The sequence below is a fragment of the Aythya fuligula genome, chromosome 1 (assembly GCF_009819795.1).
Source record: "Aythya fuligula isolate bAytFul2 chromosome 1, bAytFul2.pri, whole genome shotgun sequence".
In the NCBI taxonomy this organism is placed as follows: domain Eukaryota; kingdom Metazoa; phylum Chordata; class Aves; order Anseriformes; family Anatidae; genus Aythya; species Aythya fuligula.
The window spans coordinates 10,778,056-10,922,234 of record NC_045559.1 but is presented as its reverse complement, the minus strand read 5'-3'; the positions used below and the strand labels follow the sequence as shown (position 1 = coordinate 10,922,234).

Genomic DNA, 144,179 nt, shown 5'->3' with positions numbered 1-144,179 from the left:
GATTAATGAAATAAAAATACATACATATATACATACAAATAAAAAATACATACATATATACATACAAATAAATACAATTAAGGTTTATTTAGTTCAAATTTAGACATCTAAACATCTAAAATTCAATTGAATGTTTCCCTGCATGTGTCTTCTCCATCTCTGTCTTTCTGCAGACTCTAACAGTGTTTCATTCCACAGGTTATGTTGGATTATTTTATATCTGCCATAGTGAGGAGCTTCTGATACACAAATAATTTTTCTGTGGTACTTCAGATTTTTGACAGAATCCATTTAGAGTTTGTGTTAAATATCTTATGACTCAGTTTGAACCCTAATAAAATCAACAGAAACTGTCCCAAGTATGTGCACTGGAATTGTATTTAATCTTTGTTTTTGTAAGCTGTGATTTTCCAAGGCATCTCTCCTCAACTTCAGTTTTGAGGAGTTTGTAGTAAAAATGAATGTTAGTACATAGTCTTGAACTGAAAACATGCTTTTATAAATATAAAAATATTTTTTATTTTAACCATTTTACTGCAAGGTAAGTGTCAGATACAAAAAGGGGTAGTGGAAATGGTTGGAGTAAATTCTTCCTGAAGCATTGCCACTCCTATTGTCTAATCCTCTTCCCCTCTCCACGGGACTTTTATTGCACAATACATCTTAAAGCAAAATCCTTCTTTAAAATCAATAGAAAGAAACAGGAAGAGTTTAACAAAGAAACACTCTTTGGAATAAACATTGTTTACAGATCATTTTTTAGTCTTACTCTAGAGTTGGTTTCATAATCCAGAGCTGGTTCAGAGCTTTTATAAATCATTCACTATCTGGATCAACTAAAAAGAATGTAGCTGTTTTAGCTAAAGAACGCAGAAAGAAAAATGAAAAACAAAATGGTTAAATGAGCAATATGATTTTTTTCCTTAAGCTGTTTTAGAAAGTGCTCTTGAAAATAGCATACTGTGAGTTGATATTAATCATATGAGGACAGACCATAAAAAAAAAAAAAAAAAAAAAAAAAAAAAAAAAAGATCTAATTTCAAACTTCAGAAGAACTGTGAATCCTGTTAAATTTTCATTTCCATACTTTCCAATTATTTTTATATTGTAAAATTTATTTTTGATAATGCTCGGAACCATAAATCATTTTATTTTACAGACCTTGAGTCTTAGGATGTATGAATACAGAAGAAAATCTGTTTCCTATTTGTATGCTCTACTGTTTGGAATTACATACTAGCAGAAGAAAATCTTTCCTTATACAAGCATGATAACACAAAAATATATGAAAGTGTCCTTGCTTAGGTATGGCTAGTCAGTGTCAGTTGGGAAGATCTGGTATGTTATTTTACTTGAACTTTGAACAATAAGTTCTTGGCTCAGAGAAAGAAGAATGGTATTACAATATATATGGGTCATTTACTCCATTCTGTTTCTGTTTTGGAATTGCAGTTTACTGTGAGACTCACAGGCAAAAGATCAACTATTCCCAGTTTAACATGGATTTCTATTAACTTTATTCTCAGTTAATTCCCAGTCTGGGCACTTGTTCTCTTAGGTTTTAAAATCTTTATTTATTTATTTGTCTTCAGTCCAAAATTCTGCTGTGGACCTCAGTTACCGTTTTCCAATGCAAATTACTATGCATTTGTCAAGAATTTGTCACTTAAAAGAAAAGAATTTTCATCAAAAAAAAATCTCCTATCACTGCAGTTGAAGAAGCTTGCTGCTTTTCAAATATATCGCAGAAACACTAAATATACCTGTCTTCCTCACATTAGAAAAATGCGAGAAAAATGGGAAATTTAAAAAAAGTCTCCACCTAGCAATGGGGCTAAATTATTATAAAGTTTTCTTTTGTTTCTAATACACTTAAACATTTAAATAATTTGGTAGAATATGTGTACAATTTATATAGATTTCATTGACCCAACTAGAATTCTGTAGTGTAACAGCCAACCAAGACTGTTCTGCAATCACTGGATTTTTATTTTTTATTTTTTTTTTTATAAAGATATGTGACACTTTACATGATGAAAATTTAGAAGTGTGAGCAAGAAGGGTGATAAAAAATATCAAAGGTCTATCAGGTATCTATTCAAGCCATTATAGTGAAGACAAATTAGTCTCTGAAGGCAATGACAAATACAAGAAAATGTAACTCTCTTCATTTTATGGTGTCTCTGAGTTTTCATGGAAAATTTTTAAATATAGTTACTTGAATTTGCTTTCAATGAAATTGAAGAACACATCTTCAGTCTTATACATATCAACCATTCTTCTGCTGTCAGACAAGACAATTTCACAAGAGCACCACAAGTTTCATGATTCTGCCCTGGACTGACTAGGTAAAAAAAGAGAAAGATAAGGAACACATGAAATCTAAAGACTGCAATCTCCAAAGTGGCATTTTCTTCTCTTTTAAAGTTAAGAGAAGACTAATATGAGCTAGGAACATTAGTAGGATTTCCAGGGTCTTGATCCTACAACATTTTCTGTTGAACAGTCTAACGTACCTACAGAAGACCACTGAAATCAAAGTTACACTCAAACACAGATGTCTGCCCAATTTCCATTGCAATACAAATGCAATGAATTGGGGGGGGGGGGGGGGGGGGGGGGGGGGGGGGGGGGGGGGGGAAGTGTGTGTGTGGGGGATGTGGGGGGGAGAGAGTAAATGAAAAAATGCTCATTTTATAAAACAGTAATTAAAATGATTGACATTTTCATTCATTCACGTGTATAATTAACCAAAAATCCATTCTTAAAGCATAATTTATCTCTTGCAAAATATGTCCTTTACACTGATATGTGAATGTCCTAATCCTTGCATCTAAATGGCATTCCTGTTCAGTAATCCTTCTGTTAAGTGACGTTTCAATCAATGGCACTCCAGTTTAGTTTCACAGACTTAACAGGCTACATCATCTTTCCACTGATACCTCCCTCACAGTTTTCACAAAGATTTAGAGGAACTTCTGTTTATCTTTGGCTTTTTTTCAGACAGAGAAGTTGAAGCAGGGCATATCTATGATGCACTGTGGAGTACTGCACAGAATTTCTGAAGTCCTGCCTCTCAGCACCTCCTGCTTTAATGGAGAAGATTCATACTGCTTCATCTTAGCAGTCTCCACATGGGAGGTTTCCATCTAGGCATGCCCAATGAGAAATCAGGTTACCGAATGTGCACTATTGGTTACATAACATTTTTTTGAGCATGTATTATAATCTATTTCAATAGTTTCTTCAGGATATGGATCTCTTGCAACAACTGTATACACAACTACTGAGGTGGTATACATTTCAGGACTTGACACTAAAATGCCTTGGAATAAAATAGCAGATGGGACAATTTAGTTTGACTGAATCAAGTTTTTATATATAAATATCTATTGTATAAATACTGTCAGCACTGAATATCTCTGGTCATGAGACAAAAGCTGAATAAACATTAATTTATTTCAATATTTATTTCAATTAAATTAATTAAAAAAAAAAAAAAAAAACATATTGAATTTAATTAGTTCCAAGAAAAAAAATGACTAAACACCCAGGCATAGTTAAATATCCTTGTCCAACAAAGGCTGTACATGGTATAATAAAGTAAAAGTCAATTCAGAGACTGAGGGCTAAAATTGATGATGTACTAACTTTCGCCCATTTCTTAAATACAAGCATTCACTGGCATAATTTAACCTTAAAACCTCTCAGAGCACAAAGCCAAGAACAGAAAACAGAGCTAGTATAGACCTTCCAGATGCCTATCAGATAATGATCCTGCAGGGTGAGGGGGGTTGGAAGTGGGTGATCTCTAAGGTTCCTTCCAACAAAAACCATTCTACGATTCTCTGATCTTAAATGGAGAATTGTTCCTCTGCTTATTCCCTTCAGAGCAGATGAAAGTGTATTCAATTTAGACAATTATACAAGTCTCATTTAATTTCTGCTATTTCTCATTCAGCATCAGAAAGTCATCTCTTTAATCCCTTGGATTTATGATGTTATTCTGCATCACCACCTTGGTCAGTTTCTTACTTACCTGTCTTGGTTAGAAAGGTTTTCCCACAAACATTCCCATTACTATCTCATGACGTTCCTCCACTCTGTTCCTTAAATGTATCATTTAGCTAAAAATTGCTACATAAAATTATATAAAATATAGCAATGCTGAATTGTGTGTCCCTGCAATTTACCAAGTGTAGCATATTTCTTGTTTTAAGCTATAGCTCAGATGCTATTTTGTGCCCTAAAATACCTGGCATACTGTGCTTCTGGTCCATTGAATCAGGTGCTAATTAATGTAAGGCATTGGTTTGGGTTTTTGTTATTAAACAAACATTCTGTCTACCTTCATTACAGCGGAAGAGTTATCTGAATATGATATGAATATGAAAATGTATAAAATATTGCATTTACCAAATTGCACTATATATATAATACAAATAAAGCACGAAGAGACTAAGGAGACTATAGTAAAATTTTGCACAGCATACTTGTTTTTTGCACCCTAGAAAAATTCTCCAAGACAAATCTAAGTTGGCCGCTAGAGAAAGTTGGCTTAATACCTCAAAAGAGAGTCCAGGGCACTTGTTCAAAAAAATCCTGTACCCCTGACCCTTACTGCAGCTAGAAGAAAGGAAATATAACCAGGCCATGTTTTAAAAAGTGACTCTGAAGTGAGGGGTTATGTGAAAGACATGTATATTGGCAGGGGTGATTCAGATCTTCAGTTCCAATGCACTCCACCTAAATAGATTCAATCTACTTGAACTTTACATGACTACATCTAATTTTTCTCAAGGAGTTATCTGAACAGACATGATGAAATGTAACAAATGGTATAGTAATAGTACCTTTCATTGTTTATTTATCTTTGGCTGTCATATAGTATGCTATAGGATTTGTTTTCTCCTTGTCATATTAACAGTCTTCTGTTGGTTGTACCATTTAAGTTTTACTACCTATAACAAAGGCAACATGAGAACTATGAAGTCATTGTCTATAAACGTTTCCTTCCCTGCACACATATTTGCGTTTGAATCACACTGTTGTTCTAATGAATATACTTTGAAATTCAATGTTAATTTGATTGCTTATGTAGAAAAAATTGGTTTACATTCACATTATTTGTTAGTATTTAGAAGTAAAAATAAAAAATAGCTAACTAACTAACTAACTAACTAACTAACTAACTAAATCTGGTGTCTCTCAGTTCCAGAGGCACTGGGTGAACTTTAGGCTTTTCAAGATTTTCAAACAGGATGAAGAAGCATTATCATACTTGCCTGATAATATCTACCTATCTATCTATCTATCTATCTATCTAATCTATCTATTTATTATGAAAGGGAAATGAGCAAGATCTCATTGAAGTATATCAGGAGTGCTAGTTAGGGAGTGCTTTTTAAAAAGTATTTATGAACATAAAACAAACAATCAAACAAACAAAATGTTAACATTATTATTGCCAATTTTTTTTAATTGAAATTTCATAGTAGTAAAGAACAAAAACAGGTGAGCAGGTGGAAACATGGGTATTAATTCTTACTTTGGTATCAACATTATTTTAGTACTGAAATTCTTAGTTGAAATCTATTTTATGAAAGCCATGAGGAATCCTTGGAACTCATGAAATTCCACTTATGGGAAAAAAAAAAGAAAAAAAAAAAAGAAAAAAAAAAAAAAAAGATTAGTTTTATTCTTGAACTGAAATCAAGAAAATATTGAATCAAGGCTTAAAAGCTGATGCTCCAAAAACTGAAATATTTTAGAAGCTGGAAAATAATATCTTTTATTTGGAAGGTCCTAAGGTAAAACAAGTTCAGAAGTTATCCCGAATAAAATGAATATGTGAGAAATGATGTAAAGAGAATGAATAGCTAGATTGAAAACATACAGAAAAATAGAAGCTTATAACACTGTTTTAGAAACAGGAAAAGACAGCTGGGCTTCAAAGAACTGTGTTGAAGAAAGGAGAAAACTATCAAATCTGCTAAACAGAGATGATATTTTGGAAGCTCTCTAGGGTCGTTCCTCAACTGTAACTCCTCAGGGTATATTGTTCTAGATCTGCTGACTTTGAATAACAATAAATACCTGCCAAAATTCAACCTGCAATCTACTTTTTGACAAAAAATATAAGACTACCAACTGAGTGAGAACAAACTCAAAAATATGCTTTTAAAATGTGAATAACTGTGGTATTTTGGATTCTATCCATATGAAATACTGCTCTTTTTCAAATATATGAGAGCATTTACTGGTATTAAACAGTTCTGGGAATTGTCACTGTCATGAAGGAGATTAGTGTCCTGTGCTTTCCTCATGGTATTTTCAACTTCTAAACCAGCCAATAACTAAATTTTCATAATGAAAAATGTTTGCAGTACTAATACTGATCTCATTTCTCTCTTAAATGCTAAATAAACATTAACCTTTTGAATCTAAAAACTCTTCTTTAGAAACCAAAATCTTATCATTCATACATAGAAACAGAAAATATTGGACTTGCTAGTATCCAAGTAAAACATTGTATTTGAAAATGAACAGGTGATTACACTATTTACATCTCTGTCTGTTCTTTTTAATCTTCTTAGATTCTTTCCAGTAATTTTATTTTCAGACACATTAATAGAATGCTCAAAGAACAACCTACACCAAAGGTTTATTTACTCTAGAGAAAGCAGCAGTGTTTTTTTTACTTCCAGACTGGACTTTTGCAACCACTCTTATGTGAACATATTTTTTTACTAGGTGAAATGAGGTGGTTTTGCATACTAAATAAAGATCTATTTTATATTACTTAGTCACAGTTATCACCAATAGCATCTCAGAATTCAGGGCATCTAGGAAGGAAGAATTAGTTCCCCAAAAGAACTCTATTCTAAACATTATAACTCTAGTCACTCTGTTGACTGTTAATGCACATGTATGTGTGCATGCTTCTTTTTCTATTGGAAATCTTATGAAAGCTGATCTGAGACAGATTTAGAAATCCAGCTAAAGCCAGATCCTAACTCAAAAGCTTTCTTATCTGTTTTTCATAACACAGGCAAGTGAATGACAACTTTAATCACCTTAGTTGTTGCTGAATTTTAATTAATACTAATCAATACCCATATACTTTTAGAGAAAAAAAAAAAAAAAAAAAAAAAAAAAAAAAAGGTGTTATTGTAAACCAATCCAGAATTATCCTTATCTATAAATTTAATGTGAATGGACAGAAGGTATTATTTCCATTCAGTTTATCAACAGATTTCTACTAATCAGATTCTGTCCTGATTTTTCTATGCTAATAGTAATAGAGAGGAATTATTGATGTGTTTTTCCATGTACACACTGTATGTTAAATGATGGACTCAGTCTATATACTAATGTGAAAAATCTGAAGCTATTTAAATTGAATTAGGAATCCAGAAAATTAATCTTTAAATGATTAGTTCCTAGTTTCCAGTTATCACAGAATCACAGAATTTCTAGGTTGGAAGAGACCTCTAGATCATCGAGTCCAACCTCTGACCTAACACTAACAAGTCCTCCACTAAACCATATCACTAAGCTCTACATCTAAACATCTTTTAAAGACCTCCAGGGATTAATTTAATTTTATTTTTTTTTAGGAAGTGGTTGAGTCCCTGGAAAAATTATGCTGTCAATGGATGAAGGTATACGTCATTACAATAAGCACTAGCTAAGTGAAATTTTTTTTCTGAACATTCTCAAAGTCAAATTAAATTCTGAATGCTCAAGAGGACTGAAGTTTTCTTCTAAATATGGAATAAGTCTCCATAAATTATGTTGTGATCTTTTAGCAGAAAAGTACTGGGATATTTCAAGACTTTCATTATGTATATTGCAGAATTGTCCCTGAGTCAAAACTAATGAACAAATTTTCATTTCTATACCTGATTTACCTTCAGTAGCACTCTCCTGGACGGATTTTGCACCCCAGGGGAAACCCATCTGTAAATGTTAATATGATATTGCCCTATGACTGCCTTTAAACAGGCCAGACAGGATGCTTGCCTAGGAACATCCCCAAGGTACTGTCCTAGGTACTGTTCCTGGATTATTTCTTGAAAGGTCATGATGTATGTCTCTGACTCAGGTCAGGCAGGACTTTTTTCCTCTCAGAATGCTCTTGTCATTCATATTTCACTGCTTGCAAAGGAAAAGTATTTTCCTTTAAATAAATTTAGGATCAGTTATGTCTTGTTTTATCAGGAAAGTCAAAAATGTTGATTATGAAGTTCTTCCTTTCCCTGTGGAAACAAACAAACAAATAAAACCTATTATTTTAGATTGTCAGTTCATACTCTTTACATCAGTTTCCAAACTGAATTTGCTGATATTTGTAATGACATGAGCACTTGGAAAAGAAAAATACAATACAATACAATACAATAAAAATGTAGATAAGCATATTTAGAAAATATGCATACTTTTCTTGAGACCTGAAAATTTTTCTTTTAATATAGTATTTAATGCATGTATTATTTATATAAAGTATTTAATATTTTGGAATGTCACATTTATAAATGAAATTTTGTTGGGATATAATTAAAATAAATTAATTAGGCAAAAGTCTACTATATCAAGCAAAGGAGGCACACGTGGGAGGTAAGGTTCCAAAATTTTACCTCTTCTTTCAGCAAAAGGTTCAAAAGACTTGGGATTGAGCGTCAATGGCACAATCTAGATTAGTCTGTCCTAAATCAGTTTTTATATATAAACTGTAATTTTAAACCTATCCTTGAGCCCCCTGTTTTAAAATAGTAAAAATTCCTGAAGGACTTAAGGATTTGTAGAACTGTGGCTCATTAAAAGGACTTCTGCCTATTTTTACTGACACTTCTACATAAACTTATAAAAAGTTTCCTTTAATAAAGTAGCTTGTAGTAGAACACGAGTGTGCTTAGTCATGCTTGTGGAATGTCTTTTGTAAAAACAAAATATTTTGGAAGCTGCATTCATGGAATGAACACAGATTCCAAATCTGACTTTGTCCAGTGAAGATGCTAATCAGAAATGTACTTGAAATAGATGCTAATCAGAAATGATTGAGTAGAAAGAAAATCCAGAGCTTACTCGAGTCAGTGTTGAGTTCTTGTGAGCTGCCAAAAATTCAGTAAGATTTTTCCCTTCCAACAGCAGCAGAATCATAAACTTGGCTTAGGTATAAGCTTGATCTTACTGAGATTCACTGAGTTAATGATAAATAATGAGATCATCTGTAATCTTAGGAATCATGATAAATAAAGAAAGGAGCAAGTGAAAATCCTTTTAAATACAGAGGAAGACTGTGCCATCTTTGTGCAGGTTTGGTTGACTGGAGTAACACAGAAAGTAAACTGAACCTCACTGCTAGTTCTTACTTGTGGCAAGAATTCAGTCTCCTAGCTGAACATCTTATGCAGGCACTGACTTCATTGCACCAGACTAAACAGCTGCATCAGTTTAAGGTTTAAACCCCTCATGTTTCTGCTTTGTTTTTATGCCAGAAGTTATGCAACAGAACCAGGGGTAATAGAAGCAAATATGTTTATGCCTCAATACAGATTCATTGGTGCAACTCCAACACTTCTAGCTTCAGTTGCAAACACATTTCTTCTATCACTCATTTCTAGACTGTCCAGCAAAGTGGTAAGGTAAAAAAATAGACAGAGACACTGTGTTAAAAACATCACAGCTAGATTTTCCAGAGGTGTGTATTTTAATCCTGTGGATTTTAATAGCTTATTTTGGTGACCTTAGTGATTTACTTAATACATTTTTAATGTTACATTTTTTGCATTATATCTCTCATTACAATATTCTTGTGAATTCATTAAGCACCTTATGTCAACCAGGGACAAAGTAGCAGTATTCACATTCTCTATTTTTTCTCTCTTTCAACTACCAAGAAATTAACCTCCAAAAGCACATAACTATCCAGCTTTTTTTCAGTTAAAAGTGAGTAGGTACCCCAAGAGTTTGCAGAGGAAAGAGAACAATTTGAAGCTTGTCAGTTGTTGACTCCATCTTAAGCTTTGTTATTTCATCTTCAGAATATTTGAACTTTCATAAACAAGAATAATGATGCTTTCATGGACTCGTTGCCACAAATCTCAAGCATGTGGACAAAATGAAACACTTCAGGCTGGGTCCTAACCAGTGTATCAAGGAAGCAACAGCTCATGCCAGCTCAATGGCATGAATATTTCCTTTGGATGTTTTCAAGCATAATTTATTTTTAATTATTTATTTATTTGGACTTTTGGTGATTTTCTGACCTCAAAGTGCTGTAAAGCTTGCTGATGAATAAAGGAATATCAGGGAAACAAAGTGTTTTGAAACTGTATTCAAACATGCTCCTGCACAAGACACTTAAAACAACTAAATGTGTGCTTACATGTTCTCCTGCTTCCTTCTGCTTGGAAATTGCTTAGAAACAAAACACATTAGAAAAAAACACTTCAGTAAGCTCCCTGAAATGACCCAAAGCCAGATTTTATTTTATTTTATTTTATTTTATTTTATTTTATTTTATTTTATTTTATTTTATTTTATTTTTCCTAACAGGCTGAAAGTACTAAGGTCATATTACAGTTAATAAAAGTTTGTTTGTCTGCCATAGCTGCAGATGACAGAGATCCAAAAACCTATTGAGTTGAATAGGTTTTGGATTGACTGTAGGGAAAGGATTTCCACTGTAAATAGGAATGCTAAAAACAACAAGACTCCAGTTTCACAAAAATGTTTCCAGCATCTCTTTTTCTCTCTTGCACACACACATATTATACTAGGATCAAATTCTATCTCTTTTGTTCATGTTAGGTAACTATAAAATCACTTATGCTATTCAAAGAGCAAGCTTCAAATATGAATGAAGCCTTAAATACTTGCCTGAGAGGTGAGAATTATTCCCTTCAGGCTTTATTGAAAAGTTATCAGACACACCCTCAAACGAGGTCAGTAGATTCCCAGGTGTTTTTATATACAATATTGTCATCAAAATAAAGCCCTTGCATGAAAATCATATTAAGTTTCAAAGTCAGATACTCAGTGGCTATGGTGTGCCAAAATCTGGCATTGCCCTTTTTTTACCATATAGAAATAACCTAGCTTCAGTCTGGCTGTGCTTTTCCAGGACTATAACTCACAGATGCAGAGTGACTATTCCAGACAGCACTCACAAACACATGAAAGTCTCAGACTTCCTTAGAAAAGCTGAAAACAGGATTGAATCTGTTACTAGGAACAGAGGACTGAGCCAGAGCAGCCAAGTAGCTTGCAATCAATCATTTATTTTCAGCTTTCAAAAGAAAAGAAACATTTTAAGAGGGGCAGGAGTGCATGGGGAGAGTAATGGGGAGGGAGAAAGGAAGAGGGAGAAAGGAAGCTCTGACTCAGTCAGTGAATCACTCTGTTATGGTGTGTTGTTTTTTTTTTTTTCCCCAGCAAAAGTTCAGACTTTGCAAAATGGAGATTTTCTGAACTGATAACTTAAGTAGCCCAAGAAGAAAAACAGTGATTTTCTTTTTTTTTCCCCTGATAAACAAGTGTGTTTGTTTGTTTGTTTGTTTGATTTGGATTCATTAAATGCACAGATTTCTATGTTAGCAAGATATTAATCTATCAGGATATTGCATAAATGAACTTGAAACATGAAAAAAAAAAAAAAAAAAAAAAAAAAAAAACATTATTTTTGCAAAGAGAAAGATGAAGTTACATGCTGAACACAATGACCAAGATTTGTAGAATTACCTTAGGTAATAAACATTGAAGGCTTAAGACACACAAAGTGATTGAAGCCCTTACAGGGGGACTTTGTGCACCCATCAGGACTTTCCAGAGATTATGAAGATTTATCTGCTCATTCTGGCTCTGCCACTGGCTCATTTGGTAATTACAGACCACCCATTTCTACTTCTGTCACTTTACAAATGTCCTTCTGATTCACTTTGAAACTAATGGAAGAGAAATATTATATGAGATATGCTTCACTCAATACCTAAAAAAAAAATAAAAATCCGGTCACTAAATATAAAGGTTGTTGTTTTAATGTATATAAGACACATTATTAGGATGTCTCATATGTGACAGCCAATTGACATACAGGCAGAGAAAACCTCTAGGCTGAAATCTATCTCACAAAAACACCTAGATTTAAATGCCACACAATATGTGAGGTAAAAGAAAAGATAACATCAACGGAATCTGGAGAGTTGTTTGGTATGGGATTCAGAGACCCACACATAGTCATAGGCAAGAAATGCCACTGGAGATACTTAGGGTACCTTACCTTGCTTCCAGCTGCCAGAAGAATATGACTGTCCCAGAAGTTCTGCATCATATCTGCCACCTCCATACAACTGAACCAGTTACCCTAACATATCTAAAAAATTAACTGCACATGCTCTTAAAACAAATCTTGCCCATTTACTTTGAAGGTATTTACTTTAGGATGAGATGAATAGCCCCCTAGGTGTCATTGACTACACTGTATAAAGATTCAAGTCATTTTTTTACTGGGGTGTTTAATGCCATCTATGATGCCTTCATTGACTCCAGCCAATGGTCCAAAAGAGGACTATGTTCCTCTGGATTGTGTATCTGACCTGTCTCATCCACATGGTCATTTGGGTTACCCTAGAGCAACCATCCCAAATGTCACTACAAGCTTGTGTTGGATTACGGACGCAAACTGTAATGGGAGCTGAGATGCTTATTTCAGATGTAGGCATGTTTAGATGTTTCAGGTTATGAGTTGGATCTTATCCCTGTTTTCCAAACCCCAGTAGGATTTTAAACTTAGAATAGATGTCAGGTTTCTCTGTGCTAACATTGAGGCAGATTTGTGAATGCACAACAGCAGAGCCTGTGACATCTGCAGCATTTGGTACTTAAAATCAAAACTTACAGCATGTGGCAATGACCAAAATTAAAGCCCAATATCCAAACCCAGTTATAAAGATAGATGTCACAGGTTTGATCCCTTTCTTATCACTTCTCTCAGTTATAGAGATTGGACTGAGATAACTTGAAAAACATTGTGTTCTTATTCCATACATTATTTTGTGAAACAGCATGCTGTTTGAAACCAAAACTTCCTGATTAAAACCCAATGTATCTACTGCATCTTGGTGTAGCTATATTAAAAGCAAACACATGAGTTTAGTACTATGGACTATGTCTGAATTAAACATCTGCCTAGTATTATAACGTCTCTATAAAAAACTATTAGACCATCAAATTATCATTTTGCAAAGCCGGGGAATACATCCTATCTCTGGGGAATTTCGAATATTAGACTGATGTAATGTTTGTTCTTAGCCAAATAAACTTTATGCTATTTTTTTTTGTTTCAGTGCATATAAATTTGTACATGCATTGTTTATACATTGTACACACTAAGTAAGGCCAGGCCTTATTCACAGCTGTGAAATTAATCATCCTTTATGTACAGGGGATTTCAGGGGAAATTTTTTGGTGTCAGTATTCTGACTCCTTAAAGTGTTCTTTTTGTTGTGTGGTAAAGCTTTAAGGACAGACAATGCAAATGATAAATTAAATCAATGATTATGTAACAGACTCAAAGGACAGAGGATTAAAGGTACAAGGAAAAAAAAAAAAAAAAAAAAAAAAAAAGCACACAATTACTTCAAATATATATTAAAAAAAAACAAACAAACAAACAAACAAAAAAAACCATAAACTTACACCCTTCAAAGCATAAGTAAACCATTTAATGCATTAAATGTTTGACATAAAATATTTAACTTATAAGGAGTTTATTCCTTCAGCAATTTCCTTCTCTCATGCAGACAGGAGTGTACAACAGTACAGCAGCAGAAAGATGTCTATCCTGCCAGAATGTGCAGGTGACAGGAGCTCACGGGGAAAAAGATCAGCAGGTGCCTCTTAAAAGGCAAATACAGATTAGTTTGTGAACAGTTTCTATGTGTCATAACACAAAAAGAGCAGCAAATTTATTTTTTTACTGTCATATACCATGAATTGCTATTTATGCTGTTGTTCTACCAGTGATTTTCTAAAATTACTATTACCATGAGGCAACAGAAAACATAGGAGTTACAATTTGTCTTTATCTTACAATAAAAGAAATAAAAACTCTGGGTTCTAAACATGATATTTCAGTAAAGGAACATCTATACATTTCAAATGTGGAACCATTTATTCTTTGAGTAAAGGAATATTTATATCTTTCACATATGGAACCATTTCTACTTCCAGATATGTTGTTTGGGATTGTTGGTAAGAAATCAATAATTAGGAGGTCTATGCACTGGGATTCATTGCTAGTGACTTATAAAACTGTAGAAAAACATAGATTCATAGAACGATTTGGGTTGGAAGGGAAGTTAAAGATCATCTAATTCCCTCCTGCCATGGGCAGGGACACCTTCCTCTAGATCAGGTTGCCCCAAGTCCCATCCAATCTGGTGTCGAACACTTCCAGGGATGGGACATCCACAACTTCTCTGGGAAATCTGTTCCAGTGTCACATCACCCTCAGAGTAAAGAACTTCTTCCTAATGTTTAATGTGTATCTACCCTTTTTAGTTTAAAGCCTTTCCACCTTGTCCTATCACTACACCCCCTGAAAGAGTCCCTCCCTAGCTTTTCTATAGGTCCCTTTTAGGTACTGGAAGCCTGCAATGAGGTCTCCCCAGAGCCTTCTCTTCTCCAGGCTGAACAACCACAACTCCTTCAGCCTGTCTTCATAGATAACCTGCTCCAGCCCTCTGAACACTCTTGTTCCCCTCCTCTGGACATACTGTACCAGGTATATATGTCTGTCTTATGTTACAGGACCCAGAGCTGAATGTATTGAACAGAATAGACATGGAGAATCACCTTCCTCAACCTGCTGGTCACTCTTCTTTTGATATAGCTCATCAAAATTGTGAGCTTTCTGTGTATATTACCAGCTCATGTACCTAGTCCTTCCACCAGTACCCCTAGTCCTTCTCCAACAGGATGTTGTGCATCCACTCATCTCCTAGCCTGTATTCATTTTTGGAATTGTTCTGATCCAGGTGCAGGATCTAGCAGTTGGCACTGTTGAACTTCATGAGGTTCACACAGGTCCATTTCTCAAGCCTGTCATGGTCCCACTGGGAGGCATCCCTTCCCTGTAGCATGTCAACCACTTATCTGGGTGTCATCCACAAACTTGCTGAGGATGCACTCAATCCTACTGTTCATATTGCTGATAAAGATGTTGAATAATAGCAGTCCCAGTACTGACCCCTGAGGATCATTACTTGTTGCCCGTCTCCACCTGAGCACTGAGCTGGTGACTGCAGCCTAGTGTGACCATCCAGCCAATTCCTTGTCCACCAAGTGGTCCATGCATAAAATACATGCCTATCCAAATTGGAGACAAAGATGTTGTGCAGGACAGTGTCGAATGCTTTGCACAAGTCCGGGTAGATGACATCAGTTGCTCTTCCCTTATCCATAAATGCTGTAACCCCATTGTAGAAGGCCACAAATTTTTTCAGGCATGATTTGCCCTTAGTGAAGCCATGTTGGCTGTCACCAGTGACCTCTTTATTTTCCACACACCTTAGCATATTTTCCAGGAGGATCTGCTCAATGATCTTGTCAGGCACAGAAGTGAGACTGCCTAGCCTGGACTTCCCTCACTGTTTCTTTTTCCTTTTTTTAAAAGTGGGGTCATATTTCCTTTTCTTTTCCAGTCAGTAGTAACTTCACCAGACTCCATGACTTCTCAGGTACGATGGATAGTTGCTTAGAGACTTCATCCACCACTACCAAAGGACTTATAGGACTTGTGTTCCTCTAATACAGAAGCTATAGACAAAGCAATACTCCCATAGAACTGGAAATTACACTAGACAATGAAGAAAACCAAGTCTTGCACATCTTATCAGATTTTCATATTATTTTATTTAGAGATCTAGAGAGGCTTTACAGATTTTAGATAGCAGACTGTCCCATGGCTTATGCAAAATATCTTATTTCTTCACTCTCCTTTTTCAACATTTATCTCAGGAAAGATTAGTGCAAAGGAGCTCTGTGGCAGGGCCTGCTATCCTGTAATAGTCTTTAGTGACACAAAAGAATAAGATCAAGATCTTCAAAGATCCAACCAGTTTGTTTTGCACACTTAGCAGCCTGACCCATACATTTAAAAAAAAAATTAAAAAAAATAGAGCCAACAGAGGGAGTTAGATGCCTTTGAACAGTAATCCTGAAAGAGAGTATAATGAGCAGAGGAAGATCCTGTAATTACAGGACTTTTATGTACCTCTGCTTGAGGTCCATATCCTACATCTCTATCCAGTGCCAGGCAGTTGGCATCTTTCTAAGAAATCCTGGGAAGAGATGCAGCAGCTTCCTCTAACCAGAAAGTCTCTGGTCATTTTTCTCCTTAACCACTAAGTTACAGTGTAAAGATTCCTTCTGCTTGATCTGATTCCAACATCCTACTTTTTGAATACAACTCTAGTGTATGAAGGGGAGGTTACAAGCACATGGGATTATAAAATCATCACAGAATCATAGAATGGCCTGGGTTTGAAGGGACCTCGAAGATCATCTTCTCCAACCCCCCTGCCATATAGGCAGGGACACCATCCACTAAATCAGGTTGCTCAGGGCCTCATCTGGGCAATATGTTCCAGCGCCTCAACACCCTCTGAGTGAAAAATTTCCTTCTAAACTCTAATCTAAATCTCTCCTCTTTTAGTTCAAAACCATTCCCCCTTGACCTTCCCAAGTTAAGAGTCCTTCTCCACTCTCTTTATAAGATCTCTTTATGTCTTGATAGGCTGCAGTGAGGTCACCCTGGAGCCTTCTCTTCTTTAGGCTGAACAGACCCAGCTCTCTCAGACTATCTTTGTATCTTTGTAGGAGAGGTGTTCTAGTCCCTTGATCATCTTTGTTGCCCTCCTCTGGACCTGCTCTATCAGCTCTACATCCTTCTTTTACTGGGGGCTCCAGACGTGGACACAGTATTCCAAGTGGAACCTCACAAGGACTGAGTAGAGGGGAACAAACAGCTCCCTCAACCTGCTGGCCATTCCTCTTTTCATGCAGCCCAGGATGAAGTTGGCCTTCTGAACTGCAAGTACACACTGCTGACTCATGTTGAGCTTTTCATCCATCAGAACCCCCAGGTTCTTCTCCTCAGGGCTGGTCTCAATGAACTCTCCTAGTATGTACTCATGTCCAGGATTACACAGCCCAGGTGCTTTTAGGCTTGTTGAACCTCATTAGGTTAACATTGGCCCACTTCTCAAGCCTGTCCAGGTCCCTTTAAATGGTATCCCTTCCTTCCATCATACCACTCAGCTTGGTGTCATCTTCAAATTTGCTGAGGGTGCAGTCGATCTTACTATGTCATTGATGAAGATATTAAACAGTACCAGTCTGAGGGAAGACCCCCTGAGGTACACCACTTGTCACCAGACATAGATCCATTGATCACCACTCTCTGGGTGTGATCTTCAAGCCAGTTCCTTATCCACTGAATAGTCCATCCATAAAATCCATATCTCTCCAATTTAGAGATTAGGATGTCATGTGTGACTGTGACAAAGGCCTGGCAGAAGTCCAGATAGATGACATCAATTGGTCTTCCTTTGTCAACTGATGCAGTCACTCCATCGTAGAAAGACACCAGATTGGTCAGGCATGATTCACCCTTGGTGAAGCCATGCTGGCTGTCTTGGATCACCAAGATATCACCAAGATCTCCAAGATGCTTTGTCTTGCATACGCCTTGACATTGCTTCCAGGGAAGATTATTTTCCATAATCTTCCCAGGCACTGAGGTGAGGCTGCTGAACCTTAGAACCAAAGAAAATATCTTTTTTCACTTAATGAACATTTGACTTCAGCAGCTCTAAACTTTTTTGAAAATTAAACTTTATGTTTATATCTCCATTTGATAGCTTTGGGAGAAAGATCTAGATTGCTGGTTACAGTTCGACAAAATAGTAGAGTGGAAAGAATCTTAAAAATAAGACTAAATCCAAAACTCAGCAGCTGAAAGATGTAGAACTTGTTGTCCTTTCTGAATGTGTAAGCCCACGTAGAGAACAAGAGATCATTAAAGTCAATATTACTCCATCCAATTTATCCATACTAATTTTGGGACTTTACTGCTTCATACTTTTGGAGCCAATTCTTACTGAAATTATGATGTGCCATAGAAAATGGAAATTGGAATATGCTTTTTTTTTTTTTTTTTTAGCTCATGACAGTTAACTAGGTGAAAACATTCTGTTTTAATTAAAACAACAAAAATAGTGTTCTTTATATTTAATGTTTTTTTTTTTCCCCTAACAAAAGGCACAAGATTCTTACTATATAGCAAAATTTATAGCCATTTCTTGGAAAAGAAGACATTTATTTCCTGTCTACTGAATACTGTTCACATTTCTAATTAAAAAAAGGGCACTTAGTAAAAAAAAAAAAAAAAAAAAAAAAAAAGCAGGATTTTTTATAAAGTAGATAAACTGGATTTGACCTCATTTATGATCATCCTGAAGAAGATATTTAGAGAGAATAGGTAATATACTGAGAAATGTTAGTCTGAAGTTAGCTTTTCAGGACAGAAAAGTGTATTGCAGGAGATGATCTACTAAGTAAGATGATCTACTCGACCAAGTTACGCTATCTATTGAACTGGAAAGATCCCTCCAAACTGAAGAACTGTTCCACATCACATATTAATTACATGGTTTTGAATGGCACCTTTAATTGTCAATTTAAATAAAAGACCATATGTCAAATATTTTGCATAATTTGTCATGAAAGCCCCAGTTATGGGTTCAGAAAACATTTAATTCTAGTTAGAAGTGCTGATTTCTTCTGAAAACACAAATGCCACAGGCATTCATTCAGAAGGACAGCTGCCAGAGAAGCAGCAGCTATGTTCTTCTCTTGATGTTTATCACATGCCAGATCAAATACTTAGACGCAAGAAACCTGTATTCAAAGTTCCTCAAAAGTGAACTCTACTACATATAGTCCTCTTTCAAGAAGAGGGTCCCAAATGCCAAAATCATAAGATGTTGCCTGCTCATTCTGGCTGCACTTCCTGAAACAGCTTCTCTCTGGAGCTAGAGCAAAGAAACTTAATTCTCACAGTCAATGAACAAAGTGTGCACTTGATAAAACATTATGTTCCAGTTACTGTTTCTGTGCTTTTGTATTGATTTCGGCTGGAATAGAGTTAATTTTCTTCACAGTAGCTCTTATGCTGCTATGTTTTGGATTTGTGACCAGAAGAGTGAATACATGGATGTTTTAACTATTTCTAAACAGTGCATACACACTGCCATGGCCTTTTCTATTTCTCACTCTGTCTTGTCACCAAGTAGGTTGGGCATGCATAAATTGGGAAGGAGGCACAGTTGACCCCAATTGACTAAAGTGGTTCTCCATACCATATATCATCACGCTCAGCAAAAATAAATAAATAAAATAAACTAATAAAATAAATTAATAGATAGAAAGCTAGGGGAAAGAAGAAAAAAAGGGGAGATGTTTGGAGTTATGGTGTTTATCTTCCCAAGTAACTGTTGTGTGTGATGGAGCCCTGCTTTCCCGGAAATAGCTAAACCTTTGCCTGCCAATGAGAAGTAATGAATTAATTCCTTTATTTATTTATTTATTTACGTATTAGTTTGCTTGCACATGCAACTTTTGCTTTACCTATTAAACTGTCTTTATCTCAACCCATGAGTTTTCTTGGTTTTACCCTTCCAGTTTTAATCTGCATTCCAATGCAGATGGAGTGAGAAAGCAGTTGTGTGGTGCTTCGCTACCTACTGGGGTTAACCCTCAGCAGTTTTACATGATGCTTCCTTGTGTATCATGCATAGAAAGCTCTGGAGAAATACTAAAACCTTTTCAAATTTTTTTATTTTTTTGCCATCTTTTCTGTAGTGATCTCCAGGTGGGCAATCATGATCCTTTCTTAATTCAATAAATTATTAAACATTTCCCTTAAAGAAGTAAGATAATATATTGATCCTTTCAGCAGTAAGATCAATGAACATTTCGTATGACCTGAAACAATCTTTCTACTGTTGCATTTTTTGTTAACGACTTTTTCTTTATATTAGCATTGTCTTATTTGTTTGTTTGTTTGTTTTAATTTGTTTCAACAGGGATAATTTAAATAGTTTTCAAAGCTGTGAATCCTAGTCTCAGATATGGTGAAATAATTGAGCTTCTGTAATAAAAAAACTTTCTTGTCTTTAAACATGCTATTAGCAGATATCTGCCTCCCACACTCTCTGCAGACAACTGCTTACAGGTGGCAAGAATATTGTTTTAAAATGGTATAAGACCCATAGTAAGCATGTATGTCCTATCCAAAGAGACCTTAAAAGATCCACAGACATTAACCACAAAAGAATAACACAATGTATTAGAAAAAGAAAGGTATTCATCAAGAAGTGGAAAAGTGGAAAATACTTTCAAGAAAAGGAAATGGAATAATCTGTAAACTCTGGGTAGTCTCGCCCCTCGCTACAAAAAGGACAGAGGTGTAGGAAAGAGTCCAGAGAAGGGCGACGAAGCTGGTGAAGGGTCTGGAGAACAAGTCCTACGAGGAGCGGCTGAGGGAGCTGGGCTTGTTCAGCCTGGACAAAAGGAGGCTCGGGGTGACCTTATCGCTCTTTATAAGTACATTAAAGGAGGCTTTAGTGAGGTGGGGGTTGGTCTATTCTCTCATGTGCCTGGTGACAGTACAAGGGGGAACAGTGTAAAGTTGCACCAGGGGTGTTTTAGGTTGGATATTAGGAAGAACTTCTTTATTGAGAGGGTTGTGAGGCATTGGAATGGGCTGCCCAGGGAAGTGGTGGAGTCACCATCCCTGGAGGTCTTTAAAAGATGTTTAGATGTTGAGCTTAGAGATACGGTTTAGTGGAGGACTTGTTAGTGTTAGGTCAGAGGTTGGACTTGATGATCTTGAGGTCTCTTCCAACCTAGACAATTCTGTGATTCTGTGATTGTGTCTGGAATAAGATCACTTTGTTGAATAATACTAGGATAAAGACTACTAATAAAACAACTTTAAACACATCAAAACCAGGATCCTTGCCCTTTTTTCTTCAGGGTTGATAGATAGTATAAACAATATAAAATAATTTCTCCAACAAGATACAACCAGAGCAGCAATAGTGATTTACTTTGGTGTTCACTATGGAGGAACATAGGTATACACTGACACTGAGCCTTTCCTTATGGCAAACACGTCCAAGTAAATATCTAAAACTGAAGAGTGCTTAGATAATTTTCAGTGTTCTGATGAGCTATTTATCATTGATAACATGAAGAGAGCTAAGTAGTTTTCCCCTGAAATTCAAAAATTGATTATATTTGATATTGTCAGAATTGCTCCAATCAGCTTGGATACCAGAAGTTGCTGAATGAAAAGCTGAGTCTTCAAGGAAGCTGTCATAAGAAATCCAGGAAAATACACACCAGTAAGCCTCTTTTGTCCTGAACCAAGCAGCTGGACTGCATAACTAAACACATGAAAAAAATATGATGTAATAGGGAATACTGAACATGACTGGGGGGGGGAAGGAGAGAGGGGGCAGAATCATGCTTCACTGAAGATTGAGAGAATCTAGGATTACAGATGAGATAATTGATACACACCTTCTTCTTAGGTTTTCAAAGACCTTTCAAAATTTTCTCACCAAACTTCTTAGCCTAAAAGGAAAAGTCCCCTCTCAGATTAATGGTTGGTTATAATCTGGGAAATACATAATGAAAATAATTAATTAGTTTAGAAATGTTACTGTTGGAAGACCATGAGGATCTACATTTCAATGCATATGGCTAAACATAAATGGCTTGAGGTGAAGAAAAGCACAAGATTATTTATTTATTGATATATGTGTATTCAAAGCTGTCATGCCAGAAGCTGACTGCAAATAGTTGAAGATTGATTTCATGATACTAGATGATTGGATATTAAAAGGTCAAATGAAAATTAAGTGTTGACAAATACAAAATAGTTGAAAGAAAACCTAACTACTTACACATCATGATAGACTCTACAATGCTGTCAATGTGGATGTTCGGATCATTGTTACTTCTCTGCAAACATCAGATCAGTGATCACCCACAATCAGAGAAAAATAGAATGCTAAAAGACAGAATAAGGAGCCTTGCAACCACTCTATAAAGCCATAGCAAACTCTGGCCTTCCATTCCATGTAAAGTACTCCTTATCCTCCTCTCCAAATAGGTATAGATAGATATAGATATAGATATAGATATAGATATAGATATAGATATAGATATAGATAGATATAGATATATTAAAAAAAAAAAAAAAAGCAAGCTGTAAAAGTATAGAGAGCTGTGACAAGGATAATGAGAGGTAAGGAATGCTTCCCATATGAAAATATTTTAAATAGACCAGAACTCCTCTCAGAAAAATAAATAAATAAATAAATAAATGAAAGAGATAAAACTGAGACAACTGAGGGTGATGTGATAGGTTGGAAAATCAAGAATGGGATAAAGAAAGTGACAGGGGAATAATCATTCACTATACCTTATAGCTTGAGAATGAGAAAACACCAAGTAGAATTATCAGGCAGTAAGTCTAAAGGAAATAAAAGGAGTACTTTTTCACACAACACCTCATCATATCGTGGAACTCACTGCCACAGATTGCTTTCATTGCCAGAAGTGTAAATGGGTTCAAAAGCACATTAAACAAATTAAGGAATGGAAGATCCATCAGAATCTAATTAACCTGATGATGTGGTGCAATCTTCAGTTTGAGAAATCCCCAACCAGTGTTGACTGGATGCTTCATGGCTGTGCAGTTACTGAACCATTTGCTGACTGCTATCAAGAATGCAATATTGGCACAGATGACTTTTCAATCTGAATAAAAACAGATGTTCTTATGTTCCTTATTTTTTTTCCAGTTTCTACTGAGTTCCCATTACACTGAGCACAATTCCTGACAAACAGTGACAATCTTCATCCAGCTTAATTTATCATCTATATGTTTCATATGCATATTCTCACAGAATCGCAGAATCACAGAATTTCTAGGTTGGAAGAGACCTCAAGATCATCGAGTCCAACCTCTGACCTAACACTAGCAGTCCCCGCTAAACCATATCCCTAAGCTCTACATCTAAACGTCTTTTGAAGACTTCCAGGGATGGTGACTCCACCACTTCCCTGGGCAGCCTGTTCCAATGCCTCACAACCCTTTCAGTGAAGAAGTTCTTCCTAACATCTAACCTAAAACTCCCCTGGCTCAACTTAAGCCCATTCCCCCTCGTCCTGTCACCAGGCACGTGGGAGAACAGGCCAACCCCCACCTCGCTACAGCCTCCCTTGAGGTACCTATAAAGAGTGATAAGGTCGCCCCTGAGCCTCCTCTTCTCCAGGCTGAACAAGCCCAGCTCCCTCAGCCGCTCCTCGTAGGACTTGTTCTCCAGGCCCCTCACCAGCTTCGTCGCCATTCTCTGGACCCGCTCGAGCACCTCCATGTCCTTCTTGTAGCGAGGGGCCCAAAACTGAACACAGTACTCGAGGTGCGGCCTCACCAGAGCTGAGTACAGGGGGACGATCACCTCCCTAGCCCTGCTGGTCACACTGTTCCTGATACAAGCCAGGATGCCGTTGGCCTTCTTGGCCACCTGAGCACACTGCTGGCTCATATTCAGCTGACTATCCACCATCACTCCCAGGTCCTTCTCTGCCTGGCAGCTCTCCAACCATTCCTCTCCCAGCCTGTAGCTCTGCTTGGGGTTATTGCGCCCTAGGTGCAGGACCCGGCACTTGGCCTTGTTAAACTTCATGCAGTTGACCTCAGCCCATAGGTCCAGCCTATCCAGATCCTCCTGCAGAGCTTTCCTACCCTCGAGCAGATCGACACAAGAGCCTAACTTGGTGTCATCTGCAAACTTACTGAGGGTGCACTCGATGCCCTCGTCCAGATCATCGATAAAGATATTAAAGAGAACCGGCCCCAGCACCGAGCCCTGGGGGACGCCACTAGTGACTGGCCTCCAACTGGACTTGGCTCCATTCACCACATCTCTTTTATATTGATCCCATGGATTATCCCCATGAAGAGAAAGTAACAACAGTTGTAGGTCAAATGAGTCCAACCAGGACCACATTTTTTCCCTATAGAAATTTTTCTCTTTCCCTTTGCCACAATGGTTTTAAAATAGGCATCTCAGTTCCATTATAACACTTGGGTAGGGCAGATCTGGGTGGTAAAGTAGTTTTAGATTTCTTTGCCTTTCCTAAAAAATAATAATTATAATAATAAAAATATGTGTTGAGAAGAAAGAGAAGATACTTAGAAACAGGGAGGGAAACTATTAACACTGAGTTAAAAAAAGAAGATGAAATCATTGCTGATGATTGTTAAGACTAGAACTGCCCATGACCATAAAGATCTAGAATTTTTTATATGTATAACATATTTCCACATGTGAAAAATGTTCAGTTTTATTTTTACTTTTGACCTACATTTTGAGCCTCCTATATTTGAATAATATGAATAAAGCATTGAAAATGTATTCATTCATTATCCTGTTTACTTGTCTTCGAATGGCAGAAAAATGCTACTGAAGAGAAAAATAGTCATAATTTATAAGGAATTTAACTAAAAGTGCCATGAAGTTTTTTTTCATAACTGGTAGACAAGACCCAACCAAGCTAAGAAGCAGCAGCATAGTGTTCAGGTGTGGGTTGTTTTTCTTTTTCTTTTTTTTTTTCTTTTTTTTTTTTGTTTTTGTTTTTTCATCATACAGCACAGTACTTTATTCCAGATACTTTATAGTATTTGTATACATATCATTCTACAAAAACTAATCAGTATACCCAGCTCAGAAGTAGCACTATGAAATACATAATAATAAGGGGGTTGGACTTTAGATCTTTAGAGGTCCCTTCGAAACTCAGCCTTTCTGTGATTCTGTGATTAACCCAAACCTATCAGGTTCATTTAAAGAGTAGAGAAGGTAAATACAATATCCTGTTCAGCACTGTTGCTTTAGATACAGAAAGTAAATGCTTGCAAAGCATAACAAATGCACTTTACTTGGCCATCCTGGAAATTGAGGTAAGATGCAATAACACGGTTTGATTATGCTACATGTTACTAAATATTTTGTAGAGTGTAGGTCATCATCTTTTGTCCATTGATTTCACTCTGTTAGGTATGCCTTTAGCCCCATCTTTCCCTTTTTGGTCCACGCACGTAACTGCCCTCCTCCCTTGTACAAGAGTTCAGGAAGGCTTATGCTTTTCTCCAGATACAGATGAAGGGGGTCAGTCAAGTAGAAATTTCTTCTGCACCATAATACCTTGTAGTTCATTGCCAGCATTTTCAGGGGGACTTTTTTTATTCTGAATCTTAATTGTGAGGGAACTGGCGAAAGGCTAATCAATGTTTTAGAAAATGTCATTTATTTTTTTTTTCCAATAAGAGACCAATATTCATTTCTTGGTATTGCTGTCAAAAATGTAAGAGCTTTTATAGAATGTGCTTCCATGTTTACTTCACAGAACAACCTCATCTGAAAAAAAAAAAAAAATCAGCAAGCAATTAAGTCACTATTATAGACTCAAATCCATTGACCAATTTGCATATGTCAAAGTTCCAGAATGTATAAACGTGTGGTTTTTTTTTTAGGTCCCTGAAGCCAGTTCTCAAAATCTGTCATGCATAAACTGGGTAGTATCTTCAACATCTTCATGTATGGCTATAATTTCAAAGTTTGGTGGAAAAATGTTAACCTACAGAAACACATCCTGATTTTCACATGCAATGAACAATGATCCTTCTACTGACATTCTCTAGATGAAAACTTAAACCTGAAAAGCAGGTAAGATTATTTAGGTGCTTCAAGACAGATGTCCTATGTTTGAAAATGTTGGCATACATTTTCTTTTGGAGAGAGTTGGGGGATATGTTTTTTTCTAGGTGTCTCACAGCAGCCTCTGTGTTATTCCACTTCTATGTCAAAGTGAAAAAAAAAAAAAAAAAAAAAAAGTACTTTGATAATCACCTGCCTGTCTTCTTGCTGGGATGTTATTACTTTAAATTTCAAATAGTTGAAGATTGAGAAAAGGTGTTCCCTTTCAGTACTCAAATTTCATGACATACTGCTATTTTTTTCCTATCACAGGGGAAATCCCACACAAGAGAGAGGATGTATGAGCACAACTTGCAGTTACTTTGAGATGACAAATACCATGATGAAACAAAAGAAATTTCCCATTAAAATAAACCACATGTCAAATTTCAGCTCAGAATCAGCCAGTTCCCAGCTACGGAAATATGCCTTAGCTGTAGATCACAGAGTAAATACATATCTGCTTTACTCAAAGTGGCCCATGGAGAAACAAACAGAAATATGAGCTGGTGATGAGTACGAGAATAAACAGAAAAGCCTTCCAAGAGCAACCCAGCTCATGCTATTACCAATGTACCCCTGAAAAAAAAATAAAAAATAAAAATGCACACTTCCCCTTGCCTTAGGCAATGCTTAATTACCTTATATCAAAATAAGCCACAGAATTCAAGGCCAAGAATACTGCATTTCAAACTGTTCATGGTATTCTCCTGTCACTGGATATAACAGCCATGAAGAACTGAAGCTTGCAACAAGGTCCAGCAAATTATAACGGATTTCCATTGCTATAACTAAACAGATTTTTCAGAGATGTCTATTTAACCTGTTAGGAATAATAAAAATAGCTTATGGGAATAAAGAAAATAATGGAAGTGAGTAAGGAAAAAAATACTCTTTGTTACAAGTGATTAGCAATCTCCATCCCTTAATTACACAGAGCACAAAGATAAGCTACATGTACAGTATTTAAGTTAGTCTATTCAGACTGTCTCCAGCCCACCCCCACTCCCCCACAAATAAATAAATAAATAAATAAATAAATAAAATAATATCAAAGTGTTTAGAAAATTTTTGAAGTTTTTTTTTTTTCCTTACTACTCCATCATTTCAGTAAAAGCGTATATATTAACAAATTATCTTTGGACAATGCCTACCAGGAAGAAAACTCAGAAAAGGAATTATATTACTGCTTCTACTTCCTGTCTTTCTTTTGCTCCCCCTTAATCATACTCCATTCTCAACTTCATAAAACGTAATTTTGTCTTCATTCAGACATTCAACAAAAGCTACACATTTTCAGGTCAGCCTGCTTTGGTGTTATTCCTTAGCTACACATGGAGGAATAAAATATTACAGGAAAAAACAGGTGAACTAACTTTCCTGAAGTGAGAAAAGGAAGTCTTGAATGTCTGACAGAATTTCAGGCCTGATATTTAAATGTCCTATCTGTAAGGTACATCTTGTTCTTCTTGGATGAAAAGTTAATATTTTTCTTAAAATTCTTTCAATATAAGACATGAGTTATGAGTCCTTAGTAGACCTTAGTAGCTCACCAAAAGTTCTTTTCTCAGATGAAGTACTTGAACAGCTTCTAAGTTCTTCTGTGAATGGGACAATCACTGTCCTCACTCTTCATTACAAAGAAATAGAAAGGAATTGCTGGAGGGATTCATATGTAAAGTGCCCATAAAACAAAATAAAGTAAATAAATAAAAAGAACTAAAATAAGTTTCAAGTGAAATGAAGTTTAAATAAAAATCAGACAAGTTAAAATGAGTATTACAAATTTAATGGATATACAGTGATGCTTCAATATGCACTGTTCTAATTGCAAGTTTATACATGTGAATAACTGGATGATAATACAAGTGCTCATTCCTATTATGCTGTAGACTATATGTCTTTAAAAGATCCACATTTAGCAACAGTTTTACAGTTTTCAGTTTTACTTTTTTTTTTTTTTTTTTTTTTTTTTTTTTCCCTAGAATCTCATAGTTATTGCCAGGGCTTGCACTTAGCTATCTTGGTTTTAAATTTAAAGGATAAATATTTATTTGATTTGATTGGACGCTTGCCAAGGCAATCGGCTCCGGGGCAGATGCATTCTACAATAGAGCAGGGGATTGGACAGGCAGGGCTAATTTTTCCAGCATCAAGCCCACTTGAGGGAGCCACCAGGACCCATCAGCCCTCGCGAGGGAAGCGAACGAGGCATAGGCGGAGCCAGCAGAGGCCCCTCCCAGGCCTTTCAAAAGCTGCCCTTTGGGAGCACGAGTGACCAGGAGTGCGGCGATCAGGATGGGCAAACAGGGCATGGCATGTCAGAAGGGAGTGGTGTGGCAGTTCACACATGCAGGACAGAGCGTTCCCCCCTGCCCATACGAACACCTCCTCTAATGGCAGTCTACCGCTAGGTCAGCTGCAATGGTCTCCACCAGGCACAGTGCTCTCTCTAGGAAGTCTGTACACACCCAGACTGACTGCCCGCTCAAAACTGCAGCAGTTCAGGTCTCTGGGTGCAGGGAGTGCCTGAGCCTGTTGCTACCACCTGTGGGGGGCAGAGAGACTGTGTGCATGAGGTGCAAGCAGGTGTACAAAATGGTCCGCCTGGTGGCAGAACTGAAGGAGGAGGTCAAGACGTTGAGGGATATCAGGGAGTGTGAGCAGGAGATAGACTTGTGGAGCAACTCCCTGCGCGACCTGAAGGACAGGTACCAGGGTGAGACACCCCAAATGGGGGTGGACTCCCTTTCCTGTCGCTGTAGGGCAGAGGGAGGGGACCCAGAAGCTGAAGAGGAATGGAAACAGGTCCCTGCTCAACATCACAGGTGATGCCCCCCCCACTGCCCCCCCCTTCCCAGGTGCCCTTACGCAACATGTTTGAGGCCCTGGAGCTTGAGACTGGTAGCTGAGGAAGAGGTAGAAAGTCTTCCCAGGAGGATTCCTAGGGTGACGAAGTCAACTCCACACCTTATGACTGCCTCCTCCAAGAAGGAAAGAAGGGTGATTGTTGTGGGTGACTCCCTTCTCAGGGAAACAGAAGGACCTATTTGTCGGCCTGACCGTACCCGTAGGGAAGTCTGCTGCCTCCCTGGGGCCAAGGTCAGGGACATTGCCAGAAAGCTTCCCAACCTGGTTTGCTCCTCTGACTATTCTCCTCTTGTAATAGTCCAGGCTGTCAGTTATGACATTGAAGAGAGAAGCCTGAAGACCATCAAATGGGACTTAGGGGGCTGGGACAGTTAGTGGATGGAGCAGGAGTACAGGTGGTGGTGTCATCTATCCCTACAGATGCAGGGAGGGGTACAGAGAGGACATGGAAAGCACACCTGATAAACACGTGGCTCAGAGGCTGGTGCCAACACAGAAATTTTGTGTTTTTTTGACCATGGGGCTCTTTACTCGGCACCCGGTCTGATGGCCGCAGATGGGTCCCTGTCTCTAAGGGAAAAACAGATCCTAGGCCAGGAGCTGGTGGGGCTCATTGAGAGGGCTTTAAGCTAGGTAAGAAGAGGGACAGGGCTGAAATAAGGCTTGTTAGAGCTGTGCAAGGCTCGGAGAGAAGGCAATGGCCCAACGGAATGGCCACACAGCATGGGTAACAAACAGGAGGAGCTGGAAGCCATCATGCGGCAGGCAGGCTATAACTTGGTTGCCATCATGGAAACGTGGTGGGACCACTCTCACGACTGGAGTGCTGCAATGACTGGCTATAGGCTCTAAAGAAAGGAGAGGCAGCATGGAAGGGGTGGTGGTGTGGCTCTCTATATCGGAGAGTGTTTTGATGTCATGGAACTTGAGTCTGGGAATGATAAGGTTGAGTCACTATGGGTTAGGATCAGTGGGAAGGCCAACAAGGGAAACATCCTGGTGGGGGTCTGTTATAGACAGCCGAACCAGGATGAGGAGACTGATGAGAAGTTCTACAGGCAGCTGACAGAAGTTGCAAAATCGTCAGCACTTTTTCTCGTGGGGGACTTCAACTTCCCAGACGTATCCTGGAAGCACAACACAGCCCAGAGAAAGCAATCTAGGAGGTTTCTGGAGAGTGTGGAAGATAGCTTCCTGACGCAGCTGGTTAGTGAGCTTACCTGGGGAAGTGCCCTGCTAGACCTTCTCTTCACAAACAGAGAAGGACTTGTGGGAGATGTGGTGGTTGGAAACTGTCTTGGGCAGAGTGACCATGAAATGGTAGTTCTCCATTCTTGGAGAAGTCAAGAAGGGAACCAGTAAAATCGCTGTATTAGACTTCTGGAGGGCCGACTTTGAACCGTTCAGGACACTGGTTAGTAGAGTCCTTTGGGAGGTGGTTCTGAAGAGACGAGTAGTCCAGGAAGTCTGGGCGCTCTTCAAGAAGGAAATGTTAATTGTGCAGGAGCAGTCTGTCCCCACGTGCCCAAAGATGAGCCAGTGGGGAAGAAGACCGGCCTGGCTGAACAGAGAGCTTGTGGCTTGAGCTTAGCAGGAAAGAGAGGGTTTACAATCTTTGGAAAAGAGGGCAGGCCACTCGGGAGGACTATAAGGATGTTGCGAGACAGTGCAGGGACAAAATTAGAAAGGCCAAAGCTCATTGGGAGCTCAGTCTGGCTACTGCCATTAAAGACAACAAAAAATGTTTTTACAAATACATCAATGCAAAAAGGAGGACTAAGGAGGGTCTCCGTCCTTTACTGGATGTGGGGGGTAACTTAGTTACAAAAGATGAGGAAACGGCAGAGGTGCTTAATGCCTTCTTTGCCTCAGTGTATAGCAGCAAAACCAGTTGTTCTCTGGATACACAGTACCCTGAACTGGTGGAAGGGAATGGGGAGCAGAATGTGGCCCTCACTATTCATGAGGTTGGTGACTTACTACGGCACTTGGATGTAAACAAGTCAATGGGGCCAGATGGGATCCACCGAGGATACTGAGAGAACTGGCGGAGGAGCTGGCCAAGCCACTTACCATCATTTATCAGTAGTCCTGGCTATTAGGGAAGGTCCCAGTCAACTGGTGGCTAGCAAACGTGACGCCCATCTACAAGAAGGGCCGGAGGGTAGACCTGGGGAACTATAGGCCTGTCAGTTTGACCTCAGTGCCAGGGAAACTCATGGAGCAGATTATCTTGAGTGTCATCATGTGGCACTTACAGGGCAACCCGGTGATCAGGCCCAGTCAGCATGGGTTTATGAAAGGCAGGTCCTGCTTGAAGAACCTGATCTCCTTCTATGACAAAGTGACGCGCTTGGTGGATGAGGGAAAGGCTATTGATGTGGTCTACCTTGACTTCAGTAAGGCTTTTGACACCATTTCCCACAGCATTCTCCTCAAGAAACTGTGTGCTCCTGAGTTGGACTGGCATACGCTTCTTTGGGTTAGAAACTGGCTGGATAGCCAGGCCCAAAGAGTTGTGGTGAATGGAGTCAAATCCAGCTGGAGGCCGGTCACTAGTGGCGTTCCTCAGGGCTCAGTACTGGGGCCGGTCCTCTTTAATGTCTTTATCAATGATCTGGATGACGGGATCGAGTGCACCCTCAGTAAATTCACAGATGACACCAAGTTAGGCTCTTGTGTCGATCTGCTCGAGGGTAGGAAGGCTCTGCAGGAGGATCTGGATTGGCTGGACTAATGGGCTGAGGTCAACTGTATGAAGTTCAACAAGGCCAAGTGCTGGGTCCTGCACCTGGGGTGCAATAAGCCCAAGCAGAGCTACAGGCTGGGAGATGAGTGGCTAGAAAGCTGCCAGGCGGAGAAGGACCTGGGAGTATTGGTGGATAGTCAGCTGAATATGAGCCAGCAGTGTGCTCAGGTGGCCAAGAAGGCCAACAGCATCCTGGCTTGCATAAGAAGCAGTGTGGCCAGCAGATCTAGGGAAGTGATCATCCCCCTGTACTCGGCTCTGGTGAGGCCACACCTCGAGTACTGTGTTCATTTTTGGGCCTCTTGCTACAAGAAGGACATCAAGGTGCTCGAATGAGTCCAGAGAAGGGCGATGATGCTGGTGAGGGGTCCAGAGAACAAGTCCCACGAGGAGCAGCCGAGGGAGCTGGGCTTGTTCAGCCTGGAGAAGAGGAGGCTCAGGGGCGACCTTATCGCTTTTTATAAGCCATACAGCCACATTAATGGAGACTCTAGCAATGTGGTGGTTGGTCTATTCTCCCACATGCCTGGTGACAGGATGAGGGGAAATGGGCTAAAGTTGCACCAGGGGTATTAGGAATATATTGGATATTAGGAAGAACTAATATTGGGTATTAGGAAGAACTTCTTTATTGAGAGGGTTGTGAGGCATTGGAATGGGCTGCCCAGGGAAGTGGTGGAGTCACCATCCCTGGAGGTCTTTAAAAGATGTTTAGATGTAGAACTTAGTGATATGGTTTAGTGGAGGACTTGTTAGTGTTAGGTCAGAGGTTGGACTCGATGATCTTGAGGTCTCTTCCAACCTAGACAATTCTGTGAATCTGTGATTGATGTTAATATATTATGATTATTACATTTAGAAGGCACACACATGTTTTTACCCATATGTGCTATTCACATTCTATTTGAATAGAAATTTTTTATATAAAATTTCACTTTTTAAGAAGAATACATAGAAAAGAAAAAAGAAAAAAAAAATGTACTTCAGGAATTCATTTTATTCCATGGCTGATGATGTTTTCTGTAATCTGCCCCATTCAATAAAAGTAGGGTGATCAACTATAATAGTAATATAAGGTACTAAAGTCATATAAGGTAGATGTGTTTGTATAGCTTATGATTTCAGGGATAGGACGAATTTCCAAGGTTTAAGTTATCAGTTATTGGATGTAAATAGTTTCTTTTCTATTACTCATTCTAAATAATTTATTTCTCCTGGTCTTCTCTCTCTATATATATATTCCAGTGTGAAATACCTCAAAGTTGTCAGCTGTCCTCCTGTGCCTTTTGACACCAACCCCAGTTTCAACTTGCTGGGAAGTTCCTAAAATTCTCAAACTTGTTTGCCATTAAAGGCAGAGAAAATGTGATATCCACGGTATTTTTACATGAAATTTTCACTTGTGAGTATGAAAAAGGAGAATATTTGTTTCACTTTGCTTTAAATACAAAAATACTCATAGAAGGCCATCAAGACAGAGTAGATTTAAATATAAAATTGGAAGTCAAAATATGCTAAAGTTATGAGCCGTGGTCCCTAACAATTTGGAGATCTTCAAAAGCCATCTACACATGCTCTTGAACAATCTGCTCTGAATGACTCTGCCTTAGCAGGGGGTTGGAGCAGATGGCTTCCAGAGATCCCTTCCAACCTTAACCATTCTGTGGTTCTGTGATTCTGAGAACACACTGATTATTTACCTATTGCTAAGCAGTGCTTGCACGCTGCCATGGTGTGGTGATTTTACTGTTCCAGGCAGCTAAACAGCACAACCGCTCTCTCATTCCCCCTCCTTAGATGAGGAGGGGAAGAAGTAAAACAAAGAACAACTCACAGGATAATTTAATTAAATTTAAATTAAGATAATTTAACTCAAAGATAATTTAATTAAAGGACAAAAAATAATAATTGTTAAGGAAAGATTATTATTAACTAAACAATGTAACTAAAGGGAAAAGAAAAAAAAAAAAAAAAAAAAAAAAAAGACTATGTGGAAGTGCAGAGGAAAGAAATTACTCTCTACTTCCCACAAATAAGTGATGCTTAACCACGTCCTTGAAGCAGGCCCTCAACACACGTAGCCGGTGTTCAGGAGGAGGACGGATGTTTTCACAAGAGCCCACCCCTCCCCTCTTCTTCCTTTTCTACCTTTTATTGCTGAGTGTGACATCATATGGTATGGAATATCCCTTTGGCTGGTTTAGGTCAGCTGCCCTGGTGATGTTTCTTTTCTCACTTTTTTGCCCACCCCCTAGGAGGGTTAGAGAGAGTCCTGATGCTGTGCCAACACTGCTCAGCAGCAGATACAACACTGGTGTGATACCACTGCTGTTCTAGCTGCAAGTGCAGAGCACAGCACTGTATGGGCTGCTGCAGGGAATGTTAACATCCCAGCCATACCCAGTACACATGGCCATTTCTATTTCTCACTCTGTCTTGTCAGCAAGTAGGTTGAGGATGCACAAAGTGGGAAGGACGCACAGTCAGGACAGCTGACCCCAAGTGACCAAAGAAGTGCTTCATAACAAATAACATCATGTTCAAACAAAAACAAACAAACAAACAAACAAATACACCACAAAACATTAAACTGTCTTTATCTCAACCCATGAGTTTTCATGGTTTTATTTCTTCTGCATTCCTATGCAGATGGAGTGAGAAAGCAGCTGTGTGGTGCTTAGCTGCTGACCAGAATTATACTATAAAACCACTGAAATTTAATGTATTCAAAAATATAGCAATCACTGAAAATTATATTAAAAAAAAAAAAGTACAGAATTTAGTTATTTAGAAAATAGAAGAGTAACTTTTCTATGAACAGCCCAGCTGAGTTTTAGCTATATCAAGAACTTGCAGACATCACAATTACAGTTAGATGGAACTGTATGATTTCTCCTTTTTTGGTATTACATTTCAAAAACTCTTTGTTGAAAGAAATGGCGTGATAGAGACAGAAGTGATGAATGCACTGAAAAATTGTTTCCTGTCGTAAATGACTTTATAAACCTACTGGGAAATTTTTCATGTCTACATCTGGTAGATGGTGACTAATGCAGGATAATCAAATTAGAAATCATTCAGCCAGTAGGGACTAGTGACCACACGAAGGCCGAATGTCTAAAGCAAGATTAGAAGTTGATATGTGTAAATCACAACTGACTCTAATCAAAAACAGATGCCTGATTTTAGACAGGTCTTCATGAACAAGAAGTCAAGAAAGCTTAGAAACAATTGAGTATATGGAGACAATGAAATGCAGACTATATGATAATGCAATAATATTATCAGTCAATAATATTCTATACAATTGGGTATGTATAGTTTAAATGCACAGTATCTACCTGCTGGTTGTGTGATGAATGTAAATGAGTTACATATACATGCACAAACATCTTGTGAAATTGTGGAATTAATGATTAAATTGGACATATAATATTCTTATTCTCTTATTTTTGATGGGCTAGCACCATTAGAATTAAGCATTTGTTATTTGTAGACTGGAAATATGGTTTTGGTGATTACATAGATATTTTTATCCTAAACCAAACCATAAATATACATTTTAAAATATTCCTAACAGTGAATATCAGTAAAGAATCATAGAATATTTGGAGGGAAAAAAAAAAAAAAAAAAAAAAAAAAAAATCTGTGGTACTTGTAAATCAATTGTCTTATTTACTTCTGCAGTTCCATGGAACTTTCCTATAATCACAGAACAGTTGAGGTTGGCAGGGACCCCTAATGATCATCTAGTCCAAGCCCCCTGCCAAGCAGGATCACCTAAAGCACATTGGATGGCATCCAAGCAGGTTTTGAATATCTCCAGAGAAGGAGACTGCACAACCTCTCTGGACAACCTGTTCCAGTGCTCCGTCACCCTCATAGTAAAGATATGCCCTCTCATATTCAGCCAGAACTTCCTGTGCTTCAGTTTGTACCCATTGCTTCTTTTCCTATCACTGAACACAACTGAAAAGAGATTGGCTCCATCCTCTTGAATAATAATTGATACATATATATATTTATATATATATGTATCTTTACTATACTGATCCTATATAAAATGTGTCTCAGTGTCTATTGAAGAACACGGGTTAAATAAAGGGACGGTATAGTTTTTTCTACCCTAATCATTTTCACAATCTATTGTCATAGTTCAGGAGTACTGAATATATAGATATGTCTCAGTACTTTGAAGAACAAATACTAAACATAACCTTCTGAATTCTGGTAGGTTCACCTACCTTATTCACATAGTTTCAAAGAACTAAACATTATAAACCATCTGCTGTATTACACAGGTATGAATTCATGCATTATAGAGAATGTCCTATGTCCATAAGGTATGTAGATAGTTATATCTACATGTAGCTGGGATACATACAGGGATATGTATATATCTAGATATATACAGTGTAGATATCTAAAGGATATGTTTGGATGCAGAAGGATTTCTAGTGCTAGCAAAAGACAATTCTCTTTATAAAGCCAAGAGAATATTTTACCAGTAACAAGTACAACAGTGAATACTGAGAAAATAAGTTTGATATTCAGATAAAGATTTTAACAAAGTGCTTGTGAAATTATAAAGGATCTCAGTAAAATTAACTTGTTTACTAACTGAGATCCTTTGATTTTTCAATATTAAGTTCATTTCTACTTCTGATTATTTTATTTTCAGACACTGATTTTTTGCCATCTTCTTGTTCTGAAACTGTTCATTTGACTCATTATAGATTACTCACACCAATTGGCCAACTACATCTCACATGGCTCTATCTCCAGTATGGCTCACTGTTTAACTGATGTTTACTGGTATTTAATTATAATTTTGTACATAAATATTTCTGTCAATTGAGATTTGGAGGTACACATGCATAAACACTATATTGACAAAAATGTTCTTTTAAGCCAAAGAACAATTTGAACAAAGTAAGTTTTGGACAATATTAGTAAATATATGAATCAGAATCTTTCCTGCAAAGTGGGTAAGTGGGTAAGATTAATGGAAAAGACTGAGCACACTGAAAAGGGCTTACTGAAAAGGGCTATCCAAAAAATCAATTGGATTTTTCCACTTATATATTTAAGCTAAACATTATTTACTGATTTTAGTATTAAGTTATTCAACATAGGTTTGGGCACAATGCAAAAGTTTATGGCACCACTATCACATTTATGATATATCTGGAATCCTAAGAAGGTAAATGTGATGCTATTTTTGTAACAATTCTGCTCCACTGAAAACAATGTCTTACTGAAAACAGTAAGAGCAGGCTCAAGTTGCTGGCTGCTAGTAGAGCACATATAAGTCATGTATAGTAAACATAGCGTCACTCATTCAGGGATGAAATCAAACTCCAGTACAGAACATAGGAACTTCAGTTTACCCAAACATACACAAGAGTTTCCTAAAGATCAAAACAAATGTTTGTATTTTTACTGTTTCTACAGTGACATGACAGATAGATTAAGAAAAAAAGAGTTCGTGTGAGTGTATATAGGATATATTTGGAAGGACAGATTCATGACTGAAAACACGTGTGTAATTAACATCTAAGCACTTTTCAGCTTCTGAAAGAACTTAATAGAAGCAGAGAAATTAACAAAAGCAGAAAGTATATTGCACACTCTCAACAGATAAGGTTTTTAGCATAAAAAAAAAATAAATCACTTATGTTAATTCTTTGAAGCAATAACATATGTTGTTTACTTATTGTTTCATCTTGCAGAAAAATGAAGTTGGCTTCAACAAATAATGAGCAGATGAATTTTCAAGAAAGAGGACTGTGCAGCTAGAATTACAAATACCAGACAGTAATGCCATTATACTGTGGGCTTAAGGTTTTAGCACAGCAAATAATAGCCTGCCATGCAGACAAACAAATTAGCTGACGATGGACCTCCATTCCACAACTAAGCTTTAATCTCAGACAACCAATTTAAGTAATGAGGAATCATCCTCTTGTACTGCTGTGATAATATGAAAATGGTGTGGAACAGATAAGCTGAAAAGAGTTGGTCAATTTTTTGACCTTTCTTTGAAGTGCCTTTGACATTAGCTAAATGAGAATGTGAGGACTCAACTCTTTGAATAAGTCTCCAGTGATCTAGCCCCTAGAAGGTCTCAAATAACTTTTAACCATGACAAGCACTTTGGCCTTTCTCACAAAACACACTAACATGTAAGTTCAACTCCTAGTAGAAACTGTTAGTGGGTTCATTTCACTTAGCTTTAACAAATTTAAATACAAGGGTCTTGTCTAAATTGCTCACTTTCCAAAATTCTCACACAAGCACTTAAGACCTTTCTGTTCCTGATTTTTTCTTGTGAAGTCTTTAGAATTCTGCTCTAAGGCATGCTTATTTTGAGTAAAATACTGTAAATTTGCTTAGCAGCTGTCTCATACTTTATTCCTGTCAGACTTACAAAACAGGAGTTTTTGACCCTCTGATGTTTGCTAACAAGTGATTTCAGAGTACATGCAAGTCAGAATTACAGGAGGATGTCTGTAATGAAGCCCTTCCTCGACACCAGCCTTTTTTCTGCTTGATCCATTGGATGATGGCGCATTCAGATTTTTACTCCAGTGTTACAAAATGCAACTTAAACTCATGACCTTCACATTACAGTATGACTAAGAAGTATTATTCAGTGTGCTGTGTAGTAAACCCTTTGGGGAAAGAGCATAAACAGGGAGAAAGAAAGTACAAATTTTCTCTCTTTTTTTTTTTTTTTTTTCCATTTTTTACTGAAGCTGGTTTAATTTTTACAAAATGAAATCAGACTAAGGCATGTAGAGGATGAGGGCATTTTGCCCTAAAGGCTGTGGAAACAAGTGTGAAAATATGTTTAAAATACAATGTAAACCTAATAAGAATTTTCATGACAAGAAAAAGCTACTGTAATAGAATTGATAATGTTACATTACCAGTGGTATCAAAACATAGACACAACTATGGGTACATGTTTTGGGATAGATTTTCTCTCTACCTTGGCTGCCGTTGAGGGCAATGTTATCTTACTTTGCATCAGCTCTGTGAGAAGACTTACATTGTCAAAAAAAGAAATAAAAGGAGGGACTAAACAATACAAAGGTTTCTTTGCCTTTAATTTTTCAGTCCATATTTTAAGAGATTCCGTGAAAAAGAATGGAATTGAAATATGGACCTTGGAATCAGGACTTTTGTCTCAAATAAGCTGTTGTGTCTTTGGTATTGTTGTGGCTTAACCCGGTTGGCAGCTAAACACCACACAGCCGTTCACTCACCCTCCCCCCTCCCTCTCTGGGATGGGGAAGAGAAATGGGAAAGTGAAGGTCGAGATAGAGACAGTTTATTAAGACAGGAAAGCTATTATTATTATTATTATTATTATGTTATAATATAATATACAATATAATAATAATGTGTACAGAACAAGTGATGCACAATGCAATTGCTCATCACCGGCTAACTGACGCTCAGCCTATCCCTGAGCAGATGGCCCTCCCACTCCGGCTAGTCACCCCTATATATTGTTTAACATGACGTCAGATGGTATGGAATACCCCTTTGGCCAGTTTAGATCAGCTGTCCTGGGTCTGTCCCCTCTCAGCTCCTGCTGCATACCCAGCAAGCCCGCTGGCAGGACAGAACAAGAAGCTGAGAAGTCCTTGGCTTAGTGTAAGCACTGCTCTGCAACAATTAAAACATCAGCATGTTATCAACACTCTTCTCATGCTAATCCAAAACATAGCACCCTACCAGCTACTAGGAGGAAAAGTAACTCTATCCTAACTGAAACCAGGACAGAGCTAATGACAAGTGGCTCTGTGGATCATTCACTTTTCTGATGGAGTCACTGGGGAACTTTCTTTAACAAAGTTCATGTGATCCTCTGATAGTCATGGAGGAACACTGAGACAAAGCAATAAGAATTTATTTATACAAGTGATAAACTGGAGTTATGACACTTTTTCAGTCTGGGTTTGCATGACTTTGTTTCTAATTTCTGAAGAAAAGTTGATTCATCCAACCTTTCTAGCTACATTTAATCAAAGGCAAAGTGCTAGGCAAGCATATCATGAAAAGAACTATCCTTTTGGCTATTGTTGGTAATAACCAACAGGACTGTAATCTAAAAGCACTGCTATTATTGTCCTCAAGTTATTTTATAAATTAAAAACATTATGAATCATCAGAATGGGACCTATTTGTCCATATATTCCCCTTATTCCCACTGCAGATTTCCAATTCTAATGATGCTTTGCACGTGGAGCTTCTGTGATTTCTCTTAGTCTGCTTCTGAAACTCTTGCAGATCTCAAGCTTATATAATCTGGGACTATTGGTAAATATCTTTTCTTCCTATCTCTTACTCCAAATTACCTTCAAGGGTCAAATTACCTTCCAGGTTTGTGCAGACAGACCACAATAGCTAAAACCTGGAAAGAAGCAGACTTTGGTCTAGAATTCAATAAAGACAGACAGATGGACAACAGACACAAGAATTTGCAGTAGAAAACAGCATAAATAAGAAATGACACCCCCCTTCTCAACATATATGACTTCATTAGGATTTCATTAGGAAAACAATATCTTTATTACTCTTTTTGATGCACTGGCTTCAGAGTTCTGATGCTGTCTGTAGATGTAGTTCCATGCTCTTTAAAGCACAACCATTTGTCTATTTAAATAGACAAACACAGTTAGCATAAGTTTGTCAAAAATCCTAGAATTGCATCCCATGCATGCAAGGATGGCAGACAGAAAAGGCTTTCTAATTTAATACAAAAAATTATGCACAAAGCATTCAATTTAGTTTAGTTTTACATAATCATTTTTCTGTATATTTAAAAGACATTTCAAGATGGACTCTGTTGATAAAGTAGTTTAGAAATGAATGAATGATTACCATCTTAAATGACCCTTTAGGAAAGGCAGATCCTCCCTTTCTCATGTTCAGATGTCATCTACAAACATGCTGTGTTCTGCTGAAATTCTGTCATCATTTGAAGCATCAGGAGTTGGCTGTTATTGAAGGACAGATACAAATGCTAATTGTCCTTTAGATGGATAAGACATGACAAATTTTGTTTTTATCTGCCTTGGGGTATAGGAGATTTGAAGGATACAATGCAAGGGTCTTGATGTGAAATAAATTGGAATAATTACCATAAATGTCTAATCATACATGGCATAAAATAAACCTCGATTTCAATATATTTCAGGAAAATCTAATGAGGTCTGATGTTTACACCTATTTCCTGGCTCTAGACCATATTCTCAACAAATATGATTGGCTTTGGCAGTATCAGAATCTCTGACATTATAGCAATAAAAATATTGGAAATATATATATATATATTTATATATAATACTTAAAAGACACAAGTTTGTATTTTCTCTCTTTTTCTATCACTTACATCTTTTACTCATATTTTTAAAATTAGGTTTCTCTCACTCAGTCACCTTGATATATGAGATTGTCTTATGTTATTGCCACATAGGGAACTGTGGCACAAGATGGAATAAATAATTTGAGTTATAAAGATTGCAGAACTCAGGTAGATTTTGCTCATGAGTATGAATTGATGCACCTGTATTCATCATTCATGCCTAACAAGGTGTGTTGTATTTACCAACAGCAGGTATCTGATGAGGAAGGACAAAAGAGTCAGAAGAAGATGTTCTTTTGCTTTATTCCCTCTCCCACATAAACATCATAATGCTATGATGTCATAATGCTATCATAATGTAGGACGAATAATAATGATAGTGATGATGATGATAATGATGATAATAATGATAATAATGATAATAATAATAATAATGCCAGAAATCTCGCAGCAGCTGGGATCTGGGATTTAGATCTCCACAGGCTACCACATTCAAATCAGCAGTTCGATTTTCCAGGACAACCTAATCCTGTATTTGTGAACTACCTTTCTTCACAGCCTTGAGCTCAAGTTGATCCCAAGTACTTCTGATGAGATAGATGACAGTCTCTTAAACACAAGCAAAAGCATTAAAGTTTAGGGGCAACCACACTAGAAATCTGTTTGTGTTCTGGAGCAACCCCAAAAGTTTTACACTGCTGTAATTTCAGCCAACCTTGATAGAGGACAGATGCATTTCATACATTCTCTAACTGGCCCCAATCAGTGTCTGCATGGTGATACAGGTACAGCAGACCATGGCTTCAAGGTTGAAATGGAGGATTTAATCAGTATAAATTTTTACTCCACTGGTATCCAGTGGACTGTTGCCACCATGTGTCATCTACAGCTTTGGTCCTGTAGATTACCTTATTCATATTTCCAGGAGACTACTTTGGGAAACTAGAGAAATGGTGTGCATAATATAAACATTTTCAGAGACCCGGGTGGAGGTATTACAGAAACACAGGTGGCTTCATCATCCTCAACAAAACAAGTCCACATAGAATTTAAGACTGCTGAACAGTGTTTCATAAACACAGTAAGAATGGTGAAGATATACTATGATTTGAATTAATACCTTTCCCTGTTTGCCATATTAACTAAAGCACAGGCTTAAATTTACACTAGAAAGCCTTATAGAAACTTGGCAGAAACACAGTACAAAACCCACAGGGAGTCAGAAAGATTGGTCAGAATTATTGTCTTATATAACACAATGAAATGCATCGGTAATAATTCAAAAACCATGATAGAAGTCTGCACAGTCCACGTAATTTTAATATATTTAAGAACAAAAAAGAAGCAGACAGAATAGTACTTCTCACTGAGGATATTTTTACTATTCCAGACATCACATGGGAATAATAGATCTGTAGAGACAACAATAATATTTTCATAATAATGAATGTAATCTGACAGTTATATTGTTGGATCTAAAGCATAGTTTTCTGAATGCAATGGTCTCCATGGTTCATTTCCTCCAAATGACTACTGTGTGTTAGCCAAATAAGGTTTCTTCAAAAACTAAGATTTATATCACTGTTTGAGCATGTTTGTGCATGTGAGTGTTCGTGTGTATAACAGATTTTTTATAGTGGTCTCATCTGAAGAAAAAGCTCATTAAATAGTATCCTAGCTACTACAGAACATCTTACAAATGAATGGGTATTGTTCTTTTTTTGACTAACAGCTGCTTTTAGTTTAAGTAGTTTACTGTTGCTAAAAGCTCTGACAATCCAGATACTTTTAGTTATCAAGGTTTATCTCAACCTGTTAAAGTCTAGATAAGGGGTTGCCAGTTTCCCTGCTTCAAAGGAAACAAGAGTAATTGGAACTATAAACTCTCCCATTCATCATTAAAATGCACATTTTTATAGGTCTACAGAAAGCATCTGTATCTTGACTTAGACAAGGCATGCATTAGACAGATTTAAACTGAGACTGCTCAATACTGCAGATCACTTGTCTGACATTTACAGATGTTAATGTGCACAGACTCATTTTAGAAGAGGAGAAAATAGCACATGCTTAATCAGAAGATTATTTTACGGAATGAGGTTTTCATTCAGCATAGTTTTTTTCTTTGTCTGAAGCCAAGGGTCCTTAGTCCTTCACCAGATGGAATTGGTACCTGCCATGATCCAGTCCTACTAATTTTCAGTGTAGTTTCTCTCACTTGTGCCGTGACATAAAGACAATGAACAATTGTCCAACAACCATGAACTCCTGAAGATGATTTTAAACATTATTCCTTGGCCAAGTCTGACAATTATTCATTTCTGTAATCCACTAACAAGAAGTGGAGCGTACATAGCCCTTGTTTGTACATGATGTCTGTATTTCCTTATGGCTAATTTGATGGAGCCTTCCCTTCCTTTGTAATAGCTTGCAAATTCAACAAAGATAGAAACACTTTCAAAGTAAATTAAGTTTACTCCTACATGTTGCCATTATCTTCAGAATATATAAACTTAACAGTCTAAAGTAATTTTTTTCTAGAGAATGAGTCCAAAATTTTTTCAGTTCCTTTCCCTTGCACTCAGTAATTCTAAAAAGTCCCTGTTTCTGTCCACTGGAATGCCACAAAGAAGGTTGCCTGATAAAATTCCCATTAACACCAAAAACCAAACCAAACCAAAACAAAAACACCTTGCACAGATATTGTAAAGACTTGACACATATGTGTTTAGATAGGTTTCCTATGGAAACAGATCTCACAGGTTCAGATAGTGACAGAATGTTTGATGTTGGAAGGGACCTCTGGATGACATTTTGTCCAGAATTCCCTGTTCAAAGCACAGTCACCAAGAGCAAGTTGCCAAAGATGGTTGTCCTTCCAAGAAGAGAGATTCCAAAATCTCTCTAGGCAACTTCTGCCAGTGTTCAACCACCCTCACAATAAAAACATACTTCTCTTATCTTTAATGTAAATTCATGTATTTCAGTTTGTGTCCATTACCTCTTTTCTTGTCCCTGGATGCCACTGAAAAGAGTCTGCCTCCCTCTTCTTTACATGTTCCCATTCATACTCACTGATAAGATCCCCTCTGAGTCTTTTCTTCCTGAATCTGAACAACCCCAGTTTCCTCAGCCTCTCCTTATATTTCAGATGCTCCAAGAGTATTAACAGAAAAATATTTTGTTTATTGTTATTATTTGGGTTATAGACATAACAGAATATAAATTTAAATAAATTTATGACAAGTCACTCAAATTTTGAATCCAGTCACATAACTAGAAATTTAATTGAAAGGAAGAGGTCTGATATTAAATCACATATAAGTTTACTAGCTTCTTTTTCGGTAGTGATTCCATCAGGATCCAACAGTGTTTAAAACTTTTGAAATATTCCCTGAAATTAGCAGACTCCTGGAGAATTTAAATAGAAATAATTTATAATAAATAAATAAATAAATAAATAAATAAATAAATAATATTAAACAAATATAATAATAATAAATAAATAAATATTTATTACATCTTTGTATAATAAATATTACACTAAACTATGTTATCCCTACCCAAATTATATTTTTATACCACAGAATTGTGACATTCTGTTATAAAACTTTCTTTGCGTGTCTTTATATATAACTTCTTTACAAATCCTTCTAAAGGGCTATGCAATGTTTTATTTTGAAAACATGCTTGTCAGTCTCTTATTTTTTTTTAATGATGTGTCTATTTTCTTCGGTTTGTTGTTGTTGCTTGTCTTTGGTATAGTAATTATGTGCGTGTGGTTTGATTGGTTCCTTCTAAAACTCCATATGTATTTTTATAACAATAGTGTTTGAGGTTTTACCTAAGTCTTAAAGAAGATTTTATATTTGAAAGCTGTAAAAAGATAGACCCTTTCTTTGCTATGTAATTACTTTCTATATGTACCGGGCCCCTAAATGTTCCTGACCCTTCTCACATTTAAGAGTTCTCAGAACACAGTTTGAGGTGGATGTTCAAGAATACTAAAAAAAAAATAATAATAATAATAAAAAAATCAGTGCTGAATTTCCTTTCCTCAAAGAGCTGAAGAGCTGTTTCATGATAGAACTGAATGAATTTTAAAACTCATTTTAAGATCTGGCAATCTGAACACCATTGGCAGGTAATTTTTCAGCAAGATGAAATATGCATGTGCAAGAAAGAAAAAAACTAAGGTACTTGCAGTCTAATCCATTTAGCAATCTGTCTCTAATTTTAATGATGTATTTGTCATTTTATTACTCATGAAATGTCATTTATATGAAACTGTCACTATGATATTAGAGGGGAACAGCTTGTGTTAAACTGTGTAATATCTTTGCCAACTTTCAATGTTTCTTACATTCTACCTCCTTAGAATTTCCCTTATATTTTAAATATAACATGGATACTTTACTACATGTACCACGCTTTTGTACATAGCTGCTGTAAAAAATGTGGTGGATGCAGCAGCAATTGCATTTAGTTAATTTGCCAATATGAGAATTATTCTGAAAAGCCCTGTGTGAAAAGCCTGAAGTGAAATGAAAATCCTACAATATTCTGAAATATCTATAATTGTTTTCAATATTAGTATTGAGTAGGTGGAGCTGTAATCACTGTCAAAGAGAAACAGTGATATTAGATTTCTTTTTCTCTGAAAGATGTTTAAAATTATTGTCTTACTAACAATTACTAAACGAGAGGCATGTTAGACCTCTCTTTTGTTGATATTCACATATTTATATCAGTAACTCTGCTTGCTTAATTACAGTCAAATGCATTAAAAAATCCTGCTAGTTAATAATTCTGAAATCTGTAAAATAATCTATAGAAAACACAGATAAACAAACACATAGACAGCACTTACTCTCTTTTTTTTTAATATATGTAGTCAAGGGTTTTAGTGATCTTTAGGTTCTCATCTACCTTATAGTTACCTCTACTAGTTTTCTCAAGTTTTTAATGTTTTATTCAAATTTATTACTATAAATAGTTATACATGTGTTAGAACAGCTTTCAGCTGTCTTCTTTTGTAAAATAAAGGCAATATCAGCTAATTATCTTTCTATTGTCTTGTGAGGATTCAGAAGGCAATGAAGAGCACTTCAAAGCATTAAACATAACACAGAGTTCTTATAAAGTTTTGTCATTGAACTCAAAGCTCCAACACAGAGAAGGAAATGTCTGTATTTGAATTAGATGAAATTGTGGCTGAATTAAGATGAAAGATATTTGTTAAAAAGGGGGGATTTCTAAAAGGAAAAGTTATTTTGAGGAAGCTCCAAGAAATTTTATTTCAACATTTTCTAATGGTCAGTCTTTGATTTCCATTTTGAATAAACAAATAACAACAACAAAAAAATACCTGTCACTTAAAAAATAACCATTATTAGAAAAAAACAAACAAACAAGCAAACAAACAAAACAGACTCTGAAGCCTTAAATTACTGGGCAGAAGGGAGACCATGAAAGATGTTTCATATCAAAGTTCAGGTGGATGATCCTTCACATAGGCACAAAACATTCAGAAGTAGTGTCAGAAAGTTTCTTCTTAATTTTATACTTTGTCCTTTAAAGTAAAGAAAAATGTATTATAATTATTTACAAATAAAGTATTGATGGGAGCTCCCTGGGCCCAGGGGACAGCAAGGACACAATGTGGCAGACCTCAGCGGACTAGGCCTATCATCCTCAGCCAGGACCATGACAGGATGGAGGCAGCTGGGACAGCCCCAGCTGCAGAAAATGGGGTGCCTCCATGTGTACTAAGGCCTAAACAGTTCGAGGTAGGGTTTTGGTAGGGCTGGAAACAGTGTTCTGTGGCCTTTACTAGGGAAGGTCCCAGGTGCTTGAATGTTAGGCCATGGTTGGGGGAGCCTAAGGGAAAGGGTTTTGTATTGTCATAAAAATATATAGTTTAATGGTTATAAAGAATTGATATATACACTGATCACAAAGGATGATTTAAGAACTCATTTGACAATATCTATGGAAGATTATATCTTCAGGTTTTTCCCCATGAATCCACCAGTTGTTATCAACATTTGTTTTCAGTCCACAAAGCTTCCATGTTCATTTCAAAGCTTTTGCCCTGTTTGTAGAGCTGTGGAATTGATCTTCACTTAATGAATGGTTGTTTTGTTTTGTTTGTTTGTTTCTTTGTTTTTTAAACTATTCAATTGGCTTGATCAAATAGTTCATATTACTTTAGTGTTTGTACTATACTTTTCCTTCAATTCTTTTTCAATCTTCAAAATTCCTTACCAGAGTGGACTAAAGTTGAATTCAGAGAAGTTTGGGAAAAAAAAGATTTAGGACTTTTGTAAATGCACACATATACTTGCATTCTATAATGTAATCATAAAAAGGTTTCAACCCTGCCACATGTGAATGTTTTAGATTTAATTCTGATCTTAGATGAAGCACACTTCAGAAACAGTTATCATCATGTTATAAATATATCTCTACATTCTATCAAATAAATGTCAGGTCTTATATACAATCTGTCATTTGTAATTTTGCATTCGAAGAGATATGTCTAGACAAGTATTATAGATGCTGCAGAGATATACACTCTAAATTCTGCTCCAGAGCAGAGGCCAGTTGTAGGTGCTCCCCATGGACTCTGAAGTAATTGGACTGCATACCATTAAAATGCAACCATATTAGTATTTCCTCTGCATTGTCTTTCAACTACATAAAGACATATAATAAGTCTCTGGATACCAAATAACCACACCTACTTCCACAGGAGTTACACAAACTGTGGTTAAACTAGAAGTAAATTTGAATCTGTGTCCTCCTACATAGAGTTCCAGTTGTTAAGACTTTGAGTGTCAGTTCATTTTACATCTTAAAAAAGATAAGAGGAATATGAGGGATCCACTAACATTTTAAAGTTAGTTTTAGAACTCTTTTTATGTTTATGTTGTTTCTGGATTAGGTACTCTATAAACAAGTCCCTCCAACAATCCTTAATGACATTTAGCCAAAGCCATAATGCCAGCTTTACAAATTTCACTGGTTTATTTGTGTCTCCAAAGGAAATCAATGGGACTTAAATTTATGCTTGAAGCTACACATATGTTTAATTAGGGACCCATCCCAGGACCTTAACTGGTGTGTTACAGTATTATCCATTCATCTCATGCATAGGAGATTCTCTCTCAACATTTTGAACATTACAACAGAATTTCAAAAAGCATAAAAACACACAGCATGATGATGTCGTACAGATTCATCTCTTGCTTGAAGTATGATGTATTGAGCTGTAGAATGTTTAAATTGAACAAAAACATATGCATTAGTTATCTAGTTCAGCTATCTTGTACATGGCTGCTTTCTCTCATGCAACATGCCCAAAAACAGTGTTGTTAGAATTCACATCAAAGATATCCTCTTAGGAGAAATATCCATCTTTGATTCTTGCACTCTTCCAGCTAACAAAGCTTCACACAGCTAGAAGCAGAATTTTTAGGAACTATATCTTAATCTTTTTTTTTATTTTATTTTCATGGTTTGACAGACTGCACTTCATCTGCCCAGACACAAGAATTAATCAAATGAAATACCTTTGATGAGATTTGCCAGCTGGTTTTGACTGCTATGTGGCAGTGGAAAACTGCTGTAAACATAGCAGTTGAAGAAATTTATGGCAGCTCTGTATCATCAGAGGAACACAGCAAAGACAAAATCTGCTGCTGAGCCTGACTTTAGCATATCTCAGATTATTTTTATTCTTCACATTGTCGTTTAACTGTTTCTTACAGTGGTCCTAACTATCACCTTTATCAGCATTAACATCAATCCTATATGGCACAGCTGAGTGACCCTCTACTACATATTACAATAAGTACTAAGTAAAGTGACAGCCTCCTGTAATCAGACATTCTACTTCGTGAAATCTATTTTACTGAAATAAACATTGCAAATTTGGGGAAAGCCCAGCCTAATGAGTCATCCCTTAATGCACCTCTAAATGGACTGTCCGTCTTTGGAGCTACAATTTTATGCCAGATTGCAGGCATATACATTTTTTGTTTTATTTATTTTATTTTTTTGTGTGTGCAAAAATATTCTATGCAAAGATAGTTCTCAATAATATGAAGTACTGAACAACATCCCTAAGGTTGTAAAGGTGAAAAGTCAGTTACTTGAGGATCTTTCTGTTCTATTCTATTAAAAATATCTTCATTTCCATAGAGCTGATATTTTATTTGTTTTGAGTGTAAGACATTAGGAAAGGCCTGGAGGGAAGTCTAGCACACAAGTGACTAGTAACAGTCTAATCCCCCTGTACTATTGAAGGAAAATATGTTTTGGTTTCTTTCTTCTTAGTCAAGTAAACAGATAATTATATTTCCCCTGGCTTCCATTACAGCAAGTTGGCAGTTACAGAAGAATCCTTTCAGTTTTGATTTCCTGTCAGCTTTACGAATGAATGACCACAGAGTACAGTATTCTCTTGGTGTGGTTTTTATATACCCTATGCCTTAAAAGGAGTGTTTCTGAATACTATATTTGTTTCTGAATAGCTATATGATTTAACTTGGAGAGGTTGGTTTGTTTTCTGTATGCAGTATATTTCCACTTTTAATGAATGTGTGAAACTGGGAAAGCAATAGGAAGGATGTGGCTGAAAAAAAAATATATACATATATATTTATTTTTAAATTCCTCTTTCCTTTATTTTCCTCTCCTAAACAGAAGTCAAAAGACCAGCTAAATGCACATACAGACATGAAGTGGTTCAGGACACTTTTTCAATCTTCCCATTGCAGAAACCTAGTCAAACGAAACCAAGATAGCTTTAAGCCCCATGTACAGAGAGCTGATCTCAGGGAAGTGTGCTGTAATTTCTCTGTTTAAGCTGTTTCTTGTAAGTGGATCTTCCAGAGAATGAGGCCTGACAACTACAGAGATCATAACCTATGGTCAGAAGCTGCGTGTCCTAAACTGCTTCCTTATAGTTCAGTGGCCACTCCTATGGCCTGGGACTTAAAATTATTGCCCTGCTTTCTCATGTCTAAAACTCCCTGAGGGTAGCCCTGAAAAGATTTTCTCCTTGGTCTCTACAGAACTTCTGTTTCAAATCAGGCTTCCATTCCCTACTCATGTGCAAATAGTAGTCCATCTTGAAAAGAAATCAAAAGCTTACTGTATAAGCAGCAGTCTCTTCTAAAAGTTTTTCTCTTTTCCAGAGTGACTTTACCTTTTCTTCTCTCCCACACATCACAGAGCTTTGTCTTTGCACGTATGCTGTCTGAAGAGAGGAAAGCAAATGTAGAAATGTCACTCAGTGCATTTGCAGCATTTCATTCTTCACAACATGCCCAAGTAGTTCTTTGCTCTGTACTCTGCAGAATGAAAGTGTCCTGCAGTGGAAATGTTCAGTACTGTTCCTGCATCTGTGCTGAGGCACACATAGAACAATGTGGAGAGGAAAGAGGAAAAAAAAAAAAAAAAAAAAGGAGAGAGGCAAAATGACTAAATGACTTCATCACTTCTGTCCTTACAAAGAAGATAATAAAGAAAGCACTTTCCAGATAGAAAAAGTGAAATGTCTTCAGACAACTAAGTAGGCCAAGAAAACTTCCAAGAGAGGAGTGAAGAGAAGGACATTCCAAAAAGCTGCCTTTAGCAGGCTATAAATCTTACCCAGAACAGTTCAAACACGTCACTTACACCAGTCTTACTCTTCCCTGTTTATTTTCTTCTTGTCAGTGTTAAAATGGAATAATAAAGTAGCATGCAAACAAACAATAAAAATAAGAAAATAAGCAAGAAAGAAAAGTAAAGAAGAAAAAGAATTTGAGTCCTTGTCTCTCAGCAGTGTTGAGGAGTCCCTTGGACTGCATTGTACCACTGCTTGTGAAAATATCACTGAATCTTCCATGTCCATTCATGAAGTTATCTTAAGTGTCAGAAATAACCATTCATAAAAATATGAGAATTTTAAGACTATATTTAAATTTTGCAAACAGATGCACATCCAAAATTTCTGCTTTATGCCCTAGTGAGGTAGACACTGTAAACCTCGGTTGCTTGAGCTCACATCAGCTTCATAAATTCCCTCCTGCATTTAGTTAGAAATTGTTTGAAAGATAAGGAACATTTTATGCAGTGAAGAACTTGTCAAGGAAAAGGGAAACAATTTCTCTTCTCAGTGTGGAGAGGTTTGAATTGTTATGAACAGCCTCTCAGGAGCCTGCTCTAACTCTGAAAGGGTGGGAACGATAAAAAACCCTGCTTTTAAAAGGGAATGTACAATCCCCAGGCAGGGAAATACCTCTTTGGAGGAAGCTGCAGAGAGAGTGAGCCTGGGAAGGTAGGCAAACACACCAGAGGGAAAACAAATAGATTTCAGTTGGGAACCAGCCTGGTCTCTGTCAAACATGGTAGTAAAAATGACATAATCTTGTAGACTGAGTTGGTAAGATCTTCATGTCATGATGGAAGGCTTACTGATAAGAACATTTTATAGTAGATTTAACGCAATGCTAACCAAAAAAAAAAAAAAAAAAAAAAAAAAAAAAAAAAAAAATTTTTGTTTGTTTTTAAGCACATGTGTAAGCCAGACAGGAAGATACAGATAAATGAGAAATGAGAAATTTCAGTAGTAGAAAGTAGTAGAAAGGGATTAGTGTTAGGGAGTTATATGCACTAAGGAGTCACTAGGAGTAAATAGTATCAGAGGGGATCAAAAAATACCATGTTTACAAATACAGCCCAGCCTCTGTGCTACATACATGTAAAGTTAAGATACCAGCCTGGAAATCCATCCAGCATTGTAGAAGAGGCTTATAATCAAAGTCGATAAGATGGCAACCCAAAAAGAGCTCCAGTAAGGAATCAGGTTTCTACAGGGAAAAAACAAAACAAAACAACAACAAAAAAACTTAAAGATAGAATTAACACTAAATCCTGTCTCTACTGATAGCTAACAATACTAAAGTATAATAAGAAGGAAAAAAAGCATCTGGAAGGGTCTCCAAGGGCATGTGCACCATTTCAATAAGCAATGTGGATGCAAATGGTTAGTACTTATTGTCTAGAGGGTTTGGATATCTTAAGAGCCATGGTTGAGCTTGTTCACTTCTAACTTTTAGGGCCTCAGTGTGCAGACTATAGTTGCACTGATGAGTCCAAAACTGAATACAACTGGTTGAACATTAACCAGATTTACTCATTTGCTTCCAATGACAGGACCCATATAGTGCTTTAGACAGAATAGCTACATATGCATATGCAAACACACAAATAGGCACAAAGACATATATGTACATGTAAATAGGCTGCCAGTGCAGAAGTGATTGGATTGGTTTGGATCAACTAGTTATCTGTATGAATTTGTATGGGTGTGGTGTGCATACGTTTGTGTGTCCCTCTGTGTGGTTTAGTGCTCAGTCACATCAAGCCTCTGGCTACGTATGAATAGTTTGGTGTGGATGGCTGCAGAGCATCTCCCTAGGGATAACTGAACCTCACTAATGTAGCATATGTAGAAGACATTTAACCCATAGCATCTACCCTTCCCTGCTTTAATATACCTGAGAGCAAGCAAGGAACATTAATGAGGATATTTGCAGTCTGAAAGCTGCGAATATTTCAAGACCGCAACAACATCTCCCCTCCTACAGGCATTCTTATAGACATATTCCTTAGATGTTCAACAGCAAAAATTAAGGCTATGTGGGGACTTTGGCAACAGAAAATTAAACTTCAAAGAAGTATAGGATCAGGCAATAATGGAGATTCATCTGGGGATGCACAGGGAAAATAACAACTTTCAAATGAATGCTTGATACAAAACTACCACAAGCAGCAACTTTTCTGAGCTTTCATTTAAGGAAGAGAGGGAGAAGGAGAGGGAGAGAGAAGAAATTATATAGTTACAGTTTATAGTTATAGTTATATAGTTGCTGCTCTATGAAGTTACAGTACTGTTAAACTGAATGCTGAACAGCAGATGGCATATTTACACCCAGTATATGAGACTATTGTTGACATGGTTTGTAATAGCAATGTTGATCTAAATGCCTATTTCCTCAGCATGTGTATCATCCTGACATTAATCCACAAGGAAAGAAAACCATCTGGAAAAATTTCAGTTAGCATAATCTGAACTGAATTAAATACTATAAACTCACATGTTACTCCAGGGAAATCTTCCCTCAAGTGGAAAGGACTTTTTGTGCTGTACACTAGCCTCACCTAATCCCATGTGTGAACCCTATGCCATATTTCCTTCCTTATTTTTAATAAATTGTTTTGAATTGCACTCTCCTGTATAACTTCTCCCAGTAAGATATATTAAACAATCCAGCTGAGGGCAACACCAGCTTAAATAGACACAACTTGAGATACCTCAAGCCATCCCCTAAAACTCTTGGGTTCTGAAGTGGTACAGGTTTTTTTTCCCTAGTGGAAAGTTTATACTTTGAGGATATGTGTGTATAAAAACTACATTGAAACTAACTGCATCCATCAGGTTGTCATTGTTGTTTTTGTTGTTATTATTATCACCATCATCATTTTAATGAAAACAAGATTTGAATAGAAATAAATGAAACAATCCTTATATTCATTTAGATTCTGACTGAACAAATCTGATAGTCTTCAGTGGAATTTTGATGTCCACAGTTGAAGAAAGCATATGCTTTTCTCCTCTGCCATTTAGGATCAAAACACATGCCCTGAGTGTTTGACGAAGTCAGAATCTGAAACAGTTTATGAGAAGGTTGAGGGGTTCAGGAGGAGGACTTAGGACCTAGCTATTAGCCCTAGATAATTCTTTGACATTAATTTCAATGCTAGTAGGATCAGGTCTTCAGACACAGAAGCACAACATGCACTACATCTTTGACCATATGGAGAAGTCATTGCACCTTTCCAAGTGTTCTGAACCAGAGTGAATCAGCTTTAGGAAGGCTAGGGATATTAAAATATTCTATTGCAGCTTTTCACACCACATATCGTGTTATAAAAATTGAGACAACATTAAAAAAAAATCAACAAAAACTGTTCATTTTAGGGCTTACTTTGTTGTTGACCTTTTTATGATATGTCTTTTTCCTTCCAGCTGTTTTCTTTCATATTTATTGCAAGTGCTTTTTATTGGAGCATAGCTGTCCAGAAATCGGTGCTTTTGAAGGCAGAGTTGATACGCAACTGAACTTTTCTAAATGGCCTGCTCTGTTTACATGAGGCTTATTAAATAACAAAGAGCAGAAAGCAAGTTCTGAGCACTGATGTGGATTTCATCATTTATCATCTGCAGAGTACAGTGTTCTTGCAACTACAAAAGATAAAACCTTAACAGAAGATTGTAATAGAAAGAAATATCCCTTTATAAATCTTTGTTGCACAAATTGCTGTACAAGCAGTTAATTCTCATGGCTCCCAGGAGGTAGACCAGTCACCTGAACATCTTTAATACTTTGAACGTAAAACTGTAACAAGGTCTGATTTTGACATGTGGGCTATTTCTAGACTTTTATAATTTTTGAAGCATTCCTGCACATTTGACGTTATTGACAAGTTTCCCATTGATTTCAGAAGTTTTTGATAAAAACCACTGTTTTTATTAATTTATTAGAAAATCCCCTTTTTGGAATACAAATGTAAAGAATGAGGTGTTTACCATGAAAGATCAAAATCAGATTTCAAACACTCTGTATGAGATCATTTGAAGAATGATTCGCTGTTGATATAGCTGGAGTTGTTAGCAAATATATATTTAAATCGCCAAAATTTCAGTGAAACCAGAAATGATTAGAACTTAGAAATTTCAGATGGATAATTAAAAACAAGCTATGAACTTACTGTCCATTAACTTGAACTTTCCAAATCAGAATGCTATGATGCTACAGGAATTTATCAGTACCCATCTGAATGGAGGCACTTATCCAGTGATGCTAGTAAGGCTCATGCTTGTCTCCTTTTTTGCTAGCTATTGCTATTGGTTGGTTTTGATATCAAGTGAAGCAGCAGCAATAGCCCCAAGGTTTGTGCAAGGCATTCTCTTTTGCATCAGCAATACCACCAGTAGGACTAAGAGACTTAGTGAGGGAAGCCCTTTCCTGAAATGTAATTAAGTATATTAAGAGAAAATGCCAAGCCTCCCATACCGACACTGTAAGGAACTACAACTCTTTTGGCAAATGCTCTTGTTTAGATTAAACACACCCTTTCCACCCCAAATTACTCTCTCCACAATATGCTTAGGCCATTGTCTGTGCAGAATTCCAGCAGGAATCTCTTGGGGATACTCAACAGTATGAAACTCTGGATTTGGTTTTATCTTTCATGTGTGGTCTTGCTATTAGATGCATGAAGGTCTTTAAAATACCAGCCCTCCTTACGCTGCACAGTAAAATCCCTTGCTGAAATTAGTATAGGGAGACACTCATTTTCATTGGCACTAATTTTTCTAAGCCTAGCAATGCAGTTCCAAACCTTCTTCATGAAGAAATATAATGCTAATTATGTTGGTGTTTTTTTTTTTTTTTTTTTTTTTTTTTTTAATATAAAATACATTATTAAGAATAATAAGAATAAACAAGGTTACAAAAATACCGACTTTATTAACTAATGAAGTTGCCATTAATTACAAAAGATTTGCAATACAAGTTATAACCACAGTGTTCCCTTTTCATTAGGCTTTCAACTAGTTTTCTTTAATGGGAGCATTAATTTTCCCACTTAAATATGAAAAAATACTCTTATCATACACTGAATTCTACAGGTAGCTCCCTGAAGTTAGAACCTACACAAGGAAACACCATACATAAATGCCCAAGAGTATATCTAAAAAGGAACACCATAAAATATTAGGATGAAAAACCATGTCAGTTCCTGCCAGCAGCCCCAACATTCATAAAACAATAATATACCAGTGCACATAAAGGAGGAAGAAAATAATCAATATGGAAAGAAGACAATAACCAATCCTACTGGTTTTATACAGGTTCCATGGGGGTGAACTGGTTTACAACCAGCCTTCCAGAAGGATGGCAATAAAGCCTCGCCTGCTGTTTCAGTTGCTGTGAAGTCCAGAACTGCTGTGCTTTTCGGTGTACAAGGATGCATATACTTCAGTGCACAGCTGTAGGGAAAAGCATTGAGCAAATTTCAGCCCCCGCTTTTTGACAATCATATTCACTGATTTCAAGGGACATTTTGCCTGAGTAGATTTTGACCCTCAGAGACATATTTGGACCCTCATCTGAAAAAGTGAGTATCTCTGTCAAGTACTTTGGCATTATACACAACAAAGATCTGCAGAATGCCTCAGAGAATTTTAGTCTTAAGCTAGAGCAGATTTTATCAATAGCAGCAAAAATCTGGACCAGTAAGTTCCCAATGAGAGCAACAGTTTCTCTGAGAGTCGTGAGGTTTATGAGAGAAAAAGAAATAGGCAAAAATCTTTTTAAAGGGAAAAATATATTCATTAATGAAAGGAAGAAATGTCAGTCAGTTCCAATGCCCAAAGAAAATCAGTAATTAATTCAAACTAACTTCAGTAGCGCAAATCAGGTCTTAGGTTTGAATCCCAACATTTCATATCCAGTTATTACACATTTCAGAGTCCACAAACTAGTTGCAATAAGGAAAATGAAGACGACATTCAATGGAGTCTAAGAATGTTCTTAGGCAAGGGTTTAAATTCTGTACCCTTTAATTTTAATATGAGTAATATCACATCTACAAAGTAAAGTCCAGATCCCACTGAAGTTAGTAAGAGGCCTTCCAGAAATTTAGATGGGCACTAGATCAGGTCCCTTTGTTATTATAGAGAGAAATATGTTAGAACAATTAAAAAAAAAAAAAAAAAAAAAAAAAAAAAAAAAAAAAAAGTATCTATAGAGTGTCCTTTCTTAAGAGAATCCTGTAGTTATAACAGTTGCCTGGTACGGTACCATTGGTACCAACAAGAAATATTCACAGGAATAAATGAAGTACAAATTCATTACCACACATCATTATTTTTCTCTTCACTTGCTCTTCAAAGCCTCATGTGCCCTCGATACTGAGTTAGGGAGAGCAAGAATGCCTGATGAGCAAGTGCATACAAACATGTTAAGTTCTGGAGCAGCAACTCTGCAAAACTTTTACTGAGGTGCTGCCCGGAACAAACAGGTAAAAATCCTTACACGTTGTCTAACAAAAAACAGTATTTTTATCATATATATATGTGTGTGTATATATATATATATATATAAATCACAGTCTTCTGCACAGCAGAAGCTTACAACTAAAATATTTTAGGGTTCAATTTTTTAGATAGACTTAAAATGCCTGCAAATATAATACAGTGAGCACATAATTCTTAGAATACAAAAAGTGAACATGGAATTATATATTTCATCCACATTCTATTTGTGATTGATAACAAAACTCACTTGGAGTTTTTTCAAAAGTCTCTCTTAAAAAGTTAATCCTTTCAGTATGCTATGGTCCGTATATACTTAGTAAGAATACACCGTTAACATACATGGAAATAATTAATTGTAAATACAACAGGCTAGATCCTGCCCTCTTTAGGCCTGGTGAGTGAGAGAGCCCAAAAGGAGCATAAAGCCTTCAGAGACAGACAGAATAGATCAAGACAGACTATCCATGTAGCATCCACAACCTCAGATCCCTTGTACAGGGAAGTTGCATCTTGTCCAAAACTATTTACATCAGGAGAAATTTCAGAAGTTCTGCTTGCTAAAAGACTTCTTCCTATGCACCAGTAAACTGCTGGATGCTTGACACAAATCTCAGCAAGCCAAACCACTTAAGCATGGGCCGAAACTCATCCTAGTCCACCAGGAGAAGTAAGCATATCTGAGTCCCACTGAAGTCAAAGTGCACTGCTGAAGAAAATAATTTAGTGAGTCAACATGAGCACTGCCTCCCATGACAGCTCCTCTGAAGCTGTTACTTTCTGTCAGGGCAGAATTCAGCCCTGCATTTTTTGAATTAAATGAAATATTCTTTTGTATATATACATCATGATGTCAGCTTAGTGGCTATGCAGTTAGATATGATATGTATACCTTACAATTTGCTACTGGAAACATATACAATTACACAGTCACACGTGAAGTAACAGTGCTGTTACTTAAGTGATTACAGTAGTAAAAATAACTGGATCTATGTTGTATCAGCTTTCCAGAAATTACAACCCCCTATAATAACATATTGCTATCTGCTAATTGTGTAATGATTCCAGACATACAACTAAATGCCTGAAGCAGAACAAGCTCTTATCTGATGCTGAATAGTTGTTCCCTTTCCCAATCAACATAAAGGAATGATAGTTCTACATACAGGCAGGAAACACAAGATACTAAACAACTAGTGATGTTTTTCATATTTCATACAAGATAAGATCCCTGCAATAATTTTATTACTCTGAAAGGAACTATACAAAGGATATGTTTTTGAACAAACTAAGGTAAGGTCTTATGGAATATCTGAAGTCTCTGAAAAGACTATCAATGTATAACTAACTTTTACCAGTACTAAGTCTCTCAGCCAGGAGTTAGATTCAACTATAGTTCTTCCTGATATAAAAAGAGTTATTTTAAAGAAATACCTAGGAGCATGTGAATTTTTTACACCTGCCTTTTCAGAAAGATTTGGGCATATTTAGTTGAAATTTCTTTTAATGGCAAAAATCTGTCAATGGTTAATCAAGATTAATGGGAGTTAGAGTTGATGATCCTTATGGGTCCCTTCCAAATCAGGATATTCTATGATTCAATGATTCTAATTTTTTAAATTTTATCAGATACATTTTTTAGCATTGTAAATTCACAGTTCTATATCTCTTCCTTGATCCAGAGGGTTTTTGATATATCTCTTGTGGGACCAAGTACAGAATTAAAAGGGACCAAGTGCAAAACCAGAGTTTACAGGTACTGTGTAAAAAGAAGTGATACCGACTTCTACAAGAGCTCCACTCAAGGAAGGCTTGTCAAAATGGTCAACAATGAAAAAGACTAATTTCTAAAGAGACTATTTTTTAATGAAATATTGAAGTATTTGACCTCTCATAAAGGGGTAAGAGAAATAGAGTCATATACGCTGTCATTGATAGACGTATTTATCACTCAGTAGATCTTTTGACATAAATGAAGAAAAGTACATGGCTCACAGAAAGAATAAGATGTGTAAAATAAAGCTATAATTTGTTTCTCCTTTAAAGATAATCTGAAGAGCAGCATAAAAGAGGTCATATGATCTTTTTCTACAAAACCATTTATGATACAGTAATAATATTTTTGAAAAATTGTTTACCCATTCAAGTATCTTCAGGAGATATGTCACCATACTTGCATATACTGTAAGTCACTCCAATATTTATAAAACAACATTGATAGACAAAACACCAAAAACATCCATAAATATTAAAAGAATCTCAACAAACTTGACTATCAAGTAGTTAAAAAATTGTTGATCTTTACATTACACATTAATTCTATGCTGTCCAAAATCTGTGAATGGAAGTTCTTGAGTTTTTCAGGGTTTTCTGTAGGTCATCATGATCTTGTGTATCCACCGGGAATAATACGAGACCCGAACAAAAATCCCAGGACGATTTCGAATGGCGCATCCACGGCCAGGAACAATGACACCCACTACTATTTTCAGCCTGTTTTGTTCACAAACCAAGGGACCACCATAATCACGCTAAAAAAAAAAAAAAAATAATAATAATAATAATAATTTCTGAAAGTGTTACAAGGAACAGTTCCCACCTGTCCATTACTGCCTGGTTTCTCTTTGGTAGGACCTAGCTTAATGAACAGGCATTAGAGTTATACTTACCATTGGAACACAGCTTCCAATATCTCTTTCACAGCCAGAATTTACATGCAAGTAATCCTTCTTTACATATGATTCTAGTAACTTCAGACTACCAGCTCTTACTCTCCTGTTTTAGCTAACTCCAAGTATAATATTTGTTTATGTGCAAATAAGCGAGATGAGGAAGTGAGATGACTGTTAAATATATTTGTTGTGATAACAGACTTTGTTTCAAAGCTTACTGACAGAACAAGGTGGTTATCCCTCTGGCAGTATTTCAAGGCATTAGGATGAGAATCTATGTGTACTAGTAGGCAGGAAAAAAAATAGTAGTACTTTGCAGTGTAAAAAATGTAACTTGTTAAAACACTCATGTTCATTATTCTGTGTGAATGAGACAAGTATACACCTCTGCATGTACTCAGTGGAAAATTGGTTCATGTCCAGCTCAGATCAGTCTTATTTAGCACTAAAATCCATACAAATTAAATTAGATTCAAAATGTAACTTAGGTAAATTCACATAGATACATAACTTGAGCACAGATACTAAAGTTTTAAATCAAGCAAAGCTTAATCTAGCAAATTAGCAGCAAAAGAAGGCAGTAAATGTTTGTATTGGATAGTAAGACAGTTTAAAAAGATAAAAGCTAACAATTAGCATTTTATTCTCTCTGACTCACCAGAAGAGTGGCAATGCTTGTTGTTTATTTGTTCAATTAGCTTGATCTGATTGATAGCAATAGTCAGGTAGCTATTGAGGGGTGGTAGTGGTTGTAAACCTCATCTAAGGATGAGAATTCAGCTATGTGGGCATTTCTAGTTTGTGTTAGCTAGGCAAAATAGTATGGAGGAGGTCAGTCTGTGATAGATTATCAGAACTATTGCTCCTGAGAATGATCAGAAGGTTTGGATTATGCTTGCAGCAATGACTTGATCCATGTGGCTTATGGATAAGTAAACAATTTTAAATCTGTTTGTTATAGACAGATTGAGTTGGTAATTAGTGTGCCTCATAGGATTAGAAAGAGATAATGTAGCTGGTCTGATAGGGGCCCTATTGGTAAGGTAACCTGTATAATAACATACTCACCTGATTTGAGTCGTAGGGCACCGAGTAGCATTGAGCCTCCAAGGGGGGCTTTGGGGAATCATAGGTGTAGGCTGTATAGTAAGGTTTTTAGTATGAAACTGTAGTTTAGTTATATTCACATAGATCTGGGGCTTGAACACAGTCGTTTCTATCCAGGGAAAATTTACACTGAATCTAGAAAACTAGCTGCAAAACTAGGCATTAAATGTGTTAGGTAGTGAGATACGGTTTCAAAAAATAAAAGCTAATATTTCACATTGTATTCTCTTTGGATCACCAGAGAAACAACAATGCCTGACCTTTATTTGGTTATTTTTTCCCCCAGCTGATTACAGATTAGTTCCTACATGAACAATGAACTATGTCAGTATCATCAAAGCTACTCATAAAACATTTTTAAGAGTGGAGTTTCACCTGCCAATCTGATTTTGTTTCTCTGCCTGTTCTTTGCTGAGGAAAATAGCTTCAAAGGGGAACTCAGGGAGCTGGAAACCATGTGGTGATTAAGACTGATTGCTAATATTAATTCAGTCATTTCTCCTTGCACAGGAAAACAAAGTGCAGGAACCCCAGCAGACTTCCATGCAGATGTTTCATTTATAAACCTTAACATGTCTAAAAGCCCATCTATGATGAAATATTTGATTCTGAAGGAAAACAAAACAAAACAAAACAAAAACTACACTTTGCTGTAATAAGAGGATCCTATGGGATATTAATAATAAAAGGAAGAGGCCTCAGCCTGATGAAGACTTAGTTTCACCATGGTTTGGTAGTACTTCTGGGTAGGGAAAACTTCACTGTTTGGTTAACACTGGTATTAAGAAATAATCTCTTTTTCTCCGGGTATTGAATACATAATAATACTCAGGACTGCCTTCTTTCTACATGTCACTTCTTCAGGCAGATTTTCCACACACAAAGATATCTTCCATTCAAAGATATGATTTATTGCATTTCTCCTCAGATGTCCTTTCTCCAACATCAACACTAGTCCCAAGAAAACCAACTGTATCAAATTACACTATCACTGAAGTGCTTTCTCCCCTACTCAATATATTATGGCTCAGGCTTGATTAGGGAGAAAAAATCCTCCTCTCTTCTGTCTAATACTGAATCTCATGTTTTTTGGATCTTTCTTTCATAACTTTACTAACTCCACTGAGCAGTGACTTCTTGGTTTTGTTTATTTATATGTTCTTATTCTTTATTTTGTGTGCAAAACTTCAGCTAAACAGTTAAACTTGCTCCAATCTTTGTGTTCTGTACAATAAGTGCTAAAATGGCCTGTGGGCTAGCAGTAACAACTTATTTTGATTGAGTAGAAAGCAAATTTATGTCAGACTAGCAAAGTGTTTAGGCGCAAGTATATTTAACACGTATGTAAGCCCTTTGCTGATGTGGAAGTACAGTACCATTGAAGCAAAGAAACTTCTTCCCACACTGGCAGAAAATAGATCACTAGAAATGCAAATCATTTTCCAATGCAGAAGATTCACATATGTATTCTGTGATTATGTGTATTGCGTACAAGTTTGACGCAATTATAAAAACTCTAGTAAATTGTTTCTGAGAAAGAAATAACCATGTTGATGGCTTTAATACACTCATAGGAAATGTAATATTTACCTCACAAGGCCCAGCACCAATGGTTTCAGCCACGGCACAGATTTCTGACTCATTCACTGTGATCTTCCCTTTGAGATATTGATTGCATTTCTCATTCCCCAAAATAAACAGGTTTGCTACTCGGAGAAGGCCATCATAGTTAACTACTAGGATTGAAAAGAGAATGAAAACTTTACTCTCTTGTAGGGAAAAAAAAAAAAAAAAAAGTATTGAAGATCCAGGCTGGATAAGTTTACTCACATAACTTTATTCTTTGCACTTTTCCCTGGTACTCACATTTTCATTCATCCTCATTGTTATCATGCATATAATCAAACATATCATGAGAGTCTTTTGGATTTTGTATATTTGGTACAAACAAAATTTGCAAGAAATTTGCTTTGTGCCGTGTCTCTTCAGTTCTCTGAGAATATCTGGAGATATTTTTTGTATTAGAAGAAATGGCTAGATAAGTGGGGTTATTCTACAATTTAGTACCAACTTGACTCAGCACATCATTAATAGCAGGAAAAGTGAGAAATGTTGTCACTGTCATCAGCAGAACAAGGATTTCACTCCATGCCTTAAGCAGGGGTTAATGGGCAACAGTGGCTGCTCCAGCCTAGAGAAAAACATGTGACCTGAAAAATACTATTACAGTGCAGAGTTTTTCTCATTTAGTGCTGGCTCAGCTACACTGAATGACTTCGTGCCTGCAAGGACAGAGCCACAGCTCTATGCAATCTCCTTTCATCAGCGTCAAGGTCAGAAAGCAGGAGCCCTGTGGAGCTTGTTCTTGTTCTACATGGCAAAAGACAACTCTGTACAAGCTTCAAAGACAAATAGAAGGCCCAGACCTGCCCATTCTCTTCACAGCTATCAAAAAATGCCAACCTTGCCCTTCACTAAATTGTTATCCTGTGTTCTTAAAGAAGAAATCAAAATAAATAAATAAATAAAAAGGATGTAACACTTTTTCCTTCCCTGACTGGGATGCTATGAGTATTATATTAAGTAGCATATAAAATATAGTACGAAGTCCTTAGATGATAGATGTTACATATTTATAGTATTACGTAACTCCACAGCATAGCAAATTCCATTATCAATTCTCTTAAGCCAAGCTTTTCTGTGATGCTGCCCCAGCCCTACTTCCGTGTCCCCCAGATAGCCATTCCCCTCAGAAGAAGGCTAATATACTAATAACACTGGGAACATCAAAGGCAGTCATCTGGAGAAGGACTGGTACAGATTACTTGCCACCCACAAAGAAATGTGGAGTAATGGTTACAAGGGAGAGAACCTCGGAATTACAATCTACTTTCTGCTCTGCGTCCAGGACAGCATGAGTACATTGCTGCTGCTTACTCAAGGTCTGTGGCAAAATAACATTTGAGCACAGTAATTATTGCAATAATTACTGTCAACTGGCAGCTATTAACTTTATCATCAACACATCATTAGACAGATAGAGTATTTACCAGACTAAATAAATGTCTGTTCTGTCACATATTTGTATTTACTTCACACAAAAAAACTGTGCTTAATGAACATCAGTAAGGCTGCAAAGTCAAGTACTCAAAAGTTAGGAAATGCCAGAGAGGGATGCCTGTGTATCCTTAATATACTGTCTTTGTGTACGTTAATTATAATAATGTCTTTGATTACATTATCCTGTATTAATTTTTCCACAGGGTGGCCTGCTTTGGGATATAGAAAAAAGGTGCTCAAGTAGATGAAGAAGAATTTTTCAAAAAAGGGTTAGAACTCTTCAAAACAATTCTGACAGATTTTTCAAACATGTAAAACATTTTTATAGTTTGTTCTTTGAAGCATTTGAATCATTTTGCCAGTCTTTGGAGGAAAAAAATAAATAAAAGATGGGGTAGAAAATATTTCAAATGAAATCATCTTAAATAAAATGCTCAAAGGTTTAAAGGTTTACAAAGCAAAATAAATTTTTAAAAAAGTTGAAACTGCATTTTATAATAAAAAGTGTTGGACAAGCATGGCATGAGGCAATAACACCAGCCTCACCTATGATAACAAGAGGAAGGAAGTTAGCTGTCAATGTTTTCATTTAGTTTTTAAAAATAGTCTCTTACATCCAGTGTATCCCCATCCATAAACACTGCAACTGGTCTTCTCTGGAATGGTACATCCAGAAATGGGCAATCGAATTATTTCTACATAAGTTGTCAATATGGCAGGTCTGAAAAGAGAAAATGAACAACAGACGTAAGGAATTTTACTTCACATTCTATAATCTACCCTAAAAATGATTTTAAGTGCCTTTATAGACCACAGCAGTTAAAAACTGTGCCAATTCTTTACCTCTCTCTTCCTTCTTTGAAGAATATGATGGATTCTTCTACCTATTTTTTGTGTTACAGCTGTGAACTGTCAAAAAATTTCTTGAAATTATGTCACTACTTTTACACTATTTAACTTGGGTTTTCATCTTCAAAAGTAAGTAATGATGACATTTCATTTGGATATATAGTTTTGCTAATACAGAGAAAGTTTGAAAGCTTATATGTACACTGATATCTTAGTTGCAATCTGCTGCTTATTCTATAAATGAAAAGCATATACTAGCCAATGAGTGTGTGTGTGTATATATATATATATATATATAACGCACTGTAAATTAAACCTGGTTATCGGGGAAAAAAGTATTTAGGCACTATATTTCAGAAGTAACATCTGTTCTGAGTAAAGTGAATAAAGATTAATATTTGCGTATATCAAGTGAAATCCATCCACTTAATATATCATTTCTTTATGTGCCCAGGAACAACTGACATGAACATCTTACTATTAGAAGCTTAAACTTTAGAGATGTCATCAGCAATACCATGATTGTACAGAACTGAATTTGCAATGCTTATTTAGGAAGAATTTCAGACAGTAGCTGAAAATCCTGGAATTAGCAGTAGTAGCTACTAACCTGCTAAGTTTCAGCAAGACCAAATCTGACCCTGCAGGACCATATACCAGCTGAGAGATATTCAGAACTTGTCTGTGCTTCTCCTCTCCCTTTCCTTTGATATTATGGACTCCAAGCCAGGCTTTGTAGTCTTTCAAATCTTTGTACCTAAAGTAGGCAAAGCTGGTTAGAATTTTGCTGAATGTATAACAGAATAACTCAAAAATTTCAGCTTACTATGATTGTACCAGAAGATCTTAACTAACAGTCTTCACTAGAAGTGGTTCTACACTGCCAATTGTTACTCCAAAATCAACATGCTCAAATGTATGCTTTTGGTCTAAAGTTACTACATAATTTTATTGTTAACCATGACTAAAATGTAATTTTTGTTTTCTACTAGTATCTGAACATCTGGAGGCTTGGAAATTATGGACCTTGAAACTTTTCAAGATTTGCTTAAGAATTCTATTTTATTGTGTCTAGTTCAGCAGAAGCATGGGATTATTTTCATAAAGAGGCTATTGTGTAACTCTTACACTTGGAAAACATTCATACCTCTATGTAAAATAAAGTTTTAGCTTAACAATAATAAAAACAGAAAATGGCAAGGTCTCACAGGAATTTTTATATCAGGTGAGTAGTGTTAAAGCCAAAAAGGAGTGAAAACTGTTCCATTTAATTTAATGAATTGTTGTGCTTTTAAATAACAGAAGATACGTATATTTCAATATTGCAAAACTGCAGACTACTGTACCGAGAAGGGAAACACTGTCTTGCTGTTAGAACCCACTCTTCCTTTATCAAAGTACCTCCACAGATATGCTTATTCCTGAAAAATAAATAAATAAATTATATATATATTTATATCTTTCTTTCTACCTGGACAAAATCTCTAAAGAGTGTTGTTGTCAGCTTTCATTTATGTATTCCTCAGGTGTAGGGAAAGGTGGCTGGATGACAGCCTGTGAAAACATTTCACTGTCCATTTGCTATACATTTTGAATACATGTAGTAGCATGACTTTCCAGATTTGATTCAGTTTTTATAAACCAGGAAGAAACAGAAAATCATTTACTTTATTTATTTAGTGTTTTCACAGATGGGTTTAAATTAAGAGAGCTATCTTTAAAAATAAAATAAAATAAAATAAAATAAAATAAAATAAAATAAAATAAAATAAAATAAAATAAAATAAAATAAAATAAAATAAAATAAATAATAAGAAGTGGACTTCTTTGTAATAGGAACTGGACTGAAACGTTCAATCAACACCCCAAACTGCCAACAGATGTAAACAACATTTTTCAAGTAAGTATTATTCAAAGCATTGACCTCAAGGTAGAGAGTTACTATTTGATTACCAGTCCTATGAGATTTCCATTCCCACATGCTTCAGTTGGAAGCAATCTGCAATGTATGACATCCTACACATGATTATAGAAAACCTGCTGTATAATATATCAAGCAAAATTAAAACAATAAAACATGACATTTTCTTCAAAAATAAAGCTGACATTAAAATGCAAATTAATTAGTTTCCTTCTTTGTGCCTCTAAAATCACATTTATTTTCTACAGCTCTTTGGAAAGTGAATAAAATTGTTAGCAATTTGGGAGAAGCTTGAAATCTTACAAATTATAAATTCAAATCACACAAATGTTCACAGCTTTACAGGAATTGTTGGAAGAAGTCCAGTCTCTGTATAGAGTTTAAAGAAAGCAGAATAACACAGATGCTTTCCTATTTTGTGTTTTTTGATTTTTGTTGTTTGTTGTTGTTTGTTTGTTTTCATTTTGTTTTATTTTTGGGGGTAATTTTTATTATTATTTTATTATTATTATTTTATGTTGTATTTTGGTTGAGGAACAGACTGTCTGGTCGGAGAGGCTGGGGTCTATAAAATCTTGATTCTGTCCAGTTTTACTATAAAAATGTCACAAAATGGAACATAAATGTGGTTCTTTCATGTATACATGTATATCATTATTTATCAATGCAACTTTAAAAGATTTCATAATCTGCTTTACCAGACTGACAAGTAGACAGATGAAGGTTATACTTCTTATTTAAATGTAGCACAAAATCCAAAGCTGATTTCCTGGAATGGATGAAATTCCTCTAAATATCACAGAATCACAGAATCACAGAATTTCTAGGTTGGAAGGGACCTCAAGATCATCGAGTCCAACCTCTGACCTAACGCTAGCAGTCCCCACTAAACCATATCCATAAGCTCTACATCTAAACGTCTTTTGAAGACTTCCAGGGATGGTGACTCCACCACTTCCCTGGGCAGCCTGTTCCAATGCCTCACAACCCTTTCAGTAAAGAAGTTCTTCCTAACATCTAACCTAAAACTCCCCTGGCTCAACTTAAGCCCATTCCCCCTCGTCCTGTCACCAGGCACATGGGAGAATAGACCAACCCCCACCTCGCTACAGCCTCCCTTGAGGTACCTATAGAGAACGATAAGGTCGCCCCTGAGCCTCCTCTTCTGAACAAGCCCAGCTCCCTCAGCCGCTCCTCGTAGGACTTGTTCTCCAGGCCCCTCACCAGCTTCGTCGCCCTTCTCTGCACCCGCTCAAGCACCTCGATGTCCTTCTTGTAGCGAGGGGCCCAAAACTGAACACAGTACTCGAGGTGCGGCCTCACCAGAGCTGAGTACAGGGGGACGATCACCTCCCTAGCCCTGCTGGTCACACTGTTCCTGATACAAGCCAGGATGCCGTTGGCCTTCTTGGCCACCTGAGCACATTTAAATATACTTGATAACAGAATCTGGATCATACGTATAGGAAAGCATGTCATTGATTAATTTAATTAATTAATTTTATAAGTGGGCATTGATTGCAGATATACAAGTTTGTAAGCAGCACTAGGACTTTACCATTCAGACACAGCACTTCTATTTTGAGAAGTGTTAGTTATAGTTAGACTTTTTCAGAATAAATGTTAGATTACAGAATCATTTATGAACCCTCTACCCCTCCAAGAAAAAAATTGGAGTCATTAAGATTTTGTTTCAGAAAAAAGTCTATCTGCTTCCCTGGTAACAACATAAAATATAAGTACATTTTTTTACATACATGTTAGACTTATATAATACTTAAAAATATATTTTGCATCTGGAGTATTTTAGGAATCCCTTCTTTTAAAACAAACAGAAAACAACAACAACAACAACAACAACAAACAAACAAACAAAAAAACATCTTCAGTCATTTATGAACTCATTTACTTAATGGAATTCTGTAACATAGCACATAACCTAGGGTCAATTTGCTTAACTTCAGCTATTTACATTTTAGGCACTCAGAAGTAATTCACCTTTCTTGTCTAAAAGTTCATCAGCCATCAAGGCTGTTTTAAAAACAGTGGCAAGATAAACTTTTCCAGGGTGATTCATCATTTCAGTCCCTCTACATGTTTATTTAGTCCAGGAATAGAAGGATGTTCCTCTAGAAATTTATTTCCCGTCCATCTGCTAAACTTTTAGAAAGATATAGACCACTACGATATGAGCCCATGAGAATGGAACATTGACAAAGATGAGGAGGACTCCCAGCATTTCTCTAGCAATGAAGAAATATAGAAAATAGACTTTTTGTCTTTTCTTTAGCCTGAAAGTATTAGTTAAGTTAAAACATGTTTTTAAAAGAGATGACATAAGCTAATAGTAATAAACTGTACTGTAATCTGTACTAGATGACCAAAAAAAAAAAAAAAAAAAAAAAAAAAAAAAGATCCTTGAGATCTATTTCCTGCTATCCATTTATGATTCATACTTCTAGCTGATGAGTTATTAACCAAAGAGTAATGAACACAAGAGGCAGTAACTCTGTGTTCTGGCTTTTACACAGTAGCAAACTAAGATCTGCCATAATGTAATACACATTTCCAGATGTACATGTTAGGGTCTTGATTTACAGAGTGAAAGAAATTTCCTTATAGCTCCTACTTATTTTTTAATACAAAATACATTTCAGTTTCATGCAGTTTTATGAGCAGAAAGCTAAATGAAGCAAGGGTGTATATCCTGAATCTAATACTTCATATCTAAATGCACTGGTATTAAAATACAGATATTGACATGAACCTCAATTTTCTTCAATCTGTAAAGTAAACAGCTTAAGGCAGGGTGTTAAGGGAATGATGAAAAGATCTGCAGTAGCTGATCTAAAGAATCCAAAGACTAGAATGCTGTGTATGCGTTAGAAGCAAGTTCGCAATAACTAACATATAACTGTTTCATTGATGGACTGAAAGCTATAGAAACACCAGATGTTCCAGGAATGCTGATTTCCTTCTTTTACAGGATTTAACTGCAATCTACAAATATTCTTACTACAATCAACATTTTCTATAGTTCCAAAACAAATATCCTATTAGATGCTTTGTCCTTCTTATCAAAGTGATAATTACCTGTATGTCAAACTAACCACCCATCCTTCGTTTGTTTGAGTTGGGATTCCATTTACAACTCTCAAATGTTTTGTTGAGGCACAAGGAATGACAGTATCTGAAAGCAGGTCCAGAGATCACATTTTACTAAAAACAGCGGTAGGAAACCTGTACAGTTACACATAAGGACCACAAGAAGGTCAATATTTATCATGGGTAGGGTGTTCTTTCCTGAGCTAATGAAATATATTTCTAAAGTATCAAAACTACTTCAGTGAAGCTGGTTGACTCTATAGAGAGATTTGTAGGGAATATAAAATACATATTGTTAAGTTTATTACAAACAATTCTATATTTATAAAATAAACATTAAAAGTCATTACTATATCTCACCACTTACGAGATAGGAATATGAGAATAAAAAGTATAGTAAAGCTATTCTACATTTGCCTTTTATTTATTTATTTATTTTTCTTCCCCAAGCTGTATACTTAATTGATCTTTGTACCCTTAATTGATCTTTTTCTTCCTTCTCAGTCAGAAAGAAATGGCTAGTCTTGTAGGATATAATGCATGCCAGGGCACAGTACATCTGCAAACTTACCATCCACACTGGTTGTAGTAGGAGTTGTATCACCTTCGCCTAGACAGACACATAAGATGAACACACAATACAAAATTAAAACAAGTCTAAAACCTGAACACAGTCAAAATAAACAGAAAAATGCATAGTTAATTTTAATATTTCATGAAGTTTAAATTTTCAGTGATATCATTCTGTAAAACCAGTTTGGTCAGGTTAAATAGGATGGAAGAATTTTATACCAATAAAATGGAATAAGAATTAAACATTTTTGCAACAGTGGTTTTAAGGATTTCTCATCTTGGCTGAATCTTGAATACATCAGGCTCTCTGAAATGCTCAATTTCCACATTTCATTTAAGCAAGACAAGGCAGAAAAATGAAATAGTCTTTTTTTCTGTAAGCATACAGGAACAGTAGAAGTCATGTCATTAAACATAGATCAACTTTAAAGAAATTTTCTAATTTCCTTAGAAGTCTTTAAAACTTAAAAAAAAAAAAAAATCCTACTATATGTTGCTATCACAAATAACTTATCTTTATGAAATTGTATTCCCCAAAACTGGATTTGTTCTTCCATCTAGTCTAAGTCATTATGAAGTTAAAATAAAGTTGCTTAAACTGTCTTCAAAATTTTTGCTTTCCATAAAGTCTGAAGTGTGGCCTAGTGATATGAGCTTGATGTATGGATGTAGTTACTGCAAATTTGTGTGAGCAAAATTTAAACTGTCTTATCTAACTAGATTTCTGTCATTACCCAAATATATAAATGTGTGTAAAGATATATATATGGATATAGATTTCAACTATATATAGTTAAAGTTATGTGTATATATATATGCATATGAATATGAATATGTATATGTGTATACGTATGTGTATGAATATGTATATGTAAGTATGCAAAGTTTAAACAGACCAGTTAAAGACACCAAGTACACTTGGTAACTGCCAACATTTTGTTCCTACTGGTTAAACTGGTTACCAGTACATGAATAAGCTATTAGTAGTTTAACACTGGCCCACACAAGTTGCAATTCTAAAACAGACATATTCCAGCATTAGAATCCAGTCATCATAATGCTAACCATTACCTACAGTACAAACATGACAAAAATATTTTGTGAAATTTTCCTTTGGAATTGATAGAATTAACTAAGAGTGAATAAAATTTATATTCAGTCAGTTATTGTTCTTTATCTACATTGACATTTGCACATTTTGTTTACTAATCACATAGATGCCAAAAAAAAATCACCTGAGATTTCTAATATCACCTCATAGAAATGCTGCAGTTCAGACTATGGGGAAATGCTGTGAATTACTGCTAGGAATGAATTTAACATTATCCTCAACCTCTAGAGATCACAGACATACATTCAAAAGCCTGATTTATCATTCAAATGTTCTCCAAGGATATATACCACTGTGATTTAGCAATAGGAATTAACGAGAAAAATCTTAAACCTAAATGTGAATTGCACATCTTTTTTTTTCAGCATTAATGTATTTTTTCCACCTACCTTCAGTTTATTACTGAATTCTCTAAGACTTTTAATTCTGTATAGTTGAGCTATTTAGCTTTATAACATGCAACTTTAGAGGAGTGATTTTCTTAATTCTTTCCAGGAGTTAAATCATCCCACAAACATCCAAAAGCAGGATCTAATCTATATAGCACATATACACATCATCATGCATATAGTGAGTTATCCTCACTTTATAAATACAGAACACACAAACAAACCATGAAGCTCATGCCACAAAAGATAGCTGTCCCTGGGTTTCTTAAGGCCACAGCCTGCATTCTAACCACTAGACAATTCTTTGTTTCCATCCAGCCCTCATTCAATAGCTAGATCTGCTGGAATATGTTTGACTATTTGTAATAGCCCTTTTAAGCTCCTGCTGCATAAATAAGCCCTGAAAACTCCAAACTGGTCAAGGATAAAGACCTCCTGTTTATACATTGCACAAGCAGCTTCTCTCCATTCCTTCTTAGTCGTATGTAATTGATTCTTGATATAATTATGCATTTTCTGTTGCCACAAGTGACAACAGAAAGGTATACACTGACACCACGGTTTCACTGAGACCGCACAATTGACAATGCCTGAGGCATACCAAGTACTCACATCGAGAAATAGGGCAGTAATCCCAGGGAATGAGAGGATCATCTGTGTAACACCAGGGACCATGAAAATCATCATCTGGATTGCGGCAATAGTTTTTCTTCAGTTTACTAACATCTGGTTCTCTGAATATTTGTATATGCCTACAGGGAAAAAAAAATCAAAGTGTTGAAAAGCTTTATACTATAGCCCAAATTTTCAGAGGTTAAATATTGCTTTGTCCCACACTGTAATATTAGCTGATTGAGAAGCCTACAGGTCAGTGTTTAGGGCTGGTTAAAATCAAAATGAAGTTGAGTCACAAATATTCACTGGATCTTTGTCCAATTTTCCTCTGGTTGGTATTTTAAGCAATGAGTGGACTTGCTGGAAGGTTTCTAGATCTCTCTCACTTGAGCTAAAAACCCTGGATACCCTCAGGAGGGATCTTTAAACTGATTAGAAGAGTGTTTATGCTGCATTCAGGCCTGTTCTGGGAACGCAGGTTATCTTCTCCCTGCATGTTTACAGTTAACAGAAGGGAGCACTGAATCATCACAGAAGAACGCTGAATTTTAGGTAAAGGAAGGACAAATGCAAGAAAGTTAAGCAACAGGAAAAGAAAAATTTGAATGTCTCAAACTACAGTGAAAAGCAACCTAAGCTGCAAACCCACATGAAGCACTTAACTAAAGGTGAAAGTCTGAGGTGACAATCTGAAGCAGAGAAAGATGTTTATTTCTGTTTTTTTCAGACAGGAACGTACAGGTTTCTTAAGTTACAGTTGTGCTTCCCTCATAGTTAATAACTGACCGTGCAAATTGCTTCTAGCACACCCAAAACAAAACCAGAGTAACTGCTGAACTGTGACAAATACCTCCCCAAGGAAGTTCCCAGATAGAAAATTAGTGACAGTAAGAGAAGGAAGGCTGATCTGTCCTCAGGATGATGTGAATGTAATTGCATCAGGCATCTGGTTGGTACAAGGTTCAAGCTAACTCATTCACATCTAACTGAAGAATTCTCTGAACTCTCAGAAGTCCTGACCTTAAACCTCTGCCTTCCTTAGATAGACAGTAGACTGGAATACATGTTCTGTCTCTAGCTCTGTGTAGGGGAAACCACACATAGTCCAGCTGGTGATTCTAGACAATGCCACTGAAATCTGCCTTCTGTAATACAGCTTCTCTGGAGACTGACTTACTGATTTACTTTTTTCCTGTTACTCCTGAAATTTATAAGTCTACCCTTCTGAACAGAGACAACACTGATGATTCTAGCGTGATTGAAAAGTCTTAGAAACTCACAGCTCCTCTTGTACTTTCTGCTGATTCATTTTTACCTGAACAAGTAAAGCAAAAAAAAAACTTGATATTTTCACTACTTGAAAAAGAAAACAAAGCAACAAAACACAATAGAAACTGCAATTTACTTTTATGACATTTGATGTCAATGTCATTAGATCATAGACCCGTGATTCAGTTTCAGTTTGCATGGGACCACAGGAGGTTTCAAGTCCAAGTCATGCTTGAAGCAAGATGAGCTAAGAGAAAAGATCAAGTTCTTCGGGAATTTATGTTGTTCAGAACTTTGAAAATGGCAAATATAAATATTAAGCAAATGTAACATAACCATTTCCTGCTTCATTTCTTAACATCTCATGTAAGAAAAACACCACCACCACCAAAAAACACTTAAGGAAAAAGATGGGGCAAACCAGACCAGTTAACTAAACACTAAGTAAAATGCTGAAGCCTGCAATTAGTGGTTAGTCTGAATAAACACATGTTGTGTAATATATTTGAACACTGAAAGAGAAAAAAGGCAAGGCAAGGCAAGGCAAGGCAAGGCAAGGCAAGGCAAGGCAAGGCAAGAAAAGAAAAGAAAAGAAAAGAAAAGAAAAGAAAAGAAAAGAAAAGAAAAGAAAAGAAAAGAAAAGAAAAGAAAAGAAAAGAAAAGAAAAGAAAAGAAAAGAAAAGAAAAGAAAAGAAAAGAAAAGAAAAGAAAAGAAAAGAAAAGAAAAGAAAAGAAAAAAGATTGCTAAGATCTCCAGGGTATAAGGGTCTATGTTAGAATCACTGCAGAAAAAACAGATGCCGTCTGGAGGTAGTATTTATTCAGGACTCACTGAACAATCTATTGTCTATTTCATATGCACTCACCTACGTAAGTCTTCAATATTCTTGTCCCATGTGGAACAAGTTAGCCCAAATCTTGTCTTGGATAGATTTCCCATGTAACTCTTGCCATTGCCACGATAGCAATCTGAATAAGACATGTTGAGACAAAGAAAAGTGGAGGGTGATTGTGCAACACTAAAGACAAAACTCTTCCTTTCCATCAGTAATCCAAATAATTAAAAACAAGTTTTGTATTCAGTAAAGACTATATGATATAAATCAGGCATAAATATAAATTAAATCATAATGTAAATCAGAAAAAAAAATGAGAAAGTTTTCAAATTTAGATACATAATCCCCTGCTTGAGACCTCCATTCTCAGCACAGTAGCATTTTTGTCTTACTGAGATAAAGTGGGACAATTTATTTCATAAATAGTTACTTTATGGTTAATTTAGAATGGTCACAACAAATATTCTAAAATTTGTCAGGAACTTTTTTATACAAACCACCATCCTTCCTCTTCCCTCCCTTCTCTCTGTCAGCCTACCTTCAACTACATGCAGACTCTGGATACCGGTTACATTTTTAAATTCTTGATTTAAGTTCTATTTTGGCAAAATCAAAAAAATCAACATGGCTTTAATTTTAATATAATTTGAAAACTTGCCTGATCACTCTAGTAGAAGTCATGTTTAATTCATGCTTTTATCCCAAGTGTTTTTGAGACTTTTCAAGAGGCTTATTTAAAACGATCATTACTCTAAAGACTTTTTGTATAAAGCATTTCATTTCATATTCATCAGTATTTTTACTTTTTGATAATTGATACTTTAATTAAAAAAAAAAAAAAATCAAAATGTAATCCTTGCTCTGACAGAACTCTTGTAACTGCAAGTCCTTATGTCTTAAGAGATAAATTAGCTAAAATTTAGATGATCTTATACACTGAAGTTGGGTAGTTGGTTGCAGGTCTGAGCCTCAGTTTATGGTATGGTTGACATAAGTTCTCAGTGGGCAGTAATACTCCCTAGAGTAATACCAAGACCAAGACTGAGGAATGACTCTAGGGAGTGTCTGTGGACTTTACAGACAGAGGTAATAATTTAAAGAGAAAAGGGAACTCCTATGTTGTTTTTGTTTGTTTGTTTGTTTGTTTGTTTGTTTTTTCAGTTTAAGCCATTTTAGTCAAGGGGATATATGAATAATAAATAGACCACATTTGGTGGCCTCATTTGCAGTTATAGAAAGACTGTAAACCACGAAATTGCAGGAAATAACTCAGTTTTGGGAAAGGCCTTTCAAATTAAGAAAGGTAGCAGAGTGGAGATTCACCTTGTCTAAAAATCAGACCCCATAGTAAACCTTTACTACAGCTTTTCTTGCTGGAATTAACACATGAACCGAGAAATGAATCTCATTTACACCACGATGAATCCCAAGTATGCAAATAACACAAAAGCAGAACTACACAGGTGTAATGCAGATGTACTGAGATCAACTTCTTCAGTTTTCATGCCTGCCTATGTGCTATTTGGAAGAGTACAGCATTCACTTAAAGTCACGTTATCACCTTTCCTTCTGTTACCTTGTTCATTTGATACATCACACTTAGGAATCTGGGAGCAATAACCAATCCGGATGTTTGGGTCAGTAGTAAAACACCAGGGTGATTCAGATCCATCTGGATTTCGGCAGTAGTTCTCCCTCAAATCCCTGTAAAAATAAATATGTTAGCTCACAGCAGGGAACACCTAAAACCACTGATGCATTCTATTGCTTTTTATTATGAATTAGTAATAATATAGGCTCCTTGAGGTCTATGTGTTACTGATCATTGTCAAGTGCAGGGAGGTGAGGAGCCAGTAAGAACACAGTGTCCAGAAAATACTGTAATTGTAATGAGAATATGGTTACGGGAATTCGTTTTTAGTGGACTCGTGTTTTGACTGGCTATAAGATCTCATTTGAAGATTAATAATATTTTCAATATAGTTTATTTTTATTCAGGATTCTCCATCAAAATTTGCATGCAAGCTGACATTGGATACACCTGCAATCCATTACAAGTGCTTTTAAATACAAACATTACCACAGTGCTTAAAATTCCCTGTACTTGAGTGGTTCTGCTGAGCTTAGAGAAACAAAGTCCTAAAGATTGTCAGTGATTCATTTAAGAAACTGAATCTTGGAATATGAAAAAATGTATGTAGAAATTCTATACAGCTGTTACATTTAAAATAAAAGTTGGCCACAAGGGAACATCTTAAATGTGTCTTGCAGCTTGAATTAAATAGTCAAGCCTCTTCAATGTAACTTTTATTTTCCCATCTCCTGACAGTTGTTGCCATGTACTGTGCAATGCTGTATTTCACTACATTTTTCCATCTGCAGCACTTACTGATAATAGACTATGGAAAGAAGTGTCCTAGTGCTGTAATTCTTACTCTGCGTTTTGAACATTCATACAAGTGGTTTTATTGATTTAACTCAAGATACTGGCCTAAACAGCACTCTACTCTACTAAGGAAATTCTAAAAACCTTTGTGGGTTTTAACCTTTAGGGCCTAATCCTGCAGCAGTGTTGTATAGGTACAGCACAAAATGATTTAAGCAATGATTAATTGTCTGAGAAACACCTGTGGGTTTGGGCTCAAGCACTAATTTATGGGTAAATTCAAGATGGTCCTGAGACTGACAGAGGAGGTTTAGTGTCAGTCCTATTTTCTAATAGAATGATTATTGTCATATTTTCAGTAGAAGTGTCACTGTGCACAATATTTGTTTTGCTTAAACAAACTATTGGTAAAGAGTGAATCTGAGTTGAAACTGGAATCTTTTCTTTACGAGTTGAAACTGGAATCTTTTCTTTACTTTGCAAGATCCATACTATTGAATCCCAGCAGAAGTCCAGACTGATATTTAGCAGTCAATAAAGATATTTCTTGTAAACTGAGCTTTAAGTCCATGCTGGTTGGCTTGGTTTCCTCTATACTCATTAGAAAAAGGACTGAATGAGTGTGATCAAGGTAACTTCTTAAAATAAGTAGATAATTCATATGCTAGAAATGTATCTCACTTTTTGGTAACAGTTCAGAAAGTTTAGATGGTCCTTCAGGTAAAATCAGGCTTATTCATGTAAATACATTTAGTTAGGAGACAGAAAAATGATTAAAATCACAGCAAATAAAAGAAGTATCATCAAAACTTATAAATGCCAAGTATTGCCAGTGAGATTATATTTAGGTAGCATTTAGGGCACATTAAGTTACATTCAGTAACCAAGCTGCAAACAAGTACTTATCTCCATGAAGGAAAAACAATAGTAATGTATGAGCACTGCTGGGATTCAGGTCCCATCCTGGGAAACACCCATACACTTAATAATCAATTAAACACAAGCTTGATGATAATGTTTATTAAAAACAAATAAACAAAACTACATTTTCAGACAAATGCATTTAGAAACTACAGTTTCACACAAATTCATTTAGAAACAGCATTTTGGTATAGGAAGAATTGATTTCCCCATATTCAAAAGTTTTCTAGCAAGCAAAGTAAATGCATCCCACTGCAGTGAGGGACAGGGATTCCACAGCCTACTTTGGTGGCATGAAGTTTAAAAACAACAAGAACTGGTCTTTGCCTACAGCAGTAACACCCATCTATGTCTACTCACTTGCACTTGAAGTTCTCAGGAGTGATGTTGTGCTGGTGAGGAAACTGAGAGTCCCACCTTTGGCACTGGATCCCACTCCATATGGTGTTGACTGTGCCGCGGTAGCCCTCACCCTGCCCCTGGATGCACGTTGTTGTCTCAGCCACTGCCTCCGTGCTGTTCATGATACCTGTGTCTGCAGAAGAGGTGCTGTTTTATTTTCTTAGGACTGAGACTGGTTCAAGGTGTTAGGCTTGTACTCTGAATTGCAGGTCAATTTGTGGGAACTGGAGTTCTTTGGTGATATTCCCACTCTTACATGCCTTTTACAGAATAATTATCTACTCTTCCCATTGCATGGATATCCACCTGCAGGCCAAGACTCTAAAAACTGTGTACCATTTAAGAGCTTTTCTTAGATAGTTTATATAACCATTTATAGGCATTATAGCCATTTATAACATTGAAAGTCAATTTTCTTAGTTATTGTTTCCAATTAAGCAAATATTTTCTCATTTGCTTAGCTTTGCACACAGAGTGACCACCCATGTGTGCACTGCTAAACATGTTAAAATATGTTTGCAGGATGAGAAGAAACTAACTGTTTTTCTCCATAGAATTCCCAGAATATCAAATTACAGAGTTTAAAAAGAAAAAAATCTTATTGTAAAGTAATGTGCTAAATCCTCCCCAAAGCTTCTCTTTTTATATCTGATATACTTAGAGAAAAAAAAAAAAAAAAGAGAGAGAGGGAGAAAAGAGAAAAAATAAAGCCTTGTTTTTAGAAATCAAATATCATTATTCTCTAAAGAGAGACAAATGTCTTAAAGACCAAGAAATTCATCAGACTAAAGATCTTTTACAGATGGTGATATAGTCTGAATTCATTCTAGTCTGGACCATCTTTAACTAAATTCATAAAAACGGTTTCTGAAATGACTTATTCACATAACTTGAAAGTCTCTTATGCAATTTTCATAATTAGAAATTAATGGCACACATATTACATCAGATATATACAAAGTAGTACAAAACTAAATATACTACAGTAAAACAGTGCAACTATAATGTCCCCAAAAGCTTCCAACACAATATTTTTTTTAAGTAACTGTCCATCTGTTGGTAATTGCTGTTGTTCACAAGACTACATTTATTAATTATCCTAAAAGTATTGTTGTCAGCAGTAAGTATGTTAATAAAGTTTTCAAATTACTTTTCTGCAAATAGTCTAGTGATTATAACAATATTCATGTGTTTTACTCTTAATATATTTCATGCTAGGTAATTCAGCCAGTTCTGTGAACTTGTGGAGAATATGGTTCTCAAGGAAACCAAATGTCATAACAGATGGGTTTGGTTGATTTGCTGTCTAATCTCTATGTTAAAGATCACTTTTCTGTCAGATGATAACATCAAGTTCTGAAGTTGAATTATACATTTCTCCATGCTGGAGAAAAATTCCCCTTTTCTCTTCGTCTGGTTGAAGTTTTTACATCAGAGTTTCATGGTTAAATTAATTTCCTGTCCTTCCATCCCAAGGCAATTTGTCTACAAAGTTGTCCCATTTCAATGGGATTATGAATTCTAAATTCATTCCAAAATGAAAAAGACCTTACTTCTGGAAGCTTCTGGAAGTTTCTGGAAGCTGATAAATTTACTCTTTTTGATGGGGTCATCAAAAAGACTTGTAGCTGTTAACTATATTTTTAATAATTATTATTAATTTTATACATAATTGGACAACTACTACAAAAAGACAAAATTGTACATTTAATGGAAATACGCAGCTGCATATTTCAGCTTTCCACCATTACTAACATACAAAAACAAGTTGAAAGCATATTCCAAGAGAGCTCTTAAAATTAGATTAAAGATCACTACACCACACTCAAATACATATTTGTCCTTTCAAAAATATATGAAAAGATATAAGAAATATATGAAAATATATAAGATCTATAAATATAAATAAATATAAATTTAAGCATACAGAAGACATCCTGGATGCATAATATTTCCAAAGTAAATTAATAAATTGCAACTATCCAACTGTAGCAAAAAAGACTTGTAGTATTACCAGTAATTATGCATAAATATTCAACTTAATACAAATTAATCTTATACAAAATAAGCTCTATAGAAAGACCTGACATACTCATGAAGTTAATATTTCAATTGTAATTTTATAATTCATTATAGTAACACATCAACTCCTTACCCATGATGTGGAAAAAGTAATTAGATTGTTTTTTACATATTTTTGTTCTTGTTGGTTTTTTTTAATCACATGCCTGAATAAAATAAAATAAAATAAAATAAAATAAAATAAAATAAAATAAAATAAAATAAAATAAATAATGCACCAATTGATTTTAGAAAGCTTACATTTTTTTGTGAAGAATTCCTTCTTACATACATAAAGGTACAAAGCTCATCACCAAACTTTTCACTACATGCCCTGACAGTGAACTCTATTTGTAGATCATATATTACATTAATTTGATTGCTTTAAAATGTTCTCATTAAAGGAACTTCTAACCAAATTTTCCCTTATGAATACTTACACAGCCAAGTCACTACTGGAAAGCCTTACATAATGATGGCTAAGAGAAATTACTTCAGCATCGGCAAATGAGATTTAACAAAGCAAATGCAGTGTCCTGCACCTGGGAAGAAACAACTGCATGTAACACTACAGGCTGGGGAACGACCTGCTGGAGAGGAGCTCTGCGGAGAAGGACTTGGGGGTCCTGGTGGAAAACAGTTTGGCCATGAGCCAGCAGTGTGCCCTGGTGGCCAAGAAGGCCAATGGGATCCTGGTGTGCATAAAAAGGAGCATGGCCAGCAGGTCAAGGAAGGAGACACTCCCTCTCTACTCTGCCCTGGTCGGGCCTCACCTGGAGTACTGTGTCCAGTTCTGGGTGCCCCAGTACAAAAAAAAGACAGGGATCTCCTGGAAAGAGTCCAGCGGCAAGCCACAAAGACGATACAGGGCCTGGAGCATCTCCCGTGTGAGGAAAGGCTGAGAGACCTGGGTCTGTTCAGCCTTGAGAAAAGAAGACTGAGAGGGGATCTTATCGATGTTTATAAATACCTGTATTGTGGGAGACAAAGGGATATGGCCAACCTCTTTTCAGTAGTGTGTGGGGACAGGGCAAGGGGCAATGGCCCCAAAGTGGAGCACAGGAAGTTCCACAACAATATGAGAAAGAAATTCTTCTTGATGAGGGTGACAGAGCACTGGAACAGGCTGCCTGGGAAGGTTGTGGAGTCTTTTTCTCTGGACATATTCAGGACCCATCTGGATGCCTATCTGGGCAACTTTCTCTAGAGAACCCGCTTTGGCAGCGGGGTTGGACCAGATGATCTCTCAAGGTCCCTTCCAACCCTACAATTCTGTGATTCTGTGATTAGCTACTGCCACTGTGGCATCTCTCAATGAGAATTCTAGTGTTAAAAGGATCATTAAAATATTTTTATTTGAATTAATAAAGCAATCCTATCATTCCAAAATGTTTACAGACCTCTCCCCAAATTCATCTTACTATACCTACATTTCTTACAAATGCCTAGTTTTCAAACATGAAAATTTAGACCTAAAAATGTTACTGAAATATAATTCTAAAATTTAATTCTGAAATTCTCAGGGCTCGTGCCCTCAGAAACAACCTCTCCTAGTCCAGATATTTAGTCTCAGCAAGCTCAGAAATTATCCTAAAAAGTTCAACAAATTCAGCTGGCTATTACCACAAAGAGGAATTATGGGAATGATCTTTGTTCATGGACACAAACAGTGGCATGCTTTAGGAGCAATGACTGCCTTAGTGGGCATTACAAAGGTGTTCTGTAGAACATAAGGCAGCTGCCAAACTTTAAGAAATGCCTCGGTTGTCTAAGTCTACAACTTATAGTCGCCTATATAAATAGTCGTCTATATAGTCGTCTTAACTCAGTAGTGGTTTTGTCCTTGAGGTGAATTACTCCTGTCACCCACACAACCAAGTATAATAATTCCAAGTATACATACCAGGTATGCAGAGTAGTGATGACAGAGAGCCCTGCTTCTGAGAGCACACTCAGCAGTTCTCTTAGAAGATGGACACAGGAAAATGCCAAAATCAGTAAGGAATCCCATCTTCATCCTAGGAATTCCTCTAAAGTATAAATAAAGACCTGCAAATCTGAGGGCTTGTTTCAGGGAGAAAACTATTATGAATTAAGTTAGAAAATGAATTTAAGTTCAATAAGCTATCCCCACTATCTAGGCAGGTACTTTAATTTCATGTTAGAAGTACCTTTTTGGTTCCAGTTCAGCCTTCCAAACTGAGAGAAAAAATACTTTTAAAGGAAGATCACACATAAAAAAAATCATCTTATAAAAGACTGCTATTTATGATTTATTGATTGCTGCTTCTTATTGCTGTAGAAAACTTAATTATGAACAGAATAATGTTAATTTTCAGCAGCATTTTGCTACTTTTGAACTTTGATTTTTAAATTCTGCAAGACTCAAGTTAGCTGTGTAATTCAGACACCTGCTTAATGATTTCCTATTAGTAGTATTTTTACTTTCACGTGTTCACGCTGAGGTCTCCAACTAAAATATAATAATGTAAAAGTATCCTTTTTCCATAAAGCCTTCCTTATCTTGATATCTCAAATCAAATAACTATTAATAATGGACAGCTCACGTATTTAAAGATGCTTGAATAGAGAGATGAAACACTATCCAGAGCTTCATGTGTAAAGCCACAGACAGCCTTCTCAGTACTGGTTCTCACAGTAATGCCAGCATGGGGGAATCAGCAGGGGCCTTGAGTCATTCTACAGCTGAAGCAACCAGCCAGGGTACTATTTCTGTCTTTAACCCCCATAATCCAGAAGTAAATCCTGCACAAATTAGGTCAATAGATAAACTCCTACCAACTTAAAAGAAGGCAGGGATTTTGCTGGACTAATACTTTTCTTTCATGGAAATACTATCTAAGTATTTTTGGACAAGACGTGGTTTGAAAAGAAAATCGTTTAGTTAGTTCTAAATGATTTAATTGGGGGAAAAAATATACAATTGCTTATCTTGTTGCAGTATTTTCTTAGTGCTTCACTCAACAATAGGAAAATGCATTTCATTTATAAAGAAAGATCATAAAAGATAGATTTCAAAAGAGGTGATTAAACCAATGAGGAAACAGTTTTGAACACAAGATCCTCATTAAACACAATCAATGCCTTTCTGCACGTCAAAGAGTATCTCCACTGACTTTCAGGGTATGAGCTACATGCTAACTAATTACAAGTCTTCCAGGCATCCCTACCTCAGGCTATTCAATATATAGTGCTGGGCAATACCAGTGTGGCAGTTCTTTTCTTTTCATGTTTCTTTCAGTGCAAATAGTCATATATTCATGTATGTGTGACATATTTTTTTCACAGTTTAGAAAACATGAAATAAAAAACAAAACAGAAAAAACAAACAAACAAACAAAAAAAAAAAAAAAAAAAAAACAAACACTGATCCTGAAAGAGAAAGGGTTTGGTCTGGTTTTGTGTTGTTTCAGTGAGAACACAAGAAAGTGAAGAAATAAATTAGACCCAAGCTGAAGAATTACAGTTCTGAAGAATATGTTGTCACCTAACCTTTCTGGGTTGTTCCAATATCTACAACTAAGCTTTAAATACAAACAGTTTTGGCTTTAAACCATTTAAAATCTTGATCTGGATTCATATTTTCACAGTTAAATCACCTCTGCAGGTTCAGAGGTGCTTTTAAATCTAACTTTCAAAACTCTCATAGAAATAACTAAAAGAATCTCAGATAGACTCTCATTGAGGAAAGATAGAATAAAGCAATGGAATATGCAATGAATGCTACAGTTCTGTTATGTTTCCATGTAAAGCAAGGTGGAAGGTAATACTTTATCTACTAAACACCAGTCTCTTCTCACTCACTCTTTTCCATAAACATCTTTATCTTACATAAATATTATGTTTAAACTGAGTGGCACTTTTATTTGTTTACATACTGTGATTGAACAAATAACTCTTTTATCAGAACTTCACATCCAAATGGGCAGTTTAAATAGCTGTTTTAAAAAGATGAGTAATTTAATATTGGTGATATATTTTTTTTGGCCTTCCCAAAAGTTGTAGATACACTGCAACGTTTAATTTTACACCTAGAGTCTCACTTTGCTGTTTCATTACTTGCTTTCCATCAAACTCAGGCTGTTATTGAATTATCTCTGGGAATTTAGGTCTCCAGTCACCCATGCCTATTGCCTAGGAGCAAAGACTAAATCCATAATAAAATCAGCTGGGTTGGCTGGAAATCAGATAAGCAGCAACTAAACACTGGCCTTAACATAATATTTACATGTATCTCTGCGTCTTTCAAATGACTGACAAATGTAGCTTCCTCATTTGTGGGCCTTAGCACCTTTCTGTTTTATAGTTCATCCATAGAAATATATATTATTTAAAAACAAACAAACAAACAAACAAACAACATTAGCTACCCACTCCTTTCTTCCCTGTAGTCCACATGCTCATTCATGGCAAAATAATAGCCATTTTCTTTTTTCATATTTGCTGTCATTGCTTCCATTTCTCCACATCCTATGCTTCTTATTGCTATTATAGTTGTCTTTTTATCCTCTCTTCTAACTAAAAATTGTCTCAAGCCAAAACCACAGACACATATGTGAGCAACTTCAAACCAATCCTGGGGTCCCTGAAGGCTTAATCCAGATCCAATTTTTGCAGCTTGAGCCATCTCTAATCCCTAATTGATCCTGTCATCTCTTTCTCACAGCTCTGGCTGTAAGCCACCATGTTTAATGCTGCCTTCTGTGCTTGGAAATAGAGTTACAATGCCCTCCTGTCTCTTCAGTCTTAAAAACATATTTATTTTATGAATGCTTCCTTCCACTGACTTTTTTTGCCCAAAATTGTGTATATGAGCTGTTGTCAGCATTTTGGCTATAGAGCATACTAGCACTCATGACATGTAGCTAAACCCACAAGCAGCATGCTGCCTTGTGGTCACTCCCCCGAAGAGAGGACACCTACGTTTTTGTACATTGTCCAAGGTCTTGGATTTGCAGAACACTTTTTTTTAATTAGTATTTCTTGTAAAATATATAAACAGTCCTCAACATAGGAATTAAAAAACTGTGTGAGAATCCAAACCACAAAGCTATAAAGACATATAACTCATGATGTTCTCTTTTTAGTATACTGAAAATGCACACAGACACAGTTTCAGAAAATGGAGCTGCCACTGAAACCCAGAATGGTCTAGTGTTTTGGGCTCCCTGCTAGGTGGTGGGAAAACAGTTTTTCTATGTGGCTCAAGAAAGACAGAAAACTCAAAATGGGGCACTGATATTTTGCCTTGACTTTCCAGTCACCAAGCTGCTGGTATAACTGTAATATCTGCAATTAATTCCTTTTTTTGTTTATAAAAGCAGTGGGCAGCACTGCTTCTTGTGCAGAGGGCAATTGCCATAAGCCTATGCTAAACATCCTTTGAAAATATCAACACTTTTGAGATCATTACTTCTGTACTCCTCCTCATATAAATTTATTCAGTAGTTTCCAAAGATCTAGTTTTCTGCAGTGAAAATACTGCAGTATTAACTGAAGTAAAATTGCATGTGAAATTTCCACTGATCTTAATATACTTTCTAACTGAAGATCAAAGGAAGAAATTACATTTAATGTTATGAACTTATGCCCAGAGATGAGACAAAAAGTTTTCATCACGACATTAAAATCATTACATTGTTGATTTATATTTTTCATTTAAATTTGGTGATGCTGGTATTGGAATTACATTTTCTTCAGAACTATGATATAATTGATTTATGCAGAAAAATGTAACATTACAGTAGTTTGCTCTCCCACCCAATGATTTTATACAACTTAGTTCAAGCTGTAAATACTAAGAGCTACATGGACTGTAAGCTTGCGTGACCAGCAAAACCAGATGTGAATCCTCAGAACACTGACACATCAGCTCAGGAAATGCCAAAGGATAAAGGTTTATAAAAGTTGTGTTTTTGAAACAGTCAGCTGTAACTTAGGAATATTTTTATTTTCGTAATAAAATCACTTCTACCACAGGAAAAGAATAAATCTATTAGACTGCATATGATTCATGTATTATCTAATATTTAGAGAAATGTGGGAAACTCAGCTTTGTTAAAAGAAAAATAACTGTTTAATGAAAGACAATTCAGTTACAGAGTTAAACAAGATTGTGTTTATAACGTAAAAAGGCTGAATGTAAATGTTCAGAGAATCAAAAACTGTAGATGTGATTGCATGAATTAGTATTGTAGTTCACAGGCAAGATTTTCAAGATGGATGGATTTAATGGGTGCCTGATACAAAACAAGTATTGGTGTCCTGTTAAGTTTCCTCAGTCTCTGTAGAGTCTGATTACTGACATTATCCAAAGTGGCAAATTATTACTTTTCCACAATGGAATAATTTTACTAATTTTAACTAATTTGTACTGGATTTACAATGATTTATGAAAGTGCAGAATAAATTCACTTACTGCCTGCCCTGCCTGCCAGGGAGTACATTAAGAGTATTCATACTCAACCATTGCATTTCAGGCAGTTGACTGACTGACAAGAAGTGACCGACACTCCAAGACATTGCACTGTCCCAAACCAAGAGCAAGCAAGGAGACAATACTCTGAATGATGGATTGTGGAAGTACAAGACAAGGTATAATTTCGTTTGTTAAGAATTCCAGAGTAAAGACAGAGAATCCCTTGTTTCCACTTTTAGTTAGCCGCTGCTCACTGCTCAAGCCAGATCCATTCCCTTCTCTCTCTGTCCCCCCAGTGTATACATATAGGCTGATGTACTGAATGCCTTCTTTGCCTCCATCTTTACCAGCAAGAGTGGCTTTCAGGAATCCCAGGTCCCAGAGACCAGGCTGAGTGGCTGGAACAAGGAAGATGTACCCTTAGAGGAAAATGATCAGGTCAGGGAATACTTGCACAAACATTGTACATTCGTAAGTCCATGTGCCCTGATGAGATGAATCCATAAGTGCTGAGTGAGCTGGCAGATGTGATTGTGAGACCATTTTCTATATTTTTTTGTCAGCTGGGTAAAGTGCTTGAAGACTGGTGAAAAGCAAATGTCACTCATCTTTAAAAATGGCAAGAAGGAGGACCCAGAGAACTACATGCTGGTCAGCCTCACCCCAATCCCTGGAAAGATGTTGAAACACCTAATCCCGAAAACCATTTCCAAGCACATGATGGAGAAGAAAATCATTATTGCTCAGCATGGATTGACCAAGAAGAAGTTCTGTCTGACCAACCTGGTAAGCTTCAGTTGAAATCACCAGTCTGATGGATATGGGTAGTGCAGTGGATATCATCTTCTTGAACTTCAGTAAGGTCTTTGACACTGTCCCCCCTAAGATGCTCATAGAAAAGCTGTTGAAGTATGGGCTGGATGAGCAGACAGTGAAGTGGATTTAATACTGGCTGACCAGCAGGACCCAGAGTATCAGTGCTGCAAAGCCTAGCTGGAGGCCAGTAACAAGTGGAGTACCACAGGGGTCAAAAAAAGGGTTTAGTCCTGTTTAACATCTTCATTAATGGTCTTGACGATGGAGCAGAGTGCAGTAAATTCACAGATGACATGAAACTGGAGGAGTGTCTGACTCACCAAAGGGCTGTGCAGACATACAAAAGGACCCTGGCAAGCTGCAGGGGTGGGGTGACAAGAATCTCATAAAGTTCAACAAGAAGTGTGGAGTTCTACACCTGGAAAGGAGCAACTCCAGGCACCAGGATATGCTGTAGGCCACACAACTTTCAGCTTTCTGTCCATCCTAGTGGACACCAAGTTGAACATAAGTCAGTAATGTGCCAGTAATAAGCAAAGTATCACCAGCAAGTCAAGAGAGATGATCATTCCCCTCCATTTAGCATTGGTGAGGCCACACCTGGATTAGTGCGTCCATTTCTGGGCCTCCAATACAAGAGAGACCTGGACATACCGGAAAAGGTCCAACAGAGGGTCCAACATGATGATGAAAGGCTGGAGCACCTCTCCTGTGAGGAGAAGCTGAGATAGCTGGGACTATTCAGCCTGGAGAAGAGAAGGCTCAAGGGGGATCTTATTGATGTTTATAAACACCCAAAGGGAGGATGCAATTAAGACATAGATAGCCTCTTTTAAGTGGTGCCCAGTAACAGGACGAGAGTAATGAGTAGAACGTGGCACACAAGAGGTTCCATCTAAACATCAGGAAGCACTTCTGTACTGTCATGAACAAGTGGAACGGGTTGCCCAGAGAAGTTGTAGAGTCTCCCATCTTGAAGACTTTAAAATCTGTCAAGACACGGTTCTGAGCGACCTGCTCGTGATGTACCTGGCTAAGCAAGGTAATGGCCAGATGACCTCCAGAAGTGCCTTCCAACATCAGCCATTCTGTGATTCTTTGATATATGTATATATCAAATATACATGTATATATGTATATATGTATACAAAATTAAAGAAAACAAAACAAAACAAAATAAAACAACAGGATTGCATTGTGAAAACATGCTTTTGTATAAGGTCCACCGCTGTCACTTTTCTGTCTAGATTTGAGACACACTCATAGCTGTTTATCTTGATTTAAGCAAATAACAATAATAATACAGATGCCTGAAAATCAAAGAAAACAATCAATACATTTTATTTTTTTTGAAAACTAAATTCAGTTCCAGATGAGCTTAAAATGTTCTTTTTAATAGAATCTAGTCTCTTCTTCTACCCTTCTCCTAAGAGAGCTAAATAAATTTTACAATGACAGAAGCCTACTGAAGTGACACTTAGAGCTAGATGAAAAGCAGAATGTCTACTTCTGAGGATTTTTTTTTCCTTAACACTTAATTTTGGTCAAAAATTGAGCAGAACAACAATGGAATTTGTAGTTTCCCAAACTCTGTAAATTTAAGAGAAACTGACTTTCTTATGAGCAAACAGGACACTGTGCTCACTGGGAAACTTCCCCTTTGCTCTTTGCAGAAAATCTAAAACCACTGTTTTCCCTTTCCTGTCTATATTCCTGGCAGCTCTGCCACAAGGCTGGAATGTATGAAACTGACAGGCTTTTACAGTAGGGATTCTGTCAGAGTCATGTCTTGTTTTCAGAAGTTGCCTCTACTCCCAATAATTTTTCAATGCCACATTTTGAGTAAAGTGAAAAACTCCCTGAGTATTATGAGACAGTCTTTAATACTTTGCTAACACATTGATTATGTCACAGGATGGCAATTCTTTTAGAAAAAAAAAAAAAAAAAAAAAAAAAAAAAAAAAAAAAAAAGGTATCCTAGATCTGACAATGAGAAGTATTGCGGGTAGGATAGGAGACTATCACCTGTAGATCCCACATCTTATTTGCTGTATAAATTGCAATCTGTGAATGAGGCAAGGAATTTCAGAGATGCAAATCTTGATTTCCTCACAGAACCTTGTCCCTACAAAACTTATTTCTAGCAGCTACCTCAGCTCCAACATTTCCATAAAACTCTAGACGAATTACTTCACTGCAGTTTTCAAGAGGGGTCCAATATCTTATCTTCCTCCTTGTCCTTGTACTGCTCAGTTAAGACACCTAATTAGCAGTAGAATAAAACTGGCACAGATATCACAAAGTCATCAGAATCTGGACTTTGAACACAGAATGTGTCCCACAATGATAAAGTCTATAAAATACTAATATAAAGCATCTCAAAGTGGGCATCCAATATTTGCATATCTTAATATCACTTTGATTCGATCCCCTGTCTGTAAAGTGAAGATAACAAAAGCCACCATTTCATAGTTGCAGAATGAAACTAAATTAATTGCCTGTGGAGTGCTTTGATACCAGAGGGATGAATATCACAAAGAAACCCATGGGAAATAAATAATCCTGTCTTTAACACAAGGCTGAATAGTGTGCAGGAAGCAAGGCCTAGAACTGCAGAATGTACAAGAGGAAAATAAAGCAAAGAAGATTTGCTGATAGAGCACTGAGTAGGGAAGGAAGACTACTCAAAACTGTTATACATGCATCTACCCTCAAACTGTAGTGCAGAAGCCCAACATGGTCAAACTAATATTCCACATGAGATCTTCATGCTGACATTGCCTGATTTTGTTAGTCCTTGATTTTACTACTTTTTCATAGCTCCCTGTATATAATATATGCACATATATGTATATTCCAGTGCTAAGTAACACACGTTTTTTTTATTTCCTATCCAAATTAAATACAATGTCATTATAAGAACTTTTCATTGAAAGCTATGTTTTAAGTCAGCAAAGTACAATGAATGAACTGTCTATGGTCCTATATTGCTTGAACTATCTGTGTCCAGATTTTGAAAAGGAAAAGGAAGTAATAAATTTTGCTTAAACTCACCACACGTTTTAATTGCACAGAATTCCCAGGGGGTGTTAGGGTCAAGAGTGTAGCACCATGGTCTCAGCTTGCCATCAGGATTGCGGCAGTAATTATCATCAAAGCCCTTGTCAGGATATCTGCAAACCACAACGAGAAACGTGTCAAGCAAGCCTTCCTGGCAATACTACACAGGATTGTATAAGGTACATAAAGGACTGGCTTCAGCAGAGGCAAACAAGAACCAGTTCCTATTAACCTCTGGTCTGATCCTGTGAGATGGATCAGATACTCTTTAACACTATTAACAAGTTAATAAAACAAAATCACTTTCCAAGCGTGCAACAGAATCAGGCCTCCACAGAAGGGATTCCCTGCTGTGCTAATGCAAAGGCCACCGGATGGAGTAACTGCTAATTGCTAAACTCTTGCTCTTGTGTCTGTCAACTGATGACCAGACTCTAAAGCCACTCATTTTTTTTCTGAAATAGCCCAATCAAGTGTGGATTATATAAACACTGCCTGGCAGGCCGGACTCATTAAGAAAACAGGTTTTTCAGTACAGCAGCCCTGCGTTAAACTGGAAGCTATTTTCAATAGCTCTGTTACTAATGATAGCTCCATTTTCGTAACAGAGCTAGTTCTAGGTCATGCCCTCATTTCAAGCATTGAGGAAAAAAAGGAGGAAAATAAGGAATTAACTTCCGTCTCACTTTATCTCATTAGGATTTAAAACTGTTGTACCATTTAATTATTTCCACGTTCCTGCTGCCACTATTGAGCTGTCAGGCAGAGATTCAAGATAAGGAGGCTCTTTTGTATAAAAGTCCCATACTAACATCAATGAACTTAAAGAGAAGGAGATAAATGAAAAAAAAAAAAAAAAAAAACTTGTTTGTAAAAGAAACCAAAAGTAGATTTGCCCCTGAGGAAAACATGAAATATATGTTAGAGAACAAAGAACTTAACTACCTAGGAACCTGAACCCATTTACAACTGCAAGCAGATGTGTCTCACACAAGCATTGGAAAATATGATTTGCAAGCATTTGTTTTTGCTAGGATGTTTTTTCTATCAAACAATTACCCTAATGTTGACTCATACATTTGCAACATGATCTCCCACTCCTTTGGCTAAATCAGACTCCTTCATCTATGCAAGGGACAGCAACAGGATTCAAGTAGAATTCAAAAGAAAACCAAGTAAATATCTCACAAAAAATGAATATTTAAAGGAAGCTGAAGATATAATAGTTTCAGATCTAACAGCAGCACCTCATTTTTTGCTAGGAAGAAGAGAAACTGTAAAGGAACATATTGAGTCCAAGAATTTCAGAAGCAAACAGTTGATAGGATAACTGTAGCTGAAAACATGATGGCTTTGGGCACCTGTTAAGTGCAGTGATGAAGTCTGATGTCAGCAGTGTATGCTCCAAGTAATATAGCAGTCTGTGTTACCAAGGTGAGTCCAAGAATGGCAAGGTCCCTGCAGTCATAGCTCCCTAAAGCCACTCAGGAAAATAGGGTAAGTAAAGAATCCACTTTATAGAAGAATGTCTTGCATTGCATTGAACACTCCATCCTTCCTAGCATTGTTGGTATGTCAAAATGGTATCAGTAAGTAGCTGAAACTTAAGAATAGATATAATAGTTCTTCAGGGCTCTAGCTTTGACCATCATTGTCAGACAGTGCTGTTAATGAACTGTATCTTTCCACCTATTGTATCTACTTAGAGAAGGGTAAAAAGATACTTCCAGAACCCAGAGCCTTTCCAGTCACCAGTTCTTCCCACAACATTCTTAGGCCCATTTCTGGCATCTTTTATATTTAGCAAGCAACAGTTCCTCGGTTCCCATAGAAAAGGCAAACTAACACCTTTAAGATACAAATATAAGGGACCATATATAATATGAGGCTTCAAACTATTCCACGCATTTCCACAACACAAGATTCCCTGAGAGCTATTCCCTTTCATCTACAGATTTGTTCTCCTTGTAATTCACTTGGGCACAGATCTCTTGCTCACACCCAACAAAGACCCCAAGGTTTCCAAGATCTTTCAGAACCCTTGAAACAGCAGTAGCTGTACTTTCCTGCTGAAACTGAAATGAAGCATAAAGATATACATCTGGTGTCAAAATCAAGACTTTTTTCTCGGTTTCTAAGAAAAAAAAAAAACACATAAGATGTTAGATGAAGAGATATTTATTCTCTTTAAAGAGACAGATGCTGATGTCTAGCTCTGCTGTGACTAAACTGATTCTTAGTGTCTGAAACTGTTGCTTTACCAATATTTCTTTTCCTTTTTTTTTTTTTTTTTATAAATTTTAAAAGGCATGCAGTACTGAAAACTTATTTTTGTATAATACAAATTTTCATAACAGAGATATGAACCAGAATATGTTAATAAAAGAATACCTACATCTATGAAATCCATATATTGCACTTCAACCCCACATTACTTTATGCAATAAGCACCTATTTCCATGACATATTTGTTTCTGAGCAGAAAATAAAAGAGGAGAGAACTGCTGCTTCTCAATGCTTTTCAATGTCTGTCTAAGCCATTATCCTCAATGGTCTATATTCCACATTGAGGCATAATCCTGCCTAACATGTGGGAGTTGGAGCTTCTGCATCCACTAAAGGCTAAAAATGGGTCATCCAGGAGTTGTTTGGGGGAGTTCCTACTGCTAGCTTCAATCACATCTAACAGGTATTAAGAATTCTCTTCAGTAATTCCTCTGAAGGGAATAAATCTGGAACAATTCACTGAGGTGACAAAAAGCAAAAGTGACATGTATTCACCCTGAGCTGAAAGCAGGTAGATTATGGAGCACTTGAAAAGATTATTAGTCTTACCTCTCTTTCTTCATCATTGCAATTGATGCATCCATAAATGCAAATAAGTTAAAATCTTTCCAGCTATACTAGTCCTTCTTGGTTTCCAGGTTATTCACATTACTCCTAGATAATATAGAACAAGCCCCTGAAGAGACTGCTGTATTTTAATTGATCATTTGTTCCAGACTTCCTCCCTTATTTACAACCTAAATGTTCATTAAAATGTGAATAAGATAAAATAATAAATTAAAATAAAATAAAGAGTTAAGATAATCAAAGTGTAATTGTCACTACCTTTAGTGATCATTTCATAAAGGTAATTAACATCAGTCCTAGAAATATCCTGAAGTTTACAGTTGCGAAAGCATTAACAGATTGGTTTAATCCACATGGACTGCTTTTCAATTGCTTTTTTTTTTTTTTTTTTTTTTTGAAGGAAAGAAAATAAAAAGAAACAGTCTGAACATGAACATGATCAGGAAGATATTTTCAGTGGGAAATGTTTAAGTAGGAAAGTGATCACTAGTGAGACAGCAGCTAGTCTGAAAAGTTGTTTTGTGAACAAACCAAAACTAACAGAAGAATAGTTTCCTTCTGATAGAAAAAAAATTGCTATTGTTTGTACCCAGAAGTTCTATAAATGACTCATTCCTAAGGAAAAAAAAAATCTTTCTGTGACTTAGCCTAGAATGCACAACAAGTGCATGGCAAAACTCAGAAACAGATTATCTTTGGTCCCAGACTGCTAATACAAACTATTTATTGTAGCAGAGCCATGGGAGACCCTGCGATTATTCATGAAGCAGATCATCTGAGCTAAGAGGGAAAAAAAGTTTATATCACATTAACTCAAAAATTGCAGACACTTAATGTTTTACTGAAAATAAATAGATAAATAAATAAATCAGACTAAAATCTACTAGTACTGTATTTCAGAGTATAAAAATTAGGCTATATTTAATGGAACACTTTAAAATATATGAAGATACTTTCAGTGAAAGATCTCAAACATTCTGAGATTGTTGATTCTTGCAGTCTTTCTCCAGCAGCTGAAGGTTATTCAATCCATTTTAAAAGTGGAGTTAATCCAAAAGCCAGAGTAAAATAAAAAGAAATCTCAGTCCAATTTAAGACAGACACAAATATCCTTCTGCATGGCTTAAACCTCCCCACAAAATCCTTCCAGAATGGTGTGTTACAGATGATCCTCTGCAGTAATGTGAAGTCTACCTTCTAGGAAAAATGCTAAGGACATACAATTTGTCTTGCTATTACTGGCTATATATAAGTATTTTATAAGTATATATATATATATATATACGCTTATAAACAAATATATATATATTATATTATATATTATATATATATTATATATATATATTATATATTATAAGTATATAAAATATACTTATATTTTATATAAGTATAAATATAAGTCTTACATATATAAAAGTCTAAAACATTAATCCATAAAATGCTAAACAGAATGATCTGTTTTTCCAGGTAGAACAAACACAGCAGTCAAGCAGATTGGATACATAAAGCTGATTAGAGCAGAAGACCAGCTACAGTTTTAAAGCTCTTCAATAGTTCAAAAAAGGAGCACACGGTGTAATGTCACACATTTATATTCACTAAGTGTATTAAGAACTCTAACATAAAGAAAAAAACATACAATTTTTATTGTTACTTACTCTGTAATGTTTTTAAGGTATTTTAAGCTAAGTGAAGCTGTATAACAATATATACATAAATATTCAGAGGTAACTTTTTTACTGATATTGAGGCTAGGGAGGAAATCTTGACCAACTAACGCATTGCATGTAAATCACTGCACTATACAGAATTAAGATGTAGCCACACCTGCACAAAATAGTCACTAGTATCCATCCTGCATCTCCATCATGACTGTAACCAACCTGCACATATCACAGGCCAGATCCCCAAAGAGCTAAAACTAATAAACTCGATTAATTTCATCTCAGTTTATTTTTCCCAACTGCTTCCAGAATACATAGAATTTTCAAATTTAAACCACACAGATTTGCTTGGAAGTGAGGAGGAGATTACCTCTCAGGACGAAATTTGTGTTTGTGTGGTCTCTGAAGATCCCAGCGCTGACACTCCTTGCCTGACTCGGTATGATCCATTGGCCCTCTGTAACTCTCTCCATTGCAGGTCATGCATTCAACTTGAAACAAACAAAAAAACAAATAACATACTAGTTATTTTTTATGCTGGTGAATTTTAACACACACACACACACACACACAAATCATATCCCTGCTGTTTTAAATTGAAAGCAACCTAGAAAGACATAAAAACTGATATCTTTTAAGTCAGGGATCCTTGGTATGGGAAATGTCCTTTGGAATTGCATCTCTTCCTTAGATCTAATCCAGATGCTTAAGTCTGGTACCTCTTTATGGGACTCTTATGGTTTGGAAGCATGTAGGTGTGAACTGTTAGAGGCCTTCATGTTCCTAGCTGATTTCTAACCTTTTCTATTACAGAGATTTCGTTGAGTTCTTCTAATCTCTAATGTGCTGCATACCAAGTTGAAAGTGTTACAGTTACAGGGAGATAGACACACCTGAGGAAAGATTATTAGAGGTGATATTTTCTAAATAACTAACTTTCATAATTCTAAATCACTGTTATTATACAGAACTGTATAATAACAGCACCAGGTTAAATGCAGAATAATGTCTGAATCAGAAATTTCAGGATGTACTGTCTGTCTCTTTAAATTCTTAGCACTTTTAGTTACATATGATGCTGATTCTTTTTGATACTAATTCTTTTTGTCAGCTTAATTGATGATACATTTTCAGTCTTGGTTTAAGAAAGTTGGGGGGTGGAAGGAGAGTGAGCAAAAGCCACTACAGGGATTTGAAATTGCAGCTGAACAAAATATGCTACATAATATAGAATGAGAAGTCTTAAAATATAGCATAAAATCACCATAATTAACTACAGACACATTTCTCAAGTGCCCCCTAATTAGAGTAGTTGTAATTAAGGAGCACTTAATAAATATTAATTTATACAACTACAAATCTCATTTTTCAGTCAAAATATCTGCTACCAAAGTCTTGATCCTGCAGTGAGCTCCAGGTCTTATCCCATTTGAAGCTCACTTAAATTGATCTTTAAGTGTTATCTCTTAATAGATTTTCAAGCTCCTTTTATATCATTCTCTTCCTCCTTCCTTTCCCTTGCATAGCTATTGAACGTAACATATTAGCTGGAAAATTAAAGGCATCCTATCTTGAGAATTTAAATGGGTAGATTGACTGGAACTGAATTGGCTGACTAGCAAGATATGGAGTTTGGTTTGGAAGTTAACAAAACATGAAAGTCAAGAAATGTGATGGTACACATCAATTTGATTTCAGATTCTGTGACTTGAAAGTGTAAAGAGATTGCCTTTCTAAAAAGTTTTCCTGTTTACAGCATTTATCATTTGAAAAACAAAATGTGTGTTTACTTTGAACATTTGTCCTGTAATTCACTACCCATATATTTTCATCAAAAAAAAAGGAAAGCTGATTTAATCATGGAATGCAACTAGACAATTTTATCATCCAGTTGTGCTGAAATTGTTAAAGGATTTACTATAAACTAGGTAATGAAATAAGGGACACATTTGTGCACTCAGCACTACTTCAATGTTTCAGCTTCTCCATGACCTGGACAAGAGCTGCTGAGCCTGAAAGCTTGTTCAAATTTTCCAGATTACTAGAATGTAAAAAGACATTTTTTCTCTAACAACTGCTTTTATTGCTACAGCATTCATTCTTGATAAGAAATCACCTTTCCTTGCTGCAAAGGTGAGTGTTACTGAAGATAACAGTTCTGTGTACCTGCTCTTTGTACAATAAAAAAGCAACTTTTCACATGAGCACTGCCACATTACCTTCTGAGCAGAGGGGGATGTCACAGACTTCGTGGCGTGTCTCTGGGCTGGTGGTGAAACACCATGGCCCTCCCTCTTCCCCTCGGGGGTTTCGGCAGTAGTTTTCTCGCAGATCTTTACCCCGATAGCTCGAAGGCAAAAAGCTAGTTTTAAAATGACAATCATTACAGTATAAGAGCATGCAAACTTCAGTGTTAATCATACTATTTTTATAAACATCTAGAAACAATCACATTTCAGCTTCCTTCTCCCTTCACCCTCCCTCCACTCTGCCCGCACACACAAAAATATCTGTCCATACAAAAATACACATCTTCAGTTAGGATTGCTCAATCAATGGTCCAAGTCTGGGATAATTTGTCTGGCCTGTAGCTTACTCTAGCAAGTTTTACTCCCATCCCTCAGGCACCCAGAGATAGCTATCTGCTACAGAGCCAGTGGCAGCAGCACACTCCCTGCCAACCCTTGCTACTCTCTTCTTCAGCAGCTTGTAACTACTCACAGAGCAGTAGAAGACCCCTGGAAAAGGCAGGTGGAATTTATTATGGGCATAGGTGTAAAATTCATTGGTCCATTGGCCCATCAGACCTGCTGTTCATACGCACCTTATGTGCATGTATCAGGCTCAGCCCACATAGCTTACGAACAGAGGTCTCTTGCCATGCCTGGTCAGGCAACAGCTAGACCTGAGTACCAGGAAATTAGTGTGAACAAGGTTGAGTGGTGTGACACACCACACCAAGGGGTCTTCACTACCTGAGGCCACGACTGCTTTGAATTTAAGCATCAGAAATTAGCCCAGGTACTGCTTTAGATGTCTTGCTTCATATTCTGCCAGAAAGCCCAACTGTTGTCACCATAAGGTCTGCTACATAGAGATCTACTTCTCAGTGCTTTTGTACAAATTAAGTCATTTAACAGGAACCTTGCTGACTAAAATTTTACTGACTAAAACTTTGCTTACCCTTTCACTATATTTTGTGATTTTGCTGCAAGGCCTATTAAAAAGCAATATCCCTTGGCATTTTTTCTTTACAATGCCTTCAAGGCAATGTTAAGCACTTTATTTGTCTTTAGGGATTGAATGTGTATATTTTTGCCCTAGCACACATTTTCAGTATGAGACTTCCATGTCAATGCCCAGTCCACCAAATATAAACCCTTTAGGGCCAAGGTTTTGTCTTCTTATCTGTCTGGAAAGGGATGCGTCTCTAGAGACACTCACACATTCACCCAGACAAATATATACATAGACATGTATATATATTTATAAGTAAAAGTAATAATAATTGTTTTTCCCCACAATTTAGGTGAGGAAATAGCTTACCCTGTAGTAAGGAACCTGACCTAAGAGCTTATCACCACACAAGCTGCACTTTATAGACAAAGCCAGTGTTCTTTCACTGTCAGTTTCCTTGCAATGTTACTCAAACATAAGGTAAATTACAATTCAGAATTATGCTCAATCCTATGAAAATTTCATTTTTTTCTTGGTTAATTGAAAAATTGTGCAAAACACCTTGGGGATCACACAAAACCTGTAATTCAACTTAATAAATTAGTTTCATTTTTGTGGTTTCTAAGATTTTTTGCATTTTTTTTCTTCAATATGCTTAAATTCTGGTAGAACATCACAAGTAAACTACACTTTTTTATCCCAATAACTTATTCTGCATTTTTTGTACTTTTTTTTTTTTTTTTTTTATCTTTTTTTATCTGTAATCACCAAGGGAATCAAAAGTATCTCTATTTTAGTGAAAAAAAAAAAAAAAAAAGGTATTAAATTTTATCTAACTTTCTTTAGAGGAATGTAGAAACTTGCAGCTCAGGTATCCAAACAAAGCACTGGGGACAGTCTTTATGATGTTGATGTAGTTTATATACAAAAGCAAAAGAGAAATATATAGTCCTTGCTGTCCTTGGAAAATTCCATGTTATGAATGAATAAATAAATAAATAAATGGAGAGAAAAAGAAAATTCCAGCAATTCCAATGTGACATTTTAATCATGTTTTATTCCAGCTAATGAAATCTTTGAATTAACTGAAGTGGAAAAATACCTCTGTTAATCACATTGTGGTTCTAGTCAAGGCAACGTGGAAACACTACTTAAAAGTGCTTTTCTTATTTTTGGTTCTTGAAGAGAATAATTTCTGTGTCATCACTGCTGCTTATGAAATTGTTGCTTCTGTTTGTCTTCTGTAGTCTTGTAAAATAAATGTCTCAAAAAAAATTAACTAAAGACAATCCTGGACAAACTTTTCTGATGGGGCATTACAATCTGTATATGCATTAACGTGGTGTGTCAGCACATGTTAGAAAAAGTTATTTAATTTTCCTGCTGGAAAATCTTTCTGCTCAGAAAATACAGGAGAAAAAGCATCTCAAATTTTGCCAGATATACTATCACAATATTAAAAAAATAAATAAAAATAAAAAAATGTATAACATTAAAAACTCAAGATGGGTCAGATACACAAATGGATTCAACAGGTATTGAAGCAACATTCTTGAGGGAGGAAATGAGACAGAGTAAAGACTTACCCAAAATTATACAATAGAGCCACTCCTAAATCTGTGTACTGATTTAGTTCAACTACATTACCTAAGGAAGAAGAGAGCCAGAAACTGAAGCCAGTAAGAGTAATGGTAAAAGCAGATTCAACAACAGCTAAAGTTGCTGGAAGCTAGCAAAAAGCCAGTGAAGTATTGGTCTACTCTTACACCATCTCTCTTTTACCTTTCTTATATTATCTTGAGCCATTTAGGTAATAAATTCTTAAGAAACAAAAATATGTAGAGAGAGTTTTATAAACTGTGCTAGAATAGAAACTAAAATAATGTAATCCTGATTTCAGTTGGGAGTCTCCAGGTTCTACTGGAATACAAATGAATTAAATACATCATTAGTTAAATACAAACACAAGTTTAAAGTCTGAAGTTATTTTAAAATTTTCTGGAAAGATCAAGAAATAATCAATAAAGTACATCTCTCCTTTGAACATGAAAAAAAAAAAAAAAAAGGGGGGAGGGGGGGGATTTATTTTCTAAATTGCACATGGTGATAACCAGATGTTGAGAAAAACTGACCTAAAAATCTAAGACTTTCATACTAATAAGTTCCAAACACACCACTACTGTCTGCTTCTTCCCATCTCCCTCATGTCTCTGATGATGAAATCATATTTTCTGATGTTGAAAAACAAAATTAGCATTCAGCCACCTCGTTTATCCAGTGACCTTTTAAAAATTAAACTTATTGCACAAGACAGGAGAAAAGTCATTCTCATAAAATTCATCATAGAAGGGTGTCTGTCTCTCAGCAGATAGAGCTGTGTTTGGTACAGATCGAAACAAAATTTCAATTTAGTGATACATATATACCCTTCATACACTTTTTCTTCTTTTATTACACAGTCATGTGTATACTATACAAAATTAATGCTCATTCCTGATGTGATTATTGAGAATTATTTCATTTTTAAAAGATGAAGGTGGTATACCGCAAGGTATTGAGTCTCAAGAGGTCATTGCCATATGAGGTGATGGCATTTATCATATGATCACAATTAAGCATGGGTCTAGTCCAACACTGAAAATCAGACACACGATATTGTAAGCAGTCAAGTCCAGTCCAGTCCAAGCCTGAGGCTCAGCTCTGCAACACATCATAAGAGGAGAGAACCCAAGTATTCTTCACCTTTTAATGTTGTTCCAAGCTCTCATCTTGAACTCTGGATAGATTTGGTCAGGACAGGACTGAGCAGTGTATAGCCCAGTCTCACTAACAGTCTCCAGTTTGGCTTTTCCTAAACAAAGTGCTGATGCTGAGAGAACAGACCAAAAGTCAGCAAAGTGAATGGGAAATTATTGGGTGAGAGGACATGTCTTTTTTGGATCTTAAGAGTTTATAATCTAACTGTCTGAAGCCAATATGAAAAGGTTCAAAAAGAAATGGCCAAAAAGTGGGAAAGTAAATCTTCTTATTTATTGATTGATTGATTGATTGATTGCTAGTTTCCAGCAACTTTTGCTACGGTTAAATCTACTTTTATCATTACTCCTCCTGGCTTCAGTTTTTCATTTTCTTCTCTTTTCTTTAGGTAATGTAGATGAAATGAGGCTGCTCTCAGGGTGTAGATATGTTCTCAGTTCCCATTATATCAGGACTTAAACTCAAAAGTTGTCCCATATCTGCTGCATCAACTTTTAGTTATTGTGCTTGTATGATCTGAAGAAAAGGATTTAAATCATTTGATCAATAATTTCAGTGTATTCGTTGCCTGATCTAAATGCTTTATAGAGTTTAACATATACTACAAATAATACAGAATGAGTAAGATCTATGCAAAATATAGTAACAATAATTGTATACTGATCAAATAGGTGGGCTAATATTCCCAATAGCCTTTGCTTCCCATACCATATTTTTTAAAATGACCCATTTCCTAGGAGCCCATTAGAAAACAGTGATAAACTTCCAGACTCCAGGCTGAAGTAATGCAGCTGTTTTGCTACTGCCAGGATCAAAAGGGTATAAAGAGCTAAAAAAAAATCCAACACGGGGGAGGAAAGGATCCAGACACGCAGGCTAGCCCTGGGAGAGAACACTTTGTAGAAAGACTGAGAAGGTAAGAGTTTTCTGAGACCTAGAGAATGACATCTCTTGGGAAAAGGCAAGAATACACCTAGCAGATTTTGTGGTTTAAGATCAATGTTCTCATAAATTCCTTGTCTACTAATAAATAAAACTGTGCTTTGTAGAAGCTGTCTGAGTACTATTCCCACTGTCTCTGCTGCTGAACTCTTACCTGTGCTCATGGGGAATCATTGAGTTCCAGGCCTGACACTGAATACCACTTTTGGTGACAGATATTGTCCCTTTGTAGTCTGCTCCTTTTCCAATTATACAATTCCTGACATAGTCTATTGAAAGAAAAGGGAAGTATTAGGAGTTCGGTTAAATATTTTCTCAATGTATTTAAAAATAAATCTCATTGTCAGTTTTCACATTAAAAATATTTTTCATATTCTTTAAAGACATAATTGTTCAAAAAAAAATAATTGTCCACATGTATTTTTTCCTTTTTTTTTTTTTTTTTAAAAAAAAAAAGAGTTATCACTAGCTTGACAAAGAAAGCTATCAAAAATATTATCAAAGTGTCTGATTAACCAAAAGTACATGACTCAGGACTTAACACCTCCACTTATTAAGAAGGTAAAGAAAAGTAACATTAAGTCAATAACAGTAACACATACAACTGAGATTTTAATTTCTGCAACACAAAGACAATATTTGTAAATAAAGATGTAAGTTTCAGCTTTCAGAATGTATAAAACCATATTATACCCAGAATGTCTCTACAGCCAAAAAGTCACTGACTGACCTCAGCTTTTGTCCCCTTCCATAGCTGGAAAAACAAAATCAGTAAATAAATCAGTTACCCTTCTTTTCAAACAGATCAAACGCATGGTCTTGCTTCTTTCTCACACCATTTGTCAAGCTGTTGAAGGATAACCAATGGCACCGTTTTGTAACTCTGTCATAAGCAAAAGCCCTGCAAAGAAAATCTTGATGAGAAAAAAATCTCTATGTGGTTTATAATAATGACACATGGCTTGCCAAGGAGCATGCAATGACATCAGATTTATTTTTACTGGGAAAGTCAGAGAAACAGCCCCAATTATGATTTAAACCCACAACTGTGCTGACAAGAACAAAGAAACAAAGAAATTAATTTGATGTGGCCACTACATTAAATACTAGCTTGGTTGTTCACACTAATCTAAGAGTTCCCTTGTCATTAAAGATCTTTATTTTAAAAGTGAGATAAATGTGACTGAGACAGCATTTGTGTCCCCAGTTATGTTGCTTTCTGCAGGAAAAAAAAAAAAGAAAGAAAGAGAGAGAGAGAGAAAGAAAAAAAGAAAGAAAAAAGAATATTATATAACATCTCTGTTTTACTTACAATATGCCTGTGAAATAGCTAACAGTTAATAGTTAATAGTTTATCCACTCTGATGGCTTGAGAAAAAATGAGGCACACGGAGTTCTGTTTCTTGCCTAGAACAACAGAGCTATTTGAAAACAAGGTTATATTTTTTTTTATTTTTTTATGAATAATCTAAACTGTGATTGTGTACCTATCCTTGCTTTGCTTTAGTTTTCTTTTTTTTTTTCTTTTTTCTCTCTCTATTTTTAACTGCTTTAAAGGTTAGATTATTTCAAAAATATTTCAAGAATAGTGTTGAATTGAGTGAAATTGGGGGATGAGGGGAAGAAGGCAAGAAAGACAAACAGTAATCAGAAAAGCAAGAAAACTTTCTGTCAATGTTTTCAATTAAATATAAAGAGTTTTTCCTCCCAACATCACTTTCAAATGAATTGCTTTAAATGTAGGTAAAATATTTTAAGCGTTTTAAAAACTCTTAACTGTCTGAAAAAAAAAAATAATAAATCACTCACATGACTCTATTATCTTTAGCCCACAACACAATCTTTATTTCTAACTGGCAGGCATTGGTCATCCCAAATCTCAGCCATTTTATCCTGACCTGAGATTTTAACACCACCTAATAGTATGCAAAAGCCACACAGATTTCTTACACTTCATCTTTATTTTGGCTGTTTACTGCACCCCCAACTCACAGCTCTTGCTTTCCATTTAATTCCCCTCTTGCCACACAAGTTTTTCTGTGTGAGATCTTGCTGGCTTCAGTTAAAAATACTACAAGATCTTATCCAACCTCCCCGCTCTTCCCTCTTTCAAACATCCTCTTCATTATCTTTTCCATCACCAAACAGATTTTTCATCCAACTGCTCTCTACTCTGTTGACTCCAAATGTTTCCAACCTGCTAACCTTCATCCTTCTGCCTTTGTTCAGCCTTCTGTTCTCTTCTGGCTAGTTCTCAAATATGAACATATCCAAGTGCTTCTAACTCCATCTTCACAAAAATATCCTTGACCTTTCAAGCCTTTCCAATTACATTCTCCCTTCCCCTCCTCCCTTCTAAAGTGGGAATGCAGAATGCTCTGTTTACAAACAATTCTTTCAGTTTTTGCCTTTCAGTTGCCTTTTGGTTTCCTTCCAGCTTGGCTTCAGTCACTTTTGTACATAAAAGTTTCTACAAATCTTTTCTTGGACCCTAATCGAGAGGGTTTTTACACTTCCAAAGTCAACATATTTAAGCAAATTCTTGGTCTTTCTTCTACTGTTACTGCCGATCACAACAATTTTTGTTGTTGCTATTTGTACTGAGACAGTAGAGTTTCTGACCAGACTCTGGAATCCTGTGGTCTACACTACAGCCCCTTGCTGTCTAAATATGAAACTAAAAGACAAAATAGAAAGTAAGAAGATAACAAAGGATAAGACTGGTACAGCTTTATAGGTAAGGAAGTGACATGTCTGCAACAGTCACCTGCAGGCAGTATAATAGTAGCTATATTGTGTTTTTCTCATCCTTTAAAGAAAAAATGTGGGAAAAGCTGCAAGGATAACTTAAAGAAAACAGCAGGAGTAATGGACTGCAACTAGTAGTAAACCAAATGAACAGAACAGCTCAGCAGTAGGTAAGAAAAGCTGATATGGAATACAGAAAATGCTGAACAGATAATTATGAAGTCAAAAAGACAAGATAAGTGAATCTAAGGGATACTTTGTTGGGGGGTTGGATTTTAGCAATAGTGTTATGTAGGAAAAATGAGTCTGTATAAGGCTCTTGCAACTCTATTAAAGATGATCAAGATCTATGCAAGTATGACAGCAAGAGAAAGGAAGAAAGGTCAGCTCTGAGATATTATAACTTTTATTACAACTTCAGCCGTTTATAATAAATAAATAAATAAAAACCTTTTTTTTTTTTTTTTTTCCCAGCAATTTAGGAATGGCTGATCCTGTCTGGAATGCCTGGACTCCACTAATTCACCACTTTCTAGTGGAAAAGAACCAGAGCAAGGTTAAACCCTCATCTTGGTTCCGTACTTCTCAGGAAGGAGACTCATGGAGTACTTCTTCAAGTACTATTGTCATAATTATGTTATGAAGTATTTCTATTTTATCCTATCATAATTCTTAAACAAACTGAGTTTGCATCCAGAAAATAAATATTAACATTAGTGTTGTTACCCGAGTGATAGAGAACTACTTCTTGGATCAGTACTAACATTAGAATCAAGTCACAAAAATGTCAATAAACAATGGAAAATCCAAGTCTTATGTTTCATGTATATAAAATGCCAATTTATGCCACTTCTCTTCTAGGTTTTGTATGATCACACAACAGCCAGTAAATGAATTGGTTTTAATTTCAGTTAGCAACACATTTTACCCTGTACTAACCATATGCTGGCGTGAAGTTAAAGACTGGTAGTTCTACGAATAAAAGGGAAACATTAGCAATCCCTGCTTCCTTTAAAAGTGTAATTTTACAGTAGCATCAAAGAACTATGCACAGTATAAAAGGACCCATCTGGGACCAAATGAAACCACAAGAATATTTCCAGATAGAGGGAATCTCTCTTGCTGCACAGAGATAGCACAGGCAAGACCTAATCACCTACACCTCTGCTGCTAGCCTTGTTGGCTAAACAACTGTAAGAAAAAATGGGAAATTCAGAGCATGAGCAGTCAGATTTTTAATTATTTTTCATTTTCAGTGTAAAATAGCCATATATGACTGATTGCGGTAATGCTATCTGTGAGCAGAATTCTTCCAAGCTCTGTTGTCAAAGTCCATCATTGGTCCTTTATATTCTTTTATTGACTGATTACAGCAGAGGGAGTTTGCCCCTTAATGAATCTGTCATACAGTGACAGGGACTGAGTGTCCCAACAGAAAAAAAATATTTCATAAATGAAAAAGTAATGAAAATGCAGAGAGGTTCTAGAATATTATTCATGTAAAGTGGAATCAATGAATATATTAACATACTTATTATTTTCAGAAGATTAAATGTACCGTCCAGAGCAGCTACAATTAGAAGATCCTTGAAACAATCTTCCTGAGAAGATATTGAAATTGTTGTTTTCTTGGCATTATTTTGTTTGTTACATTATATGTAACAAACTTGGCATTATATGTTTGTTACACTGTAAAACCTAATTCTATACTACTCTGTGCCACTGAAGACCAGAACCGAACGATTTCTTATTGCATGGAGTGCAACCTGATCGACTTGGCAATGATGTCCATGGAAGCTCTGCCAATAGGAAAAAGAGTTACTTGTACCATGTGAAAAAATATGAGTGCGTGGAAAATATGTAAACTCTGCTTATTGTTTACATATGTAAATAGTCAAAGTACAAAATAATAAAAACTACATCTCCAGAACTCTTTTAATCTGCAATTAAAGGCTTAAAAAAGGATTAAATTTCAATGGAGGACCTTTTCTGCCAAGGAAGGGCTTTTGTTATCACATTTGATCTGACTTCTATTTGTCATAAGTCTTTTTTTTTTTTTTAATATATATTTCAAGATCAGGCTGACATTTAGCCCAATGCTTACTAGTACAGAAGTCATTAATTCTCTCCAAGATTCTCCTGTGTTCATTTATTGCTAAAGGTCTAGCATAAAGAGGCTGGGGGAACAATTCAAGTCTAATAAACAGGAAAAATAACAGTGATTTGTTCCAAAAAATAGTAGAGAATATGTACTAAGCAGACAAGCAATCAGCTGCATGATGTGTTTGTAAGAGACAGCAGATGCTGTAGAATAGCTATCATATACTTGTAATGATTGTACAGCTGAGAAGGTTTGAATCCATTGTATCAAATTCATAGTACTTGCCAGTGAACTTCAGCAGTGTATGTATCTGTGTTCCATGTGTGAAGTTCCCATTGACTTTAGTGGGAGTAATGTGTAAAGAATGAAGATAGAATATGGTCTGAAGTGGTGCTGAAATACTGCAGCTGTGATGTGTGACAATAACCATTTTATAAGAGAGATAAAAATCCCAGAAATGTTCACTGAACACTACGGTGCAGCACAAATCATTGACATCTTAAAATAAGTATATTTCTCAGCTATATTACAGAAAAGACTACAGATTGGACAAGCTAAAAAGACAGAACAACTCAGATAATGCTTTATATTACATTACGTTGTCATTACATATTCTGGACAGGTAGAAAATATATCAAATAAGAAAATAAAGATACCAAATAAGAACTACCAAATAAAGATACCAAATAAGAAATACCAAAGAAATCAAAACAGTGCAGTCTTTAGATTGTACTCAGTACAAGCTACAGCTGATAACAATTCCAGAGAAACCTTTGTCCAAAGAGTATTATATAAGAATCTATTAGGAAAAATGTAATAATAATAGAGATACATAACTTACTTGCAAGTGAATGAAAGACCTTTGTTCCTGCTGCATCTCTTGGCACACTGCTCAGTGGTATTTAACAGCTTGGTTTTAACTTCCAGTGTTTTGTTTACCTTGATGAGCATCAACTCTCCTGTTTTTTTGTAGTCATGAAGAGGATTTCTCCTTTTTCCTTTACCATCTAAGAAAAAAAGCAAAGAAGAAGACAAAAAAAAAAAAAAAGTTAAGATCAGTCCTGAGATTACAGATTACATTAGAAATGAATATAATTTATTAAAGAATTATTGCATTGTATATATTGTATATAATATATAAAAAAATTATAATAAAAAAAATATACAAAATTGTTGTATATGTATTGTATGTATTGTATAATGTATATATTATTACGTATACATACATACAATATATATTATTACATTGGTACCAAAATCATAGCAAAATTCATAAAACTAAAGTACAAGCAGATACTTAAGAAGAATTGATTATTTTAGATGGTGATCTCCATCCTTAAAAACTGGGATAGTAGTAAAGCTCATTTCAAATAAAGAATTACATAATACAAGAAAAGGGTAAGAGGAAAGTTTTACACCCTGTGAATATTTTTTTCAGAACCTGAAAATACGCTTGCTATACATCACAAAAACTGATATCTGATAAATATTTCCAATAAAAACTGAAGTGATAAAGTTAAACAAATGTCTACTTTTAATGGACAGACTAGAGTTAAAATTAGAAAGGGAGGAATAAAAATGTCATAGAGAATTATAGTTTGAATTGGCTAAATTGTTCTTAAAACAGAAAACATTAAAACATTTTAACACAAATTGAGAGCAGATTTGGAGCCTGAAAGTAACATAAAATATTCACTTTTCCCATCCATTGCTCTAGTGAAGGCTCAGTGAGAATGTTGTGTTCAGTTTAGAAGTGAATGAATGAGTGTTGTGAGCCTACAGAAAAGGAGGGGAGGCAGAAGCCATAACATGGAAATAGTCTGCACTGTTACAGAAAGATCGTTTTCCATGTCTCTGTAGAAAGACCCAGGGGAAGAGGTGTAAAATGGAGCAGGCAAGATTGGCTAGAGAAGTTTGGCTGAAGTGCCAGAGGAAAAGTCTTTGATTTTTGCAAGAAAAACCCGCTATTTTTCCAATGTGTATGCATGTTAGCTTTTCCCATAGAAACCTGTCTGCCACTGTAGGCTCCCCCATCATCAAAGAAGGCAGATGAGTACCTCTAGATGATTCTCACTATTCTAGGACACATGAGTAACACAGGAAGGATAAATTGCCCTTTGGAACTACTTATCTTTTTTCACTCAAGGATACATTATGATATTTTTGGATTAGATGGCTAATGCAGTAAAAGTCAGGTGAACAAAATACTCCTTAGTTTACAAACTAGGTAGTATTATTTTTCATAAAATATTTCCATATAACTGTTTTCAGCTGTCCTTCCCTTTTTTTTTTTTTTTTTTTCTTCAAAGGATCAGCCACGGTAACAGAACATGAATGCTCATGACTAATTTATTAATTTTTGCCAGAGCTTGCAAATACATGAATCCTTACCCTAGTGTGCCATTCTACTGAATAGAATTTCTTATACAGGTGCAAAGTGCACATGGACCAGCAATTTTTGTTTGCTACACTCTGCACAGAAGTTCAGAATAACTCCTCAAGTTGCAAAAGTGCAATAGCTGAGCTCTCTGTGAATCCAAATGATTTAGTGCCATTATGAAGCTAAAGAGGGCTGAAAGGTGTTCCTTTGGCAGAACTTCCATCCTGATGGGAAGGGAGCTCACATTTTCACTGTATTTAGCTAAATCACACCTCTCAGTGGTGAATTATCCCTAAGACACCTAAAAATAGACCAAAGACATTTAAAGTAGATTTCATCAAGCTTCAGTTATTAAAGGTGAAGGGTGGGGGGACATGACTGAGAGAGGGAGAGCAAAGATCAAAGGAATAGAATTTCTCTGCTGCAATAACCCTATAAAAAATCTTCACCACATTCTACTCTTTTAAAACTGATGAACTGTGAGCAATGCTATTCCCCTGTACCTAATAGCTCATAATTTTAATTCCAGTTATTTTCAGAAAATGTACAGAAATTATTAATTTCCCTCCAAATCCCTAGTATTGTTACAGGAAGCCCTATTATAGTTATAGGAAGAAGCCTTTGCTGAAAAGATCAAATGACTTTGGAGCTGTGTCTGGGACCCATATAAGTTATAATAAGCATTTTCAGCCTTGCATTTGCACAATGTATATGTACCCAAATTGACTCATAATGTTTATGGAAATGTTATGCTGAGATTCTGGCTATAAGGATTAGCATTGCTACTGGAAACTATTGTCTTTACGCTGAAGCTGCTTTTTGTTGTTGTTGTTCTTGGGTGAAAGAGACAAAGTGCTGCAATAAGGATTGCATCTGCTCTTTAAGACAACCGCAGAAAAACAAATCTTCCATTAAGCTTTTGTGGTAAATGTCTCAATATATTATCTTAGAAGATGTAATTATTTCTATGTTTTCTTAGCCATTTTTATATCAAATGAAGGTAAGAATCTGTACAGAAATATCAAAGTATTTTCTTTTAGTTCTTGATGCTAACATTTGCCATCTACCGATGCATCATTATCTTAATTCCCTATGATAACAACTTCTTAAACTCACCAGCAAGCATGCAAGAATATCAGCCAAAAATAAATAAATAAATAAATTCAAGAAATTCTGCTCTGCCGCCTGACAAGCATGGTTCACAGTTGTGCTTTTTTTTTTTTTTTTTTTTTTTTTTTTTCCTGAGCACTTGTCCAAAGAGGATTATGGGTTTGATCTTGCATTTAGCAATTCATAACACTCTGATTTACTTTAGCTTTCAAACAACAACATTCTATGACTTTGCCTATAATCCAAAAGGCAAAGGGCCAAATGCATGGTGTGACTTTGTTAGAACCATCTGAATAATGCAAAGCATTACTTTTACACCACAAAGAAAATAAATAAATAAATAACCCTAGGTGGTTTTATTATTAAAATATTAAATAAAATAGTGCCCTAGAAATATTCTACGTCAAAGACTATAATGCAATATTCTATAACTGATGCTCCTAATTTTTGACTGTCATTCATATCAGTTTCCTAAACTTTGATTAATCAGGACTTTTGCTTATTTTGTGGGTTATGTCCTCTGATGCTTCTCACACTTGAATATCAGGTTACTAAGGAAGTCTCATTGTACTTAAATTTGAAAATAAGAAGAGCTGACTCAAACAAAAGAATCCATTCAAACACAAATCAACAGTTTTTTTCATCAACAAAGGAAAACTAACTAACTAAAACTAATTAATTAAATACATTTCTTTGGCTGACTAAATGTATTTCTTTATGTCAAGTACTCCTCAAAAAGGTGAAGGTAGTGCCTCTTTCTGTCTCTTAATATGATAGCAAACATGGTCGGACAGAACACAGAGCTCAGTCAGTGCCCGGGAAAGTGGGAACTACCATGTTTGCTCTAGCTGGATGCTGCAGTGGGCAAGTATTCCATCATCTCATCTAGTATCTCAACAGTCTTTCCAATAGGTCTCTACCACTTTCATAAAATGTGTTAAACATTCACTAAAGAAAAAAATTTCCTTACAGAAAGAAGGAAACAAGAACCAACTCTGGGTTCCCTTACTACATTTTCCATATGAAGTTTCTGTGTAGTCTTCTCAGATAGAGAGTATTAACTGAGATTATTCAAACTGTAGAGCATCAGGGGGAAATTATTTCCAAAAATATTTTTTCGTGTAGTAGTTTCAGTCTACACCAAACATGTAATTGAAAATAAAGATAAAGAAAATAGAAATAAATATTTTTTTTCTGCAGCTGTAATGTAAAATGACTCCCTAGGAAGTTGTGGTACCTGTATTCTATGCCATATTTAACTGCAATTATTTTAATTATTTTTATATTAAAAAAAATAAAACAGGTATAACAGCTAAGAATGAGAGTAATAATCAATGTCATAGAAATGTAGATACTTCCTCAATTAACAAATTAAGTTTGACATAGCAAAGACATTTGAATTTTCTTGTCTTCCAGCCTCTAGGTATTTTCTAACCACTGGGCCAATGGGAAAATAGCAGCAACATCATTTTTTTTTTTTTCCTCTTTTGTTCCCACACCAAAAAGAGATTTCTACTCACCCTATCGTCATACCACTCAGTCCTGACACTGGGTATGTTCTATACCTCAATGTAAAAATTCACACCTAGTAGAAAACAGTAAGTCTGATACTGAGCTATAAGAGAGTCAAGAACTTCAGTATAAAAGTAGTTTCAGTAGTTTCATTTAGAGCTTAAATACATTAACAAGTCAAGTATTAGACTCTCAGGTTTTAGCCTGATCACTAAAAGGAATTGATTTTTCTATTAGCTGTTTTGTAGTAAACAATTAGTATTGGGCAAATTATACCACTGTTGCATCAACCAAGAGCATGCAGGATATCAACAGGCCTAAAGATTACCTTTGCGAATTATAATGAGATCAAAACACTACTTGTATTGTCTACAGCTAAATTTTACAATGAATTTATCTGACATTATCTATATCATTAGTAATCCCTTTCTCCTTTCTGCATCAGTCCAGCTTTTTCTAATATAGTTGTATATTTAGGCTTAGGAGTTACAGTCTTACAGAGTACTTGGAGCGTACTGCTGTCTCCCTTGAAAAATCCCCACTTTTATAGACTTGCTATAGACTATACAAAGCTTTTATTAATCAAGACTTGTGATGCATTCAGCATGTCAGCTTTCAGAGTTTCCAAGTCTCACTCTAATCTATGCAATAGTTAGTGCTCTCTTAAAGAACCACATAATGGAGACTTGTGATAATGTGAGAAGCCTCATTCTGTGATAATGTGAGAAGCCTCATTCCTTTCTGTTCTTTCTAATTTTGCATACCACTTTATTAAACAGAACAAGCACATAACAACTCAACACCAAATTATCAAAATGAAAAGATAAGTAAATTTAAATTCAAAGTTTATGTTTGAATCAAGATCCTTAATGAAATCTTGCTGTTTTGATGTGGAGTTTTATTTACTGATTTTGTTTGTTTACACTTGCAGAGCTGGATTACATCTTTTAGAACTTCAGCAGTTTCACAAGTAATTTGCTTTGTTGTGTTAAACTTCCAACTGACCAGGGTAATGAAAGACTTTAATTCTATTATGATAGATACTGACGTAAGTAAGTTGCAGATCTTTATATGGTGGATGGAAAAAGACATTCATAATATTCCGTTTTGAAGGAAAAAAATAAAAATAAAAATAAAAATAAAAATAAAAATAAAAGAGAGAGGAAGGTACCTCAATTCTTCTAGGACGGAAGATGATGACAAAAAAATTAAGGAATCAATTACAGTCCTGCTAAGTAGTGGGAAGAAAAAAAAAAAAAAAAAAAAAAAGGCAAAATGATACGGCACTTGTGAGAAAAATTGGAAAAATTGAAAAGAGAGAAGTTGCCCACACACTGTGCAGGAAGCTGAAAATTTAAAGAATAGTCAAGTGAAGAGAAATGGTCATATAAAGTGATATAAATATTTCAGAAATATAGAATAGAATCATAGAATCATTAAGGTTGGAAAAGACCTTCAAGATCTTCTTCAAGATGGTCCAACCATCATCCTACTACCAATGTCACCCACTAAACTGTGTCCCTAAGCACCGGATCCTTAAATATCCCAAGGGATGATGCCAGGGATACCACCACTTCCTTGAGCAACGCATTTCAATGCCTACGTCTTTAGTATCAGTAGGCATTTTAAACTGCTGTTCAATATTTTTGCATCATCTGTGTAATGAAACAAAGTCATTTGCACTTGAGCAGTTAACAGATAGACTAACTAGAGATTGAATTATTAATTTTATAACTGATAACCAGGTCAGAAGGTCAAAATAAGATCAGATATTAACTTATTTTTTTTCAAAGAACAATCATCACTGCAAGCCAAAGTAAACTGAAAAAAAACAAGATATATTTCAACAGATATTTTTCAGAAGAGATATCAAAACTGAATGCTTATCTCAGTATAATGACAATTTAATACAAAATAAAAAATAAAGCTTAATCATATGCATTAAAATGCATTTGGCAAAACTTGTGTAAAAGCAAAATTGTTGAATAGAGTTTAAAAAAAAAAAAAAGTATGCTTTATACTTAAAAAAGTATGCAAGAGTCCTTAGCATACATGGATTGAAGAACAGTAAGCAAATGTGGTGAGGTATTTAATTTGTCTATAAAACATGTTGGAAGGGTTATTTTGAATTAAATTCAATAATGCGTCTCCAGGACAATGATATAAAACACTAAGGGTAAATTGTATATTGGTGCAGGTCCCAATATGATAACACAAATATACTGGTTTCATTATGAATAAAATATATGTATATGCTAAAATAAAGTATATGCTATCAAATGGTTTCAGATACCACATGCAAAGTATATTTTATCGTTTAACACTACAGTGACTGTAAAAATAAATATATATATATATTTTTTTTTTTTAAAAAATGTTGCATGTTGATACCAAAATAATTTATGTGGTCTTACTATCTATAAGAATATTTAGGAAGCAGTTCTTTAAACAAATATTTTCACGACCATTTTATCTCTTAAACCAAGTCCTGGAAGAATTGCTTTGATAAAGTGAATAAATGGTCATCATTTTAAATTTACTTTTAACTTAGTTTCAACTTACTTTCACTTATTTTGACTACTTCTTATGCTTGTTTCAAGTATAAAAAATATCCAGTTTCTTGGCTAGAATGCAAATAAATGAACAATGTTTCTAAATTACCTCTCATTTAGGAAGGAAGGAAGGAAGGAAGGAAGGAAGGAAGGAAGGAAGGAAGGAAGGAAGGAAGGAAGGAAGGAAGGGAAACTGAAACAATTCTGAAATGTATCCAAGAAAATAAGTTTGTAGATTGAATTGACTTAGATGCCAGATTAAGTTTAATGCCTTTATTTATGTAAAACAATAATTTAGGATTAAAAATGTTTACCAACCATACCTATAAAAACTGCAGTCAGCCATATAGATGGAATGCCATCAAAATAAAACCAGCTGTCCAAAGAGTCATCTTTAACTTGTGACAATTAAACAGTTTTTCAGAAAGGTATCTGGAGGACCACATGATTTTTTTTTTTAACTTTTGAATTTTATTTTCTTAGCAAAAGAGACTTAATGGAAAAAAATTACAATTTTTAGAAAACAGTTTAAAATAGAAATATATAATACAGATATAATTTTTTCCTTATTTTTATGTTGGCATTCAGTTTAGTTGTTGAGCAGATTCAGGAAATGCAAAAAGATTTTTCTTTTTGGCTTTACATTGCATATTACCACTTACTCACACACCCCCACACATACACGCACCCATATACACATATCCCTCGTTAGCAGCTGCAAAGAGTGCCATTTTCTCTGGAACCCAACTTCATGTTTGCTAAGTTCTTCCTTTTTAACCCTCTCCTATAGTCAGTGTGAAAACTTAAGAAATAAAGGATAGCATTAAAAAATGATAGCATGTTCTAAAATTGGATGTTAGATGCAAATGGACAGCTCTTTTTCTTCAAAGAAAAGGTTATCTTCACAGCAGGATGCTGGGACCCATTGGCAGAAACAAATGGTCTGCAGTTTGTACTCTGACTTGCTGTATGTAACCTCTGGCTAAATTACAAAGAGCATTTTCCATTGTAAGATTTGTCTTACACATTTACACAATAATTAAATCCTTTATATTTCACTTAGTGTTCCACAATCTTTACAAGCTTTTGGTGCTTCCTCTAAGGCACCCAGCACATTGTGCACACCATTTGCAATGGGGTCTCAGCCACCACTGAGGGTGTCCAGGCTTGGAGCAGGGAGTATAGAGAAAAGCACAGGCAGGCAGGGCAGGGTTCAGGCATAGCAGAGTGACCAGCTGCTAAGCAAAACGGCCCCTGTGAGGAGTGGCGAGTCTTGCTGCATGTTGTTTGTCTAAAAATAGTGCTGCCGGCCAACTCAAGGAGTCAGCAAGAGCTGGAGCTGATGGGAGAAGGAGGGAGCAGCCAGTCCTCAGCCAGGCCAGCAGCACTGAGGACTGCCAGGCATGGCCAGGCTCATCATACAGCGCATGGGTGGAGGCCCACAAGCCATTTGATTCCATCTCCTGTAGCTAGATTTTGCCAGCATATTTAAATAATCTGGAGCATGCTCCTAGCTCTGCTTCACTGCGGCATTGCTTTATGTGTTGGATACTAACCATGTTCAGGAATACTTCTACTGTCCTCTAACAGGACTGCCAAAAAACCCTATAGAAAGGAGAGAGGTGAAGGCAAGGATGTCTTCATTTCTTCACAATGCTTTGGAGCTGTCCTAATTCCACACTGCAAAGTACAAACATTGCTCACTTCTGGAAGACACCAATTTTCCTACCATTCCTGCTTCCCAAGCAAGTGCAGAGATCAATCCTTTTTCGTCTCCATTCTGCCTTGTAGCCTCTGCCCATCTACCCCCCACCTGAAGACTGGTGAGGAGAAAGTAAAATTCCTATGCTCATCTAGTACAAGCAACTGCAAAAAGTTCAGGGCAACACTCTCCTTCCCACATAGAGCTTTTACCCATCAAGGGGCCCAGTTATCCGGCCTTCAAATCTCCTTAGAAAAGTCTGAAATGCTTAAGCGGCAAACTAATGTTCAGCGTAAAGATCCAAAGGGGAGATATTACGTTCTCTGAGGGAGACTGTGCATTTCCCTTCCAACCCTGGCCTCAGTTGAAGTATTACAATAATGACAGATGAGCTCCTCCAATAAGAGGCTTTCTTTTCCTTGACTTCAGTGCACGATTTTCCAGAGTTTTATGCAACGTTTTAATCTCATGTCTTTCAACTCTAGATTCTCCTGCTAGGTTGCTTATGAAAATTACATTAATAGAAACAGAAAATCTGTTAAGCAGGGTAAGAACTGTATTATATGTGAGAGCAAAACAAGCAGCCCCTGGCACTGAGCACCAAAAGGATTCCATTAAACAGAAGGAATACAGTCTTCCAACTGGCAGAGTATCATTTCACTTTGTTGACAGTATATAGAATAATGATTATCTACAGCTGGGTTAGGGAAGTATAAATCACATTAAATTTTTAAAATATGTGTAGCTATGCAGACCACAGGAATACACAACATTCATACATCGATTATTGCTATGGTATTTTTTTAAGGAACAGTTATTTATAGGAACTAAGTGCAACTGCCACATCTTCATTAGAAACTGCTTCAGATGATCCAAGCTACAGAAAGTGCTGAGAAGTTTGAATAAAGAAACACACTCAGATGCCAGTCTTTTCACAGAAAAATATCTTTAATTTAAATAAATCTTTAGCATTCATTCTTTTTTTTTTTTTTTTTTCATTCAATATGCCAATCTGTTTTTTTACTTTTAGTAAGAATTCAGACTTAGACTTACAGGACCTGCAGGATATTGATAATGACTAGGCAAGTAGTCTATAGGAACCTTGCACATTTATCTCTTTCACCAATCAACATCTTAAGTCTTATATGTTAAAAAGAAACTCAAAAACTGATATTGTGGACAGCCTGCTGACATGAAAATTTCTTGCTGTTTTCTTCAGATTCTTTTTGTTTGCTTGTTTGTTTTTTTAACCCATTAATATAACCCCACATGTATAAGAAAACTCAACAACACCGGACATTGTCTTTGCACAGGACTTAGGACTTTGGATTCCAAACCTAAAAGATCCACTCATAGAAGAAACAATACTCATTGCTAAGTAAATTTAAAACCAGCTTTGACAAGATAGTAATAGAAAAAGTATTGACATGTATTAGCAAAGGATTTTCTTATATATATATATATTTAAATTCTGTTTTCTTCACTTACCCTCTTTTTTCATATATAAAAATATTAAATATATATACACATATATATGCTTTCTTATATATATAGCTTTCTTGAAAACATCTCAGTAAAAATAATTCAAAATCCTGTATAAAAGATACCATTTATGTTTAGAAAGCTACCAATATATTTTCAGAAACTAACAAAACTTCCTCTTGCATACATTGTACAAATCCTGAAACTTTTGTTGAAGATCACCTATTTTTACAAAGCAAAGACAGCACAATGATTGCATGTAGTAAGAGTCATCTTTCTTGCCCATAAGGCAAACAATAGGATTGATTAATATTATGGTGGGTGGGGGAGGAAAGTTAAAAAAGGGAGTGTTGCCAAGAAACTGCCACTGTGAAAGTTGGCCAGAAAACAAGTTCTACTCTATGAAAAATTCTGAAGTTTTGGAAATCTAATTTTCATCCACACCAGGATGAACCATGCCCTCCTAAACTGAAGAGTTCATTGGTTAGGGCATGACCATAATCATCAACCTACTGATATTCACAGTATCTGTCTCTCAATCTCTCCTGTTGGAATATTAGATAGATGAAATATTATTCATTGAGCTTGGGAAAGTATAGACCCTGCTAACAGCCTACAGGGAGAACAAGGACTTTGTCTCATTCAAAAAAAGTGTCCTGAGATTAAGCATGACCTAGCTTCTTATGAATTTGGCTATAGACCAGTTTCTGTCTAGTTGGCCCACTGAATAAAGTTGCAGGAGGCTGTTTTGCTTTTTTCAAACTAGCCCATCAGTTGATGAGTTTCTATCCTAGGTGAAGATTTTTCACTATCAGGTACCCCAAGCTATTGTGAATGCCTTTGCTGCAGATTTCTGATTAATTTGATATGGAGGAACCAAGCCAAAGACATTTTCTATTTAAAATGAAAAGTTTTGATGGGTCAGCATTTTCCAGTGTGTGTGTGTGTGGGGGGGGGAAATCTCAGAAAATTCCAAACTAGCTCTAGTCATCATTTTTTCTGAAAGGTCACATGTCCACAAAATGGAAATTGCAATGCGCATAAAAAAAGTAGTTTAGAAAAACATAGTAGCATAGTGTCTGTATCTCTGTTTCACCTGCTACTAATGCCTGTATTGGTAATGCAAAAACAAAATTGTCACTGAGCAGACTGAGCACAGGTCTTCTGAGACGTTCAACATCATACAGAACCACACTCACAGTAGGTGAAAAATAACAGGTTTTACTACATGTGATGCTGCCATTCTTTTTCTTTTTTCTTTTTTTTTTAACTTGCCCACTGAGTTTACAATAAATAAATAAATAAATAAACCCACTTTTAAATCATATATATATATATATAATTGTAACTATAAAAATATAATTATATCTTGGAAGCCATCAACACCACTTGCCATACCCAGTGCTTGATGCCCTCTGACATGACCAAAGGACTCATGCACTGTATGTGCCTGCTCTCACTCTGCCCACTCCTAGCAGATCCTTTCCCTGAATTGTGGCTGTCTTTTGTTTCTGTCTGTGCAAAGGTCTGACCCTAACAATGTTGGCGGAAGGAAGGAAGGAAAGGTTTGTAGAAACCTTTGCAAACTCTTTTTTCCTCAAACGTCTCCCCAGAGGGCCAATAGAAACACAGAGTTAGCTCTTCAGATATCCAGTCTAAGGGGGACACTTCAGGAAAGAAATTCAGCTAAAGAGCTTCCAGCACTTGATGACTTATTGTTTGTTCCTTCCCCCCTTCCCCCCCCACCCCCCACCCCCCCCCACCCCCCCCCCCGCTCCGATCAGGAACATCTAATGAAATTACAAGTATTTCAGTCTGGAAATAGCATGTCCATACCGCTGAACTTTGGCAAGGACATTCCCTTTCTTATACAGTCTTATCTTATACTATCTCGTGCTTTGGGTATTCCTTGTCAATTTATGTAACCTAACGTTTATTCTGCCACTTGGAAACGAAGGGCAGATGTTCCCTCACGCCCTGACAGCGGCCAGGAGCTGTCTCTCCCGCTCCCACTTCCTCAGTTCTTCCCATCCGGAGAGAGCCCCCTCGCTGGGAGGGGAGGTGGCGGGATGCAGCGACATCCCCGCAAGCCACCACCCGCTCCTCCTGTCCCCGCAAAGCCCTGGACGAGCAAACTGCCGCAAACAGTGCTCAGCCTGCCCCGACACCCAGGCACCTCACCTCCGGCCGCTGCCGGTGCCTGCCCTCAGCGCAGGTACTCCTGAGGGGAGCCGGGGGTGTTGGGGTCTCCCCGCCCGCTGCACCGCCCCCGCCGCGACTGTGAGGGGGAGAGGGGAAACGCCGCGGCCGTGAGGTGGCGGGGGTGTCCCTGGAGAAGTGACAGAAAAAACTAACCTGCCGCAGGGATGGTGATGGGAAGCAGCAGCAGCTGATGGAGTAGCAAGGCTGGCAGGAGTTGGGTGGCCCACATGGTGCCGGCGGCCCCCCCTCCGGCGGGCTGGCGGGGAGGAGGAGAGGAGATGGCTCCTCGGAAGGACCCTGTGCACAGCCGGTCACTCGAGGAGGCAGAGTGAGCCGAGCTGCTTTTTATTGCGATGATCTAAGTTTGTTGTGTGATTAACTGGAAAGATCTGGGTCCCAACTCCCTCTTACGGTAAGAAACTGTTTAACAACATCCCCTCTCTGCCTCCTCTCCCCCACCCCGCCCCTCCCCAGGAGCTGCCTCCCCTCCCGCCCCGCAGCCAGCCCAGCGAGGGGGCTCCCAACACCACCTCCCTTTCTCCCTCCTTCCCTCTCCCCACCGCCTTCCTCCCTCCCTGGATCCCTCCAGGGGCTCAGGAGGAGCAGCCAGGCTGATCGGGTCCCTCAGAGCTTGCCTTGGGGCTGGTGTCTACTGCTGCACAGTCCCCCATATCCTCCCCCCTCACTCCTAGCCCCCAACCCTCCTTTGTCCTCTCACCTGCAGCCATATCACCTCTCTCTGCCCGCAGACATCTCCCCTCATAAAGTCACCCTTTTTCTCACCTGCCCTTTGGCCTCATCCGCAGGAAAGACCCTCAACCATGGCTGTTTCAGCAGGACTCCTGCTGCCCCATAGCCAGGAACAAAACAAGACCGTTTCCTGGTTAAGAAGCACACCTTTCCTCCGACCTGTCCATGGCTCCCCCTTGGCTGCTGGCCTGGCCTTTCCATCACCCTCTTTGACCATCTGACATGAGCCACTTCCCCAAAATTGTGGCAACTCTGGGGAATCTAAAGGTCAAGTATCAGCTGGCTGGTATTTCTCTGTGGAGACAAACCACAGTCCAAAGCGAGGCCCGACCTTCCTTCTGTTACTGGCAAAATGACTCTAATTCTTCTATTGTGCTTCCTTTTAACTTTGTGGAAGAAATGGCGTTGGAGTTTGTTTAAAAGCATGAGACCGGCCTTTGCTAATGTGAGTGTTCAAAAATAAACATTTCAGAAAAAGTTTTGCTGTAATTTAAACCAGTTCTTTCTCCCATGCACCCACCTATGGTCTATTGCATAAGTGTATGACAACACAGGCAGTAGAAAAACATTTCTTTCCATTTTCCGCAAATAAACAAGAGACCTGCATATGGACCCCTGCCATGTGAGTCTTCTCCAGTCCAGTTTCCCTTTCCCAGCCTTACTACCCATTTTGCTCATAAACACCTTTGAATGAAAGAGTTTTTCTCAAAAACATGTTGTTTTCAAAGGCAAAAGATATTCATTTTTATGTTTTATTTACTTTTCCTTTATTTCCAAAAATATATGTATATATATGCTTTTTTCTTTCCTTTCACCCAAATTATACCCAATGTCAAAACAAAATATTTCTATTTGGGAATTACTGTCTTGGTAAGTGAAAGAAAGGGGACAATAAGGAGCTGAGGGAGAGTTTGTGAAGAAAATATTTTGAACATTTGGTGTTACAGGAAAAACAAATTCATGTGAAAAAAAAAAAAAAAAAAAACTTTCTTAAATATGCAGAATGAAAATTATTTCTATTTTTTTGCTTTTTCTCCAAAGAATAAGGCTTTATTTGCTTGAGTTTATTTGCTGGTGTGCTAAAAGCACAACCTGGGAGCAGAGAATTTGTATTCCTTATGCCATTGACCTTGTGCGAAATCCTTATCCACTGCAAAAAGTAGAACATGGATATCTCAGTTTCTGTTTTCTGTTCTTCTGCTTGTGCTTTAAGATAGACATAAATATAAACAATAAGCAACAAAAATAATCATAGGACCATGCTGAGCCCAGAATAGCCACATTCTGTTAACCAGATGCATTTGACTTGTCCGTGCATGTGATGATTGACCTTTCTTTGTATAAAGCCCCAAATTATGCACCATTAAAGTCAAGTAGATTTTTTGCCACCGACTTCCCTAAGGTGGAGTATTTGGTCTGTAGTCAGATTTCTCCTGAATCTTAGGAGGGTTTCTGCTGTGTCTCATGGGGACTAGGATGCTCCCTAATGGAGAAAATATTTTGCTATATGGATTCCTATTATTAATACATAGTCCTGTGTATTATTCATAATGTATTTGTAGTTCTGCCTGAGAGTTTAAGTCATGGGCATAAGCTTCTTTGCCTGTATATATTATTCTGGGCATGTGCAACTCCTTAGACATGGTTCTCTATTTGACCAGTTTTGGGAGCGTGCTGGAGGACAACTCTACTTTTTACGTAAGTCGTACTGCCCTTCAGTGAAAAATAAGGCATGCAGAGTGAAGGGCCAGAGACTGAAGAGAAAATATAAAGGAAAAGATCTTGTAGGTGCTACATTCAGATGATATATTCATAAGCAGTCAAGGCAATTATTTGCATCTGGATCTGGGAATTGAAAATGCTCTTTGGTCCCACATCATATACTGCGAAATGTAGTATGATCCTTTTTCTCTGTCTTCTTGCCCCATGTATTTTACAAGTGAAGCATAATATTTTAGTTCAGTTCAGTCAAATTTTATCTTGAAATTCAATACAAAGAAAGCCTGTAAAAATTGCATTTCATGCTTATGTTTTCTAAAGAATATTCAATGTCAGGTATTAGTCTGCATATAGAGAAACTAAGAGCTAAATAGCATAACCAAAAGTTGTAGGCTTTATGCAAGAATATTCTGTTATGAGTTATGATTTCTGTCCTTTTGAGTGTATGCTTTCAGACCTATAAGCCTTTATCTCTCGCTTTTTTTTTTTTTTTTGGGGGGGGGGGGCAGGGCTGGTTGTAGCTGAGGGTGATGCTTTTGGTATTCTTTTTCTTTTTTCTTATTTTTTGGCTTCTAATTTCTTTGGACACCTTACAAACTTGCCTTGATAACCTGACTCACAAACCAGTATAGTTCTGTGTTAGGAAAGTAGCATAACATTTCTGTAGGCTATATCTAAAAAGAAAAGTGTTACTGCACACTTTACCAAAGATATATTGGCTCTACATTGCCTACATGAGTAAAAAAGTTTGAAAAAGTTTTATTTTGGTTGGAAAAGTAAGCAGACATGACCAAATACATAGAAACTGCTATTTTTATATTCCCTTTTCTGACCATAACCACAGTTGGATCTGTTTTTCAGATGTAACTTGCTACCCAGAAATGCTAGGTATTCAAAATTTTGGCAGGAATCTGCACACGCATTCACAGAATAATACCAAGTCACAATTAGCTTTAAAGGAAAGCTTTCCTAAATGAACCATCATCTGTCATATGAATTACCTATTATGTTCAAAATAAGCCATTTTTCTTCTTGATTTACCCTCTTCTATATGTAGCACTCCTTATGCTAAAGTTTCATTGGATAATGAGCCCAATAACAAGCGCATGTAGCAATTATTATTCAATGTCAAGTTGATTAATGAAAAAGTTCTTAAGTATAAACCAAAAAATTGTGGTTCATCTTATCTGCGGGATCTACCTTTTTTTTTTTTTTTTTTTTTTTTTAATAAATTGAGTTTGATAGTAGGAAAAAAAGACCAAGGTAGAGACTGGAGACTGAATCTCCCTATTCAATGCTGTTCAGAAATTTAGAGTTTAGTAGAGCTACATGTCAAAATGTCAATCCCTGCTGAGGCACTTGAGCCAGAGTCCCAGCTGGTCACATGGCACCTTCCAGCCCAAGCCCCAGGCTTTCTTCAGAGAAAAGAGAAAAAAAAAAAAAAAAAAAGAGGAAAAAAAAAGAGAGAGGAAAAAAAAAAAAAAAGTAAATAGTGGAAAGGAAAGGAAAAGGGGGAAGAAGAGGATAACAAGATCCTAGCACACGGATTAATGTGTCTGGTGTCTGGCAGAAGCTCAACCACCCCCTGAGTCCATCATTTTAGATTCAGCCAAGACAATTTTGCATGTCATCATGCTAAATGCTGCACATCTGAACTGCTGGTCCCAGAGGGCAAATTCACCACACCAGTCATGTGTTTACACCTCCATGTAGTGAAGCAGGAGAGTTTAGCATCTCAGATGAGGCTTCATGCTGATTAGACACCAGGGAGACCTTAGATGGCAAGAACTACACCTCCTTCTGCAATGTAGGCACTAATCTACATGGCATTCACAAATAAAATCCCACATGGATTTAATACCCTAAACTATACAGCCTTAAACTTTTTTTCCTTCATCCCATGTTATAGCTTATAAAAAAAAAAAAAAAAAAAAAAAAGGTTATTGTCTGGCCTTGTGAGAACAAGACATATTACAGTTAAGATTGAACCGCTACAATTACATTTTACCCAAAAGCAAGCATTTGTAAATGGGCTTCACACTTCAACTGAGCACTTTCATGGTACAAACCATGAAAAACAATGCAAGACATGCATACAATGTTAAAAAATCTAGATTATCACCTTATACATAGATGTATGCTCCTGGGGAATTAAAAGTATGCTTCTGAAGTTGCTGAGATTAAAAAAGAATATGAACTCCCAAGTGAATTGGTTGTGTTTAATTCCACTTATTAAAATTAACATATGTTCATAATATTCCAATATATATAATTCAAAGTTTTGCCCACACCCAGACTCTCAGGTACTAAGTCTTACTCTCAGGTCTGAGTCCTAAACCTAGTGAGGTAATCCAGGGTTCATCCCTGCAGTCTTTTAGTGGCATAAATACCCTCTGGCTTTCCTATCTAAAACATACTTTAACTGCTTTTTACATGTATATTATACGCTAATTAAGAATAGGTAAGTACAGTAACAAAAATAATAATAAAATAATTTAAGTTCTAGTATAAACACCATGTAAGCCATTTATGGCATGGTGCCCAATGGCATCTGATTCTGAATGAATCCTTCCAGATTAGTTTGGAATTGACAATTGTCAATATATTGGGGAAAAAAAAAAAAAAAAAAAAAAAAAAAAAAAAAAAAAAAAAAGGGCAAGAATTTATGTACACCACGTTTATATTAGTAGGAAATATCTGAAAATGCTTTGTTTACATGAAGCTAAATCTTTCAAACTAATTTGCATTAATAAAAACATTATTTTCAGAAAAACTCCTAGTAATATCTGTATGAAGTTTTTTGGAATGTGCTGCATTGTGGCTAAATGTTCTTAGGAACTGTCCTTTCGACCCCAGAAGGCAAAACAATCCCTCACTCTACTCAGAAGTGTTCCTTGTATTTACTGAGAGTTACATGTATGGATTGAGGATGTTAAACTTTTTGTTTATTTTTTTTTGTTTGTTTGTTTGTTTTGATTCCCTATCTATTAATCTCTGCAATGCCAAAACTTCTATAAAAGATAAATGCCACAAAATTCTGATGTATTTTGTCTGTATTACTCAGGGCCTAATGTGATTCTCAAAACCTTTACAATAGATTTTTTTTTTCTTTGTCCAAAAATGTAAGAAAAAATGAACCTCTCTTTGACCTTTTTTCTACTAAAATCAAGTTGTGGTACTGGCCATTGGAAAAATAAACAGAAGCTGAATACATTCAATATGAGGTAGCAGCCCCAGAAGCCCTTAATTTACATGCCATAGTTACTGAGTTACTTCTCTGCGGATAGTTACTCTCCATACTATTTAACTATTTAATTATTCCAATATTGTCGCGTTAAGGGGTGTAGCTGATTAACCGTTACGGGCCCGGTCAGATTCAGGTTACTGAACCAGTCGGACATTCACCAAAAACACATTAACCGCCTGGGGGTCCAGTCAGACATTCACCAAAAACGCATTAACGGCCTGGGGGTCCGTTCAGACATTCACCAAAAACGCATTAACCATCTGGGGGTCCGCTCGGACATTCACCAAAAATGCATTAACCGCCTGGGGGTCTGGTTAGATTCAGAACACTGAACTATCACGGATAACCACCCTCACCCTCGTTGCACTCAATGAGAGTTATCACAATGCAATCAAGTATGGTTTATTACAGCAACAGATAATCAGGTTCTTTTGGATTGCCGGCGATAGTGACTGTCTGCAAAAGCAAGCTAGTATGCATAAAATACACAGGTGTTATAGGTGTTATAGATGTTATAGATGTTACAGGTGCGCAGCCTAGAAATAAACGCGTTAAAAGGATCAAAGACTCTATAGAGATTTATAAGCAAGTATTTAGATCTCACCCAAAGGCGTCCCAATGGGGGGGAAGAGAGGCTCAGCCCGTCGACTGATCCCAGGAGTCAGGAGGTCCTAAGGATGTTGTCCTCGGGATGGTATCTCCCCTGACGGTGGTATCTTCCCTAACATCCCCTTTCTCTTGGGCCAATTTATATTATTTTCTATCTTTTAGGTGGAGCTTGAGTGGCTCTAGTCAAGCATATCTTAGTTATGATTGGTGTAAAGTTTTCCCGTCTCCGTTTAAAGTAATAGGCTCCGAGGAATTCAGAGCGCATGCTCAGTGAGGGGTGGTCGCACCTTGGAGGCGGGTAGCTTTTGGGATGGAGGTGTGTTTTGGTATTATAATGAGCAAAAAGTACACTAGGGTACAGCATTTGTCAAAACATGACAGGTCTTTGGCTTAGGGTGGCAAAAAGTGCAGCTGTGTGCACAAGAACAATCGAGGCCCCATCTGCTCCACTCCACTCTCAAAGGTTGGGAGCCTAGGGAACGCTCAGATAATGCAGTTATGCCCTACCCTGAAAGCCTCTTCAATGCTGTACCTTTTCCTAAAAATGTGAATGTTAGTTTTATTTTCCTAGTTACTTCAGGCATTTACACCACAAATATCTGTACATTTGTGTTTCACCATAAGAATTCAATTTTTAGCAAATTAAAGAAGTGCTTTTTCATGCTTATTAGAATCACAGAATCACAGAATCACAGAATTTCTAGGTTGGAAGAGACCTCAAGATCATCGACTCCAACCTCTGACCTAACACTAACAGTCCCCACTAAACCATATCCCTAAGCTCTACATCTAAACATCTTTTAAAGATGCTTTCTCCATGACAGAGTAATCTAAAAATCAAATGTTTGACTGAATTTATCTTTCAGTCTCCAGGATTTATTTTTTAATCTTTCCCATTCACAAAAGCTTGATTCCTTTAAATATTTGTATAAATTACAAATATTCATTACAATAAAGGAAAATTAAATTACATTTATGTGCATACATCAAATATATTTCTATTCTGTCTTACTGTTGGAAAAGCTTTTCAATACCAGCCTAAAATGTCCAACTACTAAGATAATCACCTATCTTCTGCTTTTTAAACCAGTTTTATAATTTTAGTACCTGAGCTAAGGTTTGTAAATAAGTGATCCTAACACTACAGTAATGCTTACTCTGCAACTTTGATACGTACAAATAATACAGGTCCCTTTACCTTATATTTTAAGTCATCGAAAACCATGAGAGTACCAAGAGAAAAATAAATAAATAAATAAATAAATAAATAAAAATAGTATACCTGTCCGAATAGGTAAAATATATATAAGTACATTATTTTACTAATAAACCTACAAAAAAAATAAAATAAAATAAAATAAACAAAACCTACTAAACAAAAAAGTACAAAAAATACCAACAGAAAAAAAAAATATATTATTAAAAATACATATACTTGTATAACTTAAGTGTGTGCCTTTCAGTAGGAAAAAAAATTAAAACAGGCTTTCTCTGCACATAGAGAAATGAAATTGTTGGCAGACAGCAAAGGGTCCTTGTTGTCCAATATTATACTTTTGTAAAAGAAATGTCACTGAGACCTGTATAAGATCTTACCAAAACTGATGTTGAAAAAAACAGTCACAAACATAATATAGAGTTGTTTTTTTTTGTTTGTTTGTTTTTTTTTTAAAGAAAAAATATTGCAGTAAAAAAAATACTATTAATATCTCACATTGGTAGATATTTTATATTTTGAAAATATATTTTCAATATGTTTAGAGAAACAAAGAATAAAATTAACCTTGGACTTTGACTATGATTTATACATTATGTAATGACTTCAGCAATTCAAAAATACAACGCCAGAAGTATTAGTTCTTTGAATTCCAGAGTATGAAGTCTTCTAGAACTTACTTGTCAAGAATAAATTCTATAGGATTTCACATCAAAGAGAAGAATTTTTACCTAGGGTTCTGTTAAAGGTTTTGGAAAGAAACTTAAATGGGGATTTATCAGTTTCTTTGCATTTGCAAAATACACCCTCAGACATGAGGGTGTATTAATAACATCTCAGAGAAAACACAAACAACAAAAAAGAACTCACAGTTGATGACTGTAAAGCTCTGATCTTTCCTGGTTTAAGGTTTGTAACCCCAGAGACAGAAAGCTTGCCAAGACATCAGAAAAGATGTTATCAGAGGAAAAATCTCGGCTTGAATTCTTTTCAAGAACAAGCTTTGGGTACTTTATTTGAATCAAAGTCTCCTTGTTTGGGATATGAGCATTGTAATGCAGCTACTGGAAAATAGTCAAGTAAGCAAAAGAGACAGAGTTGCAGAATCAGGACAGGAACTCTCAAAGGAAGATTAGGGCAAACTAAAATTTTTTATCTGCATTCATTTCTTCCAAAGAGAAACAAACTTTTTTTTTTTTCAGCACATTTTTTTCCCTTAAAGATTTAACCACAAGCTCTGCCATGTTAAATCTGAAATGACACTTATATGCCAATAAACCTTTTTGTCTGTTCTATGTTTAGTATTTCATATCTCAACACTATAGTGTCTATTTTTATGAAACACTTGATCCCCACTTTTCATAGAGTTTAATTATTACTAAGGGTTCTTGTGGTGGTTTTTGTTTGTTTGTTTTGTTTTGTTTTGTTTTTCCTTTTAAGTGAAATTTGCGTATGGATGATTAGGCTTCAGTGTAAGTTTAATGAAAGTGATAAGTGACTGATTATATTCTTGCCTTGCGATATTCTCCTGCTGGAGATTTTGCTATGAAATTGTGCAGCAAAAATAAGATTGAAGAAGAATTTAGAAGTCCGTGGTCTAAAGTACAATTCCAAAGCTGTCTGCTTGTTCATATGCATCAACTTTGCTCTGCTTTCCCAAAGTTGTAATCCCATTCTTCATGTCCAAAATGAAACTTATAATTTAACGAATAAGCTTTTGAATTTGAAATGCTACTGTTAAGCAGGCTGATATGGTGGTCTATTTCAATATTCTTTTATCAGATTCTTGAATAAAATTTGCTCCAAACAAATAAAAAATAAAAATTTCCTGCTGAGTACCTGTTGTGGTTTATCCTAAACTGAAGACTTTCTTAAAATAGTAATGTACAAATTAATATTCATTGTAAATTTACCTCCAAAGATTAGCAACCCTAATTTTTAATGTAAGAATCTATAGATTATGTTGAAGGACAAGTCCATGTAGAATATGAATTTTATCTGACAGTAATCAATGTGTAACGTCTACGGAAAAGTATAAAAACAGAGATAGCTTGCAGTGATACTTCGTTAGAATGTTTCCCAACATGCCAACATTTCTGGTCATCTAATTTTTTGTGCTACAAAATTAATGACCTTTGCAGTGTTTTATGATTATTATTTTTTCTCTCTTTATGCTGTCTATCATAGTTCAAGTGTAAACATTACTCAGCCAAACATAAACATGAGCTAAATTACCTAGACAAGGAATTTTCAATTATAAATTTTGTAAGTAGTTTTTGATGTCTGATACAAAATGTTTCACATATAAAAGCCTGGAAAATGATAGCTCTTTACTATGGAAAAATAAATGCTCAGTATTGCAATTTTGTTAGCACTTCTTAAGACGAAAACAAACAAGCAAACAAATAAAACAATAAACCCCTGTCCTTTAAGTGATTTTTATGCAAACACTTGAACAATTTCTGAATAATAAAATGAAACTATCACTTCTGAAAATGCACATATCCAATTAGTTAATTTTTAACATTCCAATGTCTTTACTCATTTATTCCCAGTAGATCAGAAAATGTGGTTTCAATTCACATATTAAAGAGCAATGATAACAAACTGTCTTTATTTTTTCTTTTTTTTTTTTTTTTTTATGCATATGTTCTTTAGTTATGGAAGCACTTACAATAAAGCACTGAGAATGTGCGTTGAGTACCCACAGGAAATAGGGGGCTGTGTCACTCCACTTGAGTAGAACAACATTTAAAACTAGTTTTCTTATAGTTTCTTCAGGAAAGATAAATAAATAAATAAATAAATAAATAAATAAGTGAATCTGGCTTTTATTTCCCAAAATTAAAATAGCAAGCACACTATCTAATGTAAACTTGTATTTTATCACTAGATGTCTGTTATAGTCCCATTGAAAGTGCTAGTGTAGAAAAGTGACTCTATATCTGGAAATAATTTTCCAGTTCTTAACAGATGACATAATTAACCAACGTTTTGAATGCTTTACATCACACTTAAAAAACAAACAAACAAACAAACAAACAACAAAAAAAAACTAATTACTCTGGTAAACCACTTAAATGCCTCATTACCAGTAGCTATCAGTGCATTTGGAATTTAATCCTAATATTTTCTTTCTCTCTTTCTTTCCTGTGCTCTTGCACTTCCTTTCTTCCTCTTTCTTTCTTTCTTTCTTCCTTTCTTTCTGTGTGGGTTTTCTTTGTTCTGTTGGTTTGTTTTTGTTTTGTATTGAAATGTGGCTATAGAGCACAAATGCATCGATGTTTTAAAGGAGTCATTGTATCATATCCAAATTTAATAAGTCAGAAAGAACAAATTATAGTTACAATAGGTTCCACTTATCATGTCTAAATAATAAATGCAGAAGTACCATCTGTGTTTGAAATGGAAGGTTGCGTACCCACAAATACATTTTAAAAGGCCTTTTTTTATATAAGCCAGAGAAGTGAAAGTGAAAATAAGAAATGCAAGAAAACTTTATCTTCTAGAATCCAGGCAGCCTGTAAAATACTACAAGAGAGGCAAATCGCTGATACATATGATCATATCATAAATCGATAGGAAAACATATATTATTGCTTGACTCACACTGTATTTCTGCCATGTTATATAACAACATTTCTAACATGTTGTTATATACTTCTGTATTTCAGTGCTCTAGCCTTACCATGCAAAATCCAGCTTCCTGGGTGCTACCAGCTGGGCCACAGACAGAATATTCAGTGATGAACTCTGAAAAACGCACATGCAATTTGCCATGTAACATCACATATTACTGGCATATACATATTAACTGACCACAAAGAAACCAAATAAAGCATATAATAACTCCATGCTACAGCTCTTTTCCCAATGAGGATGTTTACATATGCTTCTTGCTTCTATCTATCTATTAATTTTTGGTGTTATTCATTTCATTTAATACCATGGTGTTTACAATTATGTCACAGAATCACAGAATCACAGAATTTCCTAGGTTGGAAGAGACCTCAAGGTCATCGAGTCCAACCTCCAACCTAACGCTAACAGCCCTCCACTAAACCATATCCCTAAGCTCTACATCTAAACGTCTTTTGAAGACTTCCAGGGATGGTGACTCCACCACTTCCCTGGGCAGCCTGTTCCAGTGCCTCACAACCCTTTCAGTGAAGAAGTTCTTCCTAACATCTAACCTAAAACTCCCCTGGCTCAACTTAAACCCATTCCCCCTCGTCCTGTCACCAGACACGTGGGAGAACAGGCCAACCCCCACCTCGCTACAGCCTCCCTTGAGGTACCTAAAAAGAGCGATAAGGTCATGTCCAAGCTAATCACTCTAGTTTTCACTGTAGCACTGTTAGAAATAAATAAGCATTTGGGGACACAATTAATCTGACTGCATAGAATAAAATGATTGTTGCCCTGAAAGTACCCTAGAAGTATTTACTTCCTCTCACTCAGATCCCTGATCTTCTCAATGTCCTCAACATATCTCCTCATAGATGAAATTTGCATTGATTTTGATTGCAAGAGGAAAACAAAATTAACAGATAAGGATAATAGAGAAAATGCTAAGAATTAAGGAAATAGATACGATGAGGCAAAAAGTAGGTAAGTACAAAAATTATTTTGTTCACATGCACTAGAAACATCCTTATGAGCTAGAAAACCATCCTGAAGCTGGTGGACTCACATGAAACTGCTGTGCTCATGTATTCATTACATAATCCAGAATCCTCAGGAATTTGCAGAGAATTTAATGCACATTTCAAATCTCCATTTGAAAGGCTGGTAACATGCTGACTCAGTACAGCACTCAGAGTTGAATCCATCCTGCAAATCAGCAAACTGAAATGAAGGTTTCTTAAGTCTTAAAACTTCCCAAGCGTTCTACTTAACACACTACCACAAAAGAAAAGGCAGCCCTAGTTGCAGTATTTCAGTATTTGTTTCAAAGTCTATTGCTTTACATAAGGGTGCCAGTTACCCTTATACTGAAAAGGAAGCCACAGATCAAACTCTGTGGCTCTAACTCTGGAGAAGCAAAGGTTTATTTCTCACACTTAAGCTTTTCTAGTTGGCTAGCTCTATGCAAATCTTGGTTTAGTATCCAGCTTCAACATATACTGATATAAGGCAAATTGTCTCCAAGTTTGCACCTTTCTGTTTCTAGATCTAGAAACAGGAGAGCCATGGCATCCCCATGTTGTCTTTCATATAATTACATCTGTCTTTCATCTAAATCCTGAGAATAAATTAAATCTGTTAGGCATCTCTCCTCACAAGTACAGATTTATTTCTTCAGGAGCCAAAGACCATACCTTAGAATTGTTGTACTCTATTATTGTGAATTTGTCAGCATGATCAGAGGTAACTAAGAGGATATTTGCAATTGAGAATATGATGCAACTTTCCAAATTTGTCTAAGGAGCTCAGGCATTTATCTCTGTGTTATACACTCCTTTTAGTGTATAAATAAAATTAATTTCCTAGTTCTAAAGCCTATGATCCTTGCCTTCTACATTTTGTTGAATTTGTCAGTGCTGATGACAACAGAGACAAATGAAGCTACAAAGAGAGAATGATAGCATCTACGAGATTTGAAACATTTATGTGACTGAGAATGGTATTTTGAATTCACCAAATTTCCAGAACATGATCAATTAAAAAAAAAACAAACAAACACCTCTTTTGTTAATACTTATAGCATATATACATTACATCAATCTATTTACAGAATATTGAACATTAATTAAAAATGACAGGAAATTTTCAGATCAGTTTTAAATTAGAAAGAAAAAAAGAAAAAAAAAAAAGTGTGGGGGGGAATACATTCCAAAATCTCTTCATTCTATTTTTAAGGAGCAATTAAAAAATAATATGAACTTTTTGACAGATATAAGAATTTAAAATGACATTTTCCAGTTTGAAGAAGTTTCTAGATATTTTATCTGAAAGTAAAAATTAATGTGTAACAGAAAGAATTATAAAATAAAATAGAATTAAAATAGTGAACCATTTTATCCACTGCAATTCAATACATTTTTTATACTAGTTCCCCAAAATATCAGATTTTATTATTTCTTCAAAGACAGGAAATACCTAGAAAAGTAAAACAAGCAAAATAGCAAAGACACACACAAAACAAACAAACAAACAAAAATCTTCTGATAACAAAAAAGCTATTTCCTGTGTAGCTATATTTCTGATTAATAAGTTATGAGCCAAGAGCTCAAGAGGTCAATGAAACCAGTGTACTGGTCATGACGACAATACACTGAAGTTATAAATTAATGCACAACTATGCATTACCTAATTTTTATATCTTCTCTCTGATGTTCTGTGGTTTGTGTTGTTAATGTAGGAATCCATATGAGAATATGTGAGCATGATGTGTAAATCTGGAACTGCATTATGTCCATGAATAAATTTCTTAATCTCACTCACTTTAGTTATTGATTGCAACAATCCCTTCCCATAATATCCAGAAGGTGTTGTGATGCTCTATTCATTCATTAAAAGCATGAAATCTGCTGTGACAGCTTTGCATAAGCCATACTAGAAGTCTATAACTATAAAAAATTATGTGCTCATAGAATTATAACCCATACAGGGAAATAATATTTCTTCTTTATATTTGTATAATCCACAGCCTCAAATCATAACTAGGTAAAGTAGGAGCTTCCTTGTCAACACTTTAAAGTACTAATACTGCAAATTTTATTTGCCCTGGTATTATAACTTGCAGTCTTTATAATTTTTTCTTAATTAAATCACTGATTTTATAGGTAACAGCCAAGAAGACATAGGAAATACACTGTTTCTTACAGTATTGGAGCCAGAATTTCACACAGAATATTTTATTTTATTAAGAATAATGAATATTTCTCCTTCACTTTTCTTCTTCCTCACATCATTTTAAGTTTTGGCTTGAGAGTTGTTTGGTTTCATTTAAGTTTTCTGTGGGAGTAGGACATTCTTGGGGTGTGGGAGAAGCCAAAGAAAACTAGGATTCAAAATAAACAATTCTCAGTTTAACAGCCCTCATTAGATACGCAAATTTCTCTCTTAAACATTCAGATATATGACTGTACATGAAAATCAGATGGGCATGAGGAAATTATTACATTTGCCAAATGAAGTTTTGGTCTGTATGGCAAACAGCTGTGGTTCAGATGAGAAAAGTTCTGAGAAACAAAATTGTTAAATCCAAACAGAAAACTTTGTGGGCAAAGGTAAATATGTCTTAGCGCCTTGCAGCTTTTATCTGTTTTTATCATCACTGACAATGCATAGTGTCTTAAGATATGTTGTTCCTCCTTTTGAGTGTAACTTACAAGACAGGAGATAATGAATACACAAAATACAAGATCTGAGTGGTAATTGCTGCTGAAACATGTAGTAAATGGCAACATAAGTCCTCTTAGACTTTAACCCTAATTACTACAGACATTTACAAGAATTCATGATAATCCAGTGTTTGCACAGGGGACAATTCCATATACATACATTTGTTTTGTGATATAGTTTTTTATATTTTTTTGTGATATAGTTTTTTATATTTTTTATATAGTATTTGTTTTCTGAATAGTTTAGCTGGAAGGTACCTTCAAAGATCATTGAACCCAACCATCTTCAGGGCTAAACAAAAGTTGAAGCATATTATTAAGACCAGTATCCAAATGCTTTGTGAACACTGACAGGGCATCAAACACTTCTTTAGAAAGCCTGTTCCAGTTTGTGACCACCCTCACAGTAAAGAAATTTTCCCTAATCAGTCTGAACCTCTCCTGGCACAGCTTTGTGCCATTCCCACACATTCTGTCACCAGGGAGAAGAGAGCAGCCTGTCCTTCCCACTTCCCCTCTTCAGAAAGTTGGGGAGAAATTAGGTCATCTCTCAGCCTCCTTTTCTCTTCTCCAGACTAGACAACCTAAGTGCTCTGACCCTCTCCACACTCCTGTGTGTGCCTTCCAGCCCTTTTACCAGCTTTCCTGCCCTCCTCTGAACTCATTCAGGTATCTTAACATCATTTCCAGATCATGGAGCCCAAAACTTCCCACAATATTCAAGATGAGGCCACACCAACAGTAAATACTCTGGGAGAATCTCCTCTTTTGCCCAACTGTCCATGCTGTGTTTAATGCACCCCAAAATGCCATTTGACCTCTTGGATGCCAGGGCAAGCTGCTGGCTTACGTGGAGCCTGCTGTCACCAGCACTCCCAGATCCATTTCTGTTGAGCCACGCATCTCCCAGTCTGTCCCTGTGTCTGGCATTACAACATTCCAGGTGCAGAAACCAACATTTACCTTTGTTGAACTTCACACTGTTGATGATTGTCCAAAGCTCCAAACTTTCTATATCCCTCTGCAAGCCCCTCATCCCTCCAGAGACAAGGACTCCCAGCTTAGGATCATCAGCGAACTTGCAAAGGATACATTCAACTCCTGCATCCAGATCATTAATAAAAGCTGAAAATGTCACTGACACTCAGCACCAACCTGTTTCTGCATTAGTGTATCTATGGTAAAATCTTTCAATTGTTTTAAATATAGACAGTTTCAAATACTATTAAAAATTCCAACTTTAAAAAATAGAAGTGGATGTATGAGGCCCATGTTATTTCACTGAGCCTGCCTGCAGTGAAATTTCCTTTTGTTTGAATCCCTAAGCTGCTTTTTGAGTCTACAGCAAAGTTTGCACCTCTCTTAAAGAGCACTTCCTTGCCACAGAAAAAAAGTATGCCATAATATTTCGGTGTCCACAAACCTGCCTCACAGAGGGCCTATCTGGACACATCCACCTCCATCTAAATTTGTTTCTTTCAGAGTTAAGAGTCACTGAGTCCTACACTGAGACTCTTCCCAGCCACATCTGAAACCAACAACTCTTATTTGTTCTATTCCTTGCTTACGTATCTTATAGAAACATACAGAGAGAGAGATCCTGTTTAGATTTTAGATTTACATGGAAATAGTGTCTAAGTGGGGTATAAATGTGGTCACTTCAATGTAGTATACAAAGCAACATCATTTGAAACCAGCAACCAGTTTGATTTGTATGTCTTCTTTCACATTTTGTCATCGTTAATAGTTCAATTTACATTTAATTCAATATGCATTTTTTCTCACCAATTAAGATCATTTACAGAGTTCAGCTCTTTGATTATAAAATTCAGTAATGGCACATTCTTTCATTTCCAGAGGTTAATTTAGAGCATCTGAAGTGAAGAAGTCACAGACTGGGTGAAAAAGGAATGAGATATTTACTACCAGGTAGTCTCTGGAATAAGACCATCAAAATTAAATGAGGGGGAAAAAAAGAAAGAGGAATGAGGCCAGATGTGCATTGTTAAGGCAGTTGAGAAGGCGGCTTATCAGTTCATTTGAGCAAGACAAAGTCTGAGAAAATGGCTACTATGTGGATACATACATAGTTAGGCCAGTAAACATTTCAGTTTGTTTTGATTTTGATACTTCTTAGAAAAATAAGAAAAAAAAAAAATAAGATTAATTTTATTTAATTTTAATGTACATGCTTGTCAAGTTAAATGCCTATTTAATTTTGCTTAGATGTTTAAATTCACCAGTTAAGTATAATTGAATATATCCCTTCATCTTTCACTCTCAAACCACATTTCAATCTGAAAACTAATTTTTAACATTATGTACAGTAGCATTTTATAAAGACATAAATTTAAAAGGAAACCTGACATTCTGCAAATGCTTGTAATTTTTGTCTGTTGTAACTTGACATTTTTCTGTGTGACTTCCTATTAGTATTTACTTAATTACATTTTTGTTTCTTTCATCCCTTTCTTCTCCATTGCAATCCCTCACTAATAATTAAGGGATATTTTTAAATATGTGTTCTTCACAGTCACTAAATTTGTGGCACATTATCCTTTATCTCCTCAATCAAGGTCCCTAAACTTGGCTACTCAATGTGGAATTGCAGTTCTTAAAGAAATCCAGAATGCCTAACTTTGAACTTCATGACTTGTCTTGTTTTCAGAAAATACCATTTCTTATCATAGAATCACAGAATCATCTAGGTTGGAAGAGCCCTCCAAGATCGCCGAGTCCAACCTCTGACCTAACACTAACAGTCCTCCACTAAACCATATCACTAAGCTCTACATCTAAACGTCTTTTAAAGACCTCCAGGGATGGTGACTCAACCACTTCCCTGGGCAGCCTATTCCAACGCCTAACAACCCTTTTGGTAAATAAGTTTTTCCTAATATCCAACCTAAACCTCCCCTGGTGCAAATTTAGCCCATTCCCCCTTGTCCTGTCACCAGGCAAGTGGGAGAATAGACCAACCCCCACCTCTCTACAGCCTCCTTTAAGGTACCTGTAGAGTGTGATAAGGTTGACCCTGAGCCTCCTCTTTTTCCAGACTGAAAAATCCCAGCTCCCTCAGCCACTCCTTGTATAATGCTCTGCCTCAGATATTTCCTTAAAGATTGTTTTCTTCAGAAGGTGAATATGTTATGTAAGACTGTGAAGTAGTACTTTAATGTGAATGGACGCCACATAGCTTTACAATGCTTGAGATTTTGTTTTGTTTTGTTTTAATTGATTTATAGTTCATCCAATGTAAATTCTAGAAGGCACTTATTTTAAATCTACACTAAGGAGTTCTTAAATCCATGCTCTCAACTATTAAAAGCACTTTTTTAAAAAAAAGAGTTCATGTATTTTAAATATTCTTCTTACAACGGTATTTTTATTTAAAGAGGATTTGCAGTCTTCTTTATAAATGTTATTTTAGGCCTCAAAAAAAAATATTTACTTCTTCTGGCTACAATTATGTAAAGGAAGAAACTATGGCTAAGAGATTATGAGACTGAAATTATTCATTTTCACAGAATCACAGTGTTTGGGCTTGGGAGGGACATCTGGAGGTCATCTGGTCTAATCCTCTTGCTCAAACACAGATACCTAGAGACAATTGTCAAAGATCACATTCAGATGATTCTTCTCTGGGTAACCCAATCCAGTGCTTGGTCACTCTCAGAGTAAAGCGTTTCATGATGTTCAGAAAGAACCTCCCATGTTTCAGTTTGTGCCCATTGCCCCTTGTCCTGCCACTGTGCACCACTGAAAAGATCCTGACTCCATCTTTCTTGCACTCTCCCTTCAGGGATTTATATACATTGATGAGATCCTTCCCAAGCCTGTTCTTCTACAGGCTAAACAGTCCCAGCCCACTCAACCTTTCTTCATATAAGACATGATCAGTCCCTTAATTACTTTTATGGCCTTCTTCTGGACTCTCTTCAGTAAGTCCATGTCTCTCCTGTACTGAACTGAACTGTACTGTACTGAACTGGACACAGTATGTTAGGTGTGGCCTCACTAATGTTTATTAGAAGGAAAAGATCACCTCCCTTAACCTGCTCACAGTACTTCCTAATGCAGCCCAGGGTACCACTGCCCCTTTCTACTGCAAGGGCACATTGATGACTCGTGTTCCACTTGGTGTCCAGCAGGACCCCCATGCCCTTTTCTGACGAGCTGCTTTCCAGTTGTGTAGACCACAGCATGTACTGGTGCCTGAAGTTGTCCCTCCCCAGGTGCAGGACTTTGCACTTCTCCTGGTTGAACCAAATAAGATTCCTGTCATGCCATTTCTCTAGACTGTCAAGGTCCTTCTGAATGGCAGGAGAACTCTCTGGCCTATCAAACACTGCTCCCAGTTTTGTGTCATCTGCAAACTTGCTAAGTGTACACTCTGCCCCATCATCCAGATCATTAATGAAGATGCTAAACAGGAATGGACCCCACATTGACACCTGGAGTACATAGCTAGTTGCAGGCCTCTGAACAGAATTTGTGCCATTAACTGGGCCTGGCCATTCAGCCAGATTTCAATCCATCTCACTGTCTGCTGCTCACCTAACCCGTATTTTATCAGTTTCTCTGTGAGGATCTTATGAGACAGTGCATAAAAAGCCCTAGTGAAGTCTAGAAAGACAATATCCAGTGTTCTCCCCTGATCTACCAAGCCAATGATTTCTTCATAGAAGCTTTTTAAGTTGGTCAAGCATGATTTTGCCACGAGGAATACATGATGGCAACTCCTTACTGCATTATTGTTCATGCACCTGGAAAAGTAGTTCTATGTGCTAGGATTAATTGGTCCATCAGCTTGACAAAGATCAAGGTGTGGCTGACCAGCATGTAGTTCACTTTGTCCTCCTTCCTGCCCTTCTTGAAGATAGGAGTGACATTAGCTTTCTTCCATTTCTCAAGCATCTCTCCCAGTTGCCATGGCCTTTCAAAGATAATTGAGAATGACTTCATAATTATATCAGCCAGGTCCCTCAGCTCTTACAGGTACATTCCATCAGAACCCATGGACATCCATCATGTGTGTATAATTTGATTAAGTATTCCCTGACCTGATCCTCTTCCACCAAGGGAGAGGATCTTTGGTCCATACTTTCCCCCAGTCCCTGGATGGAGCCTGGTATTCCTGAAGGTCAGTTTCATTTTATTTCTGTAAAGACTGACATGAAGAAGGCATTCAGTACCTTAGCTTCTTCTGTGTTCAGGTTTCCCATTTAAGTAGACTCATAAGTAGACTCATGTTTTTCCTAGTTTTCCTTCTGTTTTCTATGAACTTTGAGAAACCCTTCCTGTTGCCTTTAACATTTCTTGCCAGATTCAATTTTTTTTTTTTTTTTTTTTCAGGTTTTGGCTTTCCATATAGCATCTCTGCATGTCCAGACCATGGATCTGCATTCCTCAGAGGTTACCTGTCCCAGCTTCCACCTTCTGTATACTGACCCTGACCCTGACTTTGACCCTGACCCTGACCCTAACCCTAACCCTAACCCTAACCCTAACCCTAACCCTAACCCTAACCCTAACCCTAACCCTAACCCTAACCCTAACCCTAACCCTAACCCTAACCCTAACCCCTTTCATAGAATCACAGAATCACAGAATTTCTAGGTTGGAAGAGACCTCAAGATCATCGACTCCAACCTCTGACCTAACGCTAGCAGTCCCCACTAAACCATATCCCTAAGCTCTACATCTAAACGTCTTTTGAAGACTTCCAGGGATGGTGACTCCACCACTTCCCTGGGCAGCCTGTTCCAATGCCTCACAACCCTTTCAGTGAAGAAGTTCTTCCTAACATCTAACCTAAAATTCCCCTGGCTCAACTTAAGCCTATTCCCCCTCGTCCTGTCACCAGGCACGTGGGAGAATAGACCAACCCCCACCTCGCTACAGCCTCCCTTGAGGTACCTATAGAGAGCGATAAGATCGCCCCTGAGCCTCCTCTTCTCCAGGCTGAACAAGCCCAGCTCCCTCAGCCGCTCCTCGTAGGACTTGTTCTCCAGGCCCCTCACCAGCTTCGTCGCCCTTCTCTGCACCCGCTCAAGCACCTCGACGTCCTTCTTGTAGCGAGGGGCCCAAAACTGAACACAGTACTCAAGGTGCGGCCTCACCAGAGCTGAGTACAGGGGGACGATCACCTCCCTAGCCCTGCTGGTCACAGTTTCTTATGCAAGCCAGGATGCTGTTGGCCTTCTTGGCCACCTGAGCACACTGCTGGCTCGTATTCAGCCGACTATCCACCATCACTCCCAGGTCCTTCTCTGCCTGGCAGCTCTCCAACCACTCATCTCCCAGCCTGTAGCTCTGCTTGGGGTTATTGCGCCCCAGGTGCAGGACCCGGCACTTGGCCTTGTTGAACTTCATGCAGTTGACCTCAGCCCATCGGTGCAGCCTATCCAGATCCTCCTGCAGAGCTTTCCTACCCTCAAGCAGATCAACACACGCGCATAGCTTGGTGTCATCTGCAAACTTACTGAGGGTGCACTCGATGCCCTCGTCCAGATCATTGATGAAGATATTAAAGAGGACCGGCCCCAGCACCGAGCCACTAGTGACTGGCCTCCAACTGGACTTGGCTCCATTCACCACGACTCTTTGGGCCCGGCTATCCAGCCAGTTTCTAACCCAAAGAAGCGTGCGCCAGTCCAAGCCTAGGGCAGCCAGTTTCTTGAGGAGAATGCTGTGGGAGACGGTGTCAAAAGCCTTGCTGAAGTCAAGGTAGACCACATCCACAGCCTTTCCCTCATCCACCCAGCGCGTCACTTTGTCATAGAAGGAGATCAGGTTCGTCAGGCATGACCTGCCTTTCATAAACCCATGCTGACTGGGCCTGATCGCCTGCTTGCCCTGCAAGTGCTGCATGATGACTCTCAGGAGGATCTGCTCCATGAGCTTCCCTGGCACTGAGGTCAAACTGACAGGCCTGTAGTTTCCCGGATCAGTCCTCCGGCCCTTCTTGTAGATGGGCATCACATTTGCTAGCCGCCAGTCAACTGGGACCTCCCCCGATAGCCAGGACTGCTGATAAATGATGGATAGTGGCTTGGCCAGCTCCTCTGCCAGTTCTCTCAGTACCCTTGGGTGGATCCCATCCGGCCCCATCGACTTGTGCACATCCAAGTGCCGTAGCAGGTCACCAACCAGTTCTTCATGGATAGTGAGGGCCGCATCCTGCTCCCCATCCCCTTCCACCAGCTCAGGGTACTGAGTATCCAGAGAACAACCGGTATTGCCGCTAAAGACTGAGGCAAAGAAGGCATTGAGCACCTCCGCCTTTTCCTCATCTCTTGTAACTAAGTTTCCCCCCGCATCCAGTAAAGGATGGAGATTCTCCTTAGTCCTCCTTTTTGTGTTGATGTATTTATAGAAACGTTTTTTGTTATCTTTAACGGCAGTAGCCAGATTGAGCTTCAGATGAGCTTTAGCCTTCCTAATTTTGTCCCTGCACAGCCTCGCTACATCCTTAAAGTCCTCCCTAGTGGCCTGCCCACTTTTCCAAAGCTTATAAACCCTCTTTTTTCTCCTAAGATCAAGCCACAATTCTCTGTTGAGCCAGGCCGGTCTTCTTCCCCGCCAGCTCATCTTTGGGCACTTGGGGACAGACCGTTCCTGCGCCATTAAGATTTCCCTCTTGAAGAGTGCCCAGCCTTCATTGACCCCTCTGCCCTTCAGAACCGCCTTCCAAGGGACTCCACCAACTAGTGTCCTGAGCAGCTCAAAGTCAGCCCTCTGAAAGTCCAATACAGCGGTTTTACTGGTCCCCTTCCTGGCCTCGCCAAGAATAGTGAACTCCACCATTGCGTGGTCACTCTGCCCAAGACAGCTCCCGACAATCACATCCTCCACCAGTCCTTCTCTGTTTGTGAAGAGAAGGTCTAGCGGGGCACCACCCCTGGTAGGTTCACTAACCAGCTGCGTCAGGAATCTATCTTCCACGCTCTCCAGAAACCTCCTAGACTGCTTTCTCAGGGCTGTGTTGTGCTTCCAGGATATGTTAGGGAAGTTGAAGTCCCCCACGAGTACAAGAGCTGACGATTTTGCAACTTCTGTCAGCTGTCTGTAGAGTTCCTCATCCGTCTCCTCATCCTGGTTCGGCGGTCTATAGCAGACCCCGACCAGGACACTAGCCTTGTTGTCCCTGCTGATCCTAACCCAAAGGGACTTGACCTTGTCGTTCCCAGCCTCGAGTTCTACAACCTCGAAAGACTCTCTAATATAGAGAGCCACACCACCACCCCTTCGGTGCTGCCTGTCCCTTCTATAGAGCTTATAGCCAGGCATTGCAGCACTCCAGTCATGAGACTGGTCCCACCACGTCTCCGTGATGGCAACCAAGTCGTAGCCTGCCTGCTGCACGATGGCTTCCAGCTCCTCCTGTTTGTTACCCATTCTGCGTGCATTGGTATAGATGCACTTCAGCTGGGCCATTGCCTTATCCTTCGGCCTTGCCATCGTTCCCCCTGGCACAGCCCCAACAATCCTAGCTTCAGCCCCATCCCCCTTCCTACCTAGTTTAAAGCCCTCTCAATGAGCCCTGCCAGCTCCTGGCCCAGGATCCTTTTTCCCCTAAAAGATAGGGACCCGTCTGCAGCCATCAGGCCAGGTGCTGAGTAAAGTGCCCCATGATCAAAAAACCCAAGATTTCTGCATTGGCACCAGCCCCGGAGCCATGTGTTTAACAGGTGGGCTTTCCGTGTCCTCTCTGAACCCCTCCCTGCCACCGTAGGGATGGATGAAAACACCACCTGCACTCCCGCTCCATCCACTAACCGACCCAGTCCCCTAAAGTCTCTTTTGATAGCCTTCAGGCTTCTCTCTTCGATGTTGTCACTGTCCGCCTGGACTATCAAAAGAGGGTAATAGTCAGAGGGGCGTACCAGGCTGGGAAGCTTCCTGGCAACGTCCCTGACCCTGGCCCCAGGGAGACAGCAGACTTCCCTACGGGTGGGGTCAGGCCGACAAATAGGGCCCTCTGTTCCCCTAAGAATCGAGTCTCCAACAACAATAACCCTCCTGTCTTTCCTGGTGGAGTCAGTCCTGAGGCGTGGAGTCGACCTCCTCGCCCGAGGCATCCTCCTGGGAACACTTGCTACCTCTTCCTCACGCACCGGCCTCTCAATCTCTAGGGCCTCAAACCTGTTGTGTAAGGGCACCTGGGAAGGTGGGGCCGGAAGGGGAGGGCGTCGCCTGCGATGTCGAGCAGGGACCTGTTTCCATTCCTCCTCAGCTCCCAGATCCCCTCCCTCTGCCCGACGGGGACAGGGCAGGGGGTCCACCCCCATTTGAGGAGTCTCACCTCGGTACCTCCCCTTGAGGCCCTGCAGGAAGTTACTCCAGAAGTCTATCTCTTGCTCACACTCCCTGATGGCCCTCAACCTCTCCACCTCCTCCTTGAGCTCCGCCACCATGCGGACCAGGTCATCCACCTGCTCGCACCTCACGCAC

General features: G+C 36.7%; 1 protein-coding gene across 6 annotated transcripts; it reads right to left on the bottom strand.

Moving 5' to 3' along the window:
- Positions 1 to 47,932: 47,932 nt before the first annotated feature.
- Positions 47,933 to 120,228, bottom strand: HGF (hepatocyte growth factor). 6 transcript variants are annotated; one of them, XR_004254086.1, is made up of 19 exons: positions 119,987 to 120,228; positions 107,735 to 107,900; positions 102,833 to 102,945; positions 102,199 to 102,313; positions 97,388 to 97,530; positions 95,539 to 95,659; positions 90,646 to 90,764; positions 78,234 to 78,408; positions 76,143 to 76,270; positions 74,597 to 74,699; positions 72,459 to 72,598; positions 70,345 to 70,383; positions 69,762 to 69,858; positions 66,094 to 66,168; positions 65,358 to 65,504; positions 64,513 to 64,619; positions 62,429 to 62,574; positions 59,365 to 59,590; positions 57,744 to 57,765 (listed from the first exon to the last, which is right to left on the bottom strand). XR_004254086.1 is itself a non-coding variant. In XM_032200739.1 (18 exons), exons 1-18 carry the CDS (start codon positions 120,060 to 120,062, stop codon positions 48,101 to 48,103), a joined length of 2,043 nt encoding a protein of 680 aa, XP_032056630.1. In that variant the 5' UTR covers positions 120,063 to 120,228; the 3' UTR covers positions 47,933 to 48,100. The 6 variants fall into 6 exon arrangements, 5 of the variants coding, with proteins under 5 accessions (XP_032056630.1, XP_032056598.1, XP_032056611.1 ...); XM_032200739.1 differs by lacking the exons at positions 57,744 to 57,765; positions 59,365 to 59,590; positions 62,429 to 62,574 and adding exons at positions 47,933 to 48,174; positions 50,064 to 50,168; XM_032200707.1 differs by lacking the exon at positions 57,744 to 57,765 and having other exon boundaries at positions 58,986 to 59,590.
- Between the last annotated feature and the right edge of the window lie 23,951 nt (positions 120,229 to 144,179).

What these genes read in the sequence shown, in the direction of transcription:
- HGF (XM_032200707.1), bottom strand. Translation starts at nt 120,062, where the DNA reads ATGTGGGCCACCCAACTCCTGCCAGCCTTGCTACTCCATCAGCTGCTG. An exon ending in CATCACCATCCCTGCGGCAG is followed by an intron (nt 107,901 to 119,986) that starts GTTAGTTTTTTC and finishes TTTTTTTCTTAG; the next exon opens with ATGGTAAAGGAAAAAGGAGA. An exon ending in TGGATGGGGATACACTGGAT is followed by an intron (nt 62,575 to 64,512) that starts GTAAGAGACTAT and finishes TTTCAATCCTAG; the next exon opens with TAGTTAACTATGATGGCCTT.